Source organism: Antechinus flavipes, chromosome 3 (genome assembly GCF_016432865.1).
Source record: "Antechinus flavipes isolate AdamAnt ecotype Samford, QLD, Australia chromosome 3, AdamAnt_v2, whole genome shotgun sequence".
Taxonomy (NCBI): Eukaryota; Metazoa; Chordata; class Mammalia; order Dasyuromorphia; family Dasyuridae; genus Antechinus; species Antechinus flavipes.
The window spans coordinates 509,822,848-509,967,026 of NC_067400.1; the positions used below are offsets into that span (position 1 = coordinate 509,822,848).

Consider the following 144,179-nt stretch of genomic DNA (forward strand, 5'->3'; position numbering starts at 1 on the left):
TCCTTATTACTCTTATGGTTCTAGGCAATTCATTCGACTGGAGCCTAGCTCTAGATTTAAGTCTTCAGGCAGCAGAGCAAGATTGGCTTTGTGAGGCCATTCTGCTCCTTCATGACAGGTGAGAAAACTGAGACTGGGGATGTGAACCTACTTGCCTTGTATCCCAGAGGCAGGAAGTGTCAGAAGCAGGATGGGAGCCGAGGGCCACTGACTTCATATTTCCCATTTGTGAATCGATGGAGCTGGACGATCCCTTTCAAGTTTGAATTTGATGAACCTGATTATTTGAACTTTATTTCTCCTGTAGAGATTTCAAATGACAGAGGTAGCTAGGTAGTACAGTAGATAGAGCCCTGAACCTGGAGTCAAGGAGACCTGAATTCAAATTCAGTCTCAGAAACTTACCAGTTGTGTGATGTTGATCAAATCACCATTTGCCTCAGTTTCCTTGACTGTAAAACTGTATGAATTAAGTGAGATGAAATAAAGTTCTTAGTGCAGACACGGCAGTTGCTTAACAAATGTCATATCTTTCTTTCCTAATCCAAAACTCTTTAGTTTGAGACTATAAAAAAGGGAATGGTGTTGGGCTAGAGATAGAAGGAAGTAGAAGGTCATTGATTGAAAGGAATAAGACTTTGACCTACATGATCCTTGAATGTTTCTTTTTAGCACATTATCATAGGATGATATAATTAGGGCTAGAAGAAACCTTGGATGACATTTAGTCCAATCTCCCCAGTCTCACAGTTGAGGAAACAGGATCAGCAAAATCAATGACTTGTCCAAGGTTATACAGTGAGGTATGGGATTTGAACCCTCACTTTCTAACTCCAAATTCAGGGCTATATCCATACTGCCCCTTATCTTCCAATAAAGCTGACCCACCACTCAGGCTTGATCAGCTTCATTAGCTCATTGTCATGGTGCCATTCCCTTGAATAGAATTATTTGGAATTAGTATTGTGTCTCTTGATCTCAATTCCTGCTTCTGTATCTTTTGCCCAACCTCCTGACCTTCGGGGAATGCTGGTGAGAGCTAGAGTCATCCATAGGGTTGAGCTCAAACTTCTGATTCAGGTAGATATCCAAGTCCATAATTAAGTGTTCGGGGCAAGTAGAGTGCTCTAAACTTTGGTGCTAAAAATATTGCATTTAGCATGCAAATTATCCCTGGTGCCATGTTCCCTGACAGCTCCCCTGTATTTTCCTTGAAGTGGGAGCCCGTGGGCGCCTCCACCTTGTTTGTCATCAGCCCTGTTATTCTCAGGGTGGTGATAATATTCCTCTTCATGAGGTCGATTTATTGTTCATTTTTAAAGCCAACTTTCTGACTGCAGCAGAAAGAGCAACCCTTACTCCAGAAATGGTCTCTTATCAAGGGGATAAGTTGGGTTAGACTGAGGAGAGCAAGGATGGAAAGATCAAGAATGAAGAGCGATTAAAATTGAATTGACTACTTGAGACAGGTTACCTAACCCATCTTCCATCTTTTATCTTAGCTCCAGAGAAGGATTTCTGATACTTCAGAGGACACGTGGATCAAGAGAAGGAGAATTAGAAAAAAGTGACAGTGAGAAAGCAGCCTATTTCAGAGTCACTGGCTATGTGGAGAATTGCCATTTGGAAAGAGGGGGCAAACTGAACCAATAGAGACTCACAACGAGTGTGAATAAAGACAATAGATTTGTAGTCTTTTTTGGGGAGGCGCATGGACCCCTAATTGAGGTCTCTAAAAGTGAAAAAGAATGCTGAATGAATGAATCCATTTCTATTGTAGGTGGGACTAACCACACTCCACCAGGAGCAACAGAATCTGAATTAGAAGGACTCCAGAGACCTTCAAGTCCAAGGCATAACTGAATAAGAATCCCTGCTACCATATACTCAACAAATAGTTGTCCAGTCTCTGTTTAAAGTCTTCCAGTGAGGGAGAATTATTGCTTCCTGAGGGATACTATTCCTGAATACTATTTTGAATAGCCCTGACCATTAGGAAGTTTTTCCTTATGTTAAGGTAGTATTCTTTTTCCCAATGGCTTTTCATTGCTCCTAGTTCTGTCCTTTAAGGCCAGACCAGACAAATTGAATTACATGCTAAATAGCTCTCTAAATAATTGGAGACAACTATCAAGCATCTTTTAGTTTTTTTTTTTCCCTCCAGGTTAAACAACACCAGTTCCTTCAACTGATCCCCAAGTGAAATGGTCTTGGAACTCTTCCCCATGCTGATTGCTCTGACCCTCTCTCGCTTCTCCTTCCCAAAATGGGATGTCCAAAATTGAAAACAGTTCTGCACATATAGTATTAACAGGGCAAAATACAGGAGAATTATCACTTCTCTAGTCCTAGCATTGGTTTAGTCTAAACCAGACTTATGTCTGTTTTTTTTTTCTTTGATAGATCACTGTTGGACTCATATGGAGTCTAAGGCTTTCTGCACTCTCCTGCTCTCAGGTCATTTTTAGGTCATTTCTAATTGAGAAATTCTATGATTCTAGCATTCTGTATATAATATGGTTTCATTCACTTTAAGAGAAGATAGTTTTACTTTTATCTTTGTATCTCCATTGCCTAGCCTAGCATCTAGCATATAATAGGTCCATTATAAATATTTACTGATGATTAATTAATTGGCCCAGCCATATTTCTTCTCTAGTGTATGCACAAAGTTGATTTAAAAAATCTAACTGTTGTTCATTTGTTTCAGTTGTGCTTAACTCTTTGTGATCCTATTTGGGGTTTTCTTGACAAAGATACTAGAGTGTTTTCCTATTTCCCTCTCCAGCTCATTTTGCAGATGAGGAAACTGAGGCAAATGGAATCAAGTGACTTGTTCAGGATCACACATCTATTAAGTGTCTCAGACCAGATTTGAACTCAGGAAGATAAATCTTCCTGACTTCAGCCTGGGCATTCTATCCACTGTACCATGTAGCACCCCAAAATCTAAATATAAGACTTAACTTTTATCCCTATTTACTTTTATGATATTTAGTTTGACCCCAGTGTTCCAGTCTATTGAGACCTCTTTGGATGCTGGCTCCATCATATAACATATTAACTGCTTCTCCAGCCTACACTGGGGGTAAATTTTCTTTACATAGTCTGGTATAACATTACTCCCTCCTGCACACATAGACAATCATCTTTAGATACCAGCAGCTCCAATAATAAAGATTAGGTGCCCTAGAGTCTATCCCTTAGACAAAAAGAATGTGACTGTGCCCTAAGGGGAGTGATCTATTCTTGTGGTGGAAAGAAGAGATGGAGTTCTGGCTACATATTTCTGGGCTTATTCAAACACTCAGCCCAATCCACCTGTTTCCATTAGATTTTATTGGATTGTCATATGTACAGTGATGGTACAGAAAGACTGGGGTTTGGGGACAGCCAGTGGTCTTATAGACACAGGAGCCAAGTAACCTCCCCAGCAGCCACACTTTCCCCTAGCCCCCCACTCAGAACCATGTCAGGCCAGTTTGGGCCAGGGTCAACAGCCTATTTAGCTGATGGCAGGCAAGGAATAGAAAAGGGAAAGGGACAAGCAGAAGAAGAAAAGAGGGAAAGAGGAAGAAGAGAAGAAGAGAAGCCGTGGCACAAGGCTACCAACATCATCACCCCGAGTAACACTATGATACTCTTGCCACAGGTTGCCAGCCCCTACCCTAGATGCCCTCACTCCAGCCACAGACCAATATTCAGGTCCTAAAGTTTTGAGGCAGAATCTATAATTATTTATTGGGATGCTAAACCATAAGGTCTCTCAGAAAGTAACCAAAGTCTCATAACCCATTTCTCTCTCCCCCTTTTGCTTATGGAGCCCATGAGCTGCCCAGCTCAATGCACAAAGACAGCATTAGTTCAGAACTTCATATAGCAGCTACTAGGTAGGAAGCTGGAAGGTGCATAGGGAGGAGCTCCTAGACCACTACTCTCTGCCATGCAAAGCAGCATCTTGGAGAAGGATTTATGTTTTTTTTTTTTTCCTTTTCTCTTTTTGGCTTGGGCTTCTCTGGAATTCATCCTGTGGTCTAGTATTTACATAGGTTTCATGGTCCTGAAGGTGGATGCCAGACGGAACCTTAGCTGTTGCTCCCTCTGTCCCCGATCTTGACCAAATCTCTCCCACTGACTTCTCAGATCCCACCCAGGGCCAGGCAGGTGGAAAGTGAGCAGGGTTGAGAGACCTCAGTTAGGTTTCCCAGCTGATGCATCCATGCTCAGAGTCAGAGAGGAGATGGGGACAGAAAATGTGGCTTTGTCTTTGGTGCAAATAGGAAGCATCCAGGAAGATGAGGGGGACGTCCCTTTGAGCTGAGCCTGCTCTCCATATTAACTGTTCCCAAAGTCCTTGAGGGGTCCAGCTCTAGGATCAGCGCCAATAAGCATCTTGCTGCTTCAGAAGTTTAGACACTATAGCTGTGGGCAAAGTGACTCTGTGACAAAATTCCATAGATCTGCCCCTGGAGCCCCCACCCTACCTACCAGAGTGGTGGAGGGAAGCTGTTCAGGACCCACTGGACTCAGAAAGGAGGGCCAGTTCTCCCTCCCCTCATCACCATAGGCTCTTTACTTGGTGACACAGATGGGCAAATGGTTGAATGGGCAGGCAGGTGGACAGGCAGCTGGTGGGGTCAGCAATGGAGAATCTTCATGAAGGCTTTGCGGAACTCGATGTTGAAGGTAGTATAAATGATGGGATTCACAGCACTGTTGACATAGCCCAGCCACGTGAATGCACTGTACATGGCCGGTGGAATGTTGCAGTCACAGTGCATATTCAAGATGTGGGTGATGAAGAACGGCAGCCAGCAGATGATAAACACTCCTGGAAGAGAAAGGAGCCAATGAACTGGGCTGGGAATTACTAGGGGAGCCAGGTGGGCATAGACAAGGCTGCCTAGTATTCTGTCTCAATCACCAAGAGCCCAAACTCTGGAATAGGTCAGATAGATTCTGAGACTATTTATTTATTTTTTTGTGGCTACCATCCCTGTTACTGGATGTAGAACAAGGAAGAAATCATATTAAAAATTAATAATTTCATAGCACCTTAAGGTCGCAAAGGTTTCCCTCACAACTCTGAGGGACACAGTACAAATACTGTTTGTTATATTCATTTTATATATGTTCTATTCATTTTATAAATTTATAAATTCTATAAAATTCATTTATAATTTTATATTTTATATATATACATATATATTATAAATAAATTATATATATGTTATATTCATTTTATAAAAGAGGAAATTTGGACTCAGTTAAGTGACTTCCTCAAGTTCACACAGCAAAGAAACACGGGAATCTGAAATCACAACTTGGGACATTTAGCTCCAAAATCCAATTTCCCCCACCATATAGGGGTTCTTAACCTTTTTTGTGTGTCATGGATTCTTGGGCAGATTGGTGAAACCTATCAAGTCCTTTATCAGAATGTTTTTAAATGCAGTCAAATTCATGATAGTAAAAGGTAAAACAACTGTATCAAAATATTGTTATTGAAGTATTAAAAAAAACAAACTCTAAAATTTCATACCCCTTGAAAAATTCATGAACCCTGGAAGGGACTAGGGACTCTATGTTAAGAACAATGTTTCTCAGGAGTATTAGTGGTAGAGGAGACATTATGCAATTAATAATTAATTAATCTTAGACATTATGGTCCAGATTCTACTACTAATTATATGAATTAAGACAAATCACTGAACTCCTACAGGTTTTAGTTTCTTCATTTATAAGAGAGGCAACTTGAGAAGGAACATTGAGATCTAGAAGGGTCCTCAGACCCCATCTAATACAACTCCTCTCGTTTTAGTTTTTAAAATTTATTTTTGCTTTTCAAAACAGTTTTATTAGTCCTTAGCCTCTCCCCACATTTATCAGTGTCCACTAAGCTATTTCCTGCTCTTATAACAAATGTATATTCATAGAAAACAAATAGATTCATTGGCTGCCTCTAAGCTCCCTCATTTTACAGAGAAGGGATATGTCCATGATCACACAAGCAGCAAAACCGCAGTAGATATGAACCAAATCAGTGTTCCTTAGTGAAAAGAGGAGTGATCTTGGAAACAGAAGGAACTGGGTTGAGAAGGTCCTGAATCAGACACATCAATAGCTGTCAGTCTTCTTTTAGTGCCCCCAACATCTCTTTAAGATTAGACATTAAAGATGAGCTGCAGATCTTCTCTGATGGAAAAATATTCTACACTGGGAGTTCCCCATACTCATGGATTCACATGTCCCAGATTCCACCTCCATCTTTTCCCTTCTAACCCCTCAATTGATAGGAACAATTTTGAAGACCAAAATAATCCTATCTATGGTTATGTAAAATCACTCTGAAAAGTGCTCTAGAAATTCAAGTTGTCATTATCTCTTACTGGCAAAGAGAATGTTAGCTCCTTGAGGAAAGGGATTTTGGGGGTTTGTTGGTTTGTTTTCCTGCAATCAACAGGCACCAAACTTGTTCCTTCCTTGTGTTTTTGCTCGTACTCTTGCAACCCAAGTCACCCCCATCATACACACACACACACACACACACACACACACACACACACACACACACACTCTTCTTCTGCCTTCTCATGATCAAACTTCTACTTGTCTTTCAAGGCTTGGGTGAATACCACTTTCTCCACCTTCCTTGGTCTGTTCACATTTCCATCTTACTTCAATCACTCTTTTCCTCAGTCAACTGATTTTGGATGAACTGACATCATTTAAGCAAGTATGTTACGATAGAGTACCAAAGACTCTTCTATCTAATTATACTTTTACTCATTAATATTCAAGGTCCATTGTCTATGATTGGGAATGGGGTTAGAACTTGATCAAGGGAATAGTAGGCAGGTAGGGGCATAGCTAAGACAATGGCTTCCATCCCAAAAAGGCTGAACAGGGGGATCACAGTAGGAGGAGACCTCACTCACCAAGGACGATGGCCAGCATCTGGGTGGCTTTTTTCTCCTTCTGCTGGGAAAGTTTCCTCCGGCTAATGGACTTGAGCAAAGTCCGGGTTTTGCCATTGGGCATAGACTGGATCTCAAAGGCTTTGGCAGACCTGGGGTGACCTTTGGCATGCCCATTCTTTTCTGGCTTCATGGGACTGTCAGGGGAAGAATGGACTCCCTGGGTAGAGGGGGTAGGGAGGGTGAGCTGATGGTGGCTTGGAGGAATAGGGCTGTATTTGGTTTTCTCCGGTGGACTGGTGCTGGACATCATCTCCATCTCCAACTGTTCCGCACGGCGTGCAGCCTCCTGGACAAGGATCAAAAGCCACCAAAATAAAGCCAGGTAAGTACCCTTGTGCTGACTTTCACTCTAATATACGTGAACACTGAACCCTGCACTCCCCAGAGAATGTGACCCTTGACTTTGCATTGCCCATCTAAATGGTGGCAAAACTTTCCCTGGTAGATACTTTCCCTACTGCCCTCAAAGATGGAAAGGATAAAATCTATTACAATAAATATTTTTCACCTCATGCAAATAAGAGAATAATCTAATCCAATTCTTGGTTCTTTCCCAAAGTTCAAAAAATATAATTCCTTTCATTCTTTGTAGATTTCCTAGATTGAGGAGATTCTGGACCTAGCAATAACTACTGCCAGCCTTTCCCCCATTCCACTCAAAACCACCCCATTTGTATGTCATCAATGGCATATCTGAAAGAAAAAAAGCACTGGGTTAATCCCATAACAAGGATCACAGAAGAACAGCTCAAGTGTTAACTGGTATCCAAAAAATAAACAAGAATCTAAAATGGGGCCTCTGGCATATTATGTAGAATCTTTCTGGAGGACAAGAATCATTCAGGATAAGATAGAGCAGATGGACTGTGAGCTCTCCTGGTGGAGGGAATGTTTCCTCATATCCATGTGGTTATGGTCACGAATCCACAGAAGAAGTATAAGTGCTTGGTTTCATTTATTAATCTGTATACACACATACACATACATATGCACATAAATACACCTATGTATACATAAACATACATATATCTGTTTGTCTGTGTCTCTATATATGTGTTTATATGTAAATGTATGTATCTGTGATTGCATATAAAATTGCACATTTGTATCTAAGGGAGAATATTGAGGAAATGCAACATCAAAAGGTATAATTGATGCTTTTCACACTAGACACCTGTTATAACCTCTCTGGCCAGTTGGGGACTGTAACTTTGACCTCCTCAGTTCTTATCCTTCCTTCTTCCCTCTGCCATGTTACCATTAGACTTAGTCTTCATGATGAAGAAAGCCATCTACACAGAGAGAGGACTGTAGGAACTGAATGTGGACCACAACATCACATTCTCATTCTTTTTGTTGTTGTTCACTTGCATTTTATTTTCTTACTCATTTACTTTCTTTTTTTTAATCTGATGCCTCTTGTGCAGCAAGAGAAATGTATAAATATGTTTATACATATTGGATTTAACATATATTTTAACATGTTTAACATATATTGAGTTGCTTGCCATCTAAGGCAAGGGGTAGGGGTAAGGAGAAGAAAATCCAAAATACAAGGCTATGAAAGGGTCAATGTTGTCAAATTTTCTGGGCATATGTTTTGAAAATAAAAAGCTTTATTAAAAATTAGACTTAGTCTTCATACTCACTTTGTTTTCCATTCTCTCCACCTCACCCTTTACTCTCATCCTATCATTCTTTCTCTGATCTCACATTTTTCCCTTTGTATTCACATGATCATAAGATCATAGACATAGAGAGGGAAGGAATCTCGGGGGTCATAGAAATACTGTAACTTCTGTTTGGTCACATACATTGTGGTAATTGGTAGTTATAGAATTTCTTTTTTGTTTGTTTGTTTGTTTTGTGAGGCAATCAAGGTTAAATGACTTGCCTAGGGTTACATAGCAAGTTAGTGTCAAGTGTCTGAAGCTGGATCTAGACTCTAGTCCTCCTGACTCCAGAGCTTATACTCTATTTACTGTGCCTCCTAACTTCCCCTAGATATGAGATTTCAAATCAGTCTCAACCCTATGGTAAAGAAGGTCAACTCTTTGCTGTCTTCTGCCCTTGAATCCTTTGTCCTTGAGTCTTGTTGCCAATCATTCCTTGCCAGATCCTAAACCTGTGTTACTTCTACCATCTCTCTTCTTTACTTCTTCATGCTACCCAACATTGCCAAAAATCTGCTGAATGGATACACTCCAAATTTATTTTTATCTAATCCTCCAATGGGCTAATAGAACAGCTGGAAAAAATCTCAAAGATTATTTAGTCCAATTTCCTTATTTCGAAGCAGAAGAGTTAATGGAGGTTCAGTATCACATAAGTGATCATAATTATAAGAACTATGGTTCAAATTCTAGTCTTTTGACTTTAATTTATCTGACTCATTCTATCATGCCATACTATTTAAATGGGTCCATATTGCCTCTTTGCTTTTCTGTTTTCCAGATTTATTTTATCACAGTATTCACAATCAAAAATTGTGCTTGGAACATCATATTGGAATGTGAATGGAACATTTTTGTGATGTTTCAAACCCTCTCTTCTCAACCCTTTTACAACACAATACTTCTTCCTTTCTAAAAGCTCATGTTAAGATGAGGAGAGAGCAGCTTCATCTTCCTTTTCTGAGTTTAGGACCTTGATCTTGACCCTGAGCTTCTGGGTTAATAAGAGGCAGAGAGTCTCATCTCCCACTTTGCTGAGAACATAAAAGCTCTCTGTTGTGAATCCCTTTCCCCCTCTCCTCTATACATCTAGATTGCAATGGAATGTGACAAAGTGAAGGCAATGAATGTAAATAGTTTTTTTTTTTTTTTTTTTTTTCCTTTTGAAGCTTGGCCATGAAAGGGAAAGGAGATCTAAGGAGTAGCAGGGTTACATAAAGATTTTTGGTTTAGTCTTTTTTTGTAGAGGAGACCTAAGTATGTTTGAAAGGGATGGGAGGGAGCAATTATATAAAGAGACACTGAAAATGAACCAGAGAAAATGATCAAGGTGGGGGGAAATTCCTGCAAAAGACGGGAGAGGATAAGACTAAGAGCACAAGTAGGAGAGTTAGCCTTTGAAATAAAGGAGAAGAAAAAGGAAGAATGATATAGGATTTTGATGTATAGAGGAAAGGTATAGATGCATTCATATGCATCTATATAAGACTATACTTTGTTTGTACATCTCTTAAGGTAGATTTTTGGAATACCTGAGAGCCATTGGAATACATGGGAGCCCCCTGATGGTGGCTGCTGGAGATCCGACCCAGAATGGATCTCCTCTTGTGAGAGGATGATACAAAGAGACTGAGAGGCAATTGCTGTTCTCTGACCTCTCTTTCTGAGAGGCCGTTGCATCATCTGACCTCTCTACTCTTCCCTCTGCCACCAATTTATTTCATTCATACACACACCTGAATCAGCAAAGGCTGCCCTGCAACTCCTTCAGTATGATCCACAGTTGTGGAGGTTCTCGGAGAATTGACCCGTCCTTTAACACTGGATAATATCTTCCTTTGTAAGTTCAAGTTTTTCCATATTTTTTTAATTCCATCAATTCATCATTTCTTACACCACAGCAATATTCCAACCTTATGCAAATTAGTATTCCCATGATAAGCATCTGACTAAATTGCTCCCCTACACAAAGATCTTAAATGTCTCCTGATTATCCCTAGGAAAATATGAAGTCCTTCCCAGCCCAGTTCTCACCTACCTTTCTGGACTCATTTCAGAACTCTTAGTTCAGCAAAACTTACCTACTAAATATACTTTGAATTCAACATTCTGTTTCCTTCCTCAGTGCCTTTGCCCATACCTAGAGTTTACTCCCTCTTTACCTCTGCCTCTTAGGATCCTTGAGTTCCTTCCTTCAAATGGTCAAATAAGCATTTAAGTGCTTATTTTGTTACAGGGACTTTGCTAAGAACTAAAATGTGAAATAAATGCAGAAGTGAGATCCCTATCCTCATGGAATTTGCCTTCCATTAGAAGGTTACATTTTCATAAATGAGTAAACATTGGCTATATGCTAAATATATGCAAAGTAATTTCAGCAGGAGATGGGAAGAGGGGTTCCTAAAACATTCAGGAAGGAGTTAGCATTTGATCTGGGCCTTGAAAAGATTGAGAGGTTCCAAGAAACCAGAGGTGAGGACAGAGGACATTCCAAGTGTGGAGAATAGCCATTGAAAGAGTGGGTGCAGAGGCAGAAGATGGAATGGCATCTTCAGGGAGAAGTAAATAGGCCAGTTTAACTAAAGTGTGTGATGGGGAGTAATCAGCCTTGAAAGATAAACTGGAACCAGATAATAAGAGGCTCTAAATGCCAGAGGAGTTTCTATTTCATCCTAATGATGGTAAGATAAATGAAACCTTCTGTACAGATGTACATGTTCATATCTGAGATTTAGGAAAAACAATTTTTGGCATCTGTGTGGAGGATGAGTGGAAGAGAGGAGAGATTGAAAGCAGGGGGACCAATTAAAATAATGTTATATTCGTCTAGGCAAGACAGGGGCCTGAATTGGATGACTGGTGTGAGTGGAGACAGGGGAATTGATGTAAGACATGTTGAAGAAGATACAAAGCTGGACAGGATACTAACATAACGAATGACAGAATCAAGATTCAAAAAGATTGTGAAAAGCAAGAGCATTAGGTTGAATCTAGTAAATTAAATTTGAAAGGGATAAACATCAAGTCTTGCACTGATATCCCAAAAATCACTCTCCCAGATACAGGATGGGATACACATGAAAAAAGAACTGGGGCACATGGCAGACTAAATAAGGAGCAGCAACGTTAGGTAGTTTTGATGAAAGTTTGTGTGGTTTAGGGCTTCATTTTGAAAGACAGAAATATAGGGGTGATCACCTTGTATTCTACCTTGCTTATATCACAGCCAGAATTTTTTAGATTTTATTTAATTTTGAATTTAAGAAATAAAACAAGCATTTCCATAACAGAATAGGAAAAGCTGATTGCACATGAAACTGCAAATCTTTTATGTACAATTTGCTATCACTTTTAAATATATAATGACATTATCATGTAACCTCTGAAGGAAGACATAGAGAAAGAATTGATAAATAGAAGCATGTATAGAATGGTTTTACATATATATATATACACACATATTTATGTCTAATGAGTAGCCATTTCTCAGGTTGGAGTAGAGAGAAAAAAAGGAAAAGAAACAACACAGCTGAAATTTTAAGAAGAATGATTATCTGGAAAACATTCAGAGGACAGCAACTCATCCTCCCATATCATATCCTTCTTTGGACACTTTCAAGCTGATTATTGTCCTTTTTAAACTGTGCTATCTAGAACTGAATGCATGTTTCAGCTAAGGTCTGACCAGAGTACACAGTACTGATTAATTGTGTAATCCTGGGATCTCTCTCTCTCTCTCTCTCTCTCTCTCCTGCTTCCTTCCTTCTTTCCTTCCTCCCTTCTTCTCTGTCTTTCTCCATCTTTTTCTCTGTGTGTCTTTCTGTCTGTCTCACATTAGTTTGGCTAGAGAAGATCAAACTCTCTGGAACAGGATACTTATCTTCAAGTATTTGAAGTGTTATCATGGGAAAGAGAGACAGGACTTGATTTTTTGTCCCCAAAGCACAGAACTAGGAACAACAGGGTAGAAGTTACAAAGGGGTGAATTAAAGATTGATATCAGGAAAAACTTCTTAATAATTAATGCTGTCCAAAAGTGATGTGGTCTACCTTGGGAGATGGAGTGGGGGCTGTCATTGAAGGACTAGATGACCATTGAGAGATATATCAGACTGGGAATTTTTTTCAGGTACATGTTGAACTAAATAGCTGCTGAAGCCCTTTCCAGCTCAAAATTCTGTACTTCTGTGACTCAAAGAACACTAAAACAATATTTAGCAACTGATTAGATATGGAAAAGGAATTAAGTGAGAGTGGAGAATAAAAAAGTAATTTCTAGGTTGCAAAGTATGAATGACTTAGAACAGTATTTGGCACCTGAGGCCCTTAATAATTATATATTGACTGACCAGTGATGCTCTAAATAGAAATAAGGATGTTAGGAATAGAAGTAGATTTGGGAGGAATGATAACAATTTAGGTTTTAAATATGTTGAGAATGAGATAGGATATCCAGATGGAGACCTGATTCAAAACTGTCTCTGTCTCATCTCTCAGGAGAGAGATGAAGCTTGGAAAGGTAGAATTGGGAGTCATCTGTATAGAGATTACAGTTGAAACTGAAGTTGATGAGATCACCAAGATAGAGCAAAGAAAGAGAAGACTAAAACCATGATAGAGCTAAATAAAGTTTATCTCAACTATCATCTTAGGTGGAGCCTTTCCTGACACTATGTCCTAATGTGCTTCTGTTCTCTACTCACCCTTTCTATCTTTCTTCTCCCTGACATATTAGCTTTTTTAGCTGACATAGCTTTTTGAAATATGTAATGCTTTCCTCATAACAACTTTGTGAGTTTGCTTCTGTAAATAAATAATATACCTATTTTACAGATTAAGAAACCAAGGTTCAGATATATTAAGTAGCTTGTCCAGCATCATATGGTGAACAAATATCATGGGGATCAAATGAGGTGATGTATGCAAAGAGTGTGGCAAAGCAATGTATAAATTTGAGCTATGGAATGTGCTCATCTGGAATGAGAAAATGTGTTCAGTTTTCCATCAGCAGCTGCTGCCACAAACACCTGCAGGCTCTGGCTGACCTCATGAAAAATAGATCCAGTTCTTTTCTCCTGTGGATAATAATGGTTTACCACCTCCTGGAAGCTCAATATCTCCTCGTGGATAGATCCAGTGAGCACTGGATCACAGGGCCATAGATGTAGACTGAGCATCCTTAGAGGGCATCAAGTCCCATCCCTTCATTTTACAAAGGAGGAAAATGAGGTTCAGGGAGTATTTGCCCAGGATTGCAAGGCAGCAAGTAGGAGAGCCAGGATTGAACTAAGGTCTCTGATTCTAGATCCTATGATCTTCCCACAGTACCATGCTGCCTCTTACTACAGAGTCACTAAATTGTCAGGTTAAAATGGACTTCAGAAGCTTTCTAGGTCAACCCCATCCATGAAGAATTTCCCTATAACCCATCCAAGAGTGATTCTAAGGGAAGAAGTTTCCATGAAAGAAAGTGGTACTCCCCTTTATTGGAGGTCTTCAGGCAGAGGTTTGAAGACCACTGGTAAGGCATGTTATAGAAGGGACTCTTGTGTATGAGTTGGATTTGATGGCTGCTGAAGTCTCTTCTGACTCGAGAATTCTGTGATTCTGGTCATCCAGGCTTTGCCTGAAGACCATAGGTAAAGGGGTAACTACAGTTTTTAGAGACTGTTCTTCTTTTGGATAGATCTAATTTTTAAGAAATTTTGTTTCACGATTTATACTTGTATTCCTAGCATCTACTCCAGTGCCAGGAATATAGTAAGTGCTTAATAAATACTTGATTAATTGATTTTTACCCCAATTCATATGCAATTTTTTTCTTTTATCTTAGCTCCCACCAATTATTCCAAGTTCTGTTCCTTCAGACCAAATCTTTTCTCTCTATTGCATGACAGCCCTTCAAATCCCTGCAGACAGCTCTTCTGTTTTCCTGAACTTTTTCATCCTTACGCTAAACATTCCCAGTTCCTTTAACTGATCCACATTATCATGACCTGTCACAGTAACTCTGCAGCATAGGATTGTCAAGAGGATCCATGGACACTGTGTTTCTCTAAATTTACATTAACTCTAAGATTGAACTAATTTTTTTTGCCTAAATAACATATTGTTGACTCATTTGAAATCTACTAAAAATCCCTGATCTTTTTTCTTTTTTTTCCATATAATCTGCAAATGAGTCAGCAGTGTGATAATGTGGGACAAAAAAAAAAGTTCATGGAATCTTAGAGTTAATGCAATTTAGAGAAGCATGGTGTCTAAAGTTCACAAGGTGCTTTAAGTGCATTATCTCACTGCATCCTCTTGAGGTCCCCAGATATAGTGGTGCCTCACAAGATCCCTAATCTTGTGTTTGTGAAGTTAATTTCTTGAATAGAAGTTTAAGACTTTACCTTTATTCCCATTAAATTTCATCTGATTCAATTCAGTCCAGGGTATATTGAGTCAAACTCTTTTTGATTCGTAACTATATCATCCACTGAATTAGTTAACTGCCCCATGTGTCATCTATACATTGGTAAGTGTAGCAACTCTACTTTTAGTTAAATCTTCATAAAAATGGGAAACATCATGAGGTTAAGCACAAATCTCTGGAACATTGTCCTGGAGGCTTCTTTTTCAAGTTAATAAAGGAATATTAAAGGTCATTATTCTTTGGATGTGATCATTAGATTAGTTTTGAATCTATTCAACTACTCTAGTCTACTACAGGCCAAATTCACCTTGTTTCACCTTGTCCATAAGAGTAGTATAAGAAGTTAAAATCTCCAAAAATTTTGTCTGCAACATTTCCCTGAATGCTGTAAGCATTATTTATAGGGGATCTGGAGGCAGAAATTTGGTAGACAGAGATCAGAGGTCTCCCAGTGCAGGCTAACCCTATAGTGTTTGAGAATTCCTCATTGCTCTTGTAAAGTGGATGTTCTGGGGTGTCTGGGTATCCTGAGGATTGGGGAGGGTAAGACCTGACACTCTATCCTATAACACCTACCACTTTCCTCTTGTTGACTGGGAAACTCCCATTGGATTTCATGATGATAGTGCAGAGCTTCATATCCTCAGGGTGAGCACACTTGTCCTGTGGGGGAAAAGCCAGGATAGGTCTTAGGTTCAGTGAGTGAGAATGAGGGAGATTCAGGTAGTTGTGGTCAAAATAAAAATAGCATTTACATAATGCTTTAAGGTTTGTAAAGTGCTTTCTGCATATCATTTCATTTGACTTTATAGAAACCCTATAAGACAGGAGCTATTGCTATTCCCATTTTATAGATTAAGCTGCTGCCTGAGAGAGGATAAATGACTTGCCCATTGTCTCATAGCTAGTGAGAGTTCTTGACACCAAGGTGAGTGTTCTGTCTACTTTGCCCCTTAGGGGAGCCTGATGGGTGGGGAATCCAAGGGAGAGGATGGTCAGAGAAAGTGGAAGGGGAGAGGAAAGAGAAAGGAGTTAAGAAGGATGAGAAAGGCAAAAAAAAGGGGGAGAGAGAAAAGAGGTCACAAAAGAGAGATCAAAAGGAGGTAAGAAGCAAAGATTTAGAATAGTGCTCTATATGAATTATCCTAGCTTTTAAAACTATGGTTTGCCACCCTATATGGGATTGCATAATTGAATGTTGGGATCATGAAATTATGATTTATTATCAGTATGCTTATTTTATATATCTATATGCCTGGGGGTCATGTAAAAGATTCTCAGACGGAAAGGAATTGTGAGTGGAAAAAGTTTAAGAAGACCTATATTAAGTAATCCATAAACATTTGCTGAATTAAATATATTTTAATATGTATACTATGTATATATACACATGTATATACATTCATGTATGTGTGTATATACACATACATACATATATACAAAGAAAGGATGCCAGAAGGGAAAAAGATGAAGGTTGCCAGAAAGGTCAGCCTTTTGAGGTAAACAAGAAAAAGATATAGTGAACAGCCTAGAAGTTGTGTGTACATTGGGAACGGGGACAGGGAGGTAGATCAGAGAAATGGGAGTTAGGTTGGGAAGGGAAAGGTTTAGAGGAAATAAAAATCAGAGGAAGATAAAGTTGAGACAGGAATAGGTAAAAGACAAAAAGATTGAATGGTAGAAAGGTGGTAGGGATTTAGAGGGGCCAGAATATTAGGGGTAAAGAGTGAAGAGATCAGTGGAAATAAAGGGGATAAGTAGAATCTTAAGAAGATACAAGGGTCTAGGGTGATGAATAAGAGAACCACAAAATAAGAATATAAAAACTCTTCATGGACCAAGTCAGGTGGATTAAAAGTCTCCAATAACTTGGTTCTAGAATCACAGGTTCATAGCTGTAGAGCTAGAAAGGACTTTAGGGATTGTGTTTCATAACCCCTCATTTATAGATGGAGAAACTGAAGCCCAGAGAAGTGAATTGGTTTGCATTTCAGTTCTGGACAAAGCCATGACCACATTGAGACATTATTCCTCAGCTACAAGTCTATCCCTTCCCTTAATCACTTCTGGATGTGGACTATGACTATTCCTGATGCTCCATTTAACACCTGATTCCTGAATGTGGACATTCCTGTCATTTTGTTCGCTCCCAGACAAACTCCCCAGAACCCTCCAGGTCAGGCTTGGCCATCCTTGCTTGGAGAACCTGCTTTGGGCTCCCGAGTGCAGGACTCTCTATGGCATTTAACATGGCCCTGGACAGAAAGTGAACGTAGGGCAGGAAGGAGAGGAGCGCAGGTGGGTGGGCTGGCACTAAGGCTGGTGGAATGGGGTGGAATAAAGAGATGCCAGGGGAGAGAAAACCTTGAGAGGGGCCTGTGCGTCAGACTCCAGCCCCCGGCTGCTGCGCTTGGTGTTGACCCGTTTCCGGCGCCTTCGAAGAACGATGTAGATCTGAACGTAGACCAGCAGGGTGACGATAAAGGGCACATAGAAGGAGACAATGGAGGAGTAGACAACAAAGGCAGGATTGGCAATGATACACTCGTTCTGATCTGGGGGAAATAAAAGTAGACAGGATTGTTATCTGGGCTCAATTTCCTCAGCCTGGCATTGAAGGCCTCTCCATAGGCCATCCCCACTCAACCTTCTCTCCCACCACTCCCCAATTAAACCTTCTGTAGCCATGGTTGATTTCTCACAGCTCCCCGACAGTCTATGGTCATCTCACCATTTGAGATTATTTCTTTGTCCCCTCTTCCCAGCCAAATGTCCCCTATCCTCAAGTCTCACGTCCTCCATGAAACTTTTCCTCCTGATCCCAAGCCCTCACTTAATTCTCTATTCTTGGAACTCCTTAAATACACATGGGTAGTACTGAATGGCAGCTCACTGAAAGCTGAAATTGCTTCTCCTTTGTACTTATAGTCCCAATGCCCGGCATCTAATATAATAATAATGTTTGCTGATTGATGGATTGATTGGATCATTATGTACTTTCCTACTTACTTAAATAATTGGTCATGTCCTGCCTTGTTCACTGTCTCCCATGAGTGAGAATCAGAGATTTGGGAGGGACCTCAGAGGTAATTCTCTGTAGGGCATCCCAACAAGTGGTCATCCAGCCTCTGCTTGAAGCCGTCTCCTGAGAGGGAACTTAACACTTCCCAGGACAGACAACTCTGTGAGTTAACTATAAATGTTAGGAAATTGTTCCTTTTATGGAAATGGAAATGTTCCCCTCTCTACAGCTTTCACCCATTACTCTTTTATTCTGCTTCCTAAGACTAAGCAGCAGAACAAATGTAATCTTTGATCTTCAGGTACTCAAGGATATACCATGTCTTTCTCTATGCTATCTTCAGACAACATCTCTGGTTCCTTCACTATTATTGCCACCCTCCTTAAATAACCTTGTATCCATAATTAAACCCCTCTATGGCATGAAATATATCTACATTTCCGTTGTGTTCTCCATAACAATTAACATAGGCTTCTGGCATAAATAGGTCTCAATTATTTTTTAGCTAAGGGCCTCCTAGCTCCACCAGATTTTCTCTAGACCAAGTTCACAGCCCCACTATATAAAAGTCCTAAAGTAACAACTCACTTTGTGCCATGATAGGCATATAATATACATTTGAGGCTGAGGGCAGGGAGAGTGTCTGGGCCTGTGATTCCATTAGCATGAGGACATCAAAGAACCCTTTTGCCCATGGTCAATATAGCTGGGACAGCATCTATCCTCAAAGCGCAGGAACCCATCCTGCTCGGTATCTGGAGGAAACCTCCATCCCAATGGCACATCAACTGGTCTACTAAGTGCCTCAGGTAGATGCAGCTGGTTTTACCTGTGTTGTTGAGTCCAAAGAGCAGTGGGCAGGAGATGGCAAAGGAAAGAACCCAGACAACGGTGATCATGACGGTAACGCGGCGCTTGGAGCTGTAGCGGGTGTTGTAGAGCATCGGCATTGCTACTGCTGTGTACCTAAAGTGGTCAGGGTGGGGAGGAGAGAGTTATCGAAGGAGTGAAGGGAAGGAAGGGGAGAAAGGGGAGATGATCCGGTATCACCTGATCTCTTGGACTACTCACTTACCATCCTTCAGGGCTTAGCCCATGCCTTTCCTTTTCCACAAGTTGACTCCAGCCTGTTGTCTATGATCTCATGATCCATGATGGACTCTCCCTGCCCCCAAGAGAATATAAGCTCCTTGAAGGCAGAATGGTTTTATTTTGTTTTTGTCTATATCCTCACCCTTTAGTTGGTGGGTTGTTGTCCTTTATTCTCAGAGAACAAAATGACATTATTAAGTTAGAGTCAAGTTAGTGTGTCCGACTGTGGCTGATCAGACCAGTATGACCTCAGAATGCTCTGCCACAGATAGAACACAAATAGTTCTCATGAACATTTAAGGTGGACTCTCTAAATGGAAATGTACATTTCTATTTGAGCATATTGTGCTTCTTCTGAACTAATTCACTTCTGCTTTGCTTGTAGAGCACAGCATCTTCTCTGATGAGGGCACACCATGCTGGGTGGTTGGGGGCCAGTGTCTCCCATATCATAATCAATTCTAAAATTCTCAAGAGAGACCTTGAAGTGTCCTTGTATCACTTTTTCTGATCACTTTGTGAACACTTGCCTTGTGTGAGTTCTTCATAAAATAGTCTTTTTGGTAATTGTACATTTGGCATTCGAACAATGTGGCCAGCCCAACAGAAGCCTGCTCTCTGCAGTAGAGCTTGAATACTTAGCATAATGGCACTCGATAAGTGGTTGCTTAACAGAGTTGAACCATTTGTTTGAAACTTCAGCAGAGACTATCTATTCAGTCAATATTAATTAACTTCTCACAATGTAACTAGTGCCATATAAAGGTCTGAGAATACAAAAAAAGACAAAAGCATGGTTCTCACCCTCAAGGAGCTTACATTTTAATGGGAGAAATGACATACAAATGAGTACCCCTCTTAATTCCAATGCCTTCTCTCATTAGTTACTTCCTGCTTGTCCCATATGTAATTTATTTGGTATATATTTGTTTGCATTTAGATTGTAAGTTTCTTAAGGACAGAAACTACATTTTGCCTATTTTTGTATCCATATCTTAGCACAGTACCTGACACATGGTAGACATTTAATAAATGTTTATTGATTGAAAGAACATATATAAAGGATAAATATATAGAAGATAAATGTAATTTCAGAGGGAAGGCACTAGTAGTGGGAGCTCCCAGGAAAGCTTCTTATAGGAAATGGACCTTGAAGCCAGGAAAAAAAAGATGATGGGACAAAACATTCCTAGCAGAGAGGACAGTCAGTAACAAGGTTCCCAGTTAAAAGATGATATTTTGTGAAAGAGAAATAGAGTACAGGGAAAACAATGAGGTCTAAGAAACTTGGAAAGGAAGAAAGCCATCAGATTATGCAGAACTTTCTATGTCAATTTGATCCTGAAGATAATAGAGTCACTGGATTGTATTGAATCAGGGAGAGTGCGACACAGTCAGTTCCATATTTTAGGAATATTAGTCTGACAACTGAGTGAAGAATAGACTAGAATGGGAAGAGTCTTAAAGAAGGGAGACCAACAAGAATATTTATTGTCAATAGTCCAGGAGTGGGATGAGAAAGGCGTATACCTGGGAAATCAGCTGTTGGATAGAGAAAAGGGGTTGACGAAGGTAGATGTTGTGAAGATAGACACTAAAATTAATACTTATCACTTAGTCTACCTTTATTAATTAGATTGGTTGAAATAAGCAGGGGTCTCAGTTCCCCCAGCTTCCTATTGCATGTGGTCACAGTGAAGAGTCTTAGATCAATGTTTCCCTCCTACTCATCAGGAGATTGGGTTGTTGCTCTAAGAGTGCCCAGAAGCTCCATCAGTCTTCATCTCCATTTGTTCAGGGACCAAACTGCAAAGCCAGAAAATGGAGCCCCAAATATTCCTTCTCAATGCAATTGAGGACACTGGGTATTGGGAAGTATTGAGGGAGGACACAGAATGGAGGTTAAAAAAAACAGAAAGCACCATGCAGGGGAATGACTCATTTGCCCCCTTCCCTCCTGTCCTCTTAACTGGACTCTTACCTGTCAATGCTAATGGCACAGAGATTGAGGATGCTCGCAGTGCACATCATAACATCCAGGGTGACAAAGATATCACAGTGAATCCGACTAAATTTCCACTCTCCCACCACCTGGGAAGAGAACAAAGTTTTGATTTCTTTTGTCTATGGCCTCCTTAAAATACAACTCCCAGAACTCAGCATAACATTAGAGTTAGGTTCTTGTTCTTACTATCGCAGAATATATCAGAGCCATTATCATTCTTGTTTTAGAGTTCCTTATACTTCTATTAAAGTAGCCTGAGATCACATTATTTTTTTTTTTGGTTGCCGTATCACACTGTTGACACATACTGAGTTTACTGTCCACTCACACTTTTAAATCTTTTTTTTTCCAAGGGTGAATATTTTTTTAAAATTTTATTTTATTTAATAATAACTTTGTATTGACAGAATCCATGCCAGGGTAATTTTTTACAACATTATCCCTTGCACTCGCTTATGTTTCGTTTTTTCCCCTCCCTCCCTCCACCCCCCCCAAGATGGCAAGCAGTCCTATATATGTTAAATATGTTGCAGTATATCCTAGATACAATACATATTTGCAGAACCGAACAGTTCTCCTGTTGCACAGGGAGAATTGGATTCAGAAGGTAAAAATAACTCGGGAAGAAAATCAAAAATGCAAATAGTTCACATTCGTTTCCCAGTGTTCCTTCTCTGGGTGTAACTGTCTCTGTCCATCATTTATCCATTGAAACTCAGTTAGGTCTCTTTGTCATAGAAATCCACTTCCATCAGAATATATCCTCATACAATATCGTTGTCGAAGTGTATAATGATCTCCTGGTTCTGCTCATCTCACTTAGCATCAGTCCATGTAGGTCTCTCCAAGCCTCTCTGCATTCATCCTGCTGGTCATTCCTTACAGAGCAATAATATTCCATAACATTTATATACCACAATTTACCCAGTCATTCTCCAATTGATGGGCATCCATTCATTTTCCAGTTTCTAGCCACTACAAACAGGGCTGCTACAAATATTTTGGCACACACAGGTCCCTTTCCCTTCTTTAGCATTTCTTTGGGATATAAGCCCAGTAGAAACACTGCTGGATCAAAGGGTATGCACAGTTTGATAACTTTTTGGGCATAATTCCAGATTGCTCTCCAGAATAGTTGGATTCGTTCACAACTCCACCAACAATGCATCAGTGTCCCCGTTTTCCCGCATCCCCTCCAACATTCATCATTATTTTTTCCTGTCATCTTAGCCAATCTGACAGGTGTGTAGTGATATCTCAGAGTTGTCTTAATTTGCATTTCTCTGATCAATAGTGATTTGGAACACTCTTTCATGTGAGTGGTAATAGTTTCAATTTCATCATCTGAAAATTGTCTGTTCATATCCTTTGACCATTTATCAATTGGAGAATGGCTTGATTTTTTATAAATTTGAGTCAGTTCTCTATATATTTTGGAAATGAGGCCTTTATCAGAACCTTTAATTGTAAAGATGTTTTCCCAGTTTGTTGCTTCCCTACTAATCTTGTTTGCATTCGTTCTGTTTGTACAAAGGCTTTTTAATTTGATATAATCAAAATTTTCAATTTTGTGATCAGTAATGATCTCTAGTTCATCTTTGGTCACAAATTTCTTTCTCCTCCACAAGTCTGAGAGATAAACTATCCTATGTTCCTCTAATTTCACACTTTTAAATCTTTTCCCATTATGTTCACTTCTATTCTTTTTGGATCTGGATTCTATTATCCAGTGTTAATGGTCCCTTCCAATTTTGTGTCATCTGAAGATCTGATGGGCTCAATATCAATCAAATAAGCATTTATTAAGTACTTCCAGGGTAGGTAGGAGGCACAATAGCTGGAGCAGAGAGGCTGGAAGACTTTACTTCAAATACAACCTTAACACTTACTAACTATGTGATTCTGGGCAAGTCATTTAACAATCTTCATCTCTGTTTCCTCTTCTGTTAAATGAGCTGGAAAAGGAAATGGCAAACCACTCCAGTGCCTTTGCTATGAAAACCCCAAATGGGGTCAGGAACATGACTAAACAACAACGTGTGTCCAACACTGAAAATACAAAAACATAAATAAAAGGAAGGCACCAGTCCCTCTTCTTAAGGGATACAATGCCATTATTCCTTTGTCTAAGGTCATTCATAGAAATATTAAACAGTACCAAAAGCAGATCTGTGAAATACTTCAATGCAAGCTTCCTTTTATTTCAATTATTGATTGTAGTCATTCAATCTGAATTTAATTTTAATCTAGCCTTTACCTCATTATCTCTTTCACAGTCAATATGAAAGACTATTAAATTTTTTCCCAAAATCACATATGCTATTTTATGCCATTTTCCTGATCTCTCAGTTTTATAAGTTATTGCATCTGACAATTAATGACTATAAACTTATACTGAGTACAGACACGCATGGCATCTCCCATGTAATTCTATAAATATTTGGTGACTAATTGACTTTTTAGGTGGTAGACATGGTTTTCTTAGCAGCAGATTCCAGGATTTTTCTAAACCTTAGCCTTTCACAACAAGTTGGTGGGTCTGCAGCTTCATCCCAGTAATGGGTCTTGATCTATTCATCCCCTACATCCTCTCCAGAGTGTGGCAGGACAATACTGTGGACTTTAGAAAGATCTCTGGGAAGAGAGGACAGCTGGCAAGTCTGTCTCAGCAGAGACTGAACTTAGGATTCACTCAATCATTGCAAATTATGACAAGCAAGTCATTTGATAATGAAATGATTTTAGAATCACAGGCTTAGAATTTGAAGAAATCTTAGAGGCTTCCCCTTCCTTCTATCAGGAGAACCTATGAAGCAATCTTTGGAAAGCAGTTTAGAGAAAGCCCAGGAGAGTGAAATTATGCTTTCAATTTTAAGAAAGTAAGATGAATGGGTCAAGAAGGAATATTCAGTGGTATCATATAGACCAGAGTATTCCTACCACATACAGGGCAATTTTGAATATTTTCTCATAAAGCATATAAGTAATGTGGTATATGAAGTGCAAGACACGGAGTCAGGAAGTTCAAATCCTGCCTTAGACACTTACTAGCTGTGTGACCTTGGGCAAGTCAATTGATCGCACTCTGCCTCAGTTTCCTAATCTGTAACAAGGCGATAATACTAGCACTCACAAAATGGAAGCCTGAATGGGCCATATAAATATTAGCTATGATTTTTATTTGAACCTTACAAAACTGTAAAGGAGGCAGGGTGAATATTTCTCTATATCCATCCTCTTACTGTACCTATTACAATCTTCATTGTTATCATCATCATTATTAACATAACCATCACCATCATCATCACCACCACCATTACCATCATCATCATCATCATCATCATCATCATCATCAACATTTTAACAACTTAGATTTCTATAGCATTTATATAAACTCTTTTCTTGCCCCACCCTCCACAAAATAGATTAGTGCAAGTAGTGTTATCTACATTTTACAGATATAGAAACTCAGGCTCTGACAGATCACAGATTTAGAACTGAAAAGGACTTTAGAGATCATCTAGTTTGACACCTTATTTCACAGATGAGGAAGCTAAGACCCAGAGAGATAATGTGATTTGTTCGGGGGCACTAAGGTAGTAAACAGCAGGACCAGGATTTCAATCCAGTCTTCTATTCCTCGTTCAGCATTTTTTCCACTAGCTTCATTCAAGATTCACTTCCAAGTTTTCCTTTCTATGAGGAAATTTAATTTTTCCTGATTCTTCACTTGTTAGTAACTCCATCCAAATTACTTGATATTTATTTTACTTTTTTTTTCATTTTGTCTGGTATCCCGAGTGCCCAGAATTTGGTGGACAATAAATATTTATTAAAATTAATTATAATACTACAAACCAGTGACTTGCCAGTATCACATAACTGTCATCAGTGCCCCCAGAGCAGAGCGCTTTTCACTATACCTTCTTCCATTGGTCAGTACCTTCCAAAACTTCCATTTTGAAGAAAAGCCCAGACCAACTTTGCTTCACTTTCCAGACTTGGTCATCATATTTCAGCTGCTTTTCTCCTCTATCTCTCTGACCTTCTTCTCCTGTATATAAGTTCTTTTCATTGGCAAGTTTCAAAATGGAGGTTTTATCCATTTTGAGGAAGGGTTCAGATTAGCCACCCTTTATTTTTCAGGCTTTGTAATCACACTACATGCCAATGTCTTCCCTCCCTACCTTGCCTCCTTTTCAGTTTCCTTCCATCAGAAATTAAGTTCCTTCAGGGAAAGGACTTTTTTTTTTGGGGGGGGGGTTGTATTATATCTGTAAGACTTAACAAATACTCATTGACCTGACACAAGAACTGAGGTTCAGTAAGTGTCAGAGCCAAATCTAATTCATTCATTTTTGTACAATGCCAAAAAAAAAAAACCCTAAAAAGCTGTCATAACCTTGCTTTGGTCATATTCTAAAATCTTTGAATCCTCAGTGTTTCGAAATCCTTCCATACTCAAATCAACATTCATTTATTAAGTCCTTACTATTTGCCAGGCACTCTGCAAGTTGGAAACACAAAGAAAAATCAAGAGAAAAATAAAAGCCCTGCCCTCAAGGAGCTTATATTCTAATGGGGAAGATGACATTAAAAAAAAAAAAGATGAATGGGGAAGAAAGAAGGGAAGGTAAAGATACAGTGCAGGCACTTAGTGAAAAAAGTCTGTGGTATTAGGAATGGAACTTGGAGAGTAATGAAGACGTTAATGAGGTTAGCTTAAGAATTTTCCATAAAGAAAGATTCTGGGAAGAACTGACCAATCAGAGGGACTGCAAGGATGGCATGACATAGTGGAGAAAGTCCATAGAATCAGTAGCATAAGAGGAATGAAAGACTTTTTTAGCACTGACTCACATTCTCCAAACTGCAATTAAAGCGCACTCTCTACTTGAAATGAGTGTAGTCCACAGGGGGTAAGTGGGAGGAAAGTTAGGGTACAGCTTTCCCAAGAATCCATAGATCGAGGCTGATTTTTTTTTCTTTTAGCAATAGAAGATGAAAAAATATATAAAACAGGAAAGAAAGAAATGTTTTCCTCTTCCTCCCTGAGAGATGTAGTTGAGGAGTGCTGACTCTGACATATGTCATAATGTGGGAACTAATTATAACTTGTCCTGTTCCAGTCACTGCTTTCTCAGGCTCTGGAGCATGAATCTAAACTCAGCATTTAAGCCTGATAGTGGGCATTGGAGCAACTATCACCAGATGCTGAGGAGAGAAGCCTCTATTTGGAAGACAGGAAACCTCCTACCCACCCCTCCAGCGTATTATTGTTTGGGTTCTGAAATAGAAAGATGACTTGAAGATTCTTCTCCTGGGTTTCCTGATCTTCACTGGGAGCTTTTTGAGAGCTAACAAGATGGGGCGAGGCTCTTTAATGATATTTAATGACAGCTGGATGGGCCATCAAAAGGCCTGGAGAAGAAGGGAGGGAGAAGGAAGGAAGCGGGGAAGAAACGTCAGAATAGGAAAACATTTTTTTTTTTTTACCTGCAAAGGACACTTTGCCCAGCCTTCATCAGCTGGCAGCTGCTTCTCAGTTTAAGCTTTCTCTGGGGAAAGGGATTTGGGCATTATGCCAACAGTAATGAAACACTTCATACTTATCTATAGGAAGAGGGGCAGGCTATTAGAAGCAGCTAGATGGGGTAGTGGCAAGAAAGTTGTACTTGGAATCAGGAAAGTGAGTTCAAATTCTGTCTCAGACACTTATTAGTTGTGTGATCCTGGTCAAATTATTTAATTTCTACCTTCCTCAATTTCTTCATTTGCAAAAATGGAGATAATAATAGCAGCTGCCTCTCAAGGTTGTTTTAAGGATCAAATGAAATAAAATTTGCAAAGCTTTAATAAATTTAAATTTACTTATTAAATGCTTTTTTTCTCCTTTCCTTCCCCTTCCCATCCTATGTAGGCTTAAAGGAAAGAAAGAAAATGGGTGATAAAAATTAACATTTTCTCTACGTGATTCTGTTCCATATCCCAGCCAGCCATTTTGCCATTTATTCTGCTGCCACCCTAGCTACAACAGTGTATCTGAAAAGGATGTGTCAGTGTATTGCTCTCTGGATCAACTTGCCTGTCATCCCTGTGACTTTCCAGACAGCCCCCTCCCTTGCTATCTCAGATCTTGTATATGTTTTATCTCCTCCAATGACTATTTCATTTATGTATGTATATTTCTAGAGGTCACTACAGTACTGACACATATACTTTATCCAATCCTCAGTAAATGACACCTGCTTCCCAGTCTCAGCCTATAATTAATTAATGAATGCACAAACATTCATTAAGTATATGCCAAGTGTCAGATAGGAGCTAGACATTAGAGATGGAATAACTAATTATAGTCCTTGCCCTCAAGGAGCTTATGTTCTTTTGAGTAAGAAGTACCTATATGTGAAATAAGTACAAATAAATGTAAAGTAAATACAAAATAAATATAAGATAGTTAAGGAGAAAGGGAGAGAGGGTCCTAACAGTTGGATGGATCAGGAAAGCTTTATTGGAGAAGATAGTTTTTAAGTTGTCTTGAAACAAGCCATTTAGAGATTTCTCTTAAGGCTTGTCTGATTTCTCTCTTTCACAATCCCTCAGGCTGAACTACTTAAAGATTTAGTGAAGTATAAATGAGGGTAGAATGTGATTTTTTAAAAAAGGGCATAAATATAAGAAATGAAGTTCTATGTGTGGAGAACAGAGAAAAATTCTGTTAGACTGGACCATAGAGTATGGGAAGGCTGGCAAGATAAGTAGCCCCAAGCCAAACAAAAGATTGTATATTTTATCTTAGAAGCAATAGAGAGCCACTGGAGTTTGTTGAGTGGGATAGTGACATGCTTAGATCTATGCTTGAGGGAAATCACTTGGCAACTGAGTAGAAGATGTATTAACAGGGAGAAAGATTTGAGGCAGAGAGACCAATTAGGAGGTCATTGCAATGGTTTAGGCCAAACCTGATGACTTTCTAACTAGACCAAAAAGGAGAGGTGTGAGAGATGTAGTGGAGATACAAATGGCAAGATGTGGCAACTAGTTAGAATAACTAGGTGTTAGGTGAGGGAGAGTGTGAAATTGAGGATGATATCAAGGCTATGAACCCAGATGACTAGAAGAATGGTGCTGTCAGAAACTGGGAAGTTTGATAGGAAGGAGGGTTTAGGGTAAAGATAATGAATTCTATTGTGGATTCTATTTGCTTAAAATATTTATTAGACATCCAGTTTGAAATATACAATAGGTAGTTGGTGATGCAGAACTGAAGAGAGAGAGAAAGAGAGAGACAGAGAGAGAGAGACAGAGAGACAGACACAGAAAGAGAGACACAGAGAGAAGAAGAAAAAGGGATAGACAGCAAGAGGAAGAAAAAGAGAGAGAGAGAAGAGAACAAAAAAGAAAAAGAACAAAGAAAGAGAGGGGGAGGGGAAGGAGGAGAGGAAGGACAATGGGGAGGGGGAAGGGGAAAGGGAAAAGGAGAGGGAGAAAGAAAGGAAGAGGAAAAGGGAGAGAGAGAAAGAAAGAAAGATATGAAGGGGGAAGAATAGAGCTAGATACATAGACCTTGGAGCCATATGCCTAGAGATAACAATTAAACCCAAGACTTATGAGATCACCAAAAAAGGTTAGAGAAAATAAAAGTAATAATAGGTAGCATGTCTATAGCACTTTGTGACTTGCAAGAGCTTTATCTAGGTTATATCTGGGAGGAAGGTGCTATTATTATTATTATCCCCATTTTACAAAAAAAAGGAAAATGAGACTGAGAGGTGCCTAGAGTCACACTGTAAATGTCTGAAACAGGATTTGAACTCTGGACTTCCTGACCGCAAGTTCAGTACTGTTTCCAATATGTCACCTAACTGCTTAGGACTGAAGCTTAAGGATGTTTCATAAATATTTTTCACTCCTTCATGATGGCTATTCCTCTCCCCTCTCCTCCTTTCCTGAGTCCTAACTAAACTCAACTAAATTCCCACTAAACTCAAAGAATACCTCATTGATTAGGAGGTACAGGTGGGGGAGGGGAGGCAGACTCATAGAATTTTATATTTAGAAGGGATCTTAGTAATCATTCCTAGTTTTACAGAGAAGGAAACTGTGGCCAGAGATAAGTTGCCCAAGTTCCCCAAGTTCCCATGGACAGTTAATGAAAGAGCTAATTCTAGACCTCAGTCCAGCGCCCAGTCTAGTGCTCTTTCCACGACACCACATTGGTGTAGATTGTTAACGCTCTTGCTTTATTCAAGCCTGATTTCTTATACGTGAGAATTTGTGATCTGAAGACACGACAGGAATTTAAACGTCTTAGAGCTTAAACAGCCCAGATGACGTCTGAGCTTCAGCCCAGCTCTAAATCTAGGATTCTGTGTTCCTGTGAAAAGGAGTGCATTGTAGCTAGGGTAGGTCAGCCAAGGCGTCGGCTTGGGCACAGGTATTAGTCTTATCCCTCTCCATTGTGCTCACCATCCTCTCCATTGCATGCCCCGAGAGCCTGAAGGAGCTGACAAGGCTGTGGAATTTGGACGCAGAGGTGGGTTTGGGGAAAGTAGGGCCGGCAGAACTGAGAAAGGTCTGAGATCTCTCTCCCTGGATCTTGCCAGCCCGCAGTCACACTGTCTGCCGTACGTATTTCTCCCTCCCCTCCTGCTCCCGCCAACTCCAAACCTTAACTTCCTTGTAGGTACGTGGTCTGGTCCACTTCCTTTCTTAGGAGCATGGGATTCAGAGGGCATTAGGTCCAAACTCCTTCATTAATAATAGCGATAACAGTAACAATAATGATAATAAAGAAATCTGTGGCTGGAGGACATTAAGGACTACATGATTAGTAATTATCAGAACTAGGATTTGAATCCTGGTTTTGCTGACTGCAAGTCCAATCCCTATCCAGTGGTTCTCAAAGTATGGTCCAGAGCAGCCTAGGAATCTCTGAAATCCTTTGAGAGAGTCTACAAATTCATAATTAGTTTTATTTTTAATGTGATTGATATCTATAACTATAACCCACATAAACAAAAACTCTTTGGACAGATCTTCAATAATTTTTAATAGGATAAAGATATTGAGAATAAAAGTTTGAGAACCACTGCTATCCACTGCACTTCATTATACTGATCCTTTACACGGAGGTCTGATTTGTAGTTATGGATTTAAAGGGAGCCATGCTAAATACCTTTCTCCTAGAGGTGGGATTGATCCACAGAGCATTCAACAAGGCTCTTTCCTACAGACCCTGAGTGGGAAAAAGAAAATATTGCTTCCTGAGCCTGAAGCTGGGCCATGGCTTGACAGGGAGCAGAACCATGCTGCGGGAGCTCCAGAGAGCCCCTGGGATCTTGGACGATTTGATTCCTGCGTCTCAGACAGTGTAACAGGGAGCACCAGACACCTGTGCCCCAGGGGACTCTCAGTATGTGTTTGGCTGGGTAAAGGTGTCTGGATGAGTTACAGAGGCATCCCAGAAAGTCCCCTTTCCTGCCTGCACTCCCCATATCACTCTGCACCTTCCCTTCTAGAGCAGGTGTCTCCAAAGTGGTGGAAAGGAGCTCCTATAGGATCAACTAACAGCAGGATTGGAAGACAGGTGATAGTCCATCAGAGAGATGACTCCAGTACAACAGCATGTTCCCTTTACCTGCTACATGGCCCATTTCTCCCTCCATCCCCAGATCAAGCTCTCAGCCTTCTCTCTTCTTAGCCTAACACCATACTCCCAGCATAACCACCACAAAAAATATTTTGACTAATGAGGGTACAATCAAAAGAATGAAAATAAAAAACCTGTGACTTCAGGTTTTTATACTTGTTTTCTGACTCATAAGATCTCGGATTTACAGCTGGATAGGATCATCATCAGAGCTTATCTAGCATACTAGCTCCTCTCTCCCACCCCAGCCTTTGTCAGTTGAGCAAACTGAGGTCCAGAGAGGTAGTGCCTTTTTCAAGACCAGATTCCCAATCAAGCTCAGACAGGAGATAAAGTAAACAGAGCACTATCAGGAGTCAGGAAAACTTATCTTCATGAGTTCAAATATGGCCTCAGACACTCAGTAGCTGTGTGACCCTGAGCAAATCACTTCACCCTGTTTGCCTCAGTTTCTTCCTCTGTAAAATGATCTGAAGAAGGAAATGGCAAACCCCTCCAGTATCTTTGCTAAGAAAATCCCAAATGGAATCACAGAGCAATACAGGACTGAAAATGACTTAATAACAAATTCTTATATTCTGGTGTACTTCTTATTGCTCTTTCCCCAGAGTTTTGAAGATAGTGACTCAGTTTATTTGGGCTCTATAATGAGTGTGAGGTGATGGTGTGGGGAGTGGGGAATAATTTATGAGAGTAGGATGTTTCTTACATTAAGTGCAAAGTTTTCACCTTTTTTGCTACAGACAGCTGTTCTTCATAGGGATAAAGGGAGCTTTTAATAAGAATAAAGCATAATAAAAAGCAGTATCTAAAACCAATAGCAAGCATTATTTGTAATGGAATGAAACTGGATTCATTCCCAATAAGATCAGGGGTGAAACAAGAATGTCCATTATCACTATTATTATTCAATATTGTATTAGAAATGTTGGCTTTAGCAATAAGAAAAGAAAATAAATAGATAATGAGGAAATAAAACTATCATTCTTTGCAGAGGATGATATATTTAGAGAATCCTAGAAAATCATCCAAAAACCTATTCAAAACAATTCACAGCTTTAAGCAAAGTTGCAGGATATGAAATAAACTCACATAAATCATTAGCTTTCCTATATATTATTGGCAAATCCCATCCTAAAGAGATAGAAAGAAAAATTCCATTAAAGTAACTGCAGATAAAACAAAATACTTGAGAGTCTACCTGCCAAGACAAACCCAAGAACTATATGAACACAATTACAAAACACTTCTTACACAAATAAAATCAGATCTAAACAACTGGAAAAATATCCATTGCTTATAGGTAGGCCAAGCTAATATAATAAAAATGACAATTCTGCCTAAATTGCTCTGCTTGTTCAGTGCCATAACAATCAAATTGCCAAAAAATTATTTTATAGAGTTAGAAAAAATAAAAACAAAATTCATCTGGAAAAACAAAAGATCAAGAATATCAAGGAAATTAATGACTTAGCAATACCAAGCCTAAAATTATATTATAAAGCAGCAGTCATCAAAACTATTTGGTACTGGTTAAGAAATAGAGTGGTGAATTAGTGGAATAGATTAGATATACATGACACAATAATCAAGAGCTATAGCCATCTAGTAGTATTTGATAAAAGACTCCAGCTTCTAGAATAAAAATTCACTATTTGACAAAAATTGCTGGGAAAACTGGAAAATAAAATAGCATGGAAATGGAAATACCACAATAAATGGAAAACCATTCTGGAGAGCAATTTGGAACTATGCCCAAAGTGCTATAAAATGTGCATAGACTTTGACCCAGCAGTGCCATTGTTGGGTCTGTATCCCAAAAATACCTTAAAGGAGGGAAAAGGACCCATATGTGCAAAAATGTTTGTAGCAGCTCATTTTGTGGTAGCAAAGAATTAGAAATGATGCCCATCATTTGGAAAATTAGTAGGTGCCCATCAGTCAGACATGGCTGAACAAGTTGTGTTATATAAAAAATGGAATATTGTTCTATAAAAATGATGAACAAAAAAATGATGATTTTAGAAAGACCTGGAAAGATTTATACGAACTGAGTGAAACAAGCAGAACCAGGAATACATTATACATATTAACAGCAAGAATGTGAAAGACTTAGTTTAATCCCAATAGACTTTGGACAGAAAATACCATCTGCATCCAGAGAAAGATCTATGGAGACTGAATGTAAATCAACACATGTTCACTTCTTTTTTCCCCTTATCTTTTCTATGGTTTTTCCCTTTTGCTCTGATTTTTCTCTTCCAACATGATTCACAAAACAGCCTCTGCTGGGCAGCCATCTAACCTTAGGGCAGGCTGGGTTTGCTTGTTAATCTCTGATTTTTCTGCATCTGTTGCCCCCTATTCAGCATAAGTAATAGACATTAAATACATCTGTTTCCTAAACACAGAGAGGAGACTTCTCTTCCTTCCAAATTGGATTTTGTTATGGGCCTTGGCTTCCATTGAAGTAGTTGGATTTAGGTCAATTCTAAGTACGAACTTTTTAAGATTCAGAATTATAGGACACTGAAATGAATGACTAAGGGAGATTGTTATTTCCTTTTTCCTTAGTCATTTTAAAGGAATAAACTGTTTGGTTATGTCCTTTTCAGGACTAAACCTACTATGAGGTACTCTCTCCCTTCTCATAGCATCTTCCCTTATGCATTTCTCCTTCCTCTAGATTTGTTAGCCTGCCAGTAAATGGCAAACTCATACCTCAAAGTATAGTCCTTTAATGACTTCTTCCAAACTCCTTACCTTGCTAACTCTATTGCTCTATTTCTATTCATCACTCCTAATACTTATTTTACCTCTTCATTTTGTCTGTGACCTCTTCTCTTAAAAAAAGGTGCCTTTGGCTAAAAAAAAAAAAAAGAAAGTAGGAAGCTGTTCTACCACTCCTCTGGAATAGATTAGGTGTGATATAACTTGTAAGCAGTGTAGCTTAGGAGAGACAATTACTGTATCATGGAAAAACACTCGACTTGAAGTCAATGGATTCATATCTTAACTATGATGGCCCCTGTGTGATCATAAGCAAGTCTATCAACCTCTCAGTTTCCTCATTTGTAAAATGGAGAGAGTAATTCTTGACCATCCATTTTAAAGAGTGATGACAGGAAAAAGCTTTGTAAGCCTTTTAATAGTAGGTTGGGACCATTTAAACTCCTTCAGTCTTAAAAGTCTGGGATATAGGTTGCTACTGTAGTGACACCTAATGATGGGGTAATAAGAACGATAATAATGATGATGGCAGTAGCTAAACACTTATCTAGCACTTTAAGGTTTGCAATGGTGACATTTTCTAATAAGTATCTGAGGTAGGATTTGAACTCAATTTTACTGACTCCAAGGTTCATTCTCTCTCCACTGTAGCTCTATCCAGAGGTCTGGATAAAACCCATCTGAGGAATGCTAGTAAGAACCAGCATTGCTGGCACAAACATCCCCCAAATCCTGGAGATTGACCCTGCCAGCTATGTGGTTGGGACTATCAGAATAATAGCTATTTCTTTATAAGCATATGGACAGCAAAATCTAAAACATCACTCCTTGAGTGTTGTTGAGGTTGGTGATTCCCTCTCATTCGTCTTTCTGTTTTAAAAAAACATGGAAGGAAGAAGAATGAGACTTTAGCTGCCTGTTCTTTGGAGTGTGAGAACTCTGATCTCTCCCATTAGGTCCTCCCTAAGGGGGAGGGTCAGGTCCCTATTTCAGTGATCTGACTTCTGGACCCCAGAAACTTCCTACAATAGTGACCCTTCACCGTTGGCCTTATTCGCATCAGGGGCTGGGCCAGTCACCAGAAGGAACACCCTCCTTCAGCCACCATATCAGTCATTTTGCTCCCAGAGTTGCTGTGAGCCTTAGGCAGCAGCTGAACCTATTAATGTGTGCATGGGTGAATTCATCAGATCCATCCCTGACCACCCAGCCTCCTCGCCTGGAGTCTGTGAATTCCAGAAAAGAGACATCATGGGCAGAAAGTAGAGGCAGGGAAGGGACCACGCTTCTGAGTAATTCCTCTCTTCTGCAGCTCCTATCTGCCCCTCCTATCTGCCCCACTACCTGCACCCCTACCCAGGATGATGGGGTGGCCCTGCCCAGCAGTCACCAACTGCAGCTCTGCAGGGCAAGCCTCCCTTACAGTTATGGCCTCTGTCTTTTCCCTGGGGATCTAGGGCTCTGTCTTTTGGCAGAGCTATAATGAAATTGGCCTTGATTAGGTCAGGGGAAAAGCAATAAAGTTCAGAGGCTGGAACTGAAGTACAGTGGAAAGAGCACTGTGTCTAAAGTCAAGACTCAGACTATTGACCTTTCTGCCTTTCTTTAAGCTCTAACTAAAATCCCATCTTCTACAGGAAGCCTTCCTCAATCTCTCTTAATGCCTATGCTTAGTTCCTCTGTTAGTTATTTCTTATTTATCCTGTATATAGTTTGCTTTGTACATATGTGTTTACATGTTGTCCCTCACACCAGATGGTAAGTACAGGAGACAGTCTTTTGTCTCCAGAGCTTAGCATATAGTTGGCACTTAATGCATGTTTAATGAACTGAATTTGAAATACTGGTTCTGTTATGTATCAGTCATGTAACCTTGAACAAGTCATTTCATCTCAGTGCTTAATCTACAAAATGGAAATATTAATATTTGTACTACTTCCCTCACATGGTGATTTAAAGAGAACACTTTGTAAATTATAAAGTTCTAAATGGATGTTGGTTGTTATATGTACTCATCTGAAGTGAAAAAATATCTTTAGCTTTTGGAATGAAATGATTTTCCTCTTCAGCCTTTGTTCTGGACCTGTCTAATCATATGATAATAGCTAGCCTTAATTATGGTATATATTATATCTTATACATTATATTTCATCTATATATGTATGTATGTATATATGTGTATATATACACAAACACATGCTAATACATAATATACATTGTAACATACATATTATATGTAGTAGTTAACAATATAAAATAATACATAATATGCTATTATAGAATATATATATATATAATATAACACAATATACATATACACATATACATACATACATATGTAGGGGGGGTGTATTATCTTTAACTGGAAATCTAATTCTCTTTCCATTATAGTTAACTTTCAGGAGATAGTAGAGAAGTCAGAAAGTACAGCAGGAGAAAGAATATGTATAGGGACACTCCATAGTTAGTGATTCCACAACTCTCAGGGGACACAAATTCATTATTAAATTCCTTCCTTCCACTCAGTTGGTACCAAAATGGCAACTTGAAGTTCTACTATCATCCCTTCCTGCATCTCTGAACTAATGCTGTCATAAGGGACTGTCCCTGCACAGCTAACCCCTCTCTTTTTCTGCTTCAAACTTGGGTCATAGTTGAGGTTTCTTAAGGGAAAGAAAAAGGTTCCAACATAGAGGACACAGGAAGGATCCAAGTATTCAATCATTTAATGATTTATAGAATAGGGCAAACTGATTCATACAACGCAAGCCAGTTCCTGCCAAATCCCTTTGAAGTTCTGATGGGAGACTTAGAAAGAAAATCATCAAAGGCTTTTTCTTCTAGTGTGATGATCACGTATTGTGGTACCACCTTTTCTAAATCTCGGCTGTTTTACCCAGAGCTATGGGATTACTCATGTTCTGAGCATTCCACAAAATGTATACTCCCCCCTTTTATAGAGGAAAAAAAAGATGAAGCCCAAGAAGGGGAAGGCACATGTCGAAGCTACCTGGTGATTTAATGGTGAGAACTGGGAGCCCCATTATTCTTCTGAAAGGGGTAAGACTATGAGAAGAGAAAAGGGTTATTGTTAGGGGAAAGTGCAGACCTACCTCCAGGTAGACGACCCAGGGCATGACCAGCGTGGCCACGAGGAGGTCAGCCACAGCCAGGCTGACAATTAAATAGTTGGTGGTGGTCTGGAGCGCCTTCTCCCGAGACACCGCCATGCACACCAGCACGTTACCGAAGACGATGACAAAGATGAGCAGAGTGAGTAGCATGGCATAGTAGTTGTAGTGGGGCTTGTCTGCCTTTGCCTCAGATCCATTCAAAGACTGGGACCAATTCCGGCCGTCCAGGTCATCATCATACCAGGACAGGTTCAAGGGATCCATGGGAGCAATGGAGCCACTGGCCAGCTGAGCTTTGTTCCTAAAAAGACACACAGGGAGTGAGCTGCACGGAGGATGAAGTAGGAGCAGTGTTGGGTCAGACAGCATGGGGTCTTGTCCATAATGAGGGGAGGAAAGAAGGCAGCTGCTTTCTAGCCAGTGAGAGAACCCAGAGAAACATCTCCCAGCTCTTGGGTCCCCAATCCCATCCTCTCTGCCAACTTCTAGAAGGAATGGGGAAAATGTTATACCAAATTAGCAGTGCTCCCATAGGAAAACACTGAGTATTTGACCTGGAAAATGATATGGTCAGGGTTGTCCAAGTGTTACTAGGGGACTGAGGAGGATTAACCTAGTTTGTTTCACAGATGCATATGATTCTGACTTCTCAAAGCATAGCAGAACATCAGTACCATAAATACATAATTTTTGTACCATTTACCTAGTGAACCAGACATTATTAACACCTACTAAATGGTCAACACGGAACTCTAGGCACTCTGGAGGGAAGGACTACATAAGAATTAATATGATATAATTCCTGCTCTTAAGGCAATTGTAGTTTACTTGAGAAGATGATATTTACACATGAAAATGTAATATGTCACAGCTCTTCCTCTAACCCCCATGACTCTGAGCTCATAGACACTAAATCCAATCATGGAGACTAACCCAAGAAGGTCATTTTTTTTTTACTTGCTGCTACCCTTGATGTTTACACTGGGAAAATTATCTTTGAATATAGCTGGTGTCTAGTTTGACAGAAATGTAGGTTAAAAGGGTTCCCAGCTCAAAGGCAATCACTAAAGGAAACAAATGCAAATTGAATGTGGGATGACCTTTTCTTAGCTAGAATTCCCCCTAAAAATGTTCATGTCAAGTCTGGCCTTGTCAGTCCAATCCAATCAATCAATCAATAGAATTTATTATGTATCTACTATAGTTCAGGAACAATGTTAGATGCTAGGGATACAGATAAGAAGCATAAAATAATCTCTATTTGCAAGGAGTTTACATTCTAATGTGGGAGGCAAGTGATATATAAATGTATACACCATAATTATGAATTGAATGTGTTTCTTGCTGCTTCTAAGATAAGATGGAAAAGACTCTGTTGGGCACTCAAAGTCCCTCATGATCTGAGGGACTTTATAGGATTTATCTTTATAGCATGATTACATATAACTCCCCCTAATTTGATCTCTATTCCTAACAAAATGGCTCATTTTCTGTTCCCTATACATGACAATCCTTTTTTCTACCTTTATATCTTTGTATAGGTAAATGCCTGAAATACCTCCCTCTTCAGCTTTCACTTTCTCTAACCCCTAGCTCCCTTCAAAGCTCAAATCAAGCATCAGTTCTAACAAGACTTTTCCCTATATTTTCCAGCCCTTAGTGACTGCCCCCTCCTCAAATACTTTGTATTTTATATCTATCTATTTCTTTACCTATGTATTTGTATTTTTCTTTCTTTCAGTAGACTACTTTCTTTTAAATAGTCCTTGAGGACAAAAACTATTCTCACTTTTGCTTGTATCCCCATTGCATAATATGGTGACTGCAAGTTTACCAGTTGCTTCAGAATTAAACTGAAGGTAGCCTACTAACTTTGGCACCACTACCTATGAGATTGCTCCTATAGAACTGGGTTTGGACTTGTTTCCTTGAAGGTTGCTGTGGACAGAATTTTTATAGGAAGATCTATGGGACAGAATATAATGTTTTCACCCCAATGTTAATGGCTTGGGAAGTTCCTTGCATAACTGGTAGCTATTTCCCCAAACTCTAAAGTTGAAGGGACCCAAAAGCTTATATACTAAGAGACCCACTGTTGAAAAATAACCACAAAAGTTATCTAGTTGAATCTATACCAAAAAAGAAAATCCCTTCACATTCCTCAACTTTTATTTAGAGGGAATCAAACCTATTTCTATATAGTTGAAATTACTCTCATTTTTAAGAACAGAAAACTGCAGTTCAGGCAGTTTCTTCAGGGACTAGTAAGTGGGCCATTTTGGCTGAAATGGAATGCACAAGAAAGTGAATAGTAGAGGTAAACCATGGCTAGTATTTAGCAAGGTATAAACAATCACAGGACAGAGGAAGAAAGGGATTCAGGAGCAGAGAACAGTTTATAGTTGAACTGGATAATTATAAAGTCAAGACCACAGAGGGAAGAAAATGAGATCAGTTTAGGGTTATTAATCAATTAGGAATGTAGGAAGACATGGAGTGATTGGAAATTGTGGCAAAAATGAAAAATGAATGGGTTAGGAGGAGTGAAACAAAGAGAGAAAAACAAAGAGATAAAATCAGATATTATGATCAGAGAGAATAATTTCTACATCACAGATATAGAACATCCATGAGTGACAATATGTAAGATCTAAGGTAAGAATGAATGAAAAAAAAAATGCATTAAGGCTTAGCTTGTGCTGAGTGCTAAGCTAGGGACACAAATACTAAAGTGAAGACAGTTCCCACCTTGAAAGAGATTGCATGCTAAAAGGTGAAACAGCACACAAAGGAGTAAGATTCTAGGATAGGTAATTTCATCCCTAAAGCAAAAGGAATGGTGAAAGCAATCAAAGAAAAATAAGTTGACATACCCTATCCAGGAACAATGATAGAGATAATTTGGCTCTGATTCATGATTCTCAAACTGGAAAGAAAAAGGAATGAGAGGAGGAAAGAACATTTTATTCACACAGGAGCAAGGTTGTTGGAGAGGCTGTATAAGAAGTAAATTGAAACATCACTGAGCTTTTCCTAAAATAGTGGTCAAGTAGGAACAGTCACATTACTAGGTGAGACAAGGATTTGAAGCTAAACTTAAAAGGAGGAGGAGTTGTTGGGCAATGGCAGCAGAAGGAAGATGTAGAAATGGTGATTAGGAATAAAGAATATACCTCTGGTCCTCTTGGATTCATGTGTCAGACATTGCTGGGGAGGGTAATCAGGGATTCACTGTCTTCTGGGGGAGGCCAGGTTTCCATGACTGCAAGAAACAGGAGTGTGAGAGGAAGAGAGCACGGAATCAGTGGGCTTGGGAGAAGAGGAAGTTGAGTTTGTCAGCCACAGGTTGAGGATGTGCATTTGACTGTAGCGTTCCCTTTGAATGAGGGACTTGGAGGATGAATGGAGTGTTTGGTTTATTCTCTTTCAAATATCAATAGAGAAGTTTAAGGCATCTGGATAAGGAAGTACTTGGGTGGACCAGGCTTTCAGGGGCCCCAGATTCATATTTAGCACTAGTTTGGTTTTGCATCATCTCATATAGTCAGAAGATGCTCTGCATGGGAATCATGCTGGTACCTGAAGTCTTATTGTGAATGGGGTCTTGACAGCAAGAGAACTGCTGTCTAAGGTCCTGAAGCCGATAGACCTGATGTCTAGATAGGTAGCTACATGCACAGTGTAGGGTGTGGAGTCAGGGAGACCTGAGTTCAAATGTGCCCTCAGATACTTACTAGCTGGGTGACTCTCAGCAGGTCACTCTAACCCCTAATTGCCTTGGTTTCCTCAAAATGGGGGTAAATGGTAGTACCTATCTCCTAGGGCTGTTGTGAAGGCCAAATGAGATAACTGTAGAGAGCTTAGCACAGACACATAGTAAGCACTATGTTAATATTAGCTATTATTATGTTTAGGTGCATGTTAATTATGGGAGACTGATAAGGTATCTCTTTATTCATGTGCTCATATGGAACAGGACAGAGGAGGCAAATGGCGATGGATCTCAGTTCTAAATCCAGTCTTTGAACATTTGGGGTAGGGAGTAAGGAAGGACTACAGTGTTCTGGTGATACAGCATAGATATAGCCTCTAAAATGAAGGTAAATAAATAAAATTCTGCAGAAGGTGTGAAATATAATCCTACTCTATTAATAGTATGAGTGATAGAGAAGGGAGGAGCCAGTGCTGGGGCAAAAACTTTACTGTTAAAGGACTTGGAGGCTTGGTGACTCAGGGCAGAGTAGGTACTCCAAGCAGGTCAGAATAGTTCTAGATCAGTAGATTCTAGGTTAAAGAGACCTTGAAATTCAATCTCTGGATTGAATAGAAATAGAATAGTAGAATAATAGAATAAAAGACCTAGAAGTTAAGTGTAACAGCCAACTAAGGAGCAGTTTGTGAATCAGTGAAACCAACTGAGATAATACATGTAAAGTACTTTGCAAATTTTAATGTCCTACATAAATATGAGCCATCATCATTATCATTTCATTCTTCTCAGCTTCAATGCACTTCAGTTAAAAACAGTCCTGTTGTTATTAATCCCCATTATTATTTTTAAATATCATTCTCATCCTATTCAATAGAACTCAGATTTAAAAAATCTGGGACCATTGCTATCCTGCTATTATTCTCTTATATTTAATATTCTGTGACTTATTACATAGTTGGACAAAATTTCTATTTTTAGTTAAATAAAACATTAGGATGTAAACTCACCTTTTGTAGAACCACTGAAGGTATTCTTACTACAAACCTGCAGTGATAGCATCCAGGGATGATAATACGTACTCTATCTTGTTTCCACATAATTTTAATTATTTCTGCTAGGATTCTAATTTTTTAAATTTCGATTCCAAAAAGTCTAGCAATTATAAAAATTTTGTTATGTCAACATCTATTAAAATGTTGTTCTTATTTCTTTTATGTCTTGGCAGTTAAGTAGTGTAGTGGATAGAATGCTAGATCTGGAATGAGTAAAAATGGACAGGAAGACACTAATTAGCTGTGTGACTTTGGGCAAGTCATCTGCCTCCATTTATTCATATGTAAAATACATCTTTTATCTCCCAGAGTGGTTGCCAGAATAAAATGAGGAAATATTTGTAATACACTTTGCAAATTTTTGAGTAATATATAAATTTTAGTCATTAGGCTTGGGAAGTCATGGACAATAAGAATAATGGTTATTCTGCCTCAGACATTTACTATTGGTATGATTCTGGTCAAGTCATCAAATGTCTTTTAACCTCAGTTTCTTGTTTGTAAAATGGGGATAATAGCAGTCCCTGCTTCAGAGTATTATCATGAAGATTAGATGAGAGCGTAAGTAAATAACTTTGCAAAACCTAAAACATGATAAAAATGCTGCCATTATTATTAGCATTATGGAAGCTGTAGCAGCATTTTAGGAACTCAGATATTATCAGTGGATTCCACAGCATTAGCTATTTAGGAGTGGGGCAAAGCTTGAAACCCATTTCCTGAGCACAATTAGGAATAAGGTGTCTACAGACTCTGGTCCTGCTGCTGAGGTTAGACCAGGCATAAATTGGAGTTAAGGTCATTCTGTTGAGATGAGTTCTGTTGAGACGAGTTCTGTTGAGACGAGTTTAGGTATCTTTGCTACACCTGGGACTGCCCCACTGCAGGAGAGAGAGAATGGAGTACAGATGGGTATTCCTGCTGCCAAGGAAACAGATGCTTCATAAGAGTGGGCTTGCCTGGATGCCTAACACCATCCCATAGTGCTGCTGGCAGCCTCTCCCAAGCCTGTAAATACAGCTTCCTTTAGTTACTTGCTGGAAGAGTGAAAGAGTCTCCCTCCCATCCCTCACCTCCCCAGGGGTCTATAACCTAAGCCAGCACATAAACTTGCTATTTTCTTCCAGGCACAACATGGAGACTGGAGTGTCAACTTCTGTTCCGAAACTGAAAGCAGGCTTTTGTAGCTGCCTAAGCCAGGAACCACTGTTAAGAGAGAAGAGGAGAATTCTTCCCTGCCTTCTTTCCCAAATAAACCTATGGCACAGCCTTTGTAGGTGAAGTTCCTTATTTAACTCAGAGAAAATAGTCTATAAAAATTTCACTTTCCAAGGTTAGAGGTGGCTATAAGTAGGAACTCTGGAGCCCAGGGCAGATTCAGTTAAATGAAAATGGGAGGAGAAGAGGGGAAAAGGCAGAAGGTTCCCTATCTCCCTTTTCCTCCCATATATTTAAGAAACTTTGGGTTCCAGTGCTCCAAAAGTTCAGACTTGTTATCTAATTAAAATATAACAAGTCCTTAACATGTTTAGACTCCTGGTAAAGCTCTTCTTCTTAAACATCTCATCCCCCCTCTACTTTCTTTTCAGAGTTTTAGAGCATTTTAATAGGAGGAAATGCCTTGCTATTTTACAACAGTCCATGTGCCAAAGGAACACCAGATCTCAAATATACAGGAAATAGAGGATAAAGCAAATTCAGAAGGTCTATGCTGGTCTGGTCACAAACAAAAAGTAATGTCTGCAGCAAGTGTGATTTAGAACAAAGGACAGAACAAAAGCCCCACACACTCCCAATACTACCTGTCTGCCAGTCTTTGGAGAGCCTACCATTCTCCCTCACCCTCCACAAACAAATTTGTTTGCAGCCAACAGTGATGATTGTTGGAGCAAGTGAGTGGGTAGTGGAGGGTCATGTGATTACAGGGAGAAAAGAAGTGAATTCTTTATTTGAATGGAATGGATTCAGCTTTGGGGGATGGCAGAGAAGGGGCTAGTAGGGACAGGATGAAGTGAGGAAATGGGGCATCCCAGGCAGATGCAAGGAAGCTGGTCTGATCAGGTCAGGTTTTCTTAGTTCCTTAAAACTTCCAGACCTTGTGAAAAAGGATATTCATGTGAAGCTGAAGGCAAGAGCCCCAGTAGCATCCCCCCTGCCATAATAAGGAGGAACTGAAGGAACAAAGGAAGCAAAGAGTTTTCTCCTCTCCCTTTTAGGAGAAGACAAGTGAGTCCCTTCCTCAATGCTTCCAAGTTCATGAAGGATCTCTGTCCCTAAGCAAAGCTGAGGGTCATCAGCCATCTGTGACCTCTTTCAGTCCCTGAGTTCAGACCAGAGTCTAGACCATTAGTGTTTCCTGACTTGATGAGGCTGAGCCAGAGTCCAGCTTACCTATCAAGTCTGGGTACTGTCACCTTTCCTTCCCTCAGGACGAAGAAGTAACTAGGATGAATTAAGACCCAATAATCAGATGTGACAGCTTCCTGATAGATAAGTCAGCCACCTAGTTTGCCAGCCAGGAGAAAAGCATATTGGGGAGTGGGTGGGAATAAGAGAATGCCCCTGTAGATGATGGCCCCCCCATCCCTACACACCTGGAGATTGCATGATCCTTGCTCTGGCCTTAAAATGGGGGAGCAGTCACCATGACCTCAGCTTTTCTCTCTGCATAATGAGCCCAACATAAGACAGCAGGATCAGAGAATGTTTTTTAAAGTCACTATGAAATAACAAAAACTGATCTCTTTCAATTTTTTTCTCTTTTCCCATCTCTGCCTCCCATCTATGGTTTCAATGCTGCAGAAACCCCATGACCAAATGATGTAACATACTATGCCCAAGACTTCCCCCAAACTCTTTTGGGCCAGCCCACCGCAGATTTAAACTTTCTTCCACAGATTGTTCATTCGTCACCAGGTGGTGACTTTCTGCTAAAAAAAACCCTCTGCCCTATTACTCAAGGAAACATTCGCAGAAATGGTCCAGGTTACCTATTCAGTCAGGCATCCTTCCTCACCTTTGCCTTTAATCCTTGTAGTTAAAGCTTGTCTATTTTATTTTTCCCCCTTTCTGATTCTATGCTGCATGGAGATGGAGGAAATAGGCTTATCTAACCCTTCTGTATAATAGCCCTTCAAAGACTTCAGTCTTTCCATAATCCAAATATCACTACTATTAGTAGGAGATGGTCTCATTCTTGTTCCTTTGCCTCTGTCATTTTCTTTCCCAAGCATTCGTTCATTTTCTTTCTAGTACATTTGCTTTTCTCTTCAAGAAGGCAAAGAACATAAAAGAAAATCTTTAACCATTACTCAAGTCAAGAGGAAATAACTGCTGAATCTTTTTCTATTGTGATAATGTAAAGAGAAATAGATAGGGTTTAATCCTTAGTTTAAATCCTGGATGAGCTACTCCCTATTTATATGGTCTTGAGGAAGTGAGGTAAATTCTCTGAATCCTAGCTTCCTCATCTGTAAAATAAAAGAAGTACACTAAATGATCTGTAAAGTCCCTTCATTTTAACTATTACTTAAGTCCATCCTACCACTAAAGTCCATGTATCTTCTCTCCATCCCTTTCTTTTTACCTTGGTCAAATGAAAATACATTTCATATAGCACTATAGGAAGGCTTGTTGTAATATGTAGTTTTTGTTTGTAATATATAATTTTTGTTTACATATAATTTTATATAAATAAATATATATATAATATATAAATATATATAGTTTACAATAAGCTTTAACACATATACTTTTATTTATCTATGTGTATATATGTATGTGTAGTTTACAAAGAGAGCCAAGCCCTGCATCTCAGTGCCATGGGATCCCATTCTCACTGCTGTATGACCCCATGTCACCCTGCCACTACTGGGGAGGCTGCTACTAACAATTTCAGTTGTTGCAGTAGTGGCAGGGTGACATGGGGTCATACAGCAGTGAGAATGGGATCCCATGGCACTGAGATGCAGGCCTTGGCTCTCTTTGTAAACTACACATACATATATACACATAGATAAATAAAAGTATATGTGTACACACACACACACACACACACACACACACACACACACATACACACTTAATTTGCAACAAGCCTTCTTTGGAACAATCCTGTAAGATAGGTAAATAAAAATTATTTTCTCTATTTTATAGATTAGGATTCTGAGAGTTAGAGAAATCCATGCTTTGGATAATTCAGGGTATGAAGCATTTCAGAGGGTAGGGAATTGTCGAGAACTTGACACAATAAGAAGAATAGCCACAAACTGATTCCAGTTTAGCCAATTCATAGTCCTACCATATCCCAACCAAGAGGATGGATGAGGCTGGGCATTCACTCACCCAAAAGACATGAGAGAAAAGAAAGGAAGAGGGAAATGGGGAAGCAGAACATGGAACATTGAGAGAAAATGTGTGGCCCCTGGGAGGGCACAGAGAGGAAGCCAGCATGGGGGCTAAGTGGGTGTCTGTTCATTTTGACACTAAATGAACAACGTGCAAATTAGATGCAAATATCATGGCGATTAGCATCTATTATTTCTGGATCAACTCCATAAATACTTTTAGTTGTTCCCACTGCAACAACTGGAATTGTTAGTAGCAGCCTCCCCAGTAGTGGCAGGGTGACATGGGGTCATACAGCAGTGAGAATGGGATCCCATGGCACTGAGATGCAGGGCTTGGCTCTCTTTAGTCTACAGGAAGGTTAGGGTACTCTGCTCTTATTGTTAACCAGCCTTCTGGTCCGTGGGTAAGAGCTGAAGACAGAGTCATGGATATGAATCCTGTAAGCTCTAGCTAGTTCTCCTGTCCCATAGTAATCTCTAAGATTTACATAGTACTTCAAATTGCAAAATGCATTCTATTTATTACTTTATTTAGCATCATAACAACTTCTGAAGTATTCTGTGGTATTATTACACTTATTTTATTGATGAGGAAACAGGCAGACAGAAGTAATGTAAATTGCCCAGGAATTACATCATTGGCAAGATTCTGGCAAGATTCTGGCAAGATTTGAACTTGGGTCTTCCTGACTCCAAGTTCAGTACTCCATCTATTATGTCACTTAACTATCTCAATCATAGATGGCACCATCCAGATATCTCACAAACACATACCTTCATACGCAAAGGACATTGCATGGGAAAATAACATGAATGTTCTATTAAGAGTGAGTCAATGGTATCCTCCTTGCAGATGGAGTTTAGAGAAAAAAATCCTTTTCCATTGCCCAGACAATCAAAGGAGTAGGACATTTTGTAAATAGCCAGATTAGAGCATCATTGTGTGACTGAAGCCAGGATTAACCCTAGAGCTGGTCTTTGGAGGTAGGTTTCCATCATCTATATGAGCACCAATTAATTTACTATTTAGGAACTTTTCCCAGGATTTGTGGATTCTCAAAAATCCGAAATAATTTAGCCTTTATGGGTAGCCTGAACACTAGGAAAATCTGGGGAGCATTGGGCACATTTGAGGCACCATCCTTACAACACAGAGAGCTAGAAGGGACCCTAAAACACAGCTAGCCTCAATCCCTCTTTTTGGAGCTGAAAAACTGGAGGACCCCAGAAGTGAACCTTAGTGAGGAGATTGATTAGGAAGGTAAAGGGCTTTAAGGACTGGTTAAAGGCGATAAAGCAGAAGGGAAGTCATGTACATGGTAGCTAACTTCAAATACCTGAGACTACCATAAGGATCAGGGATTAAAACTGTTCTACTTGGTCACAGAGGACAAAACTAGGAGCCATGAGTGGAATTTTTAGTGTAGATGTAACACAAAAGAACTTCCTAACAAAGAAAATGTTGCTAAAGTGAAATGGGGTATGATGGATTCCTCTTCCTAGAAGTCTTCTGAGGATTTAATTAGGCAGCTTTGTTCCAATTCACACACAAGACACCACCCTCGTGGGGTAATTGGTCCTCATCGAGAAGAAATGACCAATAACAGCCTTACTTAGATATGTGTTGGACTAGCTGACCTTCAGACTCCCTTCCAACTCAGAAACTATTCGATTCTGTAAATCCCCAGAGGTCAATAGCTATTAGTAATAGAGCTCCAAAGAGCAGGGTCCAGAGGTCTAGCTCTGTCTTAGCCAAGAGATTCCGTTTGGTCTCTGTTCTTGGTCCTCCCACAGGGCAGAGCTGCTGTGATCTGTAAAATCAGAATATTAGAGCAGCAAGAGACCTCGGGGAATCTGACCATCTCATTTTACAGATGAGGCAGGACGCTGACATCCAGATAAGTGGAAGCATTTGCCCAAGGTTACACAGTAAGTTAGTGATGGAGCCACCCCCAGTCGGGGGCACCAATCCAGCCCTAGCTGCTGATACAAAAGGGATGTCTGCCTGACAGTCCCAACCCTGCGGGTTTTTGATGGCTTCATTTTTTAAAAAAGCATCTTCTCACAAACTGTCAAAGTGTCACAAATTAATTAACTGTTAGCTTAAGTGACTCAATGCAGGGAGGGGGGAGGGCAGCAGCAATGCTAAATGGAGAGGTAGTGTTACGCTCTGTTCTTTGGCTACCCTCTGATGAACAAACTCAGAGGTTCCAACCAGATGAGGAAGGAAAAGAAGCAGGGGGAGGTGCTCATGTGGGAGGAGGAAATTGTATGAGGGTGGAGAGGAGGGGATTTGGGGGAGGGGGAACCAAGGCTCTATAAATAGCCAATTAGATCCAAATTAAAAATGAACCCACGGGCTGATACTGTTCTGCAACCCCTCAACCCCCTATTTCCCCTTAGCTCAATTTTTCTCTAAAAGGTTGAAAATTTCTGAAATTATGCTTGGTTTTTGGTTAGGGCTTAAAGATGGCGGGGTGGGGGGTGAAGGGCCTGAGGGAGAGTTTGAGGCTCTGGGTAGGAGCTGAGAAAGGTGATGGTGCGTCTGATTACTGAAGCTCAGAGGCTGGCTCAGAGCCTCTGTCTCAGACCGGCCTCTTGACCTTTACTTTAATTTCAGGAAAGAATTGAGAAAACATGCTCTTGAAAGTCAAGAGGGAGACAAATCCTGAACCTTATTACTCTAGAGGGACAAAAACAATCCTTGGTATTTGGCAGAAAATTGCTCTGCTTTATGAAAAAGGCAGCATTGATCAGAGAAATAGTATGTGAGGGCCCAACCCAAATGATACCCAGTGAAAAACACTCTGCTGGAAACCCTCAGGAAACCCCTTTCCTCCCCTCCCTCTTTTCCTCCCCCAACTTCAGTCAAGAAGAGAGGGAGGGAAGAAAGACGTGTGTGTGTGTGTGTGTGTGTGTGTGTGTGTGTGTGTGTGTGTGTGTGTGTAAGAAAGAAGAGACAGAGAATGAGACAGACATTAAGAGAGACAGAGACAGAAACACAAAGACACAGAGAAGCAGAGAGACAGAGAATAAGACAGAGAAAAAGAGAGATAGAGAAACAGAAGAGAGAGATAGAGACAAAGACAGAAAAGCAAAGAAAAACAGAGACAGAGAGGCAGAGAATAAGACAGACACACAGAGAAACAAAATAAGAGAGACAGAGATAGAGAAGAAATTCTGGTAGAGAGAGAAAGAATGATGGGAAGGGAACAAATAGAAACAGAGGCAGAAAGACAGCAAAGCAGAGAGATAGAGAAAGAACAAGAGAGAATGAGAGAGACAGAGATAGATATAGGTAGAGAAAGAGACAAAGTCAGAGAGACAGAACGAGGAGGAGGAGAAAGAAACAAAGAACAAAGAGAAGAGAGGCAGAGAGAGGAAGAAGGAGACAAAGAGGGAGCTAGAAACTAATCAACCAACCAACCAATCAAGAGAAAAAAAGCAGATAAAACAAAAAAGGAGATGAGAATAAGCCCAGAAAACAGAAAGAAAACAAATGAGATGAAAGCAAAGAGGGGGAAAAAAGAGAAGAGTTGGAGGAGAGGAGAAAAGAGAGATGGAAAGGAAGAAAAATGTAGAGAAGATGTAGACGGATAAAAAGAAATGAGAAGAAACAGAGACAGAAAGAAAGAGGGGAGAAATAGGAGAGAAGGGAGCTGGACAGTAAATCTTATCAAGGAAGTAGCATAATGTAATGAGATCCATCCTAGATTTGCAGTTATAGGGCCTCTTACTTGATATTGGCTTTCCAGCTGCCTCCCTGGACCTTGGTTTCCTTATCTGTCAGGTTCCTTCTAGTTCTATTACTCTGATAGTTTCTTTCTTTCTTTCTTTTTTTTTTTTCCTGAGGCAACTGGGATTAAGTGACTTGTCCAGGATCACATGGCCTGGAAGTGTTAAGTGTCTGAGGCCAGATTTTAACTCAGGTCCTCCTGACTTCAGGGCTGATGCTTCATCCACTGTGCAACCTAGCTGTCCCTAGTTCTATTACCCTGAGTGATATTTCTTAGTTCCATCTCCAGTTATCCTGACCTATACCTTCCCTTTGGATTCAGAGGGGTCCTGAGGAGAAAGTAAGGCAGATAACCTTGCCCAGCCCTCCCTCACTTAAGTCCAATTCACTTGCATGTCACAGCATCACCTCCCTGATGTTAGGGTCCTCTCTGAGAAATGAAAGAATAAACAACCGTTTATATAATATTATTATTAATATAATATAATTATTATATTATATTTGTTATTATATTTCAATTTTAAAAAATTAACAAGTATTTATTTTCTCTTCTTCACTCCTACTGAAAAGATAAAAGAAAAACAAAACCTATACAATAAATAGTGAATAGTCAAGCCAAACAAATTTCCAGATCCAAAAATTCCACCTGGGTTCTTTGTATTTCTACAACACAACCAGATTTCCTCACATAAGTATCCACTTGTAAGAGAACTAATCCCAACAGTTTTCACAGTTCTTTCCTCTGGACTCCACATGCATAAAATATTTGGTCTAAGGGGTTATTTTTGATCCTCTACAAATGGGAACAAAAAGAGTGTAAGTTTCTTAAGAATAGGTTCTGAGTGTTTTGTTTTGGAGGTTTTTTGGTTTTTTTCTCTCTCTTTCTTTTTTTTTTTTTTTGGGGGGGGGGATGGAGGTTTCTTTGTGTCCTTAACACTTAGCATAGTGAATGGCTTTTAGTAGGTGCTTAACAAGTGTTTTGGACTAACAGAGAGGGAGGGTAATAGGAGATAGACTCTGGGGACAGGACATTGGTCTTGAGTCATTTCTTGGTTTGGATTGGGGGAGAATATGTGAGATTAACTCAGTTCTAGTCACAGCTGCTCCCCCACAAACATGGAGAGACCTATAGACATATCTAAGCACTGAGAACTGCAGATTTCCTGGGAGTCAGTCTCACCCTCACTGCAGCCTTGGGTTAAAGGGAACTATTTGGTTTCCGTGAATCTAAGCTCTCTTGGTGTTATTTCCATCATGTCCAACTCTTCATGACTCCATTTGGGATTTTCTTAGCTAAGATAGTGGAGTGATTTGACATTTCCTTCTCCAGCTCATTTTATGAAGAATTGAGGGAAACAGGATTAAATGACATATCCAGGGCTACACAGCTAGTAAGTGTCACAGACCAGATTTGAACTCAGGAATATGAGTGTTCGTGACTCCAGGCTGCCCTGAATCTAAGCTGTAAGCCAAATTCAGATTTCTGCGGGGCTCAAGAGTCTGTACTAGACTGGAGCAAGAAGCACCTGGGCCATCCACATAGTTATCATTTGTCCAAATGGAAAGAGGGAAGGAAAGGTGAGTGACTGATAAGTGAGCTACTGCACCTTCATCTCCTAAACTGCTCTAATCTTATCTGGGTCTTCAGAATGCAAACCCACTTAGATCCAGGCACATGGAGGTGTCTCAGAGAGAGCACCAGCTCTGGAGTCAGACCTGGATTCAAAACCAACCTCAGACATTCCCTAGTTGTGTGTTGAGCAAGCCACTTACTTACCTTTTGTTTCCTCATTTGTAAAATGGGTGTTAGGGTAGTTGTAAGGATGAAGTGAGTACATGACACATGGTCAGCACTATATAAATGCTAGCTATTAATATTGTTCTAGAATCTTACACAATTTCCTTCTCTTTACTTCTTTCTAGCACAACGTTCTCCTGCTCTGCCTTTGCTCTTTTGTCATATTCCTCAAAGCTAAAAAAAAAAAAGAGATTTTTTTTTCTTCTTTGAAATCATCAGGTTTAGAAATTTATAGTAAAGTAAAAAAAAATTTATAGTAAAGAGGGGGTCTGGAACAGTGAGATAGGGGAACACATATAGCAGCCATCACAAAGCTTCCTAATTTTCTAGGACAGTCTGGTCTCCTGCTTGCAAGAAAATAGCGCTCTTTTCCTGACCCTTGGATGAAGTAAAATGACCCTTCCCAGAAACAAACCAAGGGATTCATTCACACATTCCATTACATTTCAGATCCAGATCTCTCATCTTGAATATACTGCTGTTCCTGGAGGGACCGGGAATGAGAAATGAGGGTCCTCTCAGAGACAACATTCTATCAAATCCAGGTAGAATAATGTTCCCTGTGACACATGCCCATGCACCAATCTAGGTCTGGGTTCCAAAGGCAACATGAGACTTCTCTGCTTCTATACACACTCCTCCCTCATCCTATCTCCACCTCCCAGATTTGGGGTTGCTATGGGTACAAAGAGTGGGCAATATGCCACTAAGATTGCTTCCTTCTATCCTGGGGACTGAATAAGGATACCATAGTACACAAATAGAATCAAGAGTCCTGAAGCCGGATTTTTGTTTTTTGTTGTTGTTATTCAGTCATTTCAGTCATGAATGATCCTTCCTGACCTTATTTAGGGTTTTCTTGAGAATGATACTAGAGTGGTCTGTCATTTCCTTCTCCAATGGAGTCCGATAATCTATTTTGTATGAGGGACTTACCCAGAGTCATATAGCTAGGAAGTGTCTGAGGCTGGATTTGCACTCAAGACTCCAAGCCCAATGCTGTATCCACTGAGCTACTGGTTACTCCTCAGGCTACCTTAAGTCATGTGTTGAACAGGATTGGTCTATTGATGCAACACAAGTTCTATGTGTTTGAATATGATCTATCTATATATTTAATTTATAGTAGGCAACTTTAATATATGTGCCATGTCTTATACTTTATCATGAGATGCAAATGTCTAATTTGCTGCCTGGAATTTTTTGGTTTTACTTTATTTTGTTTTTAAAAATATTATTTATGTTTAATATTCTTTTAAAAATTTGTTTGGATTTTCATCTTCCCTCCCCTCCCTCCCCTCCCTACCCATTGAAAAGGTAAGAAATGTGATCTCAATTATACATATGAAAACATGCAAAACATTTTCATATTAGCCATATTGCACAAACAAGTAAATAAACTGGATGTATGCTTCAAGTGTATTTAGACCTCATCAGTTTTTCTCTGCAGGCAAATATCATTTTTCATCATAAATTTTTCAGAATTGTCTTGAATCTTTCTATTGACCAGAATAAATATGTCATTTATAGTTAATAATTGCATGATATTGCTGCTACTGTGAACAATGTTGTCCTGTTTGTGTTCACTTCACTTTACATCAATTCATTTAAGTCTTTCCAGGTTTTTCTGAAATTATCCTATTTGCCATTTCTTTTAACACAGTAACCTTCCATCACAATTATATACCACAACTTGGTCAGCAATTACCTAATTTGATGGGCAAACTTTCATTTTTCAATTCTTTGCCATCACAAAAAGAGCTGTTGTAAATTCTTTTCATTTTTCTTTGATCTCTTTGGGATGCATATCTGCTAGTTAGTATTGCTGGATAAAAGTGCACAGTTTTATAAGTCTTTAGAGAACAGTACCAAATTGTTCTCCAGAATGGGTGGAATAGTTCACAACTCTACCAACAATGCATTACTGTACCAATTTTCCCACGTGTCTTCCAACATTTGTCATTTTCCTTTTCTATTATATTAACCAATCTGATAGGTGTGAGGTGGTACTTCAAAGTTGTTTAAATTTATATTTTTCTAGTGAGTGGCGATTATTTCATATTATTATAGCTAGTTTTGATTTTTTTCTTCTGAAACTACCTGTTCACATTCTTTGATCAATTATCAACTGGGGAATGACTTGTATTTTTATAAATTTGACTCAGTTCTTTACTAATGAGGCTTTTATCAGAGAAATTTGCTGTAAATTCTGTCTCCTTCTCCCACCCCTCACCACATACACATAGTCTAAGTGCCACTCTTGGCTATGCCATTAATTAGCTATATGATTGTAGGCAAGTCACAATTTCTCAGAACCTCAGTTTTCTTATCTACAAAATGGAGACAAAAATACTTGTACTATCTACCTCATAAAACAGTTTTACTTCCCCTAAGCAAGGGAAAGAAAAAATGGTGATAATAATAACTAATATTTATGTAATTCTTAATATATTCCAGATACTGTATTGAGCACTTTGCAAGTATTATCTCATTTGATCCTCACAACAACTCTGGGAGGTAAGTATTGTTATTATCTCCATTTTGAAGTAAAGGAAACTGAGACAAAAAGTTAACCTCTATTGGCTTGCCCAGGGTCACACAGCTAGTAAGTGTCTAAGGCTGGATTTCAACTCAGATCTTACTGATTCCAAACCCAAGGCCCTACCTACTAGACCACTCAATTGCCCTCTGTAAAATATATACTAGTATAAAAATTTTGAATTTTTGCTATTATTAACTTTTCAATGACTCTAATGGCTACTGATTTGAAACTCATGCAGTCAGCAAATATGAAATGACCATAGGACTGTCTATCACAATTTACAGTTGATATCTGTGAATGAACTGTTCACACAATTTTCTTTGATGGATCAACCATTTGGATGATTCATTTCGTCTACTCTTTGTAGGTCCAGGATCTCACAAGATGCTTTGCACACAGTAATCACTTCATAAATTCTTGTTGTTAGTTACCCCTTTAAGAAAATTCCTGTCACTCAAATAGATAGGAAGGTTTTGGGAGCATGGACCTCATCATATCACTTACTGTTTTCTCAGTCCTTTTCGTGGTACCTGACACTCAAATAATGCTTATCATTAAAGATATAATGATAGGAATTTCCAGGGAGAAAGCACAGAAGTGGACTTTTCAGCTTATAAAACTAGGTCAGCTGCAGAAAAATAATCCTGGAGCCCGAAAGGAAGCATAGAAATAATTTCCCTCGTAGGCGAGATTCTCTTGTGTCTAACCTAAAGCTGACCTGCTGGAGTGTGAATTCATTTCCTCTAGACCAACAGTATCTTTAGCAAAGATGGAGAGCAGCAGGCACCATAATCACACTCCAGGAATATGTGGGCCATTATTAAATTCCCATCCCAGCTTGTTCATTTCCAGAAGAAATCATCCCAGTTCCTTTATGAGAATTTTCTAAGCCATGAATCATTTTCATTGCTTTCCTCTGGACATAGAAAATGACACTGGAGCCCCAGGTTATGTGTGCAAAGAAGGTTAGGTGGGAGGCCCCAAAGGCCTTGGGAACTATTATGCTTCCTTGTGGATTTTTACTTCATAAAACATTTTTATTTGGGCTTTTCTCTTCTCTGCCTATAGAAAGGGCTGGTCCCATGGTTCTATTGCCCAATGGTCAGTCAGAGGGAATAATGATAGGAGGCACAGGAAACAAAATCCCACCATGCTTCATAAGATGAAAAAATGGTAGAAAATCTCCAAGCAGGGGACTTGCTCATTTGCAACAAAGGATGGGTATACATCATAGTGGGTCTTTACTAAAAGCAGATAAAGGACACGGGCCCTCCAGAGTAGGAATGAGATGAGCTGCAAGAACACAACGAGGAAGTCTCTTGGCTGAAGCTGACAAAGCAGAGCCTGAGCAGCTCATAACCAGCTTGATCTTCTTCTCTTGGGACTCCTGGGACACTGATGAGGTAAGTTTTCTGAGCCTGTCATGGCAAACAACATAATGTCACTAATCAAACTTCCTGCGCACCCACCCAGTTGGATAAATCAGCCTTTTGATCCACTAAGTGAAAATGAATTAGCAGTAATGACGCTGTGACAGTTCCTTGATGCTGAAGATGACTGAAGGCTTTGACGCCTGCTGGCAGGCGGGAGGGAGGAAGGGAGGGGGGCTGGAAGCGTCTCACGAGGATCAATTGTTGCTGCCAAGCTCTTGCATATCACCTGCTACTATTGATTCCAGAGCTCCTTACCTTTTCCCAGCCCCCCTACCCTCCAATCACATGTACACCCATACACAGACCGGGCATCAAAGAGCCTATTAAGATGTTTAATTTTATGTGCAGTTAAGAAAAAGAACAGAACTAACCGGGGGTGGGGGATGATGTGGCACGTGACAGCTGTCTCAAATATCTGAAGGGTTGTTACGTGGAAGTGTTGTGAGAGGTTACCATCATTGTCTTCTTTGTAATTGCCAAAGGTTTAGAGCTAAAAGGGACTCCAGAGATCCTCTGTTCCAACTCCCTCATATTTTCATTGTTTTTTTGTGATCCCACTTGAAGTTTTCTTGGCAAAGCTATTGGGATGGTTTGCTGTTTCCTTCTCCAGCTCATTTTACAGAAGAGGAAACTGAGGCAAGAAACAGGGTCAAATGTCTTGCTGAGAGTCACATAGCTCCTAAGTATCAGAAGCCAAGTTTGAACTCAGGAAGATGAATCTGCTCTGACTCAGTACACACATTCCAACTCCTTATTACAAATGAGGAAACTGAAGTCTGAAGATATTTAAGTGACCCGACCAATGCCACTCAGATACTTAGGGAAGGAGCCAAAAATTGAAACTCTATACTTTGACTCCAAAATTGGTACTCTTTATTGAATTAGATCAAAGACACAGAGTAAAATGGAACCATGGAGGCTTTCCAATCCAATGCCCTTACTTTACAAAGATAAAGACAGTGAATCCCAGGAAAAAAAATGATTCCCCAAGGGCACACAGAGAGTAAATTCTGTTATTTGAACACAGGTTCTTTTAATTCAGAGCCAATCACCTTTCAACTGTTGATTATTCAGCCCCAGAGAGGGGGAAGTAGGACCAATGGGTGAAAGTTATAAATTTGGATTCAAAATAAGGGAGAATTTCTGAACAACTGGATCTGTCCAACAACATAGTATATTAAGAAATGTAAGTATATTAAGAAGTGTATTTCCCATCATTGGACACTTTTAAGGAGAGGTTGTATGGCAACTTGCCTAGGATGCTAGAGAGAGAGGATTAATGCTTCAGGTATGAGTTGGAAATATGAGATTCTATTCTATTTTCAAATAGTCATGTATCCATAATCATGGAGATAGCATTAATTACTAGCAGGGCAATAGCAATCCTGTGGATTATATTTGTTTTAGCAGAAAGTATGGAGATATGAAATGACAGAGTAGTAAATTTGAGGTCTATATCTGTCAAAATGCCTTGATAATTTTATTGGCCTTAGAATTAACCAGTTTTCTTCACATCAAGATCAGGTTTAAGCAAGGCATTATCTTAGAGTTGGAACTCTGACACTAGCTCAAGCTTTTATATCCTCTCCTTGACACTACCAAAGCTCGTCACTCTAGGGTCCTTAGGAAATCTTAGTGTGTTTCTTTTCTATCCTTTAAATTTCATTCTTTGCTTCTCTGGATTACCAAACTTTCCAAAGTACAGAGCTGTTTTTTTTTTTTTTTCTGATCTATGATAGTCTGGTCCTGGACATCATTGTGAAAACAGATTTCTCTTTTTACTACCTGAGTTTCATTTTGACTTTCTATGATGGATTATCTAATTATATTTGTGACTAACACAGCGGTCATCTCTCTACAATTGGGGTGTACACCCAGGACTGAAAAGAAGTATTCCATCCTTTTGGCAAGATGAGAATGAAAGTCTGGATCTTACCATGTACACCAAATTGATAGGGAGATCTGTTCTGTGACTCTCCTTCTCTCCACTTCTCCATACTAGGTTTGATTAACCCTTGTCTGAGATAATATGAAACCAAATACCCTAAGGAACAGATGGCTTCTGCTGCCCTCTCTTACCTTACTGTCTAGTACGTCTCAGTTTGTTTAGTTTTCAGGTCTTGGCTAGTCAACTCTTTGGACTTCCTATTCTAAATGTATAATGATTCTGAAACAAATGAAATCTTGGTTTGCTGAAAGATTCATCGTCATGTTGCTCTTTTTTATCCTAGATATCAGAGGACAGTATTTTATCTCATTATCTATTGCCTTCTTGGCTGCCTTGGAGAAAGTTGTTCAATGAGTCTCCCACTTTTCAGCTCCCATAACAATTTCTTATTATTATTCATTTGTAACAGGGTTTACAGCTTCAGATTGCTTGTTATCTTTTTATGTATAGATCTCATCTCCACAACTCAATTTGAAGCCCTTTGAAGACACGGAGGTTTTTGTGGATAATATTGTTTTAATATTTGCACAGTGCTTTCTAGATTCTCATTTGGTCCTTACATAAACACTGCGAGACAACAAAATGATTGATGTTATTACACCCCTAGTAAAAAGTTGAAGAAATTGAAACTAAAAGAATTATTAGATGACTTGCCCTGGATCACATATCTCCTAAGTGTCAGAGCTGGAATTTGAACCTGGGTCCTCTTGATATGCACATTATTCACTGTGTCATAATGGTTCCATCTTGTTTCTCTGTAAGAAAAGTGCCTAGCACAGTGTTATGAGCACAGAAGGTGCTCAATAAAAATTTACTGATGACGGTGGCTGACTGCAGTCTCAGACTACAGATTAGGGTAGATGGGATAGAAGATACTCGGGCCTGAGTCTAAAGGAATCTAATTTGAGCTATTTACCTTTCACATCTTTCTTCTTTACTTGCATAAAGAACTTTTGTCTTCTCACAGGACAGAATCTTAGAAACATGTTCTTAGGGGAACCACAGAGAAAAGAGGAAGAACTAACTCTTTCCCATGAGATTTTGTTCAACTGAATGGTAATAGCTCCATTTCTAAATAGGGAAATTTCCCTAAGGAGGAACAGTGAATGGGGAGACTGACTCCAATGATGAAGTTTCAAACACCTATAGATGTGGAGCACTATACTCTGGATTTGCACAGTTTGTCAAAGGTCACCTCCTCTCTTCCCTTCATTGCTGATAGGATTACTATGAATCATGTCAGGTATCTATCTAGTTCTAAAATAGGTATGTTCAAGAAAATTGAGTCCTTAAGTTTCCCTTGATCTCTTACTCATATAACACTGGTGGTCCATCCTGCTGTTTAATCTAAACTTTCTACAGCCTTAATTAGAATCATTTCTCCAAGTCTGATCTGTGGTCATCTTTTTTCACTTGATTGCAAACTCTTCTGAATGGCTGGCCCTCTTGTCCTCATGGTTCTGAACCAATAAGATATAAACTCTATACCTTTTCTCCTCCCAGGAGAACTTCAGGGAGACATATGATGGCAGTCTGTGTGCATTTGTTTCAACAAGCCTAATGCTGACATAGACATAGACATAGACAGATAATTACCATCAAGCACCCAAGTTCATCAAAGAAATTCTTTTCTCTCATATTTCCCTTGAAGTCATTCTTGCCATGAAGGCAGATTCTCATCCTGTCTAGAAAAAGCAATGCTGATTCTTTGGGAAACTAAGATAGCCCAGGAAACCTTTTGTCAAACTCATCAATTCCAGAATATAAAACCTTATTATTGGATCATAGGATCACACATTTACAGCTGGAAGGGACCTCAGAGGTCATCTAGTTCAACTCCAAATACAGAAGCTGAGGAAGACAAAGACCTAATCATATTCACATGGATATTAAGCTAAAAAGGATTCTAAAGAGTCTCTGTTCCAACAGCTTTATATTTGTCATTCAATTGTTTCAGTAATGTCTAACTCTTCGTGACTCCATTTAAGGTTTTCTTGACAAAGATACTGAAGTGGTTTGCCATTTCCTTCTACAGCTTATTTTACAAATGAGGAAACTGAGGCAAACAGGGTTAAGTGACTTGCCCAGGATCACACTACTACTAATTGACTGAAGTCTGATTTTTAACTCGGGAAGATAAGTCTCCCAGACTTTAGGCTCTGTAATCTATCCTCTGTGCCATTATCTTCCCTCATTAGAATGTATGCTCCTTAAGGGCTGGGACTGTTTGGTTGATTGGTTACATTTGTATCCCCAGCACTTAGCATTATGTCTGGTATAAAGGAAACACTTAATAAATTCTTTGTTGACTTAATCTGACCACACATTAAAGCTCTTCAAAATCCATAGAAAAGTACTGACAAAGGACTGACTCTGTTCTCTGTACTGAGTTGGCCTGGGATCACAATAAATCTCCTGAATTTCCAACCTGCTCTGTTTTGGATCCAATACCCAAATGTGATAGCAAGAACTATAGAACAGCCCAGCCAGAGGGATGGAGATCTAGGACAAGAACCCTCTGCTGGTTGGCACAGCAAGGTGATATTAAGACACTATACAAGAGCCAGATTTAACCAGCTCACCAACTCTATTAAATTTTCAATATGAATCTTTACACCTTGGGAACTAGCAAATACACAAGTCAGATCTTGATTTATTGTTTACGTGATTGCCCAGACTTAAAGAAGTGATGAAGAAAGTGTTAAAAATGCACATTAAATTTTAAAATATATCATGTACTTTTTTCCCCCTAGAGAGCTGGTTGCCAAATACCAGCACACCTTTGATTTCACCTTTTTATTCTTTTGCACATGGATATTCCTCAACAAATACTCAAACTGAATAAATCTGTAAGTTATTAACATAATTCAGAGATGATAGAAAAGGGGCTTATTGTGCTGTTAGGGTGAGGAGAATCCTGGGTCTGTATTCCTGAATAAGATAAAAAGAAAAAAGTGACAGATAGCATGGTGGAATGCAAAGATCACTAGTGTGATTATGGAGACATAACATCTAATACTGGCTCTACCAATAGTTATCTGTGTGAACATGAGTAAGTCACTATATTTCTCTAGGTCTCAGTTTCTTTATCTGTAAAATGAGAGGGTTGGGTTGTATTAATTTTCAGGTCTTTCCCAAATCTGTCAGTTTATATTTCTCTCAAGTTGAGATCTTTCCTGAGGGTACTTAATATAATATAGGAAAACAAAATGAGAAGGAACCTTAGAAGTCATCAAGTCCAATTATGACTATTTTTTCCCCAGGTGAATTACTGAGCACTAAAAAAGGTTAAGTGCTTTCATACAATAAGTAAGTAAATGAAGAAAGATTTGAATTCAGGGTCTTTCTGACTACAAAACTAGCACATAAGCACTATGCCATGCTTAGAAAAGAGATTTTTCTCTTTAAGGAACTCCTTTTCCTGATAGCAATAGTGGTTCTGGAGGAAAGGTGAGATAACTAGGAGAATAGAAGGAACATCATTGGTGAAGTGCTCCCCAGGACTGGGGAAAATTTCTTACCCTCTGGTTGCCATAGTGTCCATTCTCCACCTTTGTCAGGGTCCTACAACTGGACAATCTCTCCTAGAGAACAGTACCTTCTCCTGTCTTGTAATACTTTTCCTGTCCCTGGGGATCCCAATGCTCTTCCCCTCAGGAATACGCAGGTAGCCGTGGGCAATGGCTGTCCCTGGAAGGACACACACACACACACACACACACACACACACACACACACACACACTGAGGCTGGTGAAGTTTTTTGCTCCCTCTCCGAGCAGCCCAGCCGCCTGCTCCCAGGTCTAATGAGTCTCCACAATGACACTGCCACAATATTTTCCCATTTGGAGGAGTCAGTGTCTTGGTAATTGCAACATTTAGAGTACTCAGTGCTCCCTCAGCACCAGCATTAATCACCTCATCCCAGCAGCAGTCAGGAGAAGAGGACCTAGAGAAATGTAGAAGAGGCTGGCAAGCCTAACATTCCTAATCACCTTCACTGCTAAGGCAGGGCTATGAGCACCAGACATAGTGAACCCCTCTTTCCTTCTCTTTACAAGAAAATTGTCTTCTCATCTCACCATCTTTCTTCATGCAGATTTTCTAGAAGGATCAGGTAATAAAGAATTCATTAGTCTCTGGGTAGTTTCCAGGACATTTTGGTAACTTCAATCTAGACAAGATTAAAACAAGCTCAAAGACCTATGAAAAACAACAGGATGTCAGTGAAATAAAAAAGGGACATATGTTTTCTCCCTGCCCCCATATACTCTTCCAATTTTGATACTCTCTATTCTTTACATTCATTCTATTAAACATTTAATCACACTGCCTCCAGATTTATTTTTCTAGACTCTTGATCTTGTCATGTCACTTACTCATTCAAAAATACATTAATGGCTCCTCATTACCAATATACCTCATCAAATACCTTCTGGAGTCTGTTCCTGATCTATCTATCTGATTTACCTAGCCTAATTCTTTTTACATGCTTTGTGGTTCATTCAAACAGGTCTTCTTGTTTTTCCCACATGACACTCAATCTCTCATCTTTTCACTGCTTCTCATGCCTGAAATGCACTTACCTCTGTCTTATAGAATCCCTAGCATCCTTTAAAACTCAGTTCAAGTACTTCATTCTACAAAAAGATTCCCCTGATACCTTTTGCAGTTAATACTTTCCTCTACTCCATATTACTTTGCATAACCCACTTTGCCACAACCTCAAGGCACCTGGAGAACTCCAGATAGTCTGTCTCAAGACAGAATTTAGAGAGCTAGACTCCCAGAAATTCTGAGAAGTGTGTTTAGCTAGTAGGCAATCACTTCCTCCATTTCCTAGGCAGCATCTGTGGGTGTGGCAAGACTCTTCATATTTATGTTTATTTTGCATATATATTTATATGTACATGTTCTCTTCTTAATAAAAGAAAAGCTCCTTGAGGGCAGGATTTTTTTTTTAATAGCATCTTCACAGCACATGGATCATAATCAGTCACTTAATAAATGCTTGCTGAATGACTGATGTGTGAAATCTCTATTCATTGTTCTTGGAACATGTTTTGTTCTATTTCTCCTCCACATATTTGCTTCTGGCATCCCTATTACCTGGAATGCCTCCCCCTCTCTGTTCTACCTTATTTAAATCTTAATCATCCTTCCCAAGTCCAGTTCAAATCTTTTCACTGAAAAGTTTTTATTCACTCCCTGTTATTATTCACTATTATTCACTCAACATGGTAAAATGGAAAATTGTGGACTTAAGATGATAATGCCCAGCTCAGATATTACTTATTATGGAGAATTGGTCAAGTAATTTTACCTCTTTGGGCTCATTTTCCCTCTTTGTAAAATTAATTAGTTAGGCTAGATGCTGTCTAAGATCTCTGTCAGATCCTATATAACCCTCCTCTGACCTGGTAGGACAATTCTTTTTCTACCCTTGCTGCCTCTTCAAATATTTAAAAATAAGTAGAATTAGCCCCATTCTGAGTGTCACAATCCTCTCTGAATCTACCCTTTTCCACCAGGGTTAAAGCTATACAGAATTTTAGATCATTAATATTCCCCTTCCTCATTTTCCATCCTCCCTAGGGCTTGAGGATCACTTCATTTGGTATGATGTTCCATATACTGTTTGAGAAAGCTAAAAGAATTGGGCACACATCTACCTGATAGGAAATGGGGATTAGTAAGAAGTAGATATATATCAGGCCCTCTCAGTCAAAATCTTTTCCTTATAGCTTTGCCGTGTCCAAATCACTCTATGCGAGATACTATATGAAGACACAGTTTTTCAGGAGATAAAAGCCCCGAATGATTCCCCATACCATTGAGAGAGGTGGTTTCTGGCTGCTAAATGAAGTCAGGGGAAGAGAAGACTGGGGATCACAGAAGTTTTCCTGGAGCTGAGTCTTCATGGATGGTAGAATTTTTAAAATGTAGAGATGGTTGGGGAATTAGAGAGAAAGGTCATTCCAAGAAGGGAAGAATTGTGAGCAAATAGAGCAGAAGTAGGAAGGTGCTAGACTTATACAAATAGGCTAGAAGGTAGAAAGAAGTAGTGAAAGTAAGGACCTAGTCACAATCCTTGAGATTAATTAAAAATAATTTGTTCGAATGATTGGTTCTTTCCTTGAAAATTATCTAGGTGACCTTGTGTTTTATCTTCAGGGCTTTTATTGCTTTTCATGTTTTGCTCCCAGCTAAAGTTCCCCCCACATGATGGTTTAAAAAAAAAAAAAAGAAAGAAAAGAGGAAGAGTTTATTTATATTTTATCTTGGAGACAATAAGTATTAAGTAGAGAACCCACATGATTCAATTTGTGCTTAAGGAAAATTACTTTCTTAGCAGTGTCTAGAATGGACTAAAGTGGTAAGGGACTTGAGGCAGGAAGACTAATTAAGTATACCATTGTAATAATCTGGGATGGGATAAAGGTGGTATCTGTGGCAGTACAGAGAAGGTGGTAGGGGTGAGAAACATTGTAGAAGTAGAAATGACAAGATTTAGCAATTGATTGTGTGGTAAAAGAGAATAAGAAATTGAAGGTAATAACAAATTGTAAGCCTGAGACTTGAAGGATGGTAGTGTCTTCCACAGAAATTGAGAAAAGAAAGGATTTGGGGAGAAGATATAGATTATCTCCTCCTTTACACTCGAATATATCTATACATATAAATATTTACATAATAGATAGCAAATTAATCCAATATGTATATTGTAAGGGGAGCAATACATCCCAAAAGTTCAGGAAAGGAGATGCAGGAGGGAGTACTTCTCTGAAGTTTGAAATGATTCTCTAGAGGTAGAAGTAAAGAGGGAGTGTATTTCAAGCAGAGGGGAAACAAGTGCAAAGATACAGAAATGGGAGATATGAGTATCTAAAGTGTCCCAAATCCAGCCTTGCTATCCTGATTTCTCCTCCCCGGGATAAACATCAGAAAAGAATAGAATCTTCTCTTCAGATCCTCTAAATTAAATATGGAAGTTACTCACCTAGGTATTCTGGACCCATGATGATAGCTGACATTTATATAATGTTGATTAAACTCACTGGTCTATTCTTCAAATACCAAATTCCTTCTCAGCTCATCAGGAAGTCTCCTGATGGCATGGCAGGCTCATTGTGTTACACCCACAGTACTAAGTGAACCAATTATATCTAACTTCATCTTTTTCCACCAAAGGATAAACAATGAGATACAAACATATAAATAGAATTCTTCCTACCATTTCAAAATCAGAATAATTCAACTCTACACTGGAGTTAGCCTTCAGATTGCACAAGCACCTATTATTTACAGCCCTGGAGTTATAGAGGACTCAAACAGTGTTAATGAATACATGTCAGCCTTAACTAGGGTGAATATGGAGTGCTGAAGTTTTTCTTTTTAGCCCTACGCCAGTCACAATTTTTTTAAATCAATGACATGTACGAAAACATGGATGTTAAGATTACCAAATCTGTGAATGATGGGAAACCAAGAAGGTTTCTAATGTTAATTGACAGAGACTAGATCTCAAACACTAGAATGACAAACCAAATTTAATGATGATCTGGCTGATACAGAAAAGAGATAAATATAAAATCTTGTACTTAAGCTATAAAAAAATCAATATAACATGAAAAAGTATAGTTAGCTATCAATTCAAATGAAAAGGGTTTTAGTGAACTGCAAGGTCTCTTCAAGGCAACAAACTTTGGAGAATAAATTTTTCAAGAAAGTTAATGACATTATTATGTTGAAACAACAATAGCATAACATCAAGAACAAGAAGAGGGATAGTTTCACTCTACTCTACCTAAGTCAGACCATACCTGAAATATTGTATTTGTTTTCTGTTTTGTTTTTGAGCACCACATCTTAGGAATTGAAAGACATTCATAGAAGAGTGAACTAATCAATGGCTCAAAATGATGCTATATGAAGCCTGGTTGAATGAACTGATGTTTAAGCTGCAGAAAAGAATATTGGGAAGACATTTAAATATTTAAAGAGGCAATTGTACTGAAGTGACTGGAGCTCTGAGCTTAGAGTCAAAAAGACCTGAGTTCAAATCTGGCCTCAGTCATTTACAACTGTGTGACCCCATACAGTTGTACTTAAATTCTGTTTATTTAAGTTTTCTACAACTAAAAATAAAGATAAAATAGTACTTACCTTTCAGGGTTAATATGAGTATCAAAAGAGATAATATTTATAAAAAGCACTCCTTTTCTCTCTTATGGAAGAATTAGATTTTTTTTTTTCCACTTCAGAAAGAAGAACTACAATGACCGTGAGGGAGGAAGAAGTTTTGAACAGGATTTTAGTTCAACACAAAGAAGAGCATTCACACAATAGAAGTACCCAAATATGGAACAGCTGTCTTTGCCATGTACTTACTTCTGTGGAGATTGGCCACTAATGCACAAAGGAATTCATTTGTCATATAAGGACTGGTCTGGAAAAACTCTAAGGTTCCTTCTTCCTCAGAGGGTGAGAAGCAATACAGAATACTGGAAAGAATATCCAATTTGGGTTGAGAGGAGCTAGTTTTGACTTCAAACTTTGCTATTTACTAACTGTGTAGGCCTTGGAGAAGAAAATGATAAACCACTCACTTCATAGCTTTGCCAAGAAAACTCCAAGAGGTCATGAAGAGTTGGACAGGACTGAAAAACAACTGAATAACAAGGTCCTGAACAAGTAAATTCCCCTGTCTCGGCCTCTTTCCTTACTTGTAAATAAAGGAGTTGGAGTCAATGATAAGTTATAAATCCTATGACATACTACTCTGAAAACTGAACTTTGGAGTAAGTCAATTTGCCCAAAATCACTAAAAAATTCATATATTCTCAAGTAGCTTGCAATCTACGTGGGAGACAGGATGTACACATAAAAAGATTACTTGCTACACATATAATTTCCAGATAGATGGTAAAATTCCATTTAATTCAATTTAACAAACATTTGCTAACTGTCCACCATGTGAAAGGCTATGTCCCTGGGATATAAAAGTTTAAAAAGAAAAGTAAGGAATTAGTGTATTCAAGAAATTTTCATTTCCCTGGGAGATACCATGCTAAATAGAAAAGTGACCATAAAGTAATTTGAAAAGGGAAAGATTACCAACAATAGAGGGTTCAGGGAAGAGTTTTAGGAGGAGTTGGAACTTCCTTCTGAAGCAAGATAAGAATTCTGTGAAGCAGATTAAAAAAAAGAGTTCATTCTTGACATGGAAATTTCTTGTGCAAATGCACAAAGCTGGGAGACTAAAATGTGAAATTTAGAGAAAACCTAATAAGACTGAGTGGTAATTATAAAGAGCCTTAAGAAGAGAATACATTTTATTAAAATTCAATTAAGATGGTTTTGACATGGCCTGGTCTATATCTTAGGGAAAGTATTATGAGAAATTTGAGACCCAATCAAAAACCTTATGGGAGGGTAAAGAGATCAATCAGCTAGCAAAGATTTCATGGAATGTCACATATGAGAATGAGTAACCCAGGATGACTGGAACATTAAGTGGTGAGAAAAAAATATATGAAATTAATCAGGAAAGATTGGGTAGAGCCAGCTTATGAAGGATTTTAAATGCCAAGTGAAGGAGTTTCCATTTTATTCTTGAAGCAATGTAAATTCCTGAGCAAGAGAGTGACATGGTCAAACCTAGTTTTTAGGAATATCCGATTGGCATCTGGGTGAATGAGGGATTGGAGAGCAGGGGAAACTGAAAGTGAGGAAATCAAATAGAAGGCTATGAGTCTAGTTTAGGAAAGTGGTGATGAATGAAGGCCTAAAATAAGGGGTTTGTTTTGTGAGTAGAAAGATGAGGGAAAATGTTAGAGATTTATATAAGCAGGATCAATAAGACTTGACAATAAGATTTGATTGGATGCAGGAGAAACAAAGGTAAGGTAAATGACCTTCTCCTTTGTGCCTTTGCTCAGATTTTCTTTTTATTCTTGAAATACTTTCCCTCTTTTCTAGATTAAGTCCCTATCATTCTAAAATCAGGTCAAACTAGCTTACTAGTTGCTCCTGTATACCTCATTTCAGAAGCTTTTCCTTTTCATCCTTTAATTCCATCCCAGAGATGGAAGGGATTACTCCTGTGCCCCTTGGAAATCCTAGTTCCCTTTATACTGGGTTGTGCCAGCTCTTTTACAGGTCATTCCTGACCCCCTTTCCCCAGGTACTAGTAATACTTTCTCCCAACCAATTAATTTGTATTTACTTTCTACATATTTTGGATTTGTCATCTGTGTATGTGTTGATTCCTTCAAATAGAACATAAATTCCTTGAGGGCAGGGAATGATTGATTTTTGTCTTTATCCAGCCCCTTGAGAATGACTGGCATATGTCATAATTTGTCCTTAACAAATACTTAAATTTAATTGAATCAATTATATCTAAGGACTCAGTTAACTCTAACTCAGCACTATAATGTACTCACTACACTCTAATTTGGATAATGATTATCTGTGTCCTTTGAGGTAAGGGCAATTGTTATATTCACAGTCATTTTCTAAGACCTACACATTCCATCACAATTACACACAGAGATGGTATATATTATAACATTTATCTTAACACCTACATGCGTACCTTTTCCATAATCATGAACTTTTCAATTCTTTTATATGATTTTATATTTATATGTATAGTTCCATTCTTTTCCTCTGTCTTATAGCTCCTAATTCTGTTTTTCACTTCACTATGATCTCTACACCTCAGTTCTTTCTTAGGCCATTACCATTAAATTAGTTACATTCTCCTGACTAATGGACATCTATCTATTCTTCATTTTAAGTCCTACAAAAAGAAAATAACTTCTTCATGGAGTGGTCTACTCCATATTTTCCTTTTAATAGAGAGCCTGAATCTGCCTCTTCCCTGACTTTTGGAGCTGAGCAGAAAGTATCTAATTACTCTTTGACATGAAATTCTTTAAATATTTAAAGAGAACTATCATGTCTCCCAAAGGGTTCTTCTCTTTAGAGTAAATATCTACAGGTTTTCTCACTGATCCTAATGAGTCCCTGTCCCCAGTCCTTCCTTTTCTGGTTGGACTATCTTGCTCTGGTGATGCTCCAATTCATAAATGTCTTTCCCTCCTGATCTCCAACTCATTGCTTCCTTGATTTTATTCAAATCTCCATTCAAATCATACTTTCTATGAGAGACCTTTCCCAGTATCCTTCAATGCTAGTACCTTCCCTCTGAGATTATCTCCAATTTGCCCTAAATAAATCATATATGTTTAAATATGTATATATTATTTATACAGGGCAAAGTGTGTGTGTGTGTATACATATTTATGTATTGTTTCCTTCATTAGATTGTAAGCTCCTGGAGGGTAGGTTATTATTTTTGCCTTTTTTTGTATCACCTCAACTTAGTGTAGTGTCAAATGCAAAATAAACATTTAGTAAATCTTTCTTGACCTGATTTGACTTGAATGGAGAAATATGAATAAGCATTATAAGGGAGAAAGGCCTTCAGCTGAGCTTGATAACATGGATAAGATTTGGTTAGGCCATTACAAAGACATCACAAAGAGGCTATCCTGATTGTTAATAGCAGAAAGAAAGACTTGGGGGGAATCATGGTATGGTGGGAAGTGCTAGATTTGGAATCTGGGGTCATAACTTGGGTATAGATCTCTGCTCTATTTCCTACTAGCTGTGTAACTTGTTCTCACTGGGTCTCAGTTTTTTCACCCATACAAAGAGAGGGTAAGAGCAAATGATTTCTAAGAGACTGCTTAATTCATTAGCAGATTAAAAAATATAATCCTAGAATTATTTTGGTGACAATGTAGAGGATGCTTTGGAAAGTGGGGAGACTGGAAGGAGTGAGGCTAGTTAAGATGCCATTTACAATAGTGCTGATAATGTATGAATTAGCCAAACTGAGAGATGAGGAGACTAGAGAACATTTCAGGGCCTTTGGTCCCTTTATCTATCAAACATCTTACCATTCTTCCACTCCTCATTTCCCAAATCCTAGTTGAGCATACAAAGCAGTTAGTACACTGTCTGGAGGCTGGGCACCTGACAGCTGGAGGGACAGATTTTTTCCCCCTAAAAGCTGACCTTAGTAAATCAGGAAGAAAAAGAGAACAAAAGGAGGAAAGAACAGTTTCTGATTGCAATCATACTTGGGGGAGTTTAATTTTCCATATTTTACAGAAGACTACTTGGGTAGAACAGAGGGGAGACATTGGGGCAGTCAGGAGAAAGAGAAAAAACAGTCAGATAAGAATTCAGTATGGTTTGAGAAAGCAAACATGTAGCTCTTTCTTAGTTTTCTGCAGGCCAGAAAGTCACTGCTCTTTTCCCTGAGCAGTGTGGTCCCACATTTGCTCTTTGCTCATTGAGGGATCAGTAAAGACAAAGGGATGCTTCTGCCTCACTTGCAACCAGTCTGCAATTCTTTTTATGGTAGTCCTTCTCCCATTATGCTAGACCTCAATTCATATCACCAGTTGCCTGTTGCCTGTCAGCCAACTTAAGCCATATAGGACAAACTATATATTTCATCCTCATAATAGTTATTCGTGGCTTTAGGGCTTTGTGCTTTACAGAGTCAAGTTGGGGAGCAGGAGGCAGCAGACTCCATTTTTTATTTGGAAGATGAGTTCCAGATGATTGAAAGCACCTTAATCTATCCAGAAATTAGGGAAGTTGCAAAAAAGAATTTGGAGGCTTCTCTTGCTGTCCCTCCTCCCTCTACCATAAACTTCACTATGGAAGTGATTTTTTTTTTTCCTGAGCAGACACAAAAGCAAGAAAGAGCTGCTGCTGCAGCCCCTAACTACTTAAATCATCATTCATTTTCAGTAAACATTTATTAAGCATCTTCTGTGTTGCTAAGGTCTATGAAGACTTTTGGAGAAGAAGTTTACAAAGTTTAAATATCACATGACCCCTATTCTCATGGAGCTTCAAATCTAGAGAAATAAGACAAGTTATAATGACCCACAACAAAGATCCCTGGCTTCAACATGGAAAGGGAGCTGGCTATTGAAGTGTACTTCAGCATTCTCTGTCCTTGGTCCTGCTCTTTTCAACTGTGTATCAATAACTTGATTAAAAGACATATATAATAAGCTCAGCAAGTTTGCATATGACACAAAGCTTGAATGGAATATCCAACACACTGGATAATTAATGAATGGAGTCCTAGAGAGATGAGAGGAATTGCCTAACGGCAGCTAGATTCAAGTACTAGACTTAGACTTAGGAAAGTCTGTGTTTAGATCTGGGTTCAGACATTGACTGGTAAGTCACTTAACCTCTGGCTTGCCTCATTTTCCTCAGATATAACATGAAGATAATAGTTTCTACTTTCTAGGGTTATTGTGAGAATTAAATGAGATATTATTGTTTGAAATCATACAGACCTAGAACCCATATTCAAACCTAAGTTTGCTAAAACAACATCTAGTGTTCTTTATGCTACACTGTACAGATTCACAAAAGTAAAGGGCTCATCTAGTCAAGTCTTTTCATTTTACAGGGGAGAAAAATAAGGCCCAGAATTCTTATTAACAGTCTTTAGATACAATGTTAAAACTTTGAAAACACTTCCATCATGCAGCCTTTCTTGACTACTCCATCTTATCATGTACTTTTCCTTCTCTGAAATATAAGAAAATGCATAAATGATATTATGCCAGTTATCACTTTGTTCTATAATGTCTTTTTAATCTAATTGTTTCATGAGTTGAGAAATCCACAGTCATGGATTTACAAACATAACTTCAATATATTTCTTCTGACTTTGTCAGTGCTCTTTGCAGAGTACTACAAAAGTCAACTTTACTATTTGCAAAGGCCCCTCATGCTCTAATATGTTTTCAAGTCCAACAGCTAATATTTTACACACACACACACACACACATGCACACACACACACACACATATCACTTTAAAGTTTGAAAAGTGTTTTTTGTGTGTTACCTTTGCATCCTCACAAGAACTCCATGAGATATGTGCTGTTATTATCCTTACTTTACAGATGAGGGAAGGGTGGCTAACAGAGATTAAATAATATCCAGGATGACATAGCTAGTAAATGAGGCAAGGTTTGAACCCAGATCTTTCTGGGTCCAACCATGCCATAGAGAAATATAAATTTTGGTTGCTTATATTTCATTAGGTATCTTGGGATTTGGGGACTAGATTTTTTTCTTTCCTATTTATTTGTTCTATCACTGGGGCTTTCCCCCTGAAAAACTGGAATAATTAACTCTTTTGTCTCCTATAGTTTCCATTTATGATTTCCTGAAATAGAATTCTGTTATAACAGACTTTGATAAAGTCTATTAAGATTCAAATGGATCAACTTGACTATACCTTTAAACCCATATTACTCTGGCTCTCACTGATTGACCTATAATTGATTCCAGTCCAAGCCTCAGTTGCTCGTTATTTGTTTTTTGGTAGCTCAAACTGAGACATAAGAAAAACCTTAGCTTAAAAAGGCCAAGGTCTCCCACTGTATCCATGGATATCTCCAGTAATCCTGACCCCTATGTCTTGCCACTAGATTCTGATAACTCTATAGGGGAGAGTGAGGCTGGTGACTTAGCACAGCACAGACTCACTTAAATCCAATTTATTTTCAAATCAAGACATTACTCTCTTGATATTATTGGTCCAACAACTAGATGATCTCAATAATCTAGGTAATCTCTAAGGTCTTTTCACCAAATTTCTGAGCACTCAAGAGTGGGAAAAGTTTTTCAGCTTTATCCAGTAAACAAATATTTATTGATCTTGTGTTATGGGCTGGAGGCTGGTAAGAGGAATAGAAACAAAGAAAGCATATAACAGAATCCCTGTTTTGAAGATCTTAACCTAATTAGAAATCCATCGACTCATGAAATGATGATTCTGAGACTATTTGTAATAGAGATTTCTGGTTTGAGATAAGAGCAGTGGCCATGACAATTACTTAATCACAATTCTAGGCCTTCAACCCCCCAGAATTCAGGCACAGGACTAAAAGAATCCCATACTCCTTGCTCTCTGAGGGTAACATGCAAAGAAAAGTTACTTTCCAGCTCCCGTGTTCCTTATGCTTTTGCAGAGAATGCCTAAACTAACTGGCTTCCTTGTGTAATTTCTTTCCTCCCATCCCCAAAGTCATGTTTCTTCTTTCCCCACTGTGCCAGAAAAGTCCATGCCACTAGCATAGCAACCATTCCCAGTGAGTGTTACACAACCTCAGATCTTCAAAAACATGAGGAAATCCCTTGTACCCTATGCATTTGGGCTATGCAAAGGTCAATCTTACTTGAAGACAAGGAATTCTATGGAATGACTTCAGGAGGTCTAGCCAGCCCTAGCTTCAGGGATCTTAGTACAGTTATTAGCATCACCATTTAAAGTTGGGATTCTGAACATTCTGTGCAGTGAGCAAAGGTATAATCTAAATTTGTTATAATAATAATTCTTCCAGCTGGGAGTCTATAACTAGAGAGGCAGCATGGTGACATGGAAGAAAATGCATTTGCAATCAAAAGGTCTGCTTCTAATACACACACACTCTCTCTCTCTCTCTCTCTCTCTCTCTCTTTCTCTTTGTATGTGTGTAAGATACAAAGTCAGAGAAAAAGACAGAAAGATAGGAACAAAGAGAGACATACAGAGACAGAGGGAGGAGGGGAAGGAAAAAGAGAAGAAGGAAAGGAAGGAGGAAGGAAAGAAGGGAGGAGGGAGGGAAGGAGATGCACAAAGAAAGACAGGGAGACAGAAAGAAAGAGACAAAGAGACTTACATAGAAACAGAGAGACAGAAATAGATGGACACAGACAGAAAAGAGAGGCAGACAAAGGCTGAGAAAGAGAGACAGAAAGAGAAGGACAGAGATGAAGAGAGACAGAGACAGAATGACATTCTTTCCAATGTCTTAGACTTGGCCAAAGTCCTTATCTCAAAAATGAAGGCATTGAACTAGATAATCTTCATGATTTCTTCTAAGTATAACAATCTTGAATTTTGTGATTCTCTGTGGCAAAGAGGAAAGCACATTGGATGTGGAATCAGAAGACGTGGCTCTGCTACTTACCATCTATACTATGTCACCTTCACCTCTATAGGCTTCAATTTCCTTATTTGTAAATTGGGATGGAGAAGGTTGAACTATAAGTTCTCTAGGGCTACTTACAACTGCAGAGCATTTGATTGTGTGATTCTATAACTTCCTCCCCAACTCTAACACTGTTCTTTCTTTCCACCTCCCCACTCAGCAACTGATCATAAGGAGGCAAAGAGCAGAGCCCCCCAGAAACAAGGCCTTCTTTAAATCCAGTGGGAAAGAGGGGAAACAAAGAAACACAGGGTAATATTTTCTATGACTGACGCCCCTTCCCATATAAGGCTTTTATTTGGCCAATGTAGCCTCCCTGCACAGGCGAGTTCTAGTTTTTAAAACCTTTAATTAGGAAATGAAGGGTTTTCCAAGTCTTAGTGCTCTCTCTCTCTTTCCATGCTGGTCTGGCTGCTTTGTGCTGCTCTGGGTCATTCTCAGGGTAGCTATTCCAAGCAGCTGATGAGCTAAGCCACCTCTGCCCAGCTCATTAGAGGCCAGGCCCAATTACTGTACCTCCAGGGGAAGCTGCAGACTAACAACAGACTCCTATTCCCAGGGTTGGAATGGGAGTGTAGGGAATTGCTAGCAGGTATCAGGTAGCCAGCTCAAGATAGCAGGACTGGGTGGGATGCTATGAAATGCCTACTTCCTACCCAGATCTGGAACAATGGGGAACAGGTTTGTTGAAACTGGGATGAAGAGGGAAAGTCGATTTGTCTACTGTGTCTCGCCTAATCCTCTTCCTCCGCCTCCCAAGATGAGCAATTAGAGAAAACAACTGCTTTGGCAATATGCCTCAGGACTAAATAACTTTTAACAGTAGTCTTTTACAATTTATAAATACATAGTAGGTGGGTACACATGGGATAATTAATGAGCATCATTATCACTAATATTCTGCATGACAAATTCTTTCACATAGATACACACATATGTGTATATATGTGAAAATATAAATACATATTTTTATACACACACACACACATATATATATGTATATATATATATATATATATATATATTTATGATTTTAGATCTGCAAAGAGCCTTAAATATTAACTCGTACAACTCTTTATTTTGTTGATGAGGTAACAGGGGCAAAGAAATTGACTAACCTGCTAAAGCATTTAGGTTCTATCAGATAGCTATAACCCTGGGGCTGGAGTCAAGAAAACCCAAGTTTCAAATCCTGCCTCCAACACTTATTAGCTATGTGACCCTGGACATGTCACTTAACTTGAACAAGCCTCAGTTTGCTCAACTGTAAAATGGGAGTAATAATAGCATCTACTTCTACAGGATTATTGTGAGGATGAAATGAGATAGTATGTATAAAGCACTTAGAACAGAGCCTGGCAAGTTTTGTCCAACTCTTCATGATCCCTGTTGAGGTTTTCTTGGACAAGATACTGAAGTCGTTTACTCATTTCCTTCTCAAGTTCCTTTTACAGATAAAGAAAGTGTGGCACTCAGGGTTAAGTGACTTGCCCATGGTTAGTGTTTGAGACTGAATTTGAACTCAAGTCTTTCTGACTCCAGGACATCTATCTTCTGTGTCATCTAGGTGTCTTTTGTGCTTGTTGTTTAATCATTTTCAGTTTTGTCTGACTCTGTGAAACTGTTTAGGATTCCAAAGATATTGGAATGGCTTGCCATTTTTTCCCCAGAATTTTGAGGAACTTTTACATAGTAACACTAAATAAATTACCTGTTTTCTTCTTGGTGGAGCCAGGACTAGATATTTTTGTTCTTGGACCAGTTTCAATAGAATATAAGTTCCTTGAGGGCAAAAGATATTGTGATTTTGTTCTAGTGTCTTCAACCCTTGCATTGTGCCTGGTAGATAGTAGGCACTTAATAAGTGCTTCCTGAATTGAATTTGTTACTATTCTATATAATATTCTATATAGATACATCCTCCAATGCATAGAAGAAAACTTTAGAATGTAAGAGGAAGAACACAAAAGCTGTATGACCACATGGAAGGCATGTGAAGCAGAGATAATATGGGTAGGCTTTTCTTTACTTGGACCAACAGCAGAGTCAATTTACTGTGCTCTATGATGGGCAAGCTGTGGCCAAAAAAGACAACAGAGACTGTGGAAAGTGTCAACTATTGTCACTTCCATTTTGTACCACATTCCAAAAGCTACCCAAGTTTCTAGATCTTCATCTTATATCCAGCTTGCTGAACAGGTCACTGACCCCTTCCATGGGAACTGTGCTGTTCACATACTTTTTTATTTGTTCAAAATTGAACTATGTATTTTCAGAACTCCTGGATCCAAAGTATCTTTTGTAAAGTCTAGGAGGAACTTCTGAGGACTAAAAGAGTGGTATGCTTGCAGTTGGTTAAGAGACATTTATTATATATTTATTCTATTGTCATGTATTACTTATTGATTCTATGATAGTAAAAATGACTATATTCATTAGCTAAGCATGTTTGTTTTTTTGGAAAGCTAATTCCAATAATCTAACGTCATGTTTAGAGCTCTTTCACACATAACAAGTTTCAGGAGATGAAAGGGACTCAAAATTGATTTCCAGTTGGGCAAAACTACAATCTCCACAGACTCTGGGTAAACAGAATTGATATATGATTGAATAAAATCACCTGTCTTGACAGTGGAACAGAGAAAAACAGAACTACAGGTGGATTGACACTCACTGAGAGCCTGGAGAACATGATGTTAACTTAGTATTCCTGCAAGCTAAGAATATGTAAAGTGGACACAGCACTTACCCAGGACCTAAGTCCCTTTTAGCTGAAAAAGTTCAGGTGAGCGGCCATCACTACATCCTGATAGTTAAATATATTATCATTCACATCATCATTCTTTCTGCCACAATTACCCCAACAACAATAGTAACCCATTTCTATAGTATTATAATGCCTATAAAAATTTTCTTAAGAACAATTCTATTATAGATAGCATAAATATTGTTGTTACCACTGTTTTATATATGGGCAACTAGATGGCACAGTGGATAGCATACCAGGCCTGGAGTCAGGAAGACTCATGTTCCTAAGTTCAAATCTGGTCTCAGACATTTGCTAGCTATATGACTCTGGAAAGATCACTTAATCCTTTTTGCCTCAGTTCCACATTTATAAAATGAATGGGGAAAAGAAATGGTGAATCATTCTAGCATTCTTGCCAAGAAAATCCCAAATAGTGATAACTGAATAACAAAATCACATACATATACATATATGTGTATATTTACGTTGTTTATAGGAATATTAATTGACTTGTCGAAAAAAACCTGCAAATAGCAGGGATGGGTATTAAACCCGGATATGTATGACCACATATAACTGTGTGTGTGTCATGCAATATGCATGTTTGGCTGCCACTAAAATCCCAACCTAATTCAGAGCTTTAAACAAGACTCCTTCCACTTGGTACAAAACTAGAACTCATACTTGTGCTTGTGTGCGTGTGTCTGTATTTTGTTAATGTAAAGGGGTAATGCTAGTATAGGTAACAGACAGTCCAATTATACGAATAATTATCCTGTAAGAGGGATTCCCTCCCAGAATAATGCCCAAGAATCCCAAGAAAAGGTTATACCTTTTCGAGAAAGATGAATGCTGGGAAAACATCATGGTGACAGAATACTGAGATTAGTAAATGGTGACTGTTCAGCACCCTGGTCAAAGGACTAGTTATCCTAGTCCTGGTATGACTCTATGCTTTTTGGATTGACTTGAAATTGGATTCTTGAAGACAGTGCCCACCAAGAGTGAAAGCACTAGTTGGTTCTACTAAGTTGGGAAGGTTTCATGATCCAGAAAAGAACTATATTTCTGAAACCTCATCTAACTCAATGTATAGAAACTCATCAAGAGACCTGAATACTAAGTATATTTTATTTATTTATTTTTTGTTGCCAAATTACTTCTGCTAAGGTGGAAGAGCTGCAACATACATTGGGAGAGAGAGTCTGCAACATATATTAGTAAAGAATATTCAGACACATAAAATCTTGGATTCTTGAAATATTCATGAGAGTATTTGGTATGGAAGAGGGATATAGTAGAATTGGGAAAACACTTGGGTTTGATCTTAACTCTTCTACTTATTAGTTGTGAGATCATGAACAGATCATCCATGAAATATTATATAATGGGAAAAGAATTGGATTTAGAGGTAGAAATCTTGGATTCAAATCCTAGTTCTCTCATTTTTTGTGAATTCTTGATCAAATAACTATCTCCTCATCAATCAGTGTCCTCTCCTGTAAAAGGAAATAATTAGGTGATTAGATATCCTCTAAGGTCATTCCAGTTCAAATTAATAAGTTTATGAACCTTATTGAGCCTCAATTCTATTATCTATAAAAATGGACCAAAACTATTACATAAACAGATAAGTGGAAGCACAGAGGATAGAGCACTATCTCTAGAGTCAGAAAGAACTGAGTTCCTGTCTAAGACACTTATTAGCTGTGTGACCCTGAGCATGTCACATAACCCTGTTTACTTCCAAAAAATGTTTCACAGACGACCTTACAGGTTTGTGATCAGGAAAATACTTTATAAATCCATGAAGAACTATATGGCAAGGACAGAGGTATCAAACATCCAGCCTATAATCCAGCTGAATTGGATTTATCTGGAACTAGATAAACCTGGAAATGGTAAATGCTTAACAAAATAAAAATTTAAAAATATAGATAATGTTAATTTTTTAAATGGGAACAAGGAGATAGGATATCTGGAAGAAAATAACTGCCTGAACCCTATAAGAAATAGACCCATGTTCCCCAAATGGATGCAAACAGCCCAAATTAGCATTAGTCATTGAAATGTCCAGCTATAGGCTCTCCTTCCTTTCTCTCACTCCCTTCTCTTAAACCCATATGTACCTGAAGTCATCTTTATATACAAATTAGTGACTCCCAGTACTATGAGTGTTATATCACTGACACAATAGATAGAATACAGTTCTGAAGTGAGAATTCTTGAATTAAAATCCTTCTTTGGATATGTGACTAGGTTGAGCAATGCTAGTTAAAGCGATCCCTCTATTTTCAGTTTCCTCAAATGTAAAATGGGGATTATATATCGCCTTGTGAAGATATAATGAGAAAACACATAAAAGCCAAACTGGCCTACTCTTTATTCCTTAGAAGAAGCAGAGAATGTTCCCTATTTCTGATTCCATTTGGGGTTTTCTTGACAAAACTACTACAATGATATGTTATTTCCTTCTCTAACTAATTTTATAGATGAGGAAACTGAGGCAAACAGGGTTAAGTGACTTGTCCAGGGTCACATGGATAAGAAGTGTCTGAAGCTGGTTTTGAACTAAGAAAGATGTCTTTTTGACTTCAGGGCCTGTCTTCTATGTATTGTACCTCCTAATTGCCTATTATTGCATAGAAAGAAAGAAAGAAAAGTTAGATTAGCAGATATCTATTTAGGGCTTTGAAGAGATAAGTGTCTGTTCTAAAAGAAACCAGGCAGCAGAACTAAAGAAAATATATTATATTTTTATTCTGTTTTGAGTCTTCTTGTTTATGTCCTTACCATTAGGTTTTCATGAGTCTCAGAAATCTACATAGCAACACAATTCATCAGTAAAATGCCTGGGCATTTTCTGGATTGAAACAACCAACCAACATTTGCTAATAGTTCTATAAATGGCTAAGCTGAGTAACCATGCAGATCTAACCTGGGCAAGGAACGCTGGAATAAGTATACATGTGCTGGTACCATAGAACAAAATGGGAGGTGACAAAGATAAGTGTATGCTGGTGGAAACTACTGTGGGTCTGCTGAGCCCTGAGAGCTCCAGAGTATCCCTGAGTTTCTTGTAATTGAATACTGAAGGTTGCCAGCCAAGATGCTCACAGCCTCTCAGGCCCTTATTGAGTTTCAACAGGTCCCTAAAGGCTAGAGCTCAGACCATCCCAGACAGCTCCCTCGCTCCTTTTCCAGACAAAGAGCTACCAGGGTTGTGGTTTAGTGTCTGCCCCCTGGAGGCCTCCCTGATTTTGTTTCCCTATATTCTGTGTAGTTCATCTTTCCTATCTCTTGAGATTTCTGTATCTTTGCTAAGAATACTTGCTTTGGCAATTCCAATAGACTTGGAAAATGACATCTAGATCCAGAGAAAGAACTATGGAAATTGGATGGAGATTGAAGCATAGTATTTTCACTTTTTTTTTTTTTTTTTTATCTCCCTTTTTTAGTTTTTTTTTTCCCTTTTGCTCTAATTTTTTTTTTTTGCACAACATGACAAATATGGATCTAGTTTAAAAGGATGGCACATGTTCATGTTTAACCTATATCAGATCACTTGCTGTCTTGGGAAGAAGGAAGGGAAGGGAAGGAGGGAGAAAAATTTGAAACACAAAGTCTTGCAAAAATGAATGTCGAAAAATGCTTTACATGTATTTGGAAAATTAAAATATTATTGAGGAAAAAAAATAAAGCCTACTAATAAGGAATGCCCTCCGCAAAAAAAGAATACTTTCTTGGGCATTATTCATCTATGCTCATGCCTCTTTCTTTCCCTTCTAGAGTCATATTCCTCTTTCCTACTTTATCTCCTTCCCCCGTCCCATCATTCACTATGGAAACAGTGAGGATGGAAATGCTCTGGTGTAGAATGCTGTTCCACTATGAAAAGAGTGGGAGATAGAGAAAGCATAGAACTCTGGAAATTCAGGGAGCCTAAGCAGACCTGGACTGATCCAAGAACCGAACCACTCTGGGTCATGGATATGGGCTTTGAATGTCTCTCTTGGTTCAAAGCACATAGCTTAAATTAGCCTAAGTTGTTGGGAGGTCTAGCGGATGACTCTCCTCTGCTTTTCTTCTTTTATTTCCTCCCCCTAAACACACATGCACAATGGCCATTTTGTGATCCTCAATTCTCTTTCTCTCTTTTCTTCTCCCTTTTGTCTCTCCTCCCCTTCTGTTTTCTCCCCCTTTCTCTTTCTTTCTCTCACCCTCTTTCTTCCCCTTTTACTCTCCTTCCCCCCTCCTCTTCCCCATTTTTCCTCTCCCTCTTTTTTATTCTCTTGTCACTTCCCCTCCCCATGTCTTTCCCTCCTCTCTCACCCCTCCCATTTACCCATCCATTCTCAATAAGAAGTGGGTTTTCTTAGTCTTGTTTCTCCTCTGCAAACAAGGATGCTACCAAAGGACACTGGGAAAATATTGTCATGTGACTTTTCCTTTGATCTGAAATGCAGTCTTATTTTTAAAAAGTGCCTCACTGTTGGAACAGTCAGTCAGTAAAGAAGAAGCAAGATTAATCTGCACATTATTTTGCCTATGTTATTTATTTTAAATTTTAAATCCCCAATATTCCATCAACACCTCTTATTCCTTTCTTTTTAATGAATTCCCTTATCACCTTGAGCTCCTGCTCTATTTGGCTGAACTGGTAGCTAGGCAAGAAAATCTGGCGTGGTTCACCTCAGTCCCCAGGATTTCGGCAATACATTGTTTCTGAGTGCTGCAGAGAAAGAAGATTCTCTATCAGCCTTCTCTCTGTGACTTCAGGGTCAGGTTATTTACATCAGAGAGCCTGGAGCCTTAGTGAAGAAGGAGAAGAGTCATGAGTCATTGGGTCGAGCCAGAAAATATAATTTCAGGGGAGAGTGGTCACATAGTCCCAGTGAGGGACAGAGTCCAAGCACAGAGTGTGGAGCCAACAACCCCATAACCCAAGAATAAAGCTTAAATTAGCCTTAGTTGTTGGGAGGTCTAGCTGATGACTCTCCTCTGCTTTTCTGTCTTTTATCTCCTCCCCCTAAATACACATGCACAATAGCCATTTTGTGGTCCTCTATGGCCAGGAAGACCATCCTCGTGCATTCCCTTAAGGAGGCCTAAGTTGGTTGTTGTCAATTATTGCCAAAAATCGGGGCTCTTTTCTAGCTATTTCTCTTGCATTTTAGGGGGGCATTTGAGCCCAAAGATGAGCTTCCATCTCTTCATATTTTTTCATTCATTCATTGAACAAATATTTATTAAGCACTTAATCTGTGGGAGAGCTCTGTGCTGTGGAAATAAAAGAGGGAAATATTCTCTGCTTTAATGATATTTGCAGTCTAGTAGATAGATAATACATCAAACACAGAAAAACTATAACACATATGACTGCATCATAAATGCATCAGCAAGTTATAAAATAAAGTGTTATGAAAGTCTGAGTAAAAAAAATTTAAAAGTCTGAGTGGAAGGTTGTTGCTTCGTGAAAAGTCAAACAAGATTTCACAGAAAGGATAGCATTTGAATGGGGCATCAAAGAATGAGAAGGAACTCCACAAAAAGGTAGAGGGAAGATATTCCAGACAGAGGCACAGCATGGTCAAAAACATAAAGAATGGGGAGAGCAGGGTGAGTTTGAGAGGGCAGAGAGCTGTCCACTTTGACTAAAGCATAGAGGGAATGAAAGGGAGTAGTGAGATAAAGCTGGAAAGGAAAGTGAGCATCAATCCCATTAACTGCCGGACTGCCAGGCTTGTGATTCCTTTTATATCCAAAAGTTATAGTTAGACTAATTGCATTTTTCTCCCTTGTCCTTATTTTCCTTCTCATTCAGGAGATTAGGCATCAATTAAATAAACAGGGCAACTGTTCTAATAACAGGTAATCAGCAGGGAAATGTTGCTACTCTGAAGGAGGGAGAGAAAGAGATATTCTGTCTCAAGCTGGACAGTTCCCCAGACTTCACTTCCTGCTCTATCACCAATTCTGCAGTCTGTGGCCAATCCAATGTCTCTCCTCCTCTTCTCATCTTCTTTCACTGGTCCCAGATGCCTACATTTAGAGAACAAATGCCTCTCCCTCAATGTACCTGTTTGAGTTCTTTCCCAGTAGAGACCCTTGTAAACCAAACAAGAAGGAATATGAAAAGAGAGATAATGACAAACCCAGATCTTTTCTCCATTGCTTGATTTCACTATGGGTCATGCAGAAGAGGCAATAACAAATATTATTAAATGTTTATTATGTGCCGGGCTCTGTGCTTGCATTTTTTACAATTATGAGCTCATTTGATCAAACCCTATGTCATTCCAACCTAGAAGCAAAGCTCATCTTCCCTTAGCCATGGTCGCAACCTTCTATCATTCTTTCCTCTCTTCTTTGCTCTTGCTCTTATTACAGTATCAGCTCTTAGCACCATTTTGCATTCCCCCATAGTGCCTGACAAATGTTCAGGATTTGTTGAATGAATGAATGTAGCCATATGGATGCAAATTTTGACTCATAAAAAATACACTTCCTAACAATTAGGGCTGACCAAACAGTGCATGGCCAATCTTGGGAAATAGTGAGCCTTTTTGTCATTGAGGACCCCTAAGATAAACCTGGATAACTGATTAGTTACCATAATATTAATAGTTGTTGTTTGTCCTTCATCCTTGAAGAGGACCATGATATAATGTCATGATATGCAGCAAGTGATTTGGATTTAAGTGGGAGAGGATTGTGCAAAGTCACCAGCTTCACTTTCTCCTCCAGAGCCATCAGGATATAGATCAGGAAGACTAAAGAGGGGATGAAGTGGGAGACCTTGGCCTCTTTAAACTAAAGGCCACAGCTTGACTGAGGCAATGCTCAATAACTGATTAAGACTAGGTAAGAAGTGAGTAAGAGAATGGTCTTTTTTATCTTGTCAAAAATATTAATAGTAAAAATGTTAAATGGCAGCTATCAAAGGAAGAGGTGAGACTAGATTCAACAAATATTTAATTCAATTCAACAAGCATTTATTGAGCATCTATTCAAATGTTTGCTGCATCTAGTTCCGTATCTACCCTTCAAGGGATGACATTTAAAATTTTAGCTAGATGCTGAGGATATAAAGATGAAAAAATAAGACCTGATTGTGTGGTACTTAGATGCCAGCAGGAAGAATGAGGCTTGCACAAACATCTACAACATAAATTAGAATATTATCAAATGAACAGGAGTAACCAGATTTGGCATGAAATTCAATTCAGTACAACAATTATATAGTAAGAACATCTAATATTCAAGACATTGTATTAAGCAGTGATGATACTGTGATACATTAACATCAGTTCTACTCTCAAGGAGTTTACAATCTAATAAAAGCAAGTAAACCAGAACAATGAGTTCCAATGAGAAGTCCAGACAAAGTACTGTGAACTGTTCCAAAAGTACTAGAGAAACTTTTACTGTCTTTTTTCTTAATATTAAGAATTATATTTTATTTTTCCATTGCATAAAATAGTTGAAATATTAAGATCTTAAAATATGTCTGATGAATACTGAATAATCTCTAATGAAACAAACTATTATCCTTTTTAGGAAAGAGGGAAATGAAAAGAGTTGAAGTTGTATTGTCATTCTATGAGATAGTTTTCACTATGTAATCAGGGAAAGAATATATGAGTTTAACTAGTCAATGATGATCTATGAGATTAAAATATGAGGAGAACAGAAAGAAAATGGAGACATCTTCTTTTCTTTCCAAATCATTATCTTGCAAAGAGGATAAAGAAGATCCTTGTAAAGTAACTTTATTATGCTAAATAAATTAAACAGTGTAATACTGAGTTTTCAGAATTGAAGTTATCTGCTTTTACAATGAGAATCTGAGGTGATTTTAGTATGATCATTCCAACAGGTTTTTGCTTTTCATTCAATCATTCAGTCTTGTCTGATTCTTCATGACCCCATGAATATAAAACATCAGGCCTTTCTGTCCTCCACTATCTCACAAAATCAATTCAAGCTCATGTTTGTTGCTTCCATGACAATTATCACTACTAAAATATTGTAAATTATTATTGTTACATTGAATTTGTATTAATGAGAAAATGTGTAAATGTATTCATAGATTACTCTTGAGCTGAAGATGGAGTGAATCAAGTATCAGGGTGAGGGTTGACCTGTAATAGGGATGATGTTAGCAGACTCCATAAGCCTTGCTAATGAAGGAAGGGAGAAGTTTCAGTTTAAAGAGGAAGGGTGAGAGAGCAGAGATTCACAAAACCTCAAAGTGGGAAAAGACTTCAGAAGTTAACTCACATATGAACAGGAATTTCAAACCTGCCAAATTGTCAGATTTTCTTGATTCTACGACTCTATCCCCCATGGCATCTATCTTGTTCCTAACAAGATCAGGGAAGAACAAATAGTCTAATTTGGCAAAATGTAGCAAACATGCCTTCTGATATCTTCCAAATGAGAAAATCCTGGTAGTCAAAAATGGTAAAAACACATATTATTTATTCAGAAACTTTAATGAGTGATTCTACAGTCTGTTTTTATGTAAGAAATAAGGAAGACTGATAACATCCCTGACTGACCAGTCATTAAAAGTACCCAAATTATGACTCTGAAAAAAGCTGATGCCCTTTTTTCTTACAGTTTACATTTGATTGACATGTGACCCTCAGGCTAGAAAGGAGGCCAGAATGAAGCAGAGGATCAAAGATTGATTACCTTTCTTCTGGCTCCAGAGACAGCAGTGCTAGGACACCAAAGAGGCGGGGAAGCAGGGACAGAGGAAAATATTGACATTGAAAAGATTAACCTTTTCTGCAATGGGTAGATACACTGAATCATTGTATAATTTCCACAATATTACCTCCCTGATCTTTTTCTCTTACTCTGGACCCAGGCTCATTGTCCTAATGGAATATAAGCTCTTTGAGGACAGGGACTATTATATCTTTTCCTTTTTCTGCCATCATATCTCCATCACCTACTTTAGTGTCTAACACAGAGTAGATGCCAAGAAGTTCTTGGTTATTTATTTATTAGTTATCTTATATGCTTTCTGTTCAAGGTATGTTTATTGATGGACCGAATTAATTACCTTTTAAATGAATTTCAACAATCTATATACTATAAAGCATATAGCAATGGCATGTAGGCGGAATAGGGAAAAGAGTTGCAGCTAAGACTTATGTTCAAATTTTGCCTCAGCTAAGCACTTCCCAAATGTTATTTCATTTGATAATATTTAATTTTTAAAAATAGTACTACTTCATAGCATTACTGTGAGGATCAAATGACTTAATATGTAAAATGCTTTGCAAATCTCATAACAATATTATAAGTATATATATATATATAATACATATGTATAAATGCTAGTTATTACATAAGCAGATTCTTTATGCATTGTTTTCCTTCTGTACACAGCTAAATCAATATCTTTCAAGTGACTGGGGGAGGGAGTATCATTAGGAAAACCCTGTAGTGCTTCATTCTCCATTGCAATCATATTGAGACAAGATCATCCAGAGAACTTCATCATCAATTAGGTAACCATCTTCTCCATTTGGATTTTGTGCATTTCATCTTCCAGGATAATGATAGAACCTGTGAAGAACATACCTCCTTCCTTTCTGCTTCACTTAATATGGAGATGCAGCAGATTGCTAAACAAAGTTATTTCTGTGGTTGCATCTGCTATGGAATCTCTTATGACCTCAACATATGCATGAGAGACATCTTGTCTGAAAAGAATCTTTAAGGCTGCATTTGCTCTACTGAGGCAAATACTTTTGTTTTGTTTTTTTTCATAGTCAACAAATAATAAGCACAGCAAGACCTCATATTACTTTCAGTCAACTGTGTAACTCTGAAGATGCTGTAGAAAATTGGCTCTAAAAGATATCCTATTCCTTTCACCAAGGGTACTCTCTTTAAAAAAGCAAAAAAGGAAAAAAATATTGATGTCTTTTGTCTTTATATAACAGTTATTTCAACATCTCCCCTATCCAGATTAAACTCTTCTTTGTGACAAAAAAACCAGTGAAGCAAAAAAATCTGTTATGGTGATTGCTTCTGACAATGTATTGGATAGTCTGTCCTCGTACTCCAATCATCAAGGACATTTTTGATGCCCACACAGGCTATTTTCCTAATAATGCTAGAGAGATGTGAGAGGAGGCATATTGGTTAGTAAATGCTGGTATCACCTCAGTCACCTTTTTGGGGGATAGTCATAATGTCTGTTATCTTTTCCATTCTTTTGAAAGCTTCCTCCTCTTCAATATGTCTTGAACATTCATTTCTGATTACTTTAGAACAAAGTTTACCTTCTGCATATACAATGCAGTCCAGATACCAGAATTGAAAAATACAGCTTGTGTGATATTGGGCAAGTTATTTAAACTCCCTGGGTCTCAATTTCCTCCCCATAAATTTGGACTAGATAACCTCTAGGGCCTCTAGCTCTTGATCAATGACCCTATGATCCCATTTGGATAGGTCAATCATTCTTTCTGACTCTTCCTAAATGTCATTACTGTTTCCTCACATCAGGTCCTGATATAGTGATGGAGTACAAATGAGATAACTCCATTATTGTTACTGATGAGAATAAATCACTAAAGAAATGTGAAAGAAGCATGGCTTGGTGAAAAGAGCCCTGGGAGTGGGACTTGAATCTTAACTTTGTTATTTACCATTAGTGTGATACCAGGTAAGTCATGTAAAAGCTTTACAGGCTTTGGTTTCCTTTTTTGCAAAGTGGGGGAATTAAATAGGATGGCATCTAAGGTTGAATTCAGTTATAGGATCATCATAGAGTTAGAACTGGTCATCTAATCCCACTCCCCCTTTACCCCACAACACAAAATCCCATGATCTTATAGCTGCCAGCAAATCTATTCCATTTCATATTTCTTTATTGCATTTCTTCTCATTGCAAATGCTCTTGGGGTGTGCTGGCAAAACTGGATCTCATGCCAAGCTCTCTTCAGAATCTTTTTCACCTCAATTGCTTTTCGCTGGCTTGTTAGGCATACTGGTTATAATTTTCTGTCATCCTCCTCTGTAATTTTTTACAAATGAGCTTTTACTCTAAATTCATGATGCCGTTGACTGTCATGTCTTTCAATTTGAGAAGGAGGAAGGAAAGAGGGAGGGAAGAAGAGAAGAAAGGAGGAAATAAAGGGAAGGAGGGAAAGAAAGAAAGAAAGAAGGAGGGATGGAAGAAAGAATAAGATAAGAAGGGAAAGAGAGAGGTACAGTGTCAGGGAGAGACAGAGACACACACAGAGACAGAGAAACAGACAGAGAGAGGCACACAGAAAGACAGATACAAAGAGAGAGATAGAAACAGACACAGAGAGGGACAAAGACAGAGAGACCGAGACCCAGAGAGATAGAGCTATAGAGACAAAGACACAGAGACATAGAGAGATAGAGACATAGAGACAGAGACAGAGAAATAGAGACAGAAAGAGGAACAGAGACAGAGAGACAGACACAAAGAGAGACACACAGAAAGACAGATGCACAGAGAGATAGAGACAGAGACAGTGACAAAGAGACACAGAGAGACACAGAGAGAAACAGAGACAAACACCTAGAGAGATACAGACAGAGAAACAGAAAGATAGAAACAGAGAGAGTGAGAAACACACACACACACACACACACAGAACAAGGGAGAAAGATACACAGTGGGGAGAAAGACAGAGAGAGGGAGATAGAGAGGAAAAGAGACAGAGAGAGGGAGATAAAGACAGAGAGAGGGAAAGAGACAGAAAGACAGAGATCAAGACAGAGAGACTGAGATAGAGACAGAAAGGGAGAAACTGAGAGAGGGAGAGAGAGACAGAGAGACAGAGAAGGGGGGGAGAGACAGAAAAAATGAGAGACAACAGGAAAAAACCCCAGAGACAGAAAAAAGAGACAGACAGAAAAAAGAGAGAGAGAGAGAGAGAGAGAGAGAGAGAGAGAGAGAGAGAGAGAGAGAAAGAGAGGAGAGAGATGGAGAGAGAGAGAAAGAGAGAGAGAGAGAGAGGAGAGAGAGAGAAGAGAGAGAGAGAGAGAGAGAGAGAGAGAGAGAGAGAGAGAAAGAGAGGGAGAGAGATGGAGAGAGAGAGAAAGAGAGGGAGAGAGATGAGGAGAGAGAGAGAGAGAGAGAGAGAAAGAGAGAGAGAGAGAGAGAGAGAGAAACAGAAACTGACAAAAGTGAGATATAGAAAGGAAGGGGAGAGGAAGAAAGTAAGAAAGAAATAAAAGAAAGAGAGAGGGAAGGAACTTATTAAGTGTTCGTCATGTGTCAGATAGTATGCTAAGTGCATTATAAATATCATTTCATTTTATCCTCATAAAAATCCTGAAAAATAGGTGTGAAACTTTACACTGAGGAAACTGAGGCAGATTTAAGTAATTTAAATGGAGTCATACAACTAATAAATATCTATAGCAGGATTTGAACTTTGATCTTAGTGATCCCAGGGCCAATACTCTATCCGCTGTGTCACCTAGCTGCTAAGTGTCTGCCAGCTGGGATATTTTTAGGATTCCTTCAGTTTCCTCAGTGCAGCAGTTGTTCAGTACTAATTAGATTTCTTTGAGAAATGGTGATACAATCTCTTTACTATTTACTGTTTTTCAGAATCAAGAAGTTGTTTAAACAGATATGGAGCTGCTATAATCCTATGCAGTGTCTTCATTTTCGTTTTTTCTCCAGTACCATGTTGACTTTGACCTCTGGTCTAACCAGCTGATGAACGAATTGAAAGCATGGAATTGGCTCATCTTAAGTGACTCATACAGAAAGTGTTCGCTCTGAATTATATTCAACCTTTTGGCCACTTTCATTTTTTGATCCTGACCATTTTTCCCTGTGCCAATCTTTGCATCAAAGGAACTGAGTAGGAAAATATGCTTGACGTAGTTTGGAGGGCCTTGTCAACTTTTTCCTAGAATTTCTTTTCTTCTTTATCCTCAGTATCAATTGCTATTGCATAAACTGCAATTATCTTCATGGTTGTCTGACTGTTTATACTTCTCATGAGCACTTCAAGACAATATGGCCAATAGTTCTATGGGGAATGTTATTTCTTGTAGCCTCTGGGTACATGATAAAAAAACAAGCCTTCTAAACCTTTTATTTGCCTGTGTGAACCTGTGAACCTGTGAACCATCCTCTCATTTAAATAAAACGTTTTTTAATATCTTCTTTCATTTGTAGAATAATGTCCTATGAATGGTGACTTTCCTCTTATAATGTATCAATTCAATGGCCCTTGCACAAACATAGGCCATTAATAATACCTACAGTTATAGTTTTTAGACATTACATGCCAGGAACTTAAAGAAATGTCAGTCTAATTGAATTGAAAGTGTTTTTTGAATATTAGCTATTATTATTATCTCTCCTTTCTCTCTCTTTGTCTTTTCCTCTTTTCTGCCTCTTCTCCAGTTCTCTCTTTTTCTTCTCTTTTTCATTTTCTTATCTGTGTCTTAGTCTCGTGAAGGAGTGTGAGAAAGGAATAGTTTCTCATTCTCATTTAAAAAAATAAAACATCTTTTCCTGGTGAAGAAAGAAAAGCATGTCCATCAGTACAACATTAGCTTTGGTTGTATCCATGGCTCTTCTTTGGGTTTATAAATAATTGGTTCAGAATCATCTCTTTTCCCCATATATTCAGCCTCCAATTACCATTGTTCTCCAAGTAACAGACCCCCCCCCCCACTATCACCACTTTCCTACTAAGCTCCAATACCAGGAATCCATTTTAATTCTCCTCAGGCAAAACTCTGTCTTAAAGCAAGAAATAGAAGAGGATTTATTACTCAAAGCAAGCAATCCAAAGTAACCTAAGTTGACAATGTTCTTGGCTTCTAGGAAAAGGAAAACAGTGGTTTTTATCTCCTCTGTTCTCCTAAGGAGTGCTTGTAAAGAAATATGTCTTTCCTTACATCTAATGGAAAGCATGTGACTATGGATATATAACCCCAGCCTATAAAGCTGATGATCCTCTGAAGGTTATCCCTGTAATATTTTTGGTATGTGCAAGAAATATGACACATGATTCTCATGAGATTTTGGGGAGAGAAGAGGAAAAAAGAGAAAGATGAGGCAATGAAAGAGACCCAAATTTGGGGTGATGAATGGGAGATCTTTTGGAGTCATGGGCATATATGGGGAAACTCTTGGTTCACAGTGTCAGTATCCTTAGAGACTGCTTAGGATGGATGCATTGGATGAGATCATTCTTTCCACATTTGAGCTAAGATTTCCTCTTACTCCTAAGTCATAGAGCTCTCTAAGTCTTATGTATTCTATTGTCTAAACTAATCTGCAATGGTTTCACCAATTACTATCTTACTTTCTTGTTCTGATAATATGTTTAGTCACTATTTGTAATTATCTTTTATGTAATGTGCATTTGATGGAGAGGGATAACTAAGCCAGCTTTCCCAAATATAGGACATAACTACTCCCCTCTGGAGTGATCAGAGAAAGTGACTGAACACTCCCCCCCATTATACCTTTAGATTTAGAATATTTGATGTGTAATAGATAGATCATTCTAGCATTTCTGAATGGTAGAGTGAAGCATGAAAAGATCACTTGCTAGGTGAATGGGACTTGTTAGTCCTGATGGCTGAATGAGGACCATTTTAAGATAGCAGGTTCCCCCCACCAAGATTTTAAGAATCCCCTCAAGTAACATTTCCTTCAAGAAGTCTTTCCTGGTTCATTTAATTGTTAGTGATTCTTACCCATTTGTGGGTAGATATGTTCTGTTACTGACCTCAGTTTATGTTGAAGACCACTGTAGAATGTAAGCTCCTTGAGAGTAAAGATATTTTTATTTTTGAATTTGTCACCCTAGTACTTTAGCACAGTATCCAATACCTACTAGGCACTTAATACATGCTTAGCTGATTGATTGACAGTAATATACTTTGCACAAATTTGTGTCACCTGTTTTCCTGCAGAGATCTTCAAAGAGGGGCTGGAGAGGAACTTATTAGATATGTTCTAGAGGGAATTCTTTTTCACATAGGTTAGATTAGGTTCAATAGCTGTTATGTACCACTAAGTCCCTTCTACCTTGAATTTGTTCCCCATCTGATCAGTAGGGAAAAACTATTGATCTTCCCCTAATATCTTCTATTTCTCTAATTCATCCAATCTCTTAGTTTAGATGTTTCTGACTTCTCACCTGGACTTTTGCAATATCTCTTAAATGATTTTCCTTGCTTCCAGTCTCTTCTATTTCCAATCCATCCTCCCAATGCCCGTTTTCCTGCCCTACTCAAAAATCACCAGTGGTTCTTTTTTGCCTCATGTATAAATACAAAATACATATTCTTTGCTTTTATGCTCTCACTATTCCAAAGTGTCCTGATAATTATCCCCATATATAACATTGCATGTTTCATCTCCAGATCTTTGCAATATTGGTCCCCCATGTCTAGAAAGCAGTCTCCCCTCAGGTCCACTTTAGCTACTACCTTCAAAGTATGGTTTAAAGAATACCTCTTATTTTTTTTCTCTTAAAAATTTTGATAATATCGTTTTATTTTCAAAATATATTCAAAAATAGTTTTCAACATTCACTCTTGAAAAAAAAAATTCTCCCTCCTCTAGACAGAAAGTAATCAATATATATTAAATATGTGCAATTCTTCTAAACATATTTCCACATTTATCATGCTGCACAAGAAAAATCAGATCAAAAAGGGGGGTAAATGAGAAAAAAAAGCAAACAAACAACAACAAAAAGGTAAAAATACTACATTGCAATATACATTCAGTCACCATAGTTTTTTTTTCTGGATGAAATAACTCTCTCCATTACAAGTCTATTGGAAATGACACCTCATTTTTTAAAAGTCAAGTTCATTATAATTGATCATCACATAATCTTATTGCCTTGGTTCTACTCATTTCACTTAGCATCACTTCATGTAAGTTTCTCCAGGCCTTTCTGAAATCATTCTATTGGTCATTTTCTTATAGAACAATAATATTCCATAACACTCATATATCATAACGTATTCAGCCATTCTCCAACTCATGGGCATCCATTCAGTTTCCAGTTTCTGGCCACTACAAAAAGCACTGCCACAAACATTTTTGCACATGTGAGTCCTTTTCCCTTTTTTATTATTTCTTTGGGATACAGACCTAGTAGTGACACTGCTAGATCAAAGAGTATGCACAGTTTGATAGCCCTTTGGGCATAGCTCCAAATTACTCAAAGATATCTCTTATATACAGCAGAGCTTTAAAAACTACCTCTTATGTGAAGCCTTTTCTAATGGCCCTAGGACCCTCTCCTTTTTAAAATTACTTTGTATTTTCTTGCTTTTGTAATATATCTTCTCCCCAAAAGAGTATAAGCTCATCCCTCTTTTACAGCTGAGGAAATTGAGAAAGATTTAGGTTAAGTGATTTGTCTAAGAGTCATACAATTAGAAAGTGTCTGAGACAAAATTTGAATTCAAATTTTCCTGACTATAGGCACAGGGCTCTATCCACTGTGACAAAGATCATTTCACTTTTGCTTTTGTACTCCCAGCTCCAGGAAAAGACCTTTCACAGAGTAGATTCTTAAAACAATAATTCTTAAGTTTTCTTAACTTGACTTTTTTTAAATTGAGTTTAATAGGGTATTTTCATTTATCTTAACAATTATTAAAGCTCATTAGACAAATCCATCTTCTGTTGAAAATAATTAAAGAAAAAGAAAAGCAAGTGGAGTAGGGTAATCTTTTTTCTTGGTAAGGTCAGAACAATCAGAGGAAGTTGGAGTACACTGGTACAGAAGAACTGACATAGATGCAAAAGGGATCATAATCAAGGGTTTGGGGAAGAAAATAATAATTGTATTTAAGCTACATTATTTCATTAGATCATCTCATTGGTCCCATGGGATAGATGCTATTATTGTATCCATTTTATAGATAAGGAAATTAAGACTATGAGGCATTAAATGATTTAGCCAGGCTTATATAGCCAAGAATGTCTGAGGCAACATTTGAACATAAGTCTTCTTACCTCATTGTAGCACTACAGTAACTGTGCTACCTAGCTACCAGATAGAATTAAATAGAGGAAGAATGACTCAATTAGGACTAAATCTGGCCCATTTCTTTCTTTGGTTTCCTAAGTTTACTGACTTGTACTCTGCAGTTATTTTTTAAACTAAAGAACATATACTATTCAGGTTTTTTTCTTCTTGATGTTCACTGTTATTAAAAAAAATCTCAAAATTCTATTTTCTTAGGTCTTCTTCTGGATAACATATTGTAACATTTATTGCTTGAAGAGTATAAAAGAGGCATTATTATAATCTGAACACATATGATCTGATTCTACCAATAAGAAAAACAATCCATCCAATTCTCCTCATTGTAGTCCCCTCTTCTATAGTTAACAAAGACATCTGTCATGTGAGTACATTTTTTTAAATGATTTGACAGCCCATATATTAAGCCACTTAACCTCTCTCACTTTCAATTTCTATATCTATAAAATAGGAAGAATAATGATATCTTGTATATTCTTAGGAAGGCAGACTATGCCTTGTTTTTTTCCATGTGAAATAATTTCTATTTCTTCCCAACCAAAAAAAGAGGGAATGAAATCATCCCATTTCTTCCTTCAGCTCTTGTCAAGGCAAGGTTGACCTATGCAACTCAGTTAAATAGTATCTCTTTGGGGTTTTTTGTTTTTTTTTTTCTTTTTGCTGTGGCAATTGACTTGCCTAGGGTCACACGACTAGGTAGCTGAGGCCACACTTGAACTCAGATCCTCCTGACTTCAGGGCTGGTGTTCTCTCCCACTGCACCTCTTACCTACCCCTGGTATCTCCTTGCTTTTAAAGATTTCTATATTCATAGCACCAAGTCCTTGGGAAAATAGAATGGTTAGGGTTATTAACTATCATTTCTCAAGGCAACCAAAGGTGGAATCCCTCTCAGCCATGTACTTTAAACCAAGGTCTAATCCCAATCTCTAATCTCCAAACCATAGTACCAAACAGTTTCAACCATCTGAATCTTCAAAGTGCACCCACCCATGTCTTACTCGTAGCTCTCATGGTCTGGGATCCAATTCATATGAATACATTTTTATGTGATTTCCTACCTTTGCCTAAATATATTTTCCTGTATGTGTGTATGCTTGATATTTGATCCACCTAAGATCACCATGCTGACTATAATAAAACTGCCACAAACTGATGTAGCAATAATATAAAATATAGCCATACCTAGTTGAAGGTGGACAGCTCCAGTAGCTGTTTAGGGCTGTTTAGCATCTGGCTGACCAGCAGGAGAACCAGTGAACAGCATGCCATCTATATCCTCTACTATGACTCTAAATTCAGCATTAAGAAATGAAAGTCACTTCCTACTATACACACAACTCTGAGAGAGACTTAGTCATAAATCATAGGTCCATTGTACACTAATAATATTGGCCACCCTGCTTTTCCCACTGCAGGGAAAGGAAAAAGGAATTGTTGATGCTTTGAGGAAAAGTATTCTTCATTTATTCAACAAATTGAATACTGTCTGTTGTAAAATAGCCACAATAGCAAGGAAGAGGGAAAGAGATGGTCATAAGTTCTGGCTTCTATGTAACCCTGAAACAATGAGTCTACCTTCAATATAGAATGATGACAGTTGAGACAGATTAGGATTAAAGATCTTAAAAGCATCAACTACAAATCTCGGAAGAGTACAATTACAGAGCACTCTTTGAAGCTTTAATGAGGTAGTTTAAGAAACAATAAGAATTTGTACTTTACATAGAGGGGCAAATATATTCTAATAAGGTAGAATAAGGTAATAAGACCAAAAGAAAGATGTAGATCAATTCATAGGGAATAACTAACAAGATTTTTTCCCCATAGTAATTCATTAAGGAGAAAAGAGAGAGATTTGGGGGATATCTCTAAAGCCCCAAATCTCCCATAACTCATGAGGAACAGTATATGGAATCTAATGGGACTGACTCCAAATGGAATGTCTTATGTTCCTTTGTCCCTTGGAATTGTAAAACTGATGTTTTTACAGGACTCAAACTAAAGTAAAAATGCAAAATTGATGAAGTATTTTCTATCCCACTGGTTTGGGATTTGAATTTCAAAGTCAGGTGTCTCTCTCTGTCACCACAATAAACTAACTGTTCAAGAACTAAATAACAGACATGTTAGTGTCAGGTAGGGGATGATCAGAAAGCCTGAAGGAGATGTCCTCTTTCCTGTCACTAGCTGGCTTAATTGACTATAAGTGGAGTTGTGTCACAGGAAATGATCTCCCTAAGGAAGGATCATATCAGCAAAAACTGTTTCTTTTTACTTCAGTGGAATATAGTCCCACTGAATTCAAAGTGGCTTTCAAGAGGATGAATGAATGGATAAAGGAATACCCATCAGTATGGTTCTAGGTATAAGGAAAAACAATGCAAAACTGGGCTTGAAATAACTGAAAGATGAGGATGATTTCATGAAAACAACTTCCTCTTGAAGTCTTTTGTAATCAGGTAGCCATTAACCTTGGGCTTTCCATTCTGAGAATCCTTTTAATCTCATCTGACACCAATAGCTCTTCTCTGAACACCGGCTTCCCCTCTGTAGAATGACAGGGCTGGATTAAATGATTTCTAAGGCACTTTACAATTCTGACATAACAGTTGTTTAAGAAATTACAATTATAATATTATTATGGTTAATCTATAAATAATTACATAATTGTATTATATAATTAACAAAAAATGAGTATAGTCAAGATGGATTCTGAAGGGTCAAGCATGTGGTTTCCTCTGAGGATAATTGGAGAAAAGGTAAATGATAAAAAATGTTCATTACCATTCACTGTGAGCTCCAACAGAATGAGAAAAGAAGCATTCTAACTCAATGCAACACTTAAAAATTTTAATGCTACCATCCTATGAAAGGCAGAATGTCATAACTCAAAGAGACAGTGAAGAGTGCCTAATTAACCTCCTCTTCCTTTATCCAGAAGAGAGACTTGTCCAAGATTACATACCTATTTAGTGGCAAGAACTAGAAACAGAACCCATGTTATCTTGCTTCTAATGCATGTTCTCAAACTATTAAACCAAATTAAACTCATTAAGTCATGCTATCTCTCTTTGCAACACTCAGTCCTGCTCCCATATGTGCCAAAATCAACTCTATCTCCAACCCCCCCCCCCCCACACACACACATACACCTAAAAGGTCAATCTTAGATATGGAGATGGAGCAATCTTTCTTATATTGTTCAAGAGTGATATTCTGTTTGGGAGATGTTTAGGCAATTGGTTTTCATTCTCTGGAATTCATCACATTCCTTTCATTCAATAAGACTTAAAATAAGTCATGGGAGCTAAGGTTTTATAGTTATACAGATAAGAATTCAAGTCAGAAGATCCAAGTTCCAGTCTTAGCTCTGTGATTTTGGACAAGTCACTTTACTAGCTCCAGTTTCTTCATCTGTAAAAAATGAGGGTGTTAGGATAATCCCCCTTCAATCTCTGAGTCTTATGACCCTATGATAGTATCATAAGCAACAATTTCTATAGTACCTCCCCCTAGCAGTAAGGGGCTAAAAGAAAACACAATATAGAAGATAGAATTTTTTATCTCACATAAAGCCAATCAGCAAATAATGAGAACTGAATAAATGCTACTTGATTCATTGTTATCTGATGTAAATTACTCAATTTATCTTTTCTATTCTTTTGTCTTCACTGTGAATTAGGGGGTATCTCTCTGTACTTTATGCAACTGGTCCTATATTGGAGAAAAAAAAAAAAAGCAAGTCCTTTGAAATTAAGTTCTAAAATCTTGAGATTCCAAGATTCTAAGAGGCTTTAGGAAGTTATCTAATCAATCCTCCTGCCTCTCTTACATCAGATAAAAATTCTATAATCTCTTTAACATAGACTCGTGTCATTTTATTTCTAGTCTTCTCACCTACTCCTTCTTTCTCTACCTGCTTAGATCAACTTAGGCGATACCTAAGAGAAAGAAAGAAGGATAATGAATAGATGAGGTAGCCTTTGGGCAATGTGATATCTTAGAAGGAATACTGAATTTAGACCTGTGTGATCATGAACAAGTCACATTATCTCTTTGAAATTCACTTTCCTTATATTTGAAATAGGAATGATAATGATTTTATGGCTTATTCACAAGACAATTTCAAGGAAAGTACTTCAGAAATGTAAAGCCTATAAGTTGGGGCCATTATTATAGAGGTCATCTAAACTTTTTAAAGCTATGACCCATCTTTTCTTTCCAGACCAAAGATTTCCAGGGAATTGTTGGTGAGGCTGCTGCCTAGGGTTACAGGAAGGAGGAAGATGCAATTATATAGCGTGTAACAAAAATAATTTCATTTCTAATGCTTTTCCCCTGCTGGGCCACTTAGAGCACAAACAATAACAAACACTCAGCAATGGAAACAGCGTAAGGCACATACAACGGGGAGAAGCCCAATGATAGGCGAGCCTCACTGAGCCGGCAGCTCCCAGACATCTGCAGGGAAGCCGTCATTTGGGGCCATGGTTGCTATTTAATAATAAGCAATAACACACCAGGCATTGAACAGGACTCAAAAGCAGATACAGCCCCTGCTTCTTGATAGGGCCCTTGGGTTGGGAGTGGGGAGTAGAGGGGAGGAGAAAGCAGTACTCATATACTGAGGTCATTTTCCATCCCCTATCCAGGTTCTGATTGATGCTATTTGGAAAGATACATGTAAATCGAATTGCTCAAATTGCTCTCACCTCCCTTCTTCTCCCTTATCTTTCTTCTGTAGTAGAGATCAGGGAAATTCCCTATCTCCTTCTGGGAGAAGTCAGATTCCCCATAAGTACTTTCCAATTAACAAAAAATTGCTGAAGTTGTACATTAAAGCCCATTTGCCTATTAATTTGCATATTCTGTATATTTAATAACAAAATATACTGAGATCTCACTCCTTTATCCTGCCTCTCACTTGCCTAATCACTTCTTCTTCCCCCAAAGCCTTTCAGTGATCTCCTGGCTCTAACCCCTCCTGGAAACTCAACTCATGCTATGCTTTCTTAGTAAAGTCATTTTTAAAAATTATAAGCAAACTTCTTCATGATACTGAAAAATTTGGCTTTAATATTGTTCTTACAGGATGAATGGCTCCCTGTAATGTCATTTTGTTTGCCAGCATATTTCTGCAGAGCCAATATATGAAATTAGGCAGAAAATACCTATAGTCATGGTCAGATGACAACAAAGTGGTTCCCACCCCCAAATTCACTATTGCTTGACCTTGACCAGTCACCCACAGTAGTGGTTGGGAAAGAGAATAGGCAGAGGATATATTCATTTATTGATAGAGAGCAAGGGCTCCTATCTCCTTGGGAGAAGGAAGTTCATTCTTCTTTAGGGGGTTTGAGGGGATGAGAGGTGAGAAGGGTGATAGGTGATTGTTTAATTTCATGGGCTTTGATGTGGGCCTGCTTGCCAGAGAAAGGAATTAGGGCATAAAGAGAGAAATTTTGAGAATCCAGAAGAGTAAGTGTTTCTCCCTTTCTAGGACCTAAATGGAGGCAAAAAAGAGTGGTTGAATCTTTCAGTTTTACTCCACCACCCACACATACTGACACAACAATCAAGCTATTTTCCAAGCCCATGAATTTAGATAATATGAGTCTCTTGTAAAAAATAAAAAAGAAAATTTCAATTACATTAAAAATGAGGGAAATAAAGATGAAAGGGTGTGCTCACTCTGGATTCCATCACTATTAAAGTAATTAAAAAGGCAAGAGATAATTAATATCAGTCCACCATCTAGGAGCAGGAAGCAAGCTACTTACATATGCTTATTGAGTCCATTTAGTATCTCATAGAGCAGAAGTACTTAAACATAATCATGGAACCAGTTTTCCTCAAAGGCTTAAGAGAGACCCATGAGAAAATCAAAATCACATAAGAGACCCCCAAATGACTACTGTAGCTCAGATATGCAAGGGTATGCATTTTGGAATAGAAAGATAGGACTGACCATCCTATCTGTGATTCCTGGACATAGCCAAGACTAAAGGAAATTTCAGTTATGAAGCTAAGTTTATAATTTAGCTTATAGGCCTTTTGATCTCTGAACTCAGATTCAAGAACCTTGGAAATCTGGTGATTCAAGAGTGCAAGGTCCTAGAATAGTGGACCAAGAAGGTCATACCACTTACTTCTTGGGAGAACTTTAAGAGTAGGAAAAAAAAAAGATTTGTTCTGGAATAGGAAAGGAGCCTTCTTAGAGTGAATAGAATGAACCGAATGACCTTTGAATGGACATGGCAAATTAAAAATGCAATTTAAATTGTTATCTGAAGGAAATTCACCTGGTTAAGCAACAGTCTCTTACCCTGGAGCCTCTAGGCTCTCTTCTACCTACTCTGTACAAATTTTGTAGACACATATTTATTTACATATTGTCTCTTCCATTAAATAGGGAAGTCTTTCAGAGACTGTTATTGCCTTTCCTTGCATCCTCCCAGAACTTAGCATAGTGCTTGACATATAAGTACTTAATAAATGTTTGTTGATTGATTGATAGATCTGTAAACTACTTGGTCTGTCCAGAAGAGGTTACAAGGATAACTGGCTTAACTGGGAGGCATGGTGTTTGAGGCAAACAAAGCCCTCTCTCAAAGATATGCTCATACCCTCTCAACAAGTACAAATGTCACATAGCAAAAGCAGTGTCTATATCTTGGGGTCTCTTGATCTTCAGTACCTAATTGATTCTGCATTGGGAAACCTCAAATATGTCAATCTCCTATCTTCCTCAGAGCCAAAACATATTCAACTGCCATATTGTATACATATTAAGCAACCAGGAAAAGAGAAACTGGAGGGGAGTGGGGGAGAGACAGGAAAGTGTGTGTGACAAAGCCAGAATTGGAACACAAATTCTGATCAGCTTTTCTTTCTCTCACCCCCACCCCTCCAGGTCTACCCATTTTCTAAACCATTTGCTATGCATAGATTTAACTTTTAAAAGCAAATCACATGAAAATCACTCAAAATCCTTGAACCCTCCTTGCCAGAGGGCAAGGTGATTAAAGGGCATCTCAGCTTAAATTTGTTGGATCATGTGGTCATGTTTCTGTAAGGTATTATGCTCCACTGTTAATATTAATATCCCAAAAAGCTAGAGAAAAAGTTTCATGTTCTCAATACCATCCATTAGTTTATATTTACACTTTCTATACAGAAGAACTCAACCTTAGAGATAAGGGAAGACAAACTAGCCCACAAGTATTGTTACCAGCCTTATCAATCTCCTTAGAATCTCCTCAGACTATAGAGTAGGAAGAATCAAATCAATACAGTAAAAGCACTTACTGACGGCCAGGCATGAGCTGCACAGCTTCTCAGGGGAACATGATGCTCTGTAAGCCTGAACTAATCACTCCTCAGAATTTCAGGAAAGTTTAGTTTATCAGATCTTGAGAGAAAGAAAATTGGCACTAATTCCAAAGGGAAGAAACCCAAAAGGAGAAATAAGCATTCAGGATAACAATTCTGGAATTATGTGGATAAATTCTTGGACTTGAACAAGGATGTATTTAGAAAAGAAGAGAAACCCAAAAGTATGATTGGGAGTAGAGTGATGGGGGAATATTGTTCTTCTTCCCAGAAAATACCCTAAAATGTTGGTGCTTATGCCAATTCCTTCCCATCTGGTAAACTGAAAATATCTGTTTGTAGGGAGTAGAGTGTCGATTAATTAATATCTTAATTTTTCTTTTAGTCCAAGAAATTTTATCAGTTCCATTTTGTAAAAATCAGGAGTTTCATGTCTCTCATTCCCTTCTCCATAGCCTTTCTCAAGTGAAAGGGGAAGAGGAAAGAGGATCATAACCTTCTTCAAGTAACAAACCACATTCTTGAACTACATATGCTTAGCTTAGCTCAAGGTCGTTGACTACAGAATCTCTCACTAGGCAAATATCTAAGTTCAGAAAAGTACTAAGATCCAAGGAGATCTTGTAGATAAGCAAAAGGAGAGGGGAGAGAGGTAGAAGCTTGGTTATTTGCTGTCCTTTTAATTTCCCATAACCTAAACTATCACATACCTCCCTCCAATTGCCAAATGGCAGCAACAGGTACATGAGAGTCAATGATTTTTCCCACCTTTCCTTAATCTTTCAGGTTGAATCAAGGAGAAGCACAATTACTTCCACAGAAATGTGCAATCTCAGTAGACATCCTGAATCCAGTTTAAAAACCTCTATTGCTCTCCAGATGGGACATCTACTAATATGAAGGTCTCAGAGTCAGGACAACATTCAGAAGCTTTGCTACCTAAGGATTTGTAGAGAGCACCTCAACATACTCCATCTTCAGAAACCCCTAACCCTTACTGGGACTAGTGACTTGGTTAAAGTATTTTTCTGTAGGCAACAACTAGAATTCTATGGGACTTCAGGATACCAAATAAATGTCTCATATGAAGATCAATCCCATGATGTACATATGTATGCACTCTCACATTTGATCTCATTTTTTCCTATACAGGTCTGTCTCAGCAGACAAGGTCTGATATGTTCTCAATCTATTTCAACCTCTTTTTTGTTCACACAATGCTCCCCACTTCCTCCATACAGACCCTAATCAGGGCCTCTTTCCATTCTGGAACTGGGAACCCACCCATTACTTTCAACCTGACTCCAGATTAAGTTTAGTGGAAATCATTGCCTTTAATAAAAAGATCACTGAAAAAGCTGTACGAAAAGAAAGAAGAAAGAACTGCAGAATGAGAACAGTGGGGGTGGGGTAGAAATCTGTCGAGCAGAGAGAAAGACACAAATGAGACCCAGAAAGAAAGAGTGCAACATAGAGACAGAAATAAAGCGACAGAGAGATTGGCTGAGAGTCAGAAAGACGAGAGAAAAGGAGTGAAGAAGCCTCAGTACATACGAATGAATGCTGAGTTGCTAGGAGCAACCTATTTTAATGATCACCAGTTTCACCAGTCCACCAGCCCGAAGTCAGGTCCCAGGCTGGGATCATCATTGGAAAGAGGTTTAAAGCAAGTTAAGTGTCCACACTAGTTCCTTAGCCTAACGGGTTAGCGCCACTTGTCTGCTCGCTACTCTGTTTACTCCACCTGACTCTCGGCGCTTTCACAGCCTATGACGGATTCTGGCCACCTCCCTGGGGTGAGGGACACGGGGAGGAAATCCCTTGCTGGAATTCATATTGAGACTGAAGAGAGCTTCGGAGAAGGTGGGATCTCCGTACCAAGCTTGGTCTAGTGGTCTCTAGATTCAAAACTCTGCTCCTCGAGGAAACCTGTCTTAAGGGTCCCGGGAAGGAGAAAACAGTCCAGAATACTGTTAATGAGTCTCTGGTCCAGCACACTTCGCTCTGGAGAGCGAACCCCAACCCAGAGCCTCCTTTGTTCTTAGGAGGATGCTCTTCTGGAGAAGCGTCTCAGCTTCTGCCCCAGCCCTGGCCTCCGACTAGGCTCATAAGAGGAAAGGTGCACCAGAAAGCACCGAGCTCCGCGGTAACCTGGGACCCCTGGCGGGAGTCGCCGCTCTCCAAAGTTCTGCCTCTTAAGTACGCCATTCCCTCTAGGAGAAAAACTCCAGCTCTCTCTCTGCGAAGCCTGCCTCATAGTTCCCAAGCTCTGAATCTAGTCCCTGTGGCCACCTCCCTTCCCGAACCCGGACCTTCAATCCATTTCTAACCTTCAAGCCATAAGGCGCCCGAGGGCAGAAGCAGCGCCGGCTACTCGAGTCTCTAGGCTCTCGCCGCATCCACGCGTGACGATTTCTTTCAGCAATCTCGAGGAGAAGCTCCAGCGGCTGTTCCTGACTCTGTCCTGGGGCGTCTCTTGGGCTCCCACAGTTCTCAGGTGTCCATGGACTAGAAAAAGCGGGGCTCAGAAAGCGGGGCTGCTGGGATCCCCGGCTTCTGCCCCGCGGCTACCTGCCCAGCAGCACAGCTCGAGGTCCCAGGCGGCTGACCAGACAGCCGACCCAGGTCCCCCCCGCGCTCCGACCCCGCGGGGGAGGAATGGACTAGGACCAAGGGTGGGATGCAGTAGGGTTGGGTGGGGCGAAGAAAAGCAGAGTGTTGTGGGGCGGAGCGATGGTGGAGGAGTAATTAGCGCGGGTTGGCGCGGGACAAGCGCGGAGAGGCGGCGAGTTGCGCACGGGAGGCGTCGGCTCCAACACTGAGCTTGGACAGCTCCGAGGCTCTGAAAGGGCGGGGCCGGGACCGGGGGGGGCGGGGCTGTCTCAATCCTGAGCCGTTTCCAGCCCCCAGGCACCGCCCCTGTCCCTTCTAGGTCCCCTTCTGGATCTCTCCTCTGACTCACATGAAAGCTCAGCTCCGCCAGCTAAGTGAGCCCCTGGGGACCAGAGCACCTTCCAATCCCCTCGAGCCTCTTTGGAACTCTTAGGACCTCCCCTGCGAAGATGCAGAAACCCCCGAGGGATAGGCAGAGTCAGTCTTCACAGCTTGTGGATTGTGGAGAGCTGAGTAAAAGGTCTCCAGTACGACCAGTGCCCTAAGACCAGTACGAATTTGGTTCCCTTTACCACAGTCTCCTTCACCTAAACCACCCTTATGGTACCATATACCCAGTCCCCTTGGTGATTGGGGTATATTTTCTCCAAAAATCTGCGGTTTCTTTTCCTGGAGCCAGTGATGAAGTGTAAGTTAAAGTTCCTACTATGAAACTCACCCATGGTGGGGGTGGGGAAAAGATGAACGAGAACTGGAGGCCAGGGGAGATCCCTTTCTGAGCTTTGCCTCTGACTGTGTTTCTGTATCACCCCCAGTTCAAGCAAGTTAGCTCTTCCTGCAGGAGAGGCCTGAATGGTATTGGGAATGGAGTGGGAAGATGGAAAAAAGAAAATCTTGAGGTGTTTGTTCCAGGCTCATCGTTGTCATAACCTGGGACAAGTTGAATCTATGTTTCCCTCTTCCTCTAATCCTGTCACCCAGAACACCTAAGGGCTACAGAGGAAAGATTAACAAGGATTGCCATTGTAAATGGGAATATGGTACCTATGCTGTTCCCTGTCCCTCTCCTGAATGAAAACTTGAAGGGAAATTTAATGAGATCAGATCTAGGAAAAACTTGGAACACTGGAGTATTTGTTGTGTGAATGGGCAATTGTAAGCATTCCTCTTTCCTCCAGCAGATTTGTTATAGCTATAAAAAGGACTAGGATCTTTTAGTGGCTTGGGGGTTGGCAGAGCCCTCTAAAGGTCAGTCTGCCCATCTGCTCATCAGTGCCACCCTTACAGCCCCTGAATAAAAGTATTTGAGGTTCTCCAGAAAGAATATTATATAGATCCTCTCCCTTACCACCCAGTCTTCATTCTGCAGTCTCATACTGGAGCTATAGAATTCTGACACACTTAAGATCTTTCTTTTATGAACACTGAAAGGGATGATGATACTGTTATTCTACTAAGAAGGCACTTCCACGTTTCTGTGAGGAAGAGGGGTTATGATAAGATAAGAATAGGAAAGAAGTCGGGGAGGGGGGCAAGCAGGGAGGGAGAATGGGAGAACTAGTCTTCCTGGAAAGGAGGAAGATGATTAAACTGGATGACCTCTGTCAGCCCTGAAAACCTAGCGGCACTGTGCTGTGAATTTTAGTTTAATGCAGCATGGCTGAGTGGGTTTCACATTGGCAGTGAGTGAGATGGATGGATATTTTAGTTTTCAATTAGCAAATGCCTTGATCTTGAACAAGCTTCAAAGCAAACAGATGCTCTGAGTGATTGATAGTGGGGAACATCTGCAGCCATGAAGAGGAGAGATGAAGCTGGAGAATACTCAACTTATAAGGTTGTCAGTCTTTTGGAGGTTATTCATTCCCTTCCTTTGCTTTTAGGCAGAACGGTCCTCAACTAAATCAGATGTACGGGAAGGAGAGAGAAATGGGAAGGAAAGAGAAAGAATTGTCTCTTCCAAAGAGAGACAGCTTAGAGAAAAGAATGCTGGACAAGAAAACATATCTGTTTTGGGCCACTAACTTGCTGTATGATCATGGGCAATTAACTTCTTTTCTCTGTGCCTCAGTTTACTCATAAAATGAAGGGGCTGGATCAGATGAACTATGATATTGTACAATTCTAACATTCTATTAATTTTAAAAACTCCTTAAAGAAAATGTCAGTTTTACTGGAAGATTTGATGTTTCACAACCTATTTGGAGAGAAGTTCTTCTGATGCCTGACCTAAATCTTTTATGCAGTCTAATGTTTCTCATTGGAAAAAATGGAAATAAGAGTGGTAGAGTGGAAAATGAAGGCAATGGGGGGAGCAGAAGAATGTAACTCACTCAAATAAAAAAAAAATGGGACTGGGTAGCTAAGGAGAGAAGGGAATATATGAACAAGTAACAAGTCTGAGTGCCCAAGATAAGTTCTAAGACCTGCACATTGAATTATATGAAATCAGTGTTGGGGAGGATTGGAATGTCAGACAGTATCCAGCACACTGTCTTTCTCAAAAGAGATTCTAATAAATGCTTATTGAATTAAATGGATCTGAAGTACCTCTTTACCCAGTCTTCAAGCCCTACTTCTATTGTATGCCCTGGAGGCAGTTTCCCCTCTTCCTCTGTCCTAGTTCCACCAAGGAAAGAGAATATAGATGAGATAATTCCTATTTTGTGTTGGGAATTGGACTCTGTTATGAATATTGCATCAGACTCAAGGGGTATGTCTGGAGATGAAGACAATACCGAAAAGCAAAAATGCTAGAATGATGACAAATGCAAACTTCTTGAATAAATTAAGTTCTTTCTCTGAGCCTATTTTTGGGGGAAGATTAAGGTTGGAAGGAAGGGATAAGTGGCAGTGGATAGATAGGGAATGGCCTTAAGTCTATCTCTCTCTAGGTTAGAGCATAATAACAATTATATTACTAATAGGACTTAGAGGGTGATGTCTTATAAATCTTAAACTACTGCTACTACTACTGCTACTATATCTTAGGCTTCTCATCTTTTTTTGATGGGGGCTCAGATAGAGATAATAGAAAGACATGTTCTTATCCTACAATAAGATCCCTTTTAACTCTAAATCTATGATCCTATGGTTTTTCTTTCGTGTACCATGTTCTGTGGGCTATTATTATACAGGTGAATAATAGGAAAAATTTAGTATTTTAATGAAACTATTTGGAATACAAGTTTATGTAGTCTTGACTCATTTTAAGTATCTTCAGGTAAATTTCATTAGTAGATACGATGATGTGTTTGACATTTACTTCATAGTATTGCTATAAAGTTTTAATTTCTCCCACTAGGTCTCTATATTTTGAAAACTTTTTATTCTGTGCAGTTTGGAAACTATGAGTACTTGACTAGTCAGCATTATTAAAATGTTCTTTTAAAATTTTTGTGGCAATGAGATGATTCAGACCAGTTCCAATGATCTTTTGATGAAGAGAGCCATCTACACCCAGAGAGAGGATTGTGGGAACTGATGTGGATCACAACATAGCATTTTCACTCTTTTTGTTATTGTTTGCTGCATTTTTTTCTCTCATTTTTTCTTTTTGATATGATTTTTCTTGTGCAGCAAGTAATTGTATAAATATGCATACATATATTAGATTTAACATATTTTGTTTAACATGTTTAACATATATTGGATTACTTGCCTAGGGGAGAGGGTAGGGGGAAAGAGGGGAAAACTTGGAACACAAGGTTTTGCAAGGGTCAATGTTGAAAAATTATCCATGCATATGTTTTGGAAATAAAGAGCTTTAATAAAAATAAAATAACAAAATAAAATAAAATTTTGTGGTTATAATGGGGGTGATTATGGGCAACAGTTTTGTTTGTAATAATTTTACAGTTCTAGTACAATTTATTTGACAAATTTTCTAGAGGAGTTTGGAGAACAAGAATTTGTCAGTTTATAAACAATAAGAAACTTCTAGTACATAATCCTAGCCACCTGATTGTGTCTTTCTAAGTAATTGATAGATGGTAAATTTTTGCAACCTGAAGTGATGTTTCAGTTTCTATCACTTCATTGTAAAATCTGCCTTGGTCAGTAAGTCTCGGTTCCTTAGGAATAATCTTCCTAAATTTCTAGTGGAAATGACCTGATTCTGAATCTTGATTATAAACTCCGTTTCTTCTTTTTTTTTCTCTCTCTTCTTCTCTTTTCCTTTCAAGACTGGGCCAATGACCCATTCCATTACTGATTAGCATGAAAACTCCTAATCTAATTCCAACTTGGCCCACTTTCCCCCTTCTTAGACAAGTGCCCTTTCCCCTTCTTAACGTTCATTATTAATGCACACTTCGTGTGGGTATTCAATTAGGAGAGTTCACTATAGCACAGAATTCCAATGTTGAAAAGATTTAACAATCTCAGTTTCTTTAGTAGTTGAGATTACAGGCATGTGCCACCATATATAACTTCTTCATTAACATAAGCATTAGTTCCTAGACACAGACCAATATTTCATGCTGTGTACCAAGATAAGATGGTAAAGAATGACATAAAGCATGATACCATAAGAATATTAGGAGAGAGTTCACCTGTCAGATCTAAGGAGAAGGAAAGAATTTATTTCTAGACAAGAGACAGAGAACATTAAGAAATGTAAAATGGATAATTTTGATTACATTGAATTAAATTTTTTACACAAGCAAAACCAATGCAACTAAGATTAGAAGAAAATTAGAAAGATGGGAAACAAATTTTATAGCCAGCATTTAAAATAAAGCTTCATTTCTCAAACTTAAAGAGAATTGAATCAAATTTATAAGAATACTAGTCATTCCCCAATTGACAAATGGTCAGAGGATATGAACAGTCAGTTGTCAGATGAAGAAATTAGAGTTACCTATAGTCAATTGAAAAATGTTCTAAATCTCTGTTGATTAAAAATGAAAATTAAAATAACTCTAAAGTACCATCTTACACCTATCAGATTGGCTAATATAACAAAAGGAAAATGATAAATGTTGGAAAAGATGTGGGAAAATTGGAACACTGATGTGCTGTTTGTGGCATTGATTCAATTATTCTAGAGAGCAAATTGCTCTCTAGAAAGCCAAAAAGATTATAAAACTGTGCATACCCTTTGATCTAGCAATACCAATACTAGGTCTGTATCCTATAGAGATTATATAAGGGCATGAGGTGCCACATGTACAAAAATGTTTATAGCAGCTCTTTTTTGTGGTGGCAAAGAGTTAGAAACTGAAGGGTTCCTCATCAATTGAGGAATGGTTGAATAAGTTGTGGCTTATGGATATGATTGAATACTATTGTGCTGTAAGAAATGATGAGCAGGCTAATTTCAGAAAAAAACTGAAAAGACTTATGTAAACTGATATATAGAGAAAGTGAACAAAACCAGGAAAGCAAACAACATTGTGCAATGATCAATTATAATAGAACTAGAGGGTCTTACCAATGCAATGATCCAAGACAATTCCAAAAGACTTAAGATGTAAAGTGCTATCCACATCCAGAGAAAGAACGATAGACTCTGAATACAGATCAAAGCATACTATTTTTATTTTTTTGGTTGTTTTTTGTTTTTCCTTTCTTTTGATTTTTCTCTTTATGATTCTTCTTTCACAACATGACTAATATGGGAATATGTTTAATATGATTGTACATGTATAATCTATATCAAATTGCTTGCTATCTTGGAGAGGGATGGGGAGGAAGGGAGGAAGGAAGAAAAATTTAGAACTCAAAATTTTATAAAAATGAATGCTGAAAACTATCTTTACATGTAATTAGAAATAAGAAAATACTATTAAAGGGGAGGTAATAAATCACTAGTTTCATAGGCTCTGTCCAGACATAAGTCACTGTCAGTAGCATTTGGCAAATGCAATCATGAATATATATTGTCAGCCTTTCACATTGCTTTGTGAAGTGATATTCCAAAATGATTTCTGTAAATTTCAAATTTGTTTATAGGGTGCTGTGAAAATATCTCTCAATTCTCTTCTCTTTTGGTGAGGAAGTGTGAATCTTTCTATAACTAACTTGATGTTCCTTGTATGTTGTTAATGTTGCGTAAATTTTCTTTGGCCACCTTTTTAATCCATTGTACCTTTTATTGGAACAGAATTATATGTCAAGATTAGCATTGTCTAGCTGTTAATTGCTCCAGATGTTTTCTTCCTGTTAGGTATTGGCTTCAAGATATGTCAGTCTTTTCCATATTAAGTTTCTGTTACTTGCTAACTTATGCTTCATGAGTCTTGCCAAGAGCAAGGTATTTAAGTGTCACTTTTACATTTTGGTTCAATTTTAACCTTCATATTAAATTGAGAGTCTCTAGTCTTCCTTGATGCATAGAAACATTCACAGAACCAAAATGATATTCTTTAAAAATAATTTTTGAGTTTAATAATTTCTAAATAAGACAAACATTTCCATATGCAAAGCTGGATAGAAAAAGAGGATTGTATATGCAGCCATGAATCTATATTACATTAATCTGTCTTCTCCCTCCATGTTTACAACAAATGTAATATTTTATTTCCAAAGCTGTCCTGTTTTGCATGTATTTCATATTAATCTTTATTCTCTTCTCTTCTGTTCATTTAAAAGTGCTTCAATGACTCCTCCTATTTTCCTCTTTTTTTTTTTTTTTTGGTAACCCCATCACTACTTCTCTTTGATTTCCCCAACTTACTCCAACCCAACAAAAGAAAAAAAATAAAAATAAACTCTCAAATCAAATATGCAGAGTCAAAAAAAAATTCAAATCTCTGCATTGGCTATTTTTGAAAATTCATGTCTTATTCTACAAGTTCATCACTTCTCTCTTCAGAAGTGGGAGCATGTTTCATCACATTGGAATCAAAGTGCTCATTATATGATCACAGTTTTTTAGTCTTTCAAATAAAATTTCTTTAAGCTTTTGTTACAATATAATTTGTTTTCATAGCTCTTCTCACTTCACTCTTTTTTTTTCCTCTGAGGCCATTGGGGTTAATTGACTTGCCCAGGGTCACACAGCCAGGAAGTGTTAAATGTCTGAGGTCAGATTTGAATTCCCATCTCCCTGACTTCAGGGCAGGTGCTCTATCCATTACACCTGTAAGCTGACCCTTCCCTTTCATTTTTTAAACTCAATTTAAAAAAAAATAATAGCTTTTTATTTTTCAAAATACATGCAAAAATAGATTTCAACATTCATCCTTGCAAAAGTTTGTGTTAAAATTTTTGCTCTTTCTCTCCTTCCTCCTGCCCAAGACAGCAAGTAGTCTAGGATAGGTTAAATATGTGAAATTTTTCTAAACATATTTCCACATTTGTCATGCTGTGCAAGAAAAATCCGATCAAAGAGGGAAAAATACAATAAAGAAAAAACAAGCAAATAAACAATAACAACAAAAAGATGGAAATACTATGCTTTGATCCACATTCAATCTCCATAATTTTTTTTCTGTATCCAGATGACTTTTTCCATCAAAAGTCTATTTTGGAAATATCTTGTCCCCTCATTATTGAAAAGAGCCAAGTGTAACACAGTTGATTATTACATAATGTTGTTGTTGCTGTGTATAACGTTCTCTTGGTTCTACTCACTTCACTTAGCATCATCAGTCCATGTAAGTCTTTCCAGGCTTTTCTGAAATTGGACTGCTCATCATATAATGGTAATTCATACAAGTCTTCCCAGGTTTTCTTGAACTATCACTTTCATAATTTCTTATGATGTGATCATATTCACCTACATTCATATACTTATAATTTATTCCACTAATTTATTCCTGATTGCTAAGCTTTCCCTTAGTTTTAAAATTCTGACTTTTGGAATATAGTTTCTAATTGCTTTACAGAATTATTAAACCAATTGATCGTGGTATAAACAACACATGGGTGTGTCTGTTTTCCCAACTCTTCCAGTAATTGTAATTTTTTTTTGGAAACCTGATCAATTTGATTTATTTAAATTTGCATTTTTTAGTTATTGGTTATTTGGAAAAAAAGTTTTCATGTGGGTATTGATAGCTTGAATTTCCTCCTTTGAAAACTGCATGCTTTTATCATTTGATCATTTATTCATTAGGAAATTAGTGTTGTCCTTATATATTTGAATATATTTCTTACATATCTTGGGTACCAAACCTTTATCAGAAAAATTGGTCTAAAGATTTTTTACTTAACTATTTCTTTTTTAATTTTAACTGAATCTATTTGGTTTGTGAAAAACCTTTCCAATTTTATGCAAAATATTCATTTTGTCTTCTTTGATCCTCTATATTCCTTATTGGATAATGAACTCTTTGACTATCCATAGCTATGATAAGTGTTTCCTTCCTTTTTCCTCTAATTTGTTTAGGATTAATCTTTTCTTTCTAAGTCATTTATCCATTTTAAACATATCTTGCTGTATGATGAGATGGTAACCCAAACTTTCTTCATGCCAGATTTCTGTCCAATTTTCCTAGTTTTGTCAAAGTCAGTAGTTGTGGCTTTTAGGTTTATTGAACATTATTGTACCACCTACCTCTTCAAGTTGCACTAATTTGCTTCTTCATTCTTTAAACAGCATTAAATTATTTTGATGATTACTGATTTGTAGCATAGTTTGAGATGTGATACAGTCTGACTCCCCCTTTCTGTTTCCTCCTATTATTTCCTTTGAAATTCTTGACATTTTATTACTCTAGATGAATTTTATTTTTCTAGGTAATGATATTTAACATATAATGCTATTCTGATTCTGATTGTTATGGCATTGAATAAGTCAATTCTTTAGGGCAGCATTGCTACTTTTATTACATTGACATCATACAACCATGGACAATTCATGCTTTTCCAATTATTCAAGGCTGTCTTCATTTCTGTAAAGAAGATTGCATAGTTGTATTCTTAAAGTTCTTAAATGTGTCTTGATAGGAAGACTGCCAAAATGTTATTTTGAATAAAACTCATACAAATGACATTAAGATATTGTTAAAGAAAGTTTTCATGAGATGAAGTGAATGTGCTTTTTACTGAAGCCATATAATTTGATATCATTCATGTATATAGCAAGTGATTAATAGAATCTGTTTGGTGCAACTACTTTTTTACAAGGAAATTCATAGTCATTTTTATTTAAGAATGATGATAATAAATTAAAGTCTGGGAAGAACCATAGCAGGTTCAGATTGTATCTTTGGAAGATGACAGATTTTATAGCAATTGTTCTAGATGTTATTGGTGGCATGTTTTCAACAGAGAACAGTTTGCTTTGTGGGTACTAAATACTCTAATACTCTCACTATCTCTTTTACATATTTGTAGAATATAATTAAGCTGTGAGTGTGGAGTTGAGGAGATTATTTCATGATGATCATGATGATGATGATGATATGCTCACAGAAGGTGAAAGGGGCCCATAAGCAATCTTGAGAGTTTAGCCTAAGAAAAAATAATAGACACATTTACTTGCAGAGATTTTGTGGTACAGTGGAAAGAATACTGGCTCTGGAGTAAGAAAAATTGAGTTCAAATTCCAACTCTCCTATTTAATAACTATGTGATCTAGGCCTCAATTTCCTAAAAGAAAGTAGTTCATTTTTGAGGTCTACTCCAGCTCTGAAATTCAGATTCTAATAAGGATTAGGAAAAAAATGATATCTGGGTTTACAAAAAAAATTGTCTTGGGTGGGGATATCCTACATTTAAGAAAGAAACATACTTTACTACTCTGGATTTTCTAATTCTTTTTTTTTTATGGGAATGGATAAGAGCTTCAGATCTAGAACCTAAGCATTGTGTTTCATCCTCTTCTCTCTGGTGGATAAAGTGCTAGGCTTGGAATCAGAAAGATTCATCTTCCTGAACTATAATCTGGCCTCAGACCCTTCCTAGCTGTGTGATCCTGGGCAAGTCACTTAACTCTGTTTGCCTCAGTTTCCCCATCTGTAACATAAGCTGGAGAAGAAAATGGCAAACCTCTCCAGTATCATTGCCAAGTAAACCCCAAATGGGGTCACAAAGAGTTGGACACGACCAAATACCACCTTTATCCAGCTTTTCTTCCCTTCATGAAAAGGCATTTTGTGTTCATTAAACAGGGTCTGAAAATTGGATCTCTTGCATTTGAAAATTGTGCCTTCTGCATATTATTTAAAATTGACTTGAAACTTACAGCCATTAATATAAAGTATATAGTTTGATTTATCACAAAATAAATACCCACAGGCCACTGTAGTAGAATTTTCTGTCACTAAAAGTGTGTATTTTTAAAATTCTTTTGTTTACACCTCCCTCTTATACACCCCCCACTTATATGTTGTATCTAAACAATGGTATTTTTCTTACCCTGAGTTCTATCTGTTTACTGGGAATATTGAAGTGGCAATCACTTGGTCCTGAGAAAAGTGAGAGCACTTCTCTCCTAGAAAATGGAATCTTTTATTTATTTGTTGCAAGTACAAGGACCCTGGGCAAGACATAATTCATAGTAATAGCTGTTGCTGTGAGATCTGTAAATATCCTTCTAACATACACAAATTTTGATTCCAGAATGATCCAATTGGGTTGAACCAACTGCTTTGTCTGATAGGGGACATGTCTGTTATTAAAGGGACAGAAACGTCAGAAACTCCTCTTCCCTTTTCCAGATAATGTCTTCTTCCATACCCTCTCTTTTAAAGAGCTTCTCAATCCAAAAGGCTGAGAACAGCAGTGCTCTGATACTAGATGCTAGAGATAAAAAGATAAAAAACAAGATTGCCCTCAAAGAGTTTCTGGTCTAATAGAGAAGATGAGTGAACAAATAGGTATAATACAAATTAGAACATGATAAAGGCAAAGGCAAAATCCAGGAAAAATGCTAAAAAACAGACAGAGGAAGAGAACTCTTCCACGTGAAAGCATCAGGAAAGGCTTCGTGGAGAACATGGGTCTTGAAGGAAAAGAAAGTTTCTAGTAGGAAGGAAATGTGGAAAGTGTATGTTCCAGGAGGATGCAGATCATAGTCAAAAGTGCTAGAATAGGAGTAGGCAAAACAATATAAGGAACATGTAAAAGAAGGGGGTAGAAAGGCAAATTTAAACCAGATTCTGAAAGTCCTTGGATTGGATATAAGGAATCTATATTTTCTTTTCTGGACAAAAGGGAGCCATGGAATGTTTTTGATCAGAAGAGTATCATGATCAGATATGTTTACAGGGAATATGTGGAAGCCAATGGAATGGAATTTCTTTGCCCTTTGCCTTCTCCTTTCTACCCTCCCTTCTTTTCTCTTTCTTCTTAACGACTCCCATTATCACCCCAAAATTTCCACTCCAATGAAATGGATATTTTGGTATGCTCTTTGCATCCTACTATTCAGAACATCCACAATACAGGTGTGCCCTGATTTAGCAGATCCTTTTACACAGAAATCCAAAAGACAAAAAAAAAAAACTAACAGGAAGTAATTATTCATGTTACAAAAGCCTTTGCAAAATATTTTCTTTAACTTCTTAATGGAGGAATATTATGGAAATGTAATTCTTATATGTTGATAGCTATTGAAAATCAATTAGAAAATGAAACTGCTTTTAAAATGTAGTGTGTCAGTCAGAAAGTTATATATTTTAGGCAGATTTTATTTGCATATAATATGTTAAAAAGTGAAACCAATATGGTGGATAAAGAATTGGTCTTGGAGTCAGGAATATTTTCATTCTAGTCCCTTTTCTGTTGTAGACATGATAGATATGATAGGAATTACCATTGCTAGAGGAATTTCCTCATCCAGAACTCTCTAAAGGAGAAATCACAGCTTTAATCAATTTTCCCCAGAAATATAGATTATACATAAAGATAGGTTTATTCATCTCAGTGCTGCTTTAGGTTTCTGATTTTTATAGTTCTTTTCTCATAAGCAATTTTCATATGAAATCTCATTTACCATCTCCATAACCTGGTGAGTCAAAGGATCTTAGAAAATGACCTGGAAATTTCTTTATCAGTTCATTAACTTAACACTTAGTTAATGTTAGCTAAAATCTGAAGTAAAGTATTTAGGAAGAGAGAAGGGGACAAGTATTTATTAAGCACCTACTATGTTCTAATCACTATGCCAAGCACTTTACAGATGTTATCTGATTTGGTCTTCAAAACAACTTGTGAGAGGTATGCTATTATTATCCCTATTTTTCAGCTGAGGAAACTGAGATGCATTAAGTGACTTGTCCAAGGTCATACCTAATTAATTGAATGTGAAGCTGGATTTGAACTCCCTGACTCCAGGCCCCAAACCCCATTAACTCCATTACCTACCTTCTAGGATTTAGAATTCACAGAATGGCCACCCCTTAGCTTATCTCCTAAAACATAAATTAATCAAGGTTATGTAAGCACCAGGGCTCCCTAGCCTTCCAACTTCTGGATGAATATTTTAAAAATAGCCAAGTAAATCCTATATTATACTAACCAAAAAAATCAGGGAATATTTTTTAAACAACATAGACAAATTAGTCCAATTCAAGTTGCAGATTGATCAAAGATGAGAATCCCAGTCAAGGGAAAGGAATCATGGTATCATGGAAAGAGAATTGGATTTGGAGTATGAGGACTTATCTTGATTCTGCCATTCATCTATGTAACTTTGAGCAAATTCCCTTATTTCTCCGAGTCTTAGATCTCTTTTCTGTAAAATCAGGAGATTGGACCATATAATCTCTAAGTTTCCCTCTGGTTCTAAGTCTATGATCTAAGTTCTACAAATGAAAATTCAAAAACTTTCCCAGAGGGAAGGTAACAAAAAGTTAAAGAAGAATAATGCCGGCTTTTATACGTATGGATTTTAATTGCAGTTATATAGAGGAGAGGGAAGCCCCCAAACTTACTGAATGGTTACATTGATACCCATCCATGAGAGCATGAAAATGGAAGTGATAAGTAAACAAACTCTTCCTAAAAAATCCAGAAGTGAGGCTTCCATATGAAGGATCTTAAGGACTGGGGCACATATGAATGCTGTCCACTTTGTTTCTAGAGAAATAGGCAGCAGAACCAATTCCATAGTAACTTCTATGTCTCTACTTTTTTCCAATAAAATTCTAGTGATTCACCTATACTTTAGTGGATCTGTGATTTCTATGATATAGATATTAATTCCAGTGATTCAGGTCAAAATCCACCCCATGTCTACCTATTCTGAAAAAGTTTATCAACCAAAACTGAATATCTGCCAAATAGCATACTACATGTCTTCCTCTTGTTTCCTAGACATTACATGAATACTAAAGAATAAAGTATCTAGGTATTCCATCCATTATCTCTTGCTCCTGTTATGTAATTGGTGCATCATTTTTATTCCAATCACAAATTTCCTTGTCACAGGATGGAATCTTTTACAATTCCCTTTCCTACATAATTCTTCATTTGTAATGTTATCTTTTATGTATTTATTTATCTATTGTACTTTGGGTCATACTCAACTTCAGTTCATCAAAACTAAGGTTTAATAGCAGTCATTAAAAAGGGTCAGCCAAAAAATTATCTTTCAGTTTCCTTATTATGTAGGAGCCTTTGAGATTTTTAAGATTTCAACTTAGGATTTCCAAGTGATCTATGTACCAATCTTTTAGCACTGCAATTTTGGCTAATGATAGAATTCAGGGATTATTATCTCTGTTTTGAAGATTGAATTAAAGTCCAAAGAAGTCAAACAAATTGCCGAACATCACATAGCAATACTGTAGCAGAGTAGATACTTAACCTCACAATTCCTGACACTAGTGACTAGATAGCAGGTCACCTCAAAGTGTTCCAGGAGAGCAATTTGAAACTATGCCTAAAAGGCTATAAAACTATGCACAGTTTTTTGACTTAGCAATATCACGGGGAGGCCTATATCTCAAAAGGGTTAAGAGGGGGAGGATCTATTTGTAAAAAGTATTTATAGTACCTCTTTTTATAGTAGCTAAGAACTGAAAACTAAGGGGATGCCTATAAATTGGAAAATGGCTAAGAAAGTTGTGCTATGTGATTGTGATGGAATATTATTGTGTTATAAAAAATGACAAGAAAAATTATTTCAGAAAAATATAGAAGGACATAACATGAACTAATACAAAGGGAAAAAAGCAGAACTAGGATAATATTGTACATAGTAACTAATACTATAAGATATTGTGAATGACTAAGCTATTCTCAGCAATATAATAATGTAAGACATTTCCAAAGGACTCATGATAAAAAAATATTATTTACCTCCAGGGGAAGAATTCTGAATTCAAACTAAAGCATACTATATTTCTTTTATTTTTCTCTCTATTTCTTTCTCTCTCTTTTTCTCTCTTTCTTTTTCCTCCCTTCCTCCCTCCCTTCATCTCCTTTCTTCCTCCCTTCCTTCCTTCTTCCCTCTCTCTCTTTCTCTTTGTTTCTTTTTTCTTTCTCTCTTTCTTTTTCTCTTTCTTTCTATCTCTTTTTTCTTTCTTTCTCTCCTTGCACAAAATGACTATTATGAAAATGTTTCACATTATTTCTGTGGATATCACTTACATTATTGCTTTTATATAAACTATATCAGATTACTTACCATCTCAGGAGAGGTAAAAGACAGAATTTGGAACTCAAAACTTTTTTTTAAAGCAACAAATGTTTAAACTTGTTTTTATGTGTAACTGTGGGGGGGGGGGGAGATAAAAAAAAAGCTTTTAAAAAAAGAAAGTAGAGGCAGCTAGGTGGTGCAGTGGATAGAGTATCAGCCCTGAAGTCAGGAGAACCTGAGTTCAAATGTGACTTCAGACACTTAACACTTCTATCTGTGTGACTCTGGGCAAGTAAACCCCAATTCCCATAGGAAAAAAAAAAAGAAAGTGTTCCAGGGCTATTAGTAGGCTACAAACTCAAAGAGTCAAAATTGAAATATGATATCTTAAAAAAGCTAATTCAATCTTATACTGTATTAAAAGGAGTATAGTGTTCAGGACTAGAGTTGATCCACTTGCTGAACTCTGTCCTGGTGAAACCATATCTGGGCACCACATATTAGGAAAGATCTTAATGACGTGGGGACTAATGGGAAGACAATCACCTGGATAGTGCCATATGAGATTAGAGGAACTAATGATCTTTAGCTTGGATAAGAGAAGACAGTAGGGATCATGATACTGAGGTAGCAAAGCACTGTGAGGGAGAGCTGGGAGGTGCTCTGTATCAGGCAAGACAAACCACCACCACTTCCACTATCTCCCCTCACACCATGAAGGAGATCATCTGGAACTCTGAACACAAGATCATCAGGAATAGTAATGCTTCTGGATCGGGCTTTTCCTTCTACCTCCACCAAAGCTTTCAATTTAAGGGAAGCAATCCTTGTTGAGATACCATTTGGCAACTGGTTCTTTGGATGCTGCAGCTATAACTATTAAAGACTCAGAAATAAAAGTTCTCATGATGAAAGTCCTTAGCATTGTCAGATGGTTCTCTCTCTGAAACCGATATGATTATATCAGTAGAAATGGCATTAAAGAAGAAGTATTATCATCTTCTTTTCTGCTATACTCTAAGGATCAGGGGGATTTTCCATTTGACTTCCAGCTGAAATCTTTTATATATGCTGTCTCCCATCAGAAAATGAGCTCCCAGAGAGCAAAAACTGCCTTGCTTTTCTATTTGTAATCGCAGCACTTAGCACTGTGTTTTCCAAATAGAAACATAATAGGTGCCTTGTCACTTGAATAAGTTCATTTCTGGCTCATTTCCTTCAGATCTTCGACCAGACTTCTTCTGCTTGGCCCTGTAGGTAGAATGAGGAATAGTAGAAGAAGGTGTAAAAAGGCTGTAACAACACTTTGTTAACTTGTTTCGACTTTTGATGGAAAGTAACTGAGTCTCATTTTTTAAATCTCCAAAACATTTACATATAACACATTCCTAAGGTCTCTCTGAATAATTTTAGAATTGATTATGACACATCGAAGACCCTGGAACAGAACCCACGGCATACCCACACCACAAAAGCTACTAGAAGCAAAGCAGAATTACAGTGGCTCAAAAGAAACATGCAATAAACACATTTATAGCTCTCTATTTTCTAAATGCTCATATGCTAAGTAGTCCACAAATGTGCCCAACCTGTGGCAGAGCCTTCTGAGCTTTCCGCCACAGTCAGACACTGTACCTTGACCCCAACATAATGAAGTCAGGACAACAACCAACTACATAAACATATATATACATGTACTTACATATATGTATATACAAATATATGATAAGCATCGAGCATAGTGCAAGCCCTTGGTCTTGCCTCTCTAATATAGACATCAATTCAAGTTTGATGTTAGGAAAAACTTTCTAACAATTTCCAGGCACGTGACTTAAGCCTAAGAACAAGACTCTCACAGTCTGTACCTGCCAGCTTCCAATTCCTACTGAGCCCTGTATTTCTACTGCCAGGCTGAAACGCTGGGGCACCTTCCCCCATCAGACTTCTTGAAGGTCCTTTCCCCAAGTTCATCAGTTCACCAGGAGACCAGGTACCCAGATCTGTCTCCTGATTCAATGAGACCTGCTCCAGTTCCTTATCCACCAGTGGACAGCCTTCCAAGGATAATACCTCAATCATAATTAAATGTCCTTCAAAACTTTCTTTTGTCCAATGATACTCTTCCTAAACTCTTCCTCAATGATAAGTAGTAATTCTAAACCCTTAACTATGTATGTACCAACCGTGTTCCTCATTCTCTACTCCTTCTAACTCAATTATACTCTTCCCCACTCCAGATCTTCTTCTTATTTCCACTGCTTCCTTATTGCAAGAGCCTTTCTACAGAGCTCTGGAGGCATTCAGTTGGGTGATCAGTCTAATATCTCTCCTCTTCAACATTTTCCTTTGGAGCCTCCCAAAACACTGAGATAACTCTGACAATGTGTGTGTCAATCTCCTCCTCTATGTATATAGCCTTGAAAAGCCTATGTTTACTTACTTTGGCATTATGCTTTCCAGAGATGTGTCTATACAATAATTCAGGATTTGTTACTGCCTTGCTTTATACCCCCAGTGCTTAGCACAGTACCTGCCACATAGAAAACATTTAACATGTGCTTGTTGACTTTAAACTTGTTGACCTATATTGATCCTCCAATCCACTAAATGCCCCTAATATTTTGTACATAACTGTTTTTTAGTCACATTTCCTCCATTCTCTAGACACATGATTGCTTTTTAGAACCCAAATGTTTAACTTTATATTTATCTCTACTGAATCCCACCTTCTAAGAGTTCATCTATTGTTTTTAACCTGTTTGGATGGTTTTGTAGCCTAACTCTGTTGTCCAACATGCTAGGTATCCCTTCCACATTTGTGTCACCTGCAAAGAAACCATATATTATATATATGGTTAATATATATATATGTATATATATATATATATATATATATATATATATATATATATATATATATATATATATACATATATATATATATATATATATTAAAGTCAGAGGCCCTGATTCAGATTCTGGTTCTACTTGCTACCTTATTACCTGTATGACTTTGAAAAAGTCTCTTCCATCTCTCTAAGTCCTACTTGCTCACCTGTATCAGATAGAGGGAGTTAAGCTAAATGTTCTCAAAGGTTTCCTCCAGCTTTAAATTTATAATCCTAGAAATTTGAAAAGCACACCATTTATTTCTTTGTCCACAGGAAACCTCAGTCAAGGTTTAAATTGCTCCAATTGTCAATTCTCTTTGGTGCTATAGGACTGGAATTCTCTATTTCAGAATCCACTTAACCATAATACTATGAAGCCCACATTTGTCCATCTTGTTTACAGGGATATCATGAGAGGCTTTGTCAAATGCCTTGCTGAAATCCAAGTGCACTGTGTCTTTGTTATTCCTTTGATCTACCAGTCTACCTTGTAAAAAAGAAAAAAAGGAAATGAGGTTAGTCTGGCATGACCTATTTTTGATGAATTCATGCCGGCTCTTAGTAATCACCACTTGCCTTTCTACATGCTCGCATACTATCCCTTTAATAATATGTCCTAGAATTTTTGTCAGAAGTTAAAATCAAGATCGCTGGTATATAATTTGAAGATGTTTCCTCCTTTTTGAAAATTGGTACAACTTTTTTTTTTTTTTTTCAGCACCGCTTCCATAGCCCTTCTGAGTCCTCCATGATTTTCCAGTAGCAATCACATTCACAACCTCTTTCATTTCATGGGACTTGGTAACCTGAAATCATAGGACATTTTTATGTACTATCTTACCCTTTCCTCATTTCTCTTCAGTTTTCTCTTATTCTTATTCATTACACCCTCTTTTGAAGACTGATGATTGCTCTCCTTGGTAGAGAAAACAAATGCAAAAGAGTAGTGAGATACCTTTGCCTTTTCCATATCATCCCTGTCCGATCCACCCCCACACAAAACTTCTCTTTGCTTTGAGATTGTTTTTGCTCCCAATTCAGCTTCATAAAAATTCTTTGGTCTCCTGAGCATTTATCTTCAGTTCATTCTGAGATTTAGCTCTCCTAACATTATTCTCATAGGACCAGCCATTCTTTTGTGTTTTTCTGCAGTTATTTGTCTTGGCCTTTATCTTCTGTATGCAATTTTTTTTAAATTTTTCCTTGGACTATGAGTTTCCTGTGCATCCATGACATCCTTTTTTAAATTAAAGCTTTTTATTTACAAAATATATGCATGGGTAATTTTTGAACATTGATCCTTGTTTTCAATTGACCTTTCATTGACCTTTTGTTTCAAATTTTCCCTTCCTTCCTCCATCTCTCCCCTAGCTGGCAGGTAGTCTAATACATGTTAAATATGTTAAAATACATGTTAAATCCAATATATGTATACCTATTTATACAGTTATCTTGCTGCACAAGAAAAATCAGATCTAGAAGGAAGAAAAAGAAAAACTAAGAAAGAAAACAAAATAGATGTCTCTTTTCATCTCTGCACAAGTAGAACTGGTTTGAATCCTCTCATTGTTGAGGAAAACTACATCAATCAAAACCGATCATCGTATAGTCTTATTGTTGCCATATATAATGATCTCCTGGTTCCCCTTATTTTACTCAGCATCAATTCATATAAGTCTCTCCAGGTCTCTCTGAAATCATCCTGCTGATCATTTCTTACAGAAAAATAATATACCATAATATTTATATACCTCAATTTATTCAGCCATTCTCCAACCGATGAGGATCCATTCAGTTTCTAGTTTCTTGCCACTATAAAAAGGACCGCCACAAACATTTTTGCACATGTGGTTCCCTTTCCCTCCTTTAATATCGCTTTGGGATATAAGTCCAATAGAAACACTGCTGGGTCAAAGGGAATGCACAGTTTGATAACATAGTTCCAAATTGTTCTTCAGAATGGTTGGATCCATTCACAGTTCCACCAGCAATGTATCAATGTCCCAGTTTTCCCACATCCCCTCCAACACTCAATCATTATCTTTTCCTGTCATCTTAGCCAATCAGAGAGGTGTATAGTAGTATCTCAGAATTGTCTTAATTTTCATTTCTTTGATTAATAGTGATTTGGAGCATCTTTTCATGTGGCTATAAATAAAATAATTTTAATTTTTTCATCTGAAAATTGTCTGTTCATATCCTTTGACCATTTATCAGCTGGAGAATGGTGTATATTCTTATAAATTTAAGTCAATCATGACAGTCTCTTTAAGATACCTCCTGCCCTCAAAACACATATATTTTAATCCTTCTTAGAAAAATGTTTTTGTTGTCAGTATTTAATTCTTGGAAGAATCACATTCATTTCAAACAAACTTTCCCTTTAGAATTTCAGTCCTTGTGATCCTTCCTCTCCTTTCCCTGAATACTTCAAAATCTGTTCTCTCTAAATATAAGGTGCACGTCAGATCTTAAGTTTCCCCAACTTATGTCCCACAACTAAGGATGAATGGTCACTTCTTCCCAAGTTTGCCATAATTGTTTCTTTAACAAAAGGTTTTGAATGATTGGTCAAAGTGAGGTTCAAAACAAACAGTCCTCTAATCTTTTCCTCTATCTCTTAAAGAATGTAATTATAATAAAGAATGTTAGTCTTATAATTTTAAAAACACTCTTCAGGTATTCTAGCTCTCTATTATCTCATGTTTAATCTGCCACTCGGTGAGAATCCTATCTATAGCACAGTGACACAGTAGGGCCATTAGAGTTTGAGTTACTTTTCTTCTTTAGTGATATTTCTCTTTCGGTATTGTACCTTGTACCCTCAGTGGCATTTGGCTTAGGGAATAAATGAGCACAGTTTTATCCCCACCCCCTCTACAGTCAGCTTAAATCTCCTTTTATCCAGCCACTCAAATAGAAACACTGCACCTAATGTAGGGATGGACCCTAAGCAGTGGCTAAAATATGCTAGTTTATTTTAGATTAATGTCTTTAAGCTGGCAACCTGGGTACTAGGTACCCCTTATTTCTCTATATAGTCATTAAAACTGAGACAGTCAGTCAGAGCTGATCTCTCAGGAAGAGAACAGAATGATAATTCTCAGCCATTTCCTTCCTCTGCCCCAATTGCTCAGTTCTTTCCCCACGAGCACATCTTAGGAGATGAGAGCTCTTTTCAAGAACATCAACCATCATGATCCCATTTAGAGTTTTTTTGACAAAGAAACCAGAGTGGTCTACCACTTCTTTTCCCACCTCATTTTACATATGAGGAAACTTGATATAAGTTTTTTGCATCAAAGTTTTTTGACCAAGGTCACATAGGTAGTAAGTATCCGAAGCTGGATTTGAACTCAGAAAGTTGAGTCTTCCCAATACCAAGTCCGGGGTTCTATCCACTGCACCACCTGGCTGACTATATTATGCTATACTCTGCATTTATCTGCATTTCTCTAATTATTATGATTTGGGACATTTTGTCACATGGCTACTGATAGCTTAGATAGCTTTCTTAGAAAACAACCTATTCAAATATATCCACTATTTATCAATTGGGGAAATGTTTTTTATACTTTTAGATTGAATCAGTTCTTTATTCTAGGGTTAATTGTTATTGTAGTTCATAATAACTAAGCATCCGTGATAAGTTCATTCATTCAACAGTTGTTTTCAGAGTGCCTATAATGGGCAGGAAGTTCATATAAGGTGATCATAATGAATGAATATCCCACAGTCAAAGCATTCCAAACTAAGCATTTTAGGGGAAAAGAGTGGAGGAAGAAATTGGATATACAATAGCAAGAAGTTCTATGGCTTCAATGAAGGTAATTGCATCATTAACCCAAGGGTCCATGTATTATCTTTTTCTCTGGTGAGGGGATACATTGTGAGTATTCCAGGAACTTTGAGGTGATGCACATGCCCCTCCTCCCATTGGGGGTCATAGTTAGATAACAATGGTTAATGAACTCTCTGCCCCCAATAAATGGGAGTAATTTCTCATCACTGAGAAGCAAAGACTGGAAAGATCTGGTAGTCTAAGGTTCCAAACAAGTAACTGATATGTGGGAAAAACAGAAAGTGTGAAAAATGATGCTTTCCTAATCTTAGTGAAATTTATTGCAAAATCTCAAGCTGTAAGAGACTTTGGTGACTATCTCTGAGATTGAATCTGAATAGGACTGTCTTCTGTATCATCTGGCGAGTGAAGTAGCTATTCAGTCTTTGCTTGAAAACCTCTGGAAAGGGAGAACCCATGACCTCCCAAAAGGGTGCATTCCTCCTTTGAAAAGAATTAACTATTCAGAATATTAAAATTTGTTTTTACATGTAATTGGGAAAAATATTATTTTAAAAGAAGTTTTTCTGCAGGCCCATCCTGTGCTCCTTCAGATTATCAGTATCTCTGTTTAAATGCAATTTCCAGAACTGAACCCAGTATTCCCAGTGAAGTCCATGCAAAATGTAATACAGCACAATTCTGACTTCCCTGGTCATGGAATCCCAGGTTTCACTCAAGTGGTCTCATTGAATCACAGACTTAGAGCAAGAAGAATCAATTTATCTTTTTACATAAGAGGAAGCTGGCACTCAGGAAGGTCATGATTTGCCCAAGATTATACCAGTAGTACTTTAAAGATAATCTAACTCAACTTCCTTATTTTTACAGTTGAGAAAACAAGCTCATAGAGATATAAGATTATCACCTCATAGATTTTAGACATCAAAGAGACCAGGAATAATTAAGGATTTTTAAGGTCATCTAGTCCAGATCTATCTCTTACATAAGAAACTGGAACACAGAGAAGTAAAGGGATTTATCCATTTGGATAGTACACAGTGGAATTGAGATCTGAACTCAGTTCCACCAAAATCCAAAGGTAACATTCTTTCCATTAAATTAAGTGATCTAACCAGGATAATAAGTATAATACATATAGCCAGTAATAGGTAAGAATCAGCAACCACATGCATCTGTTATCACAACCTGAGATCTCATTAGCTTTCTTTGGCTACCGTGTCATACTGAAAGGAAACCAAGGATAGTTGAGAGAATGCTGGACTTAGAGTTAGGAAGATGGGAGTTCTGAACCTTCTTTAGGTATTTCCTATCCATGTAGCCCTGAGAAAATCACTGAATCTCTCTGAACCTTAATTTCTCTATCTATAAAATAGGGATAATAATAACCTATCTTATAGAGTCATGTTCAAATTAAATAAATAGTATATATAAAGTATTTTGTGGATGTTAAAGTGCTATATAAACAAAAGCTATCATGTGTTAATATTTTGTTAAGATATGTAAGTGCAAATAAGATAGACATGTCCATATGGGTCATCTAAATTTATAAACATGCCCTGAGGGTGACATGGATCTCTGGAATCTAGCCCACCTCTACAGAAAGGAAGGCAGAGGTCAGTGACAGTAAGCTAGCTGGAGGAATGAGAAGATCCAGCAATATCACAAAGATAGGTATTCTTTTCTCCAGTTTCCCAGAGGAGCATCTGATTAGAATTATGTATATGAATAGATAGACAGACAGAAAGACAGATAGAGACACACAAAGACAGACAAAGATAGATAAATAGATGGATAAATAGACATACACACACAGAAAGAGAAAGGCAGAAACAGATAGAAGCAGAAGCAGAAGCAGAAGCAGAAGAAGAAGAAGAAGAAGAAGAAGAAGAAGAACAACAACACAACAACAACAACAACAACAACAACAACAACAACAACAACAACAAATAGAAAGAGATGCTTTATTAAATCTATCTGGTCTACAGAAATGCTTTTAGGCCCTTAGCTTAGATTTTCTTACTATAAGAATAATTAGCAAACCTATATATTAAAGCAAAACAGCAAAAAGACATCAGAGAAGCTTGAGTAGATAGTTGCTGTTGTTATTCAGTATGATTCCATGGACTACACTGAACATGGAAGGTTTCCTTGGAAAAGCTACTAGGATGGGTTGTTTCTCCAATGGATTAAGGCAAACAGAAATTGGGGTGGGGTGAGGAGAATTGACAGCAGCTTACAATTGGGAATGGGACATAGAAGCTGTGTGAAAGTATACTTGACAGTGGATTTACACCATATTTCTGTCAAGGCAAGATAAAATTAAAGTGTCATAATAAGTCAGAGCTGTAGCAGCTATTTTATAATGAGGAAATTAAGGCTCAGATAAAGTAAAATGACCTGATTAAACAGAGCTAGTTAGTGATGAAGCAGAATTTGAACACAGGCTTGCTGCATCTGAATATGGGGTTCATTTCATGCATCAGACTCATGCATACAGAGAGGCTCATCTGGTTAAGTAGAATGGAAGTGGGGCTTATTAGCCCAGGAAGCTTTGCCAGCCTCTAAGGCTAGATTAGAGGTATTAAGTAAGCTTAAGACTGCAGATGCAATTCCCATGTTCTATAACGTGACAAATCTGCTGTCATTTATGTTTACTTTCCTTTCATTCCTTTAAATGTTAGGGAAAACTTAGATTTTAAAAAAAATGACTCATAATTGATCAGGATGCTGGGAGTGAGGGAGGGAAGATTTCCACACTATGGCCAGTAGAACAGGTAGCCATGGCGCACCCTGAAAACACAAACAGACCCTTGTGGTTCGGGGATTTAGGTCAATGATGATCAATTAATGAGAGCACACATGATGAAAGAGAATTTTCATGGTGGACTAGAGTCTTGCCATTCTCCTTGCCTGATTTATCATTTCTTTACCAGTTCTTTCATGAAAGACCTACTTTGGGGAAAGAAGAAGTAAAGGAGAAGGAGAGACATTTAGGAACCTCTCCAGGAGTGAGGAGAGCAGTGTGATTTAAGAAACCTTTTTTCACTCTGCCTGAAATGTAAAAAATTAGATATTAATGTGGGTTAATAGCTCTGAAAGGGTTTAGGTGGAAATGCTATTACCTTTCCCATTCGGATTACTTTCCTTGGACAAGCCATATCTCCTGTATGAATATATTTTTCTCATCTGTAAAACGAAAGGATTAGATTAGAAGATCTCTAAGGTACCTCCCACTTATAAATGCTACAACTCTACTTAGCAGAGGTACTCTCGGGGAATGGAATTTTAACAGGGTAGGGAGCTCTGATGAAGAGGAAGAGAAAAAGGTAATTTTGAAGCATGAACTATAATGGTAGAGGAACGACTTGGAGATGGGGGTGAATGTGGGTGGGTGCTTTGGACAGTCTCACTGGGCAACTGGAGAGGCAGAAAAGAGCACTGGGAGGCATGACAAAGGGAAACTAGAGGAGGAAAAAAAAGTAGGAAGCAAAATACAGAATGGGAAGTGGAGAGAAGGTGAGCAAAGAAGGTGAGAGTTAGTTGATGAACTTTGACTACTTTGTATTGTTAAACAAATTTCTTCCAGAAAAAAAAAGATAGAAAAAGTCCTAGGTACCAGCTAGATTTTATTTAATATTTGGTCTACACACACACACACACACACACACACACACACACACACACTGCCCTCCTGGGTGATATTTACTGAAATATTGGGGACGAGGGGGTGGTCAGACATTTTTGGATGTGCTGAGCATATGTGCAGTTTAGCAGGAACTATGAAGGAAACCATTTCCTCCATGGGCTAAGCAGCTCAATGTGGCAACTGCCTTGCTAAAGAGCCAGTTCTCAGTCCCTCCTCCTGGTTTGCCTCCTTGAAGTTCCTGGCAACCTTTCCCAGAGGGTACTCTCCCAGATGCAGCTTCCTGGCCCAGAATCTAAAAGCTACCTGGGCTCCTGGGAGCCGGTTAGATGATGCTGCAATTACCTATAGGCAATATCATTTGTTTAAATCCATGACAGCCTTAAGTACAGTTTTGGACTATATCATGTCTCAGCCAGACAGCTAGGGAAAAGCCATCCTACAATAAGGAGGCGACAGCACTGACGTGATCCGTACCTTGCTGGGATTCACTTGGCCCTGGCACTGTGCTAAGTGCTGGGGGGAAAGTGTCAGGAAGCTCCTGAAACACCAGATTGCTTGCCTAGAAACCCTCTCCTGTGGCAGAACCTGGGGGAATGAAGAACAGACAGCTTGGAAGACAAGACGACCCTCTACACCTTGGAGGACCATTTATTCCTTGTCCTTTTGGCGTTTGTTATTAGGAGACAATCTACAGTCTAGACTCAATTCAAATGAATCCAACAAACGTATTTACTACAAGCAAGGCACTGTGCCAGGTTCTTGGGATACAAAGATAAACAATTAAATGAAATCAAAGCCAGTGAATTTAATGGGACACTATGTTTGAATCAGAAGGCTGGGATCCAAATCCAGGCTGTAATTTATTATCTGTGTCACATTTGTTTGTTTGTGGGCTTTTTTGATGTTTTTTTTTTTTTTCCCGTAAGGCAATTGGGTTAAGTGACTTGCCCAAGGTCACACAGCTAGCAAGTATTAGGTGTCTGAGGTCATATTTGAACTCAGGTCCTCCTGACTCTACTTCTCTGATCTCAGTTTTTTTCATCTTGAAAAATGAACTCTGAGATACCACTACACACCTGTCAGATTGGCTAGAATGACAGGGAAAGATAATGGGGAATGTTGGAGGGGATGTGGGAAAACAGGGACACTGATACATTGTTGGTGGAATTGTGAACACATCCAGCCATTCTGGAGAGCAATTTGGAACTATGCTCAGAAAGTTATCAAACTGTGCATACCCTTTGATCCAGCAGTGTTTCTACTGGGCTTATACCCCAAAGAGATACGAAAGAAGGGAAAGGAACCTGTATGTGCCAAAATGTTTGTGGCAGCCCTGTTTGTAGTGGCTAGAAGCTGGAAAATGAAAGGATGTCCATCAATTGGAGAATGGTTGAGTAAATTGTGGTATATGAATGTTATGGAATATTATTGTTCTGTAAGGAACGACCAGCAGGATGAATACAGAGAGGACTGGCGAGACTTACATGAACTGATGCTGAGTGAAATGAGCAGAACCAGGAGATCATTACATACCTCAACAACGATACTGTTTGAGGGTGTATTCTGATGGAAGTGGATCTCTTCGATAAAGAGAGCTTTAATTGATCAAAGATAGACAGAAGCAGCTACACCCAGAGAAAGAACACTGGGAAATGAATATAAACTGCTTGCATTTTTGTTTTTCTTCCCGGGTTATTTATACCTTCTAAATTCAATTCTCCCTGTGCAACAAGAAAACTGTTCGGTTCTGCACACATATATTGTATCTAGGATATACTGTAACCCATTCAACATGTAAAGAACTGCTTGCCATTTGGGGGAAGGGATGGAGGGAGGGAGGGGAAAAATCGCAACAGAAGTGAATGCAAGGGATAATGCTGTAAAAAATTACCCTGGCATGGGTTCTATCAATAAAAAGTTATTTTTTTTAAAATTGAAAACATTGAACTAGGTGATCTTTGAGGTTCCTTCAAGCTCTAGACCTCTGATTCTATGATGCTTTGAGGAGCTCACGTTGCATAAATAAATTAGTAAGTTCAAAGTATAGACAGAGCAATTTTAAGAAGCATAGAGTGGCAATAACTCTAGGTATAATTATTAATAATAAAAGATAGTACTTATATAACACTTTAAAATATATAAATATCACATTTTGTTCTCTTGGGTATACAGAGGAGGTTGTTAGTTATTATGAGCCCCATTTAACAAATGTGGAAACTGAGTTTGAGAAAGGTTAAAAGACTTGCTTATAGTCATACAGGTATCGATTGTCTGAGCCTGGATTTGATCTCAGTTCTTTCTTCTGTATAACCTGGGGATAAGGAAAGATTTCCTGCATAAGGTGATATTTGGCTTTTTGCTTTGAAGGAATCCAGGAATTCTACAAGGTGGCAGTAAAGAATTACATGTAAGGTTTTGGAGATCATAAGTATAAAAGGCAAAATTGGAGGAGGTGTCAACTAGGTGGTGTAGGGGATAGATAGAGGGCTCAATGGATAGAATACTGGCTTGGAATCTGGAAGGTCTGAGTTTAAATCCAGTCCCACATATTGACTGTGATCCTGGGCAAGTCATTTTTACCTCTGCCTCAGCTTCCTCATTTGTAAAAAGGGATAATACTAGCCCCTATCTCCCAGGGTTGTTGTGAGGATCAGATAAGTTAATATTTATAAAGCTCTTATTAACACAGTGCCCAGAACATAGTAAATATTATATAAATATTATTGTTTTTGTTGTTGTAGAGAACAACTAATAGGCCAATTTTACTTGAATAGAACACATGAAAGGTAGTATATGAAATAATACTGGAAAAATATGTAGGAACCAGATTGTAAAGGGCTTTAAATGGCAGCCTGAGAATTTTTATATTTTGTCCTAGAGGAAATAGGGAGATGTTGATTATTTTTAAAATGGGGTAAGAGTAACATGATCAATTCTGGTTTTGTTTTTGTATTATCAATTTGGTAGCTGTATTAGGAAGGCATGAACCCTATTAGGAATACGTTCTAATGGTCCAAGACATATATTTATATGAACCTTATGAATATCTTGTAGTCTTTGTGGATGAAAAGAAAAAAGATATTGTAGAAGACTAACAAAACTTGGCAATATGGGGGTTGAAGGACAAGGAAGAATCAAGGGTGATTTCAAAGTTGCAAGCATAGATGAGTATAAAGATAATGGGACCATGCACAGAAAAGAAAAATTTTGGGAAAATGATTATTGAGGTGAGGTTAGGGATTGGAATATAATAATTTCATTTTGAATAAGTTAAGTTTGAGATGCCAGTGGGAGATCCAGGTGATTTTGTCTTGCACATAATGTAGAACTGGAACTCTGGGTATAAATTAAAATCAGCTGAATATTTGTTGAAGTCTTCTGCATGGATATAATTATTAGAATGTATAATTATGGATGGCAGGAACTGCATTTTATCTTTCTTTGTGTATCTGCCCACTAGCAGGCACATAGTAAGTATTTAATAAACAGTTGTCATTTTATTGATTGAACCCATGGGAGTTGATAATATCACCAAGGGAGAGAATGCAAAAAGAAAAGAATCAATCTTTCTCTTCCCTTGGCTTCTCTGGCACTGTTGGTTATTAAGTATTTTCCTACTTTTTTATTTTCCTTTGCTAGATCATCATTTTCCTCTTTCTCACTAAATGTAAGCATCTCATAAAACTCTATCCTATGTCCTTTTATTTTCATATAGAAACGTTACAGAAAGATAAAATGATGAGGACTGAGAAAATACCATTGGATTGAGCAATTATTAGATCAATAGTAACCTTGGAGAGAGAAGCTTCCCTTGATTAGTGGAGATAAACACTATATTGCAAGATTTTAAAAGTGAGTGGGAAGTGAATAGAGGAAGGTAATTGTGTGGATAAACTTTTCTAAGAATTTAGCTATGGAAGGGATACAAAATACAGGACAATAGTTGAGAGAACAGCATCATCAAGTAAAGATATGTTAAGAATAGTGATAGGGGAGATATCTGTAGGTGGCAAAAGAGCCAGTAAATTAGGGGAGAGAAAAATAATGAAAGAAAGGGAAGAAATAATAAAGGAGTAAGCTCTATAGGATAAAACATGGGATGGGATCAACCCCTCCATCAAATAAAGGGATAAGTCTTGGCAAGAAGATCTCTTCTTTTTTTTTTTTTATCATTTCTCCAGTGTGGGGAGTTCCCAGTGAAATATTTCCTCTACCAATGAAGATTGGCATCTTCTCTCTTATTTATAGTCTTAGAAAAATTTCTGAAGGCAATGAGAAGTTAAGTGATTTGTTCAGTTATATGACCAGTACATGCCTGAGGCAGGGCTTTCAATCCAAGTTTTTTTATCCTGAAGACTAGTTTATTACCTTTCAAACATAGTACCTAGCACTAAGTGCTTAATAAAATTTTTCTGACTTCAGTCAGAGGTCTGGGGAAAAGGAGGAAAAAAAAGGAGTTGATTAAGTCAACTATACCTTTAAAGATAAGAAAGGGAAGTCATGGCAGGAGCGATGAACTTAGAGAAAAAGGAGAGATGGGGTGACAACAGAAGGCCTTCAAGACAAAGAATAGTTTTAGGAGACATTAGACAAAGATTGAAAGATAGGACGTTTTTGTTAAGAGAAGTTAGATTTCAGGATTTCTAGATCATAAAGGTGGGCCAATTATTGATGTCGGTTCGATCAAGATTATATCCAAACTGTGTGTTACTGAGATGAAGTTGAAGATGAAAATCATGGGAATTTAGAAGACTGATGAACAAGAAAAGAAAGAATATTTAAGGAGATATCAATATTTATGTCAAATTGCTGAATGAAGGCAGGGGTTGGAACAGAGAAAAAAATGGTAGGTGAATCAACTCCTCTGAGAAAAGAGGGAGAATGATCATTGGGTTGATAGAAGATTGTGAGAAGATGTTGCACTGAGTGATAAGAATCAATAAAGATAAAGATATATACATGACAGCAATCTAATAGTTAAATCAACAAAAATTTATTAAATGTCCACTTTTAAAGCATTATGCTTGATTTTGGAAAGCTAATAATTTTCTAGTGGGATAGAAATAAGTGTTACTTTTCCTAACAAATAACATTTGAATAACTGATAATTTGATTGATCTTTGGTTTCATCAATAATCACACAGCATTTCATCAGTGTTCATTGGCTTTCATAAGTCTTTTGGGAGTGGGAGTTACCCAATGCTTAGGGAACATTCTCTCTTGATATCTCATTCATTGCCAATGAATGTGGTATCCCTTCCTTCTCCCACCTAATTAGCCCCATTTCCTTTACTTTTTTAATGTTTTTTCACTCCACATTTTTGGTTGGCAATATGGTAATGGTCATTGCCATTCTGTGTCTCTTTATGGAACTTTGGGTGCTATAGAATTTTAAAGATATAGGTGTCTTGTACAGAATCACCATTATAGAATGTTAATATTAAAAATGGATCTTTGATTCTGAGAGAGGTTTGTAGTCATTAAAATGCTATTCAACTCACCAAAGTCAATCCAAGTCACTCTCTTCTTACATTTCATTTCTAAACTCTGTTCATTGTCCAAGATATGTATACTTGTGAAACAATTCTGTAGGTTTTCCACCCATTTGAAACATCATAGATGTTTCTTCTAACTTCAGTCTTCTGAATTCCCAAATTCATAATTATCTTATATAAAAATCTCAATAGAGATCTCTTTCAAAAAAAGAAATGTGGTGGATGAGTTGGGAAGAGGAACTGAAAGAGTCACAGATGAGAAAAATATGAGGCAATTCACAATAAGTAAGTTTCTGCCTCCAGAAAAAATGAGAATGGTAGTAAGTAGCTGTTTTCCATATCCACCATGGATAGAACAAAAAAAAATGGCGACAACTGGAGTAGGAAGGATTTAGATTAGATGGAAGAAATAAATTCCTGATAGAATATTAAGCACTAAGTTCAGTTTCAGACTTTGCCTTTGTGTTGCATTGTGTTCCTTTCTTCAAGTCTCAGTTTCCTAAAATGTATGTAAGGTACTGCCCCCTTTGGTATACAGACAAACAAAAGGAGCAGGAAAAGGACTTTTGTGTGAAAAAAGCAGCTTGAGACAGTTCTAATCACCTGAGAGAAAACTATTTCAGATTAAATGAACCTCTGAGAAGGATTGTTGGAAATGGCACAGAGGCAAGAACACTAACTGAAGTAAAGGTGGCTATGATATATTAAGGTTCATGAGCTTACTTAAATATGACTATTGTCAGAGTTTTGAAAAATACAAAGAACTGATTGGAAACTAAGGGAAAATTTATAAATTGTGCCTAACTGAGGCAGCAAAGTAATGTAGTGGACAGAGTACTGGACTCCAGTGTCAAGAAAATATGGGTTCAAATTCTGCCTCAGACACTTAATAACTGTATGAGCCTACAAAAGTCACTCAACCTCTGTTTACCTTAGCTTCCTCAATTAGAAACTTGAGATAATAATAGCATTTACTTCCTAGAGCTGAAGTGAGGATCAAATGAGTTAATATTTCTAAAAAATTTAGCATAGTGCCCATTACAAAATGATGCTTAATAAATGCTTTTTTCCTTCCTTCTTTCTATATCTGATAAAACTGTAGATTGGGTGTTTTAACCTGAGTTAAAATATAGTCACTACTCATAAGAAGTTCTAATTTTAAGCATCAGAAGTCAGCAAAGTATTGAATACAGGAGGAATCATAGGAAGGCAGAGCAGACTCATCACCCACTTTATTGAGAACAATTCTGGTTGGAAGAAAAGAGTGACTTTGCTGAAAGCTGATTGGCTGATGACAAACTGTATTTCTCCTTTGTTTCCATCCAAAACTTGACAGAGAAGAAAGCTCTCAGAAGTGACTTTTATTTGCCTGTCATTGCCCTCCATAGCTTAAGAAATAGGGAAAGAAATGGAAAAGAGAAGCCTTGCACCTGTTTTGCTGGGATCAAAGGCAAGTAAAGGAGAAGCAATGTTGGTGAGAGTTGGTTAGAGAAAGCAGAATCTTACTGTGTGAAGAGCTAGCTGTTTTGGTCAGTATTGCCATTAAGTACTATAACAATTAAAAACCCCAAGAGACATGGTTTCTGAGAAATTAATACTCAATCTATTGATTAAATTAGTTGGCAACCAATAAATTGATATTAAGTTGTTTCCCTCAGTAACCAAAAATGCCAAGCGTGACCCTGAAAGATTTTAAATCTCTTCTGAAAGGGAACTCTCTTAACAAATGAAGACCAACCCTATTATAGGTGAATATTTAATGAGGAGGGGACTAAAAGTTTTCAGCATCTCCTGCTGAGAACATAGTTTGATCATGAATCTCAGGATCTTCAAAGTATCTATACAGGAGAAATCATTTCTATCTGGACTTTCTTGGCAACTTTTTCTCATTATGAATTGGGTTGCCCTAAACTCTAATGGAAGAGATTAAGGGCATAGGGTTCTTCCCCCATACTATTTTCTGTTTATACTCTAAACTGAAATTTGGTCTCTCAGTTGGGCAAGGTCTCATGAGGTCTAGGAGCAATCTCATCAGCTGTTGACAGAGCTTTTCTGGGGTTGGATATTAGAAATAAGAAGAAATGGATAAATCACAATGTAATAATTAGTAATGAAATTTACTAGAATATTAATTTCTCTCAATTCCCAGATATGAAAGCAGATCTAAAAAGCTGAAAATCCCAGAAGTAGCATTGATGTTTTGTGGAAAGAGGATAACCCTTGTATAATTTTAGTAAAAGGCAAAACTAGAGGCAGCTAAATGGTGCAGTGAACAGAGTCTTTGGCTTAGAGTCAGGAAAATCTGAACTCAAAGCTAGACTCAGAGTTGTATTATTTTAGGTCTCAGTTTCTTTATCCATCAAATGGGCACAATAATAATACTTATCTCTCAGGGTTTTTGTAAGGATCAAATGCAATCGTATCTCTAAAGTTTTTTAGCACAGTGCATGCCATTAGCTATCATTATTATTAGAAAACATATAACTTTTTATCACTGTCCTGCCAAGGGTGACTTTGTACTAAAAACTTGATATTGCTTCATTAGCTTAAGAGTAGTAGAAAAGCAGTTTGTCCAATGGGAGAGCTGCAAAGATCAGGTGAGAAAATTGCAGAGAAGCAATTGTGTCCATTAGTTAATGCATGAGATATACTGATTCCAAAGAGAATCAGCTCAGGTTGCAGAAGACTTGATTCACAAAACTTGGTCAGTTATGGATGCAACTGTTATAGTATAATGCCTTCTGGCCAATGTCATCAAGTCATATAATGTGCACAAAAGCACTTTTTAAACTGCTATATGAGAAAAGTTGGACTCAAGCCCCATGCTTGTAAAATTCTCTCCCTGACACTGACAAAAGTTCCCAAAAATTCTCCAGAACTTTTACCCCAATTAATAAAATTACACATCCTGATTAGGTTCTCCCTACTGGTAAGTGGATACGATATGTTATGTAATTGTATTTTTTAATTAGAAGAGATAACTTGCTAAAATTTATATAGAATTTAGTGCTAAGGGAAACACCATAAAGATTAATGAAAAACTAGCTCAGAAAACCTGTTGTTTGTAATTTCTAGGACTCTTTGGCTTGGCTTGCAAAAAAGCATGTAAAGAATATGGATTCTTTCCCTCTCCCCAGGACCAGACAATCCCAGAACAGGGACCAAACAGGACCCTTTCCCCTAAACAACAATAGAAAAGGCAGACTGCATTTACATTGCCTTTTGACTCATTCACATGCATTTAATAAGCAAGTGTTGCCACTAAACCTAGATAATTCTGTAGGAGAAAGTGGTAAGTGACTTTGCACAGCCTCCTTCACTTAAATCTAATTCACTTGTATGTCATGGCATGACCTCCCTGATGTCACGGTCCTCTTTGAGAACTAAGGACAAACAACAATTTCTGTGAGTAGGAGTGGGAGCTTCTTTGCTAGGGACCCACCTGGAACTAACCAGTTATACAACATAGTTTTTTTTTTCTTCTTTGTTTCTCTTCTTTTCCTTTTTTCTTTCCCTTTCCTTTCCTCTGTTCAAATAATGTATCATAACCTTACCTGCAAGTACTCTGCCCAAAGGAATATATATTTTGATCACTTGAAAGCTCTGGAAGATATCTTGGAATTTATGAGCCAGGAAAAACTCTTTAAACCCAAATCCCACTGACCAATAAGAGGTTTCAGGCCAAGCTCCATTTGGTCATTGTTTTGGCCCTTATTACCTCAGAGTACATGTAAATAGCAATTGTTTCTATTTGAGTCAGAAACCCTTAAGGTTTTTCCTTCTCAGATGGATACTTTTTTTTTGATTAGGTAAAAGAGATCATTCTTTGCCTCATTTCTTATTTAGTCTTTTTTTATAAAGCTTTTTCTTTTCAAAACATACGTAGAGATTGTTTTCAACATTCATCCTTGCAAAACTTTGTGTTCCGATTTTCCCCTCCTCCTCACCCTCTTCCCTAGATATCAAGTAATCCAATATATGTTCAACATGTGCTTCTATATATATTTCCACAATTATCATCATGCTACACAAGAAAAAATCAGATCAAAAAGAGAAAAAATGGGAAAGAAAACAAAATGCAAGCAAACAACAACAAAAAGGTGAAAATACTATGTTGTGATCCACACTCAGTCCCATAATCTTCTCTCTGGATGCAAAAGGCTCTCTCCATCACAAGTTTATTAGAATTGGCCTGAATAATCCCATTGCTAAAAAGAGCCATGTTCATCAGAGTTGATCATCACATAATTTTGTTATTGCTGTGTACAATGTTCTCTTGGTTCTACTCCCTTCACTTAGCATTAGTTCATGTAAGTCTTTCTGAAATCATGGTGCTCATCATTTCTTGTAGAACAATAATATTCCATAACATTCATATACCACAATTTATTCAGCCATTCTCCATCTGATGGGCATCCGCTCAGTTTCCAGTTTCTGGCCACTACAAAAAGGGCCGCCACAAACATTTTTGTACATGTGGGTCCTTTTCCCTTATTTATAATCTCTTTGGGATAAAGGGCCAGTAGAAACACTCCTATCTATTCTTAATGAGGGTATTGACTCAGTCAAACTGAGACCTATTTAAAAACCTTAGTTTAAAATGAGCAAGTTCTCCCACTGCATCCAGGACCATTTCCAATCATTCTAATCTATATCTTGCCATTGGACGGAGATGTCTCTGGAAGAGAAAGTGAGGCAGGTGACTTTGCACAGCCCTCCTTCTCTTAAATTCACTTCACTTGCATATCACAGTATCACCTTCCTGATATCATGGTCATCTTTGAGAACAAAAGACAAAGAAAACAATAAGTGAAAACTTTCTATGAGCCCAGGACTGTGGCAGGTGCTGCAGAAGTTTCTGCCCTCTTTTTACAATTTCTATAAGAAGGCTGTCCTTAAATCTATGAGACAGTTCAATTAGAAAACAGGATACATGTGTCAACTTGGACAGGAAGTGTTAGAGGGACTCAAGGAAAGAGATCTACATGGATTGGGGGTGGACTGATTAATGATGGATGGAAAGAGCACTGGTTTTACAGGACAAGATGTGACCCCCAAATCCAGTCTGCACTTTATCATCCATATACACAGGTCTTACTTTGTTTTCGGGCCTCGTTTGCATATGGATTGGACTTGGAAGTCTCTTCCTATTTTAAATTCTCTAGTCCTTCAAAGAATTCCTCGAGGAAAGGCCATTGGAATTATATTCCAAAGATGAGTGAGATTTGGTTAGGTAAAGGACAAAAAAACCCAAAACATCAATAAAGACCACAAAGATGGCTACAGCTGCTGAAAAGGCTATTTTTGTGGAAAGCAATCCTGGCAGTGCTGGGGATTGAAATTAATTTATTTTCCAGTTCCTTCCCTCTCTTCTCCATTTTCCATACACTGGTAAAAAAAAAAAATCTTCCTAAAGCACATGTTTAAAATATGTCATTCTCCAGCTTAAGGAGTAATTCCCTTAGTTCCCTTAGAAGTTCCCTGGATGTTGAGGATAAAATTAAAACTCTTCAATTTAACATATTAACTCCTCATAACCTGTCTTTAGCCCAGTTGTGAGAAACTCAAATAGAAATGAGGGCACCAAACCAAGAATCCCCACCATTGTTCTGACTTAGATTCTTAGAACCTAGCACTGTGCTTTGCACATTAATAGATGCCTAATAAATGTTTGGTGGGTCAAATGGTGATCTGTATTTCATATATAAAATAAGTCACACACACCCTTCTCCCATTTAGTTGCTAGAACAGATTACCTTAATGATACTAGGAAGAACAAATAAAGCAGGTTCGTGAAGGGAGGAGCCTGACAACTAAAGGGAAGGATTGGTATGATTTGAAAAGCTCTTTCCCAGGTGAGGTTTGAACTCCAAGTTCTAACACTAAAATGATCATATTACATCCTTTTGAGTTCAATGAAGACCTCAGGTTATTCAAGGGGAAAACAAAGTATTTCTAATCTCTGAAGCCTCCTGGACCAATTTCTATTTCTCAGGTTTTCTCTCAACATAAGATTTATTTTGGGATATATTTGGGGGGAATAGATTTTGATTGTAGGACAAATCTGTTTCTTCCAACTAAAGGGTCAAATAGTGGTAAAATAAAGTAGAGAAATGAATTTTAATCTATAAGTGATGAAGGGCATGGTGGTAGGGGGAGTCCCTTCAAATCCAGCCCTTTTAGGCCACTTTATTCTGCTGTCAGTGGTGATCTGACAAACTAGGAAAGGAGGAAGAAGAAAGAAATTCTCACAGAGAATCCGATTATTGTGCTGAAGTCCTGCAAAGGTGAAAACATCAGATTCCATCCTCTGATACATGGCCTGGAACCCTCTTTCCTTCCAGGAGTCACAGCCACTTTTCTACAGAAAGCCACACAGGTGTGGAGGTTACCATGTAATGGGGGAAGGGCCAGATAGGTCTCTGATTGAAGGTACAGCCTGGAACCACTACAGTGGAATATCATCTTGAGAAGTTTAGATCTGCTCTCTCCCCTTGGGCAGGGATTTAGCTGCCTCCCTCATTGTGCTGAAATAATAGTCATAGGATAGCAATTACAGTCATAATGGAGCAAGTCTCAGAATTCATTAGCCTTGGCTTCCATGCCATTGATTTATTGTTTAGTAATTAATTTACTAGAGTTCCAGGAATAACAGAAACCTCCCTATTTACATAATTAAGACATAAAGTTTGTGTCTGGGGAGCATCTAGGGCCCAGAGGGTTGGCAAAGGAGGGCAGCACGGGTTTGGCAGCTAATGTCTTCAGGGAAGCACGATCCATCCCATTTCTTGGACAGTCAGCCTCCATTTGGAAAAACCAGTCACATAGTCTTTATAGAGAAGATCTGGTCCACTTTGAGCTTTTGGTTAGGAGTACATTTCTCCTTTTGATGTTTCCCTTTCAAGAAAGAAATCATGTAGATTTAAGACCACAACCATTGACTTGAGATTTTACTGCTGTGGCAGTTTCTTTGTTATTGCCTTCTTGCTGTGGGGAAGTCAAAGAGTATTTGGAATAACATTCACATAATGTGTGTGTCTAAAGTGCTATTATTTGGTATGAAACGTGGATATGAAATGGAAGGATTTGGGTTTAAAGATCCAAGCTTTGCCACATGCTAATTGTATGATCTAGAGAATGTCACTTCTCTTCTCTCACTTTATGTTTCTCCTTCTATAAAACAAAAAATTTGGATTAGATTCTAGCTCTGTGGTCCTAACTCTTAGTATAAATTTAGAATCTTAAAAGTCTCTTAACTTAATCTCTTCTTTCTACAGATAGGAGCCTGAAGCTGAAAGCAATAAAAATACTTGTACCACAGCATATAGCTAATAAATAGGACAAGTAGCATTTGTACTCAGATTTTCTGAATATAAAATCAAACATTATTTATTGCACCATAAGGCAAGTGCTAAATTCTCTCATTTGACTTCTGGATTAATGGTAGGAATGTTTACAATAATGGAATGCTCTTAAAATACATTTTCCTGAACCACTTGTCTGGAAGTCAACATTTTGAATTGCTTTTCCTGTGTGTTCTTATACGTACATATCTTACATTTATAAGATGTTTTGAAATTTACAAGGTATTATGTACATATATCATTTGATTCTCACAAAAAGCATAGATGTATTGCAAATTTTATTAATCTCATTTTAAACATCAGCAAACTGAGGCTTAGTGACAATGAAAAACTTATACAGTCAGTATTTGAACCCTGGTCTGATTTCAAGTTCAGTTTACATTCTCTCTTGTGGACGAAAGCAGGTCTTCTTGAGTTTTCTATGATCAGAAATAAATAGGAAAAGTTTGAGTAATAGAGAATCCATGTAGCTGGAGAAATTCCATTTCCAGAAGAAGTTTGTGTTCTAAATTCTAACCCTAAATTGATTCCGTTATATTCTGTTGGCTTCAGTGAAGTTCCCAAATCATCCAGATATCCACAGAGAAAGTCCTATATCAGTCCTCATCCTTTGAGTTCTCCTTCAGGGAAATGAGTTGTATTTATTTGAGGTAAAATAAATCTATGTTCTTGCTCAGCGGCATTCAGACTTTGGCCATATGAGTTATCTACTTGGCCCACAAGATATTTATATTATGTACTGTAACTGAAGTAAGACAATGGATAACATGAGAGTTCTGCTTCTCAATCATCAGCACGAGATCTCAGCATTAAGGTCCATAGACTTTTATTTCCCGGGGGGAGGGGAAGGGTTCTGCCATTGTTTGCTCATTATAAACTAGACAATGCAAAAAGAGAGAAAGAGGGAGAACCTCTTCCCTGTTCCTTCCCTTTTCTGTTTCTCACAATAAGTCCTATCTGTTTTCACTTCTTTTATCTCAGGATACAGCTGGAGAACACAGCTCTTAAACAGATCAGATGGCACCCTGCTGAGGGGAAAATACATTACAACAGTTCCCTGGTAATAACTGGCCTTGATTAACTTATGTAAATGGCGTGCTGCTGCACTTTGCACAAGAAAAAGTTGGGATTTTGTGAGATGACTTAGAAACTAAGCCTCCCTTCCACTATTCTGCTCCAATTTGTTGCTGTTTGCTGTGGAATTAATGATGCTCACAACCAGAGAGAGGAACAGAAAATGGCAAGTGGGAAAGGGCATCTTTTCTGAAATTCCTAAAATCTAAATTGAGTGGTTGCAGAAGAGCACACAGAGGAAGATGAAAATAACATGATTTTCCAAACTTTTTGATAGAGTATTCATGAAAAAACAGCATTATTACTTTGTGTTCATGTAGACCAGGCTAAAAAATGCTTAAATAGAAATCATCTAGAATAACTCAGTGACAGTTTAGTTATTCAGTTAGTCATATGATATTTCTGACTGAATACTTTGGAAGTAAGGATCAGATAGAATGGGATATCTTAATTTATGCAATAAGATAAGATCCTAATACTTCTGCTCATGCCTTAATGAAGCAAATTGCATTATTAGTCTCCACTGTCCACAGATCCACTCATGCAAGCTTTAGCTTGCTCAAACAGAATAAATATATAAAAAGGTCAGGGCATATCTTGGTGTCTCTTTCTTGATAGTGCAACAATCTGTGGTTGTCTTCTCCCTGGACTTGATCTGTGACACCTCTAGAACCTAACTCATTAGAATTGACTCATTTTCTTACTCACTCAGAATTGAATTGATTCCATAAACATTTATTAAATATCTTCTATGTGGAGATCATTGTGCTAGATATGCTAGATACAGAAAATCCTATTTAGCTTGCACATGTGGCCAGTTAGAAAAGATTTTTCCAACTTCATCATCTACTAGCTTCAAGAATAACTCCATTAGGGTTGTGTATAAAGATACAGAATTTCATTACCATCCTGTAGAGGACACTACTTTTAGTGCACTACCACGTGATGAAAATACAAGACAAAAATTTGAATAAATTTATGGAAAAGTCAACAGATATACAGATACATCCTAACTTTAGAGAGTTTCCAAGCTCTACTATAATTCTTCCTTTGTCAGAACCTATGTTCAATTTGACAGACATATTTTGAATGCCTAGTTTGTGTAAATTCTTCAAGATATGAAGATGAAAAGGAATTTGATCCCTTCCCTCAAAGAACTCACAATTTTAACTTAGGCACATACAGCTATAATATGAGGAAAAAATGATAAATAAAGCTTTAGACAAAATATGAACAGTTTTTTTAGTCTAGACCTAATGGTTTCATTGGTGTCAGGAACTCCCAATGAGAAAACTTCCTATAACAACATAAATCATCTATTTTTTCTACAACTTAAGTTCATAGAGACTTTTCCAGAGCAGTGGAAGATTTAATTACTTAGGCAGTTATTGTTACTCACAGATATGATGTGTCAGAAGTAGGATTTGGATCCAGCACTTTTTAAGAGCAAGGCTGACTCCATGTTCAAAATGTAATGCTGACTTTCAGAACCAACAATTTAAAGAAGGGAAAATCACTTTAAATTTAGGGAGGGGTACAAGGGTCAAAGAAATCTTCATGCAAACCTGCTCTAAGTTGGGCCTTGATAACTAAGAGACTTCTTAACTTGGCTTCCAATGCCTGGCTCTTTTTTAGCAAATTGTTGTCACCCATGCTCTGGAGTGATTCAATTACTAAAAATCTTCCCTTTTTATTAAGAGACAGCCAGACATTCCCCTTTCCCTATCCTACTTTCTCAACCTAGGTAATTGTATTATTATTGAATTCAATCTCTATTTCCTCCATAGGAGTATCTGGGATCTGATTTGCCTATCCCCTTCATGGGAGTGCCAAGGAAGTACCCGATACCCTTTCTATTTTACTGATTTTTAACTTTATAGCTTGACCAATTTAAGAGAGAATGTCTCATTCCCATTCTGTGTATAGTATTGCATAACCAGTGCTTTTGTTCATGCTGAATGGGGACATTACTCAAACGTGACAAAGCTATCTTTGTTCTCAACCCCCCCAGTGTTTCAATCCTGTTTTATGCCACTTTGAAAACTAAGACAGCATGAGCTGGCTAGAAATGGATATGCAGCACCTCAGAAACTTGCTATTAATGGCTTTTTAAAAAAAAATGCCCATTATTGGCATTTTCTCTTGCCTGCCCAGGAATTGCTTGAGGGCCCAACCAATTTGTGGACCATACAGATTAATGAGCTCCTTAGCTTCAGCACTGTGGACAGCACTTTAAACAGCTATACAACCTTACCTGGGTAGTCTTGGGTTTCCCTATAAAAACATAGCCTCCCTATCTCAGCTAA

At 38.1% G+C, this 144,179-nt stretch overlaps 1 protein-coding gene across 2 annotated transcripts; it reads right to left on the reverse strand.

Moving 5' to 3' along the window:
• Positions 1-3,321: 3,321 nt before the first annotated feature.
• Positions 3,322-103,340, reverse strand: DRD2 (dopamine receptor D2). Of its 2 annotated transcripts, XM_051986992.1 has the most exons (8): positions 102,840-103,340; positions 36,686-37,007; positions 21,167-21,276; positions 18,923-19,059; positions 17,436-17,626; positions 15,648-15,734; positions 6,939-7,266; positions 3,322-4,831 (listed from the first exon to the last, which is right to left on the reverse strand). In XM_051986992.1, exons 2-8 carry the CDS (start codon positions 36,968-36,970, stop codon positions 4,638-4,640), a joined length of 1,332 nt encoding a protein of 443 aa, XP_051842952.1. In that variant the 5' UTR covers positions 36,971-37,007; positions 102,840-103,340; the 3' UTR covers positions 3,322-4,637. The 2 variants fall into 2 exon arrangements, with proteins under 2 accessions (XP_051842952.1, XP_051842953.1); XM_051986993.1 differs by lacking the exon at positions 15,648-15,734.
• Between the last annotated feature and the right edge of the window lie 40,839 nt (positions 103,341-144,179).

Excerpts from the sequence above, each read along its gene's own strand:
- DRD2 (XM_051986992.1), bottom strand. The coding sequence starts at position 36,970 with ATGGATCCCTTGAACCTGTCCTGGTATGATGATGACCTGGACGGCCGG. Across the intron at positions 19,060-21,166 it reads TGTGCCATTAGCATTGACAG|GTACACAGCAGTAGCAATGC; the intron begins GTAAGAGTCCAG and ends TGACCACTTTAG. Across the intron at positions 15,735-17,435 it reads ACGCACAGGCCCCTCTCAAG|GACAAGTGTGCTCACCCTGA; the intron begins GTTTTCTCTCCC and ends TTTCCCCCACAG.